General features: G+C 40.6%; 1 protein-coding gene across 1 annotated transcript; it reads left to right on the forward strand.

The window, feature by feature from the left end:
* The first annotated feature begins 38,160 nt into the window (after positions 1 to 38,160).
* LOC134531274 (serine/arginine repetitive matrix protein 1) lies at positions 38,161 to 120,979 on the forward strand. The gene is made up of 5 exons (XM_063366967.1): positions 38,161 to 38,173; positions 40,760 to 40,873; positions 43,418 to 43,622; positions 52,223 to 53,168; positions 113,433 to 120,979. Exons 1-5 carry the CDS (start codon positions 38,161 to 38,163, stop codon positions 113,628 to 113,630), a joined length of 1,476 nt encoding a protein of 491 aa, XP_063223037.1. The 3' UTR covers positions 113,631 to 120,979.
* Positions 120,980 to 144,179: the final 23,200 nt, after the last annotated feature.

Raw genomic sequence — 144,179 nt, forward strand, 5'->3', positions numbered from 1 at the left:
TACTAAATAAAAGAGTCTTTAAGGGTTTTAATATGATTCGATCGTTCATTTGATGTTGATCCGTTTATTAGCTTTGGAGCTTTGGGTTTTTAGGGCGCATCAAAAACTGTGAACAAAGAATTTCACGAACAGCATTTGAATCGCAGTAATTATTAAAAAACCCGACAAAGTGCGAGTCGAACTCGCGCACGAAAAAAATCATGTCTGTTGTATGGGATTGGGAGCCCCTCTTAAATATTTATTTTATTCTGTTTTAGAATTTCTTGTTATAGCGGCAACAGAAATACATAATTTGTTAATTTTATTCTGTTTTCACGTTTGTTGTATGTGAGCCCCCTTAAAAATTTGTTTTATTTTAATTTAATCATTTATTTTAAAGTGAATATATAACTAAATATTCTGTGAATATTTCAAGCGTCTACCTGTTGCTGTTTTCAATATCAAGCAAAAACGAACAAAAAAATCACGTTGGTTGCATGGGAGCCTCCTTAAATATTTATTTTACCATGTTTTTAGTATTTGTGTCTACCACGGTTCATGAGATACAGCCTGGTGGCAGACGGACAGACAGACGGACGGACAGCGTTATATTCACGTATATTATTTTAATAGATTTTTTCATGGATATTTTATGTATTTAGGTTAGCAAATTATTCAAACATGTTTGAGAGATCATTTCTTATAGTCATTAATTAATAATTACTAAAACATATGTTGCTCTGCTTTATTGTTAATATCACTTACGTAAAAATAAAGTGTATAACATACGAGCTTATCATCCAGAGAAGACTTGTTTCGGTTGACCTCTAGCGCAAAATTCTTAAACCACAGAATTCACGGGCCCCCCCTGGAAATCCTACAGATTTGCGCCCATGGTTTCAGCTACCTGAAAAATATATATTTTTTAAAATCAAATATATATATCTCCAAGAAAACCAAATTGCAGTATAAATTATTTACACCAGGAAAAAATAATCACAACATTAAAAAATTTCTCTCTTTAAACTAAAAAAAAAAAATACTTTTGTTTAACTTAAACTTATTTATTTACGTAAAATATAATCATCCAAGATACAATTTCCGTAAACCATTATGTGAGTTTTGCCTTTTAACTATATGATTGTATATTTATCAGCTATTTCTTAACATGCTATGTATAATAAATCACACTACTTAATGGTCATCTTACATAATCAATTTAAATATTGTAGAAATATATTGTTTCCCAGAGAGGCTAATTTAAACAAAAAAATAACAGTATCAAAGATATAAAAACCTAAGTTGAGAAAGCTTTTGTATACTTAAATAACTGCATACTTCGTTAATTTTTAGAATAATTCAAAGATTGCAGATAAAATTCCACTTTAATATTTACTATTCACACAAAGACTAGCAGGTAACGCAGAGACCAAAATAGCATATACACTTGTCAGAAAAGGCTTGAGTTTCCGAAGAGTTGTTATTCAAGTCACCATCAGAGTTCATCAGTTCAGATCGCTGACAGGCGAGGATTAATCTGACAAGTCACGGCAGTGCAAAAAAAAAAAACGAGAGGAAGAATAGAGCTGTAGGCCTAATACACTTACTCCTTTCATAACAAATATAGTCTCTGACGTGACACACAATACACGGTTAATTTTACGCTCGGAAACAGAAGAATAAAAAAATGGAGAGCGTTTCGAATGATCAATCAGCTGGAGGTAATTAGATCGTGATCGCGCTAAACATGGTAACTCAGATGGCTGTCTACTCGGCACTATAAACACTCCACTGAGGAGTTTCTATGATATATACCGACGTTATACTGAAACCTGTACCATTACAGTAATAATTTTTAAACCGAATCATTATAGCATTACATAAATATATATATATTTTTAAAGTGAGATTTCTTACCATGGTACAGTTTTTGTTTTTATAATTTGCGGTGTTAATTTATTATTCATGAATTAACTATTTAAATTACATCAGTTATTTTAATCAGTGGATGTATAGTAACTGAAAAATTCTGAAGAGCTGCTGCAGAAAGGTGAATCAGTGTAGTCCGCTGTTAAGTCAGTGTAGTTCAGTGGGCGCAACCAGCGAGGAACCATTGATAAATCAGTGGAACAAACGGCAGGAGGTGGCAGAGGTGTAGCAGCTCCGCAGTCAGCTCCCGCGGGCTCGCTGACCCAGTGGTGTCCTCGGGAGAGGGGCGTGCTCCCCGCGAGACAGTGCTGGCCGGCGTGTGCTAACCGGTGCTACCCCCGGAGCCGTCTCCTGCTGACCTCGCACTCCAGCCTGAACCAAGCGAGCTTCTCGGCGGGAATACAATATCCAGCTACCTGAGGAAGAAAAATGAATATGTCCATAAAAAATAGGTTGTCTGTAAAGTCTGTTTACGGACGATAGTTTAACGTGACAACGTCATAACAAAACATTGATGAAATGACTGCATACTTTTATGAATAAAATTGAATCATTTTTATTGAATTATCACTATTTTTTATGATCAAAAGAAGGAGTGAAATGAAATGTACAATTTAATTGATAAATTTACTTTTAGTTGCACTCATTAATTCAAATATGTTTATTACTCTAACGAATAGATAATTTTTAACTATAACTTTGCTATTTAACTTCTTCCAATCTGTGTTATTCTGTTAAGGATAGGACGATGATAGGAACAGTAGGAAACGAATGGGAGTGTTTCAAGTTTAATGTGCCTCGACAAAGTCAAATCGATGGTTGTTCCAATCGAGTGGAAGAGAGATAGATGCGGTGCAAGCGTACAATGAGCGTAACGGGATACAGCGTAAAGGGACAATGTGCGTTACGGGACACTTTTTCGTGCGTGCAGCCGGCGTTCATCGATTTATTAGACGTTGTCACGTCAAAAAATTGTCCTAGTTATAAATTTTAATAGTATCAACTGTAAGCGTTGTAGAGTGTTGGTTCGAATACCCAATTAAAGAGTAACTCAAACAGCTTTAGATAAGCGTATGCGCGGGGACTACTTTGTTTGTTTTCTCGCTTGCAGCGCTAACTGTGTTGAAAGAATGTGTCTTTCTCCAGTTAGTAGAGGGTGGACCTGTAAACTTTATTTGGCTACAGGAATCTCTTTGTGCGAGAGTGGTTGAACGTCGAAGTCCCCTGCCCGTTGGATTGGTTGTAACGGTCGAGACGACAGAGCTCTTTTTCGCTGGCCTCCGCGTTCACGAGACAACGCTATGCGTTTTTTTTTCATTTGAGACTTTATCAAAGATATTTGCTAAGTTCCACCGCTACCTAATGAAATGCCAGAGTTAAGAAACACTCCGGACGTGTTTAACCAAAGTGTGGGAAGAATTGGACTTTAGGTTGGATGCGTGCCGTGTAACTAAAAGTGCATGTATTGGATATTTATAAGAAAAGCTAGGTCAGTTTACCTTCAATTTTATGTATGTTTTGTTGTAAATAGTCTAAATTACACTGTTAAAATATGCCTTTGAAACTTGGTAATTTTGTATCACCCCGATTTGAATTAAATGAATTAAGGAAAATACATAACCATGGAGAATTTATTGGTGGTTTTTCTCAGGACGTAATCGAACCGCCTTACAGATAGATCTCTTATGTAAGTATAATTTTATAGATCATTACCTACAGTGTGTTGTGAAGATGTGATCGAAAGATAACCAAACACCTTAATGACGACCACTGCAGTGGCCCCGGTAAAAAGGAATTAAAATTTTAAGAACTTTTATAGATAGGGAATTTATAGTAACACAGAAAGTAGACTTCTGAATACCCACCCTGGTGTTTATAGTTAGAAACAATATATTGGGATTTTATAATAGCCAACAGTGATGTTGGTTGAGTAGTCCTCCGCAACTCTCAGCTTGTCTGCTGGCCATCAATCACATCACTACATCATCGCGGACCGCTTCGACTTCTTATTCCTGTGGTCGGAAGACAAGACGTTCTTACGTAAGCGCTAAACATAAGCATTGTTTGCGTTTCCTGATTGGCTGAGTTAGGTGCAAATATGAACAAAGAGTTTCGAATCAAAACAAATATAGAGTGTTATTTTACTGAAATGCTTTTGGAAAAGTTTTCTCGCAACGAATAAAAAATGAATAGCGATCTTCAGAAATTTAAAAAAAAAAAATTGTAGATTGACTGTATTATTCTAAAGATAAACTAAAAATGACGGTAAATGACATTCTGGCTGCCGACTGTGAATCACGAATAAAACGTAAGGACGACACTTCCCAGGGTTGTCAGATAGCTCATCGCCTCTACGTGTCGGCACGAGCCGATTCACGTGCAAGTGAAACCGTTACAAATACCGGTGTGCGTGTGTTACTGCAGTTATAAATATCAAACGGACAGCAACCTATTTAAATGACTACCAGTCCCGGAGTCACAGCTTTAACACCAAAATTTTTGGCTTCTAATATTTTGTGTTTAGAAGCATGATTTTAAATAAAATCATAATACAAGCACAAAATATATTGTTTTTAAAAAGTTTTTGCTGCTAAAAAATTATTATCAAATGAATTTTATGAACTTTGAAGGCAAATATATATGTCAGTCCTAGCGTGTACTGAAATCATGGATTAACCGTTCGTGTGTAACATTCGTCTTAAAACTTTTAGGCATTCTCAATTCTCAGAAAACTCAGGTTTTATGCTTTTGGACATATATTTTACTGACATAATAATTTGCCTTGAAATTCGTAAAAAACATTAAATTAGGACTTGTTTAGTATAAAATCCTTTTACAGACAAATTAATATGGTTATAGTATGAATTTATTTCAAAATCATATACCCAAAAAACAACGAATTAACTGAATAAAAATAATTTGGGACACTACTCGCATAGCACGGCGTTTCATCAGACAATGTACATATTCATCCTGCGGTTACACGTGGCTTTGTTGTTTGCAAAAGGTCGGCTTCAGACGCGTGACTGCAACACGCATGCGTGTGTGTGCAAACGCAGTGATGCACCGCCTCCACAGCTGCAGATGCCTTGAATACCGCGGGACGTGCAAGCAATCGGCGCCTCGCGGGCAACGTTGCGCTAACCCCGCTCGTCAGCAAGATGGCGGCACTCGCCGAGTCGGTCAGCTGAGTAACTGTCTGGTCAGCTGAGTGAGGTACGGTGCTGAGGCGGTGACTATGCTGGGTTGGTGGCCCCAGACGCTGGTCATTGCCGAAGCACTAATACCTTCCCGATCAAACAAAAGGGAGTGATCCTTAGCAGTTCTGTTTCAGTTTATTGCTCTGGAATGTATAAACGAACTGGAAATTTCTCCCACCCTAGCCTGATAGGGCGAATATGTGGGAGGGGACCGTGAGAATGCAGGCCGTAGGTCGGAACAATCTCTACACCGTCAGAAATCTTCACCACAAATTTACGAAGAACGTTAGCTACAAATTATACAAGAAACTTCGTTAGCTTATGGGTTCTGAGTTAACATACTTTGAACATGAATCAGCAATAATAATTTTATACAGGTAACAAAACATTAAAAAACTTTTTGAATCTAAGCAAAAATATTTTAATATTTTTATTCCCCTCCCGCGTGTATTTACAACGTAACACGTTTCTCGGAAGTGGGAACTCGGCGTAGATTCCAGGAAGATACAGTTATTTGAGATTACGAAGAACTATTCTTTAATTTCTGTTAGTTATTCGTTAAAGATTCCGTATATTTACTGTAAATTTATAGCAGTTTACTACCTTAAATTTAAACACATTTATAATGGTATCAGTATTTTTGCAGTAAAAAAAATGTTTTTACTTTTACCAGGAAAATCCTTGGAAACTCAGTTGCCAAAGTCACCACTTGTGAAACTGCAAGGCCGAGCTTTCTACCATTTAATTTAGTACAAATCTCTCTCTTGTAGTTGGCAACTGAGTTTCCAAAGATTTTCCTAGTAAAAGTACTTTTTCCCCCAGTATGCAAACGTCCTTGTGACTCTGATAGTAATGATATAAACAAGGTGAGAATTTTAGGACTCATGTGGTCGGAGGTAGAGAATTCATACTTAAAAAACACATTTTTGTGGCTGCTACAAATTATTTTTATTAATATAATTCTTACCAAATATTTTCTAGTCCCGGCAAAACTGATAAAATGTGACAACAAAATTTTTGTTCTTCAATAATATGTAAGTAAGGGCCTGAAAATTTCGTGTTATAATATGGCTACTCGAGGCCAATAAGAAACGCCTAAAAAAAATCTCGCCGAATCGTAAGAGTCCTGTAGAGAAAGTGATGTGTGGCAGCAGCCAATCAAAACATGGCATCGATTTGATGCGCACACACTTGTGGTAAGTAACCTGGCACCAGCCATGTCGTGGACACTACAAAATGGTTTTGCTGACAACACAAAACAATTGGTGGGTCTATACTAGCAAAATTATTTGTGGCATCACATCAAAAATTTTTCCCCCTGTACATTTAGTCAGAGCTGTGTGCGTGGAGAGAGTTTTGTCGTCTAGCTTGCTTTTTGATTCAGTTCCTGATGAAGCTACAGCTTATGCCCCGGTTGAAAAATGTTTACAGTAGAATAAATTCCGAAATAAACTTCACTGACGGTGACTGATATGAGGTAAAGGTTTGGCCGCGTTTCGCTGAAACCCGCGGTAAACGTTTGATGAAATCGCTGTTTTAAGTTCGTCACGCAATGTATAAACGCTTCGTTACGGCACTTAGACATGACACCTGCCTCTGAGAGCAGACAACTTGGCTAAGGTTCGGGCTCTCGTTAGAACCAGTCGTTATTTGTAGAGACCGGAAAAATTCGCGATTTTAAATATCTATAGGATAGACACCATGATCCTCTATGCACTCGTGAAAATTACATCTGCTAATTGGTTACCGACTCGTAAAACCTGTTGACTGGGATGATCGTGATTCTATAATTCTTCTGTTAAAGATTTTTCATTGGCCCAGAGTCCTTCAGATAAACTGTAGCCCAATCACTGAAGCAAAATAATGTCAAAAGTATTTGGACTCTATCCTATCACGAAATGAATCCGCGAATTTTTCAGGTCTCTAGTTATTTGGAGTGTGATCGAACAGCAACTAGTTTATTTAACACCTGCTAGGTGTTAATACCACAATGTCTGGATATGAGCCAGTGGTTTGAAGGCGTGCAAGGTAACGCTTCGTTGTAAGCCGATTGAAGGCACGCCTGTAGCTGTGTTGATTAATCCGAAGACTTTCGAAATCATTATTTTATGCTTAGTCCAGTTGATACAATATTCGCAGAACAGAAAATTGTTAAAAACCATTCGCTTAAAAATTACGATGATTTTTTTTTTTTTACAAATTATCCTGGTATCTGTGTAATTTTACGAGTAATGAGTTAAATGGCATGAACCAAACAAGAATTATCTTGGCATATGAACAATACCTTCAAAAACTGGCCAAGTCTCCAGGAGAAACACTCTATCATTCCACGTGGCTATTTACCTTGTTTACATCGAAACACATAACTCGCGATTTAGCGACGTGCTTATGAAGATCCTGCCATCTAGGAAAACGAAAATATTCGTTTATTTGAAGTATATTTTTCGTTGAAAATACCGCAAGTTTGCTGTAATTTCTAACCGTGTACTACAGAAACTGCCGGAATGTGGTCATAAAACTAAGATGTAGATTGTATATGAGAGAAAACACTTTTTAAAATGTTTCCATAGTATCAACTTCATTTATGTATAAACGAATCGATATAAACAAGTAAAGTAGTAGCAGCAGCTTACAAGATATTATGACTAATTCAGCATCTCGATGACTTGATGTAAGCTTTTGGACATACGCCATTGCTAAAGCACATGTATGTCTGTAGAAGAAAACTACAAAAGACACCAAAGACAACAACACAAATTAAGCAAAAAATTGCTGTTGTCAACAGGATATAAACAACACATAATATGCCATAACAGGAATATGGTCACAAACAAAGAAAAACAAAGAAAATGGGCTAACAGAACGAAAAAAAAACCACAAATGATGACAGCACAAAAATATTGAAACCAAAAAAATACAGACATACATGTGCTTTAGCAATGGCGTATGTCCAAAAGCTTACCTCAAGTCATGCACTCCCACTGCACAAATCTTTCAAAGATAACAGCATCTCGATGATCAAATGTAGCAGAAGTAAGGTTTCAAATGCTGACTCACAAGTTCGTCAGATGTGACTTGGAAGTGTCTTGCCTCCGTCTAGACGTGGATGGTCGCGGGAGGCGTCGTCGCTGAGACAAGCCCGCCTCACGGGAGCGACGACTCGGGGCCAAAGGGCGTTCCTGCTCTGCTGCCAGCTGTTCCCTGGTCCAAACGCGCCAATCAAGGACGTCTGTGTTGTTCTCAGAAGTTTCTCCCTCCCCTGGAACTTCTCGCGACAGGCGGTTGCCGGTCTGGTAAGGCCCACTAAAGCCCACTTCTCAATGACACGTAAACGGTGACGGATCTCACAGAAGGGGGGGGGGGAGTTTCTACGATAGCACACAGACAGAGACTGACCCGTACGGATTACCTCGGAAATGCTGAACTCTTCCGTTTACGTTGCTCTGTGCGACCAATAGAAGCAGAGTACTTTGCCGCGGTGGTAGCCATGTTTGTTTATGTTCTAAATACGTTAAAAATGGTTTCAAGCACAAGAATATAAATAGTGTTCTATTATCACTAGTCGTTTATTTTTATTACAAAGGTAAATGTTACCCGTGTTATGATCTAGAAGCATAAGATGTTATTTAAATTAATATTTGTAACCTTGAAATGCAGTCTTATTGGTTGCCATTTGTTACTTTTGCATGCACTGTGGAAGCGGCAAACGCGGTGGTTTAATGTTCCGGGAGATCCGTCTCCGTTTCCGTGATCCGTCTCCGTTTCCGTGATCCGTCTCCGTTTCCGTGCCGTTGTAGAGCGGGCCTAAGCAAGCGACGGCGACACTCGGCACGGAGCAGGTTGGTGCAGTGGAAACAAACTTGGGGTCGCGTTCTAGTGGAATCGGTCTCGAATGTCGGTCCGGCCATTCTTATTTCAATTTTCCACGGTTTCCATGAGATCCGAGCACTGTGATGTTGAACGCATGTTCGTGTTTAGTACGGCCGTACTGTGAATTTGAATTTACAGTCTTTATGTTTTTGAGGCTGCGGTTGGGAAGCCTTTTTATTATGGTTGTCGGCATGCAGATCGCGTAGGTCGCGTCCACCCTGCGTCGCGCCGCATTTTAAAGAAAGCAAGATGGCCTAGCTCGTTTTAAAGACGGCAAGATGGCCTAGCTCGTTTTAAAGACGGAAAAAAGGCCTAGCTCGTTTTAAAGACGGCAAGATGGCCTTGCTCGTTTTCCCGTCGAGCCTTGTTAGTTTCCGTGTGATCGACGCTTCGCCGCCGCTAGAAATGTCACCGGAACTATTTATGTGCGTTTATTCTATCCGTTCGGAACAAACGTGTTTAACGATACAGTGTCGAAAAGACACCAAGCAAAAATGAACCTGGTGGTCACGAACATCTACGGCGGCGAACGTCCTACCAAGCGCGGGAGAACTTGCACAGGGTTGCTGTTATAACTTAGAAACACACAAGATAGAGGTTTTTTTTTAGGTTATGACGATTCTAAGTTGTGTGGTTTGGCGTTGTTTTCTAATTTACGTGTTTCTAACTTATGAGAGTTATAAGTTTTCTGTTTTATTTCTAAGTTATGATTTTCTAAAGCGTGTGTTTCTAATTACAATCGTTCTAACTTATGACAGTTTTAAATTATGTGGAAAATTTTTTCGAGAGTTCTTAGTTGTGTATTTCTAAGTTAATATGTTTCTATGATATGTGATCCGGCGATGTGTGTTTCTAATTTAAGTGTCTGTAAGTTATGGCAAATATAAGTTGTGTGTTTCTAAGTTATGGTAGTTATAAGTTTCTAAGTTAATATGTTAATAAGTTATGATCAATCAAACTTATGACCTTTCTAAGTTATGTAGATATTTTTTTCGAGAGTTCTGAGTTATGACAGTTCTAATTTATGTGAGGATGCTGAAAAGGAACCAGGTGGTCACGAACAGCTACGCCGGCGAACGTCCTTCCAAGCGCGGGAGAACCCCTGCTCACCCCCGCAGCCCGGCGCGGATGAAGGGTACACTGGGGGCAGGAGGGGAAGAAACAAATTGGAGAGGCAAACACCCGGAGGAGTGTCCCGTTGCACAAGAGCGCGCCATTGTCGGGGCAGCGGGGCATGACAGGCATGACAGCATCGCCTGTACGCTCTGGTTAGCAGCGGGGCTCCGGCCCACCGGGTCCACGGCGCAGCCTCCCGCCGCCAAGATCTGCCTCTCGCGCCAGCCAAGGCCGCTACCGTGCTCTCCGGCCTGAGCATAGCCGCAACAGTTATTTCTGTTTTTACTTACTAACTCATCAAAGAGACAGTCATTCGGTTTTACCAAACCTGACCAGTCAGTCACTACAGGACAGGTGACAATAAAGACCTAAATACCTTACGGCACTTAGCACAGTCATAACATAGAACTCTCGAAAAATCCACATTATTTAGAACTGTCATAGGTTAGAAAGATCATAACTTAAAATCACATAACGCAGAAACACACAACTTAGAAAGATCGTATCTTAGAAAATCACAATTTAAAATTGGTATCACTTAAAAACACATAACTTAGAAATACATAACGCCGAGCTACAAAACTTAGAAATATGATACTTAGAACAGGCATAAATTAGAACATTCTATATCGTGTGATTCTAAGTTAAGTATTTCTAAGTTGTGTGTTTTGAAGCTTGGAAGAATGTTCGCCGCTATAGCTTTTCGTGCACACCCGGTTCCTTTTGTTTGACGTCTTTTAGACACTGTATCAATAAACACGTGCAGGTAGATTTCCAAGTACCTATTTCATCTGGACTATTTTGGTACCTTCTTGAAACTTCTGGAAAATATTTAAGAATTTTATGCAAATAACTTCCCATGTGTTCTCCAATATGCCAAAAACCCGATTAAACATTGCCTTATATTTAATGCAGGAAAAATGATTCCAATGTTTTTAATTTAATGCATTCAGAATTGAATAACACAATGAATTTCATACTACGCCCACTAATGTAGTTATTAAGATTTAAACTTTAAAAAAATATTCCATCCCTTGCACTAATAAGCCGTCGTAAAAAATTTCGTTTTTGATCAAGAGATAACGTTTAGAACGCTTATTATAAGTTCTAACGAATTTGATAGTGTACTTAGTAAGCAAGTTTTTCATTTAAAATACTTTTTTTTTCTACTCTTTTCATTTAAGTAATAGTTTGTCTCATGAAAATTTGTTCCAGCCAAAAAATTTAGAAAAAATTTAGGAATTTACAATTAATGGTAACTGGTTGGATAGTGTAGCTACTGTTACACAGCGTGCTGGAACCAAGGCCGCGGTGCGAGTCAGATGCCTGTTGGCTTTCAGGCGTCTGGTGGCCCCACACGGCTACTGACGTCATGCGCGCATACCATTGGAGATTAGGGCGGCCCAGACTCGCCACCCCCCGGCCCCCACACCATCCTTCCTCGGCGCTGTCATCTATCCATTAGCGGCTTGGTAATTCCGCAGGCTTATAGAGGCCGCAGCTTAGAGTGGCGTGAATAACGCGCCACTGTTCTGGATGCTTCGAGCATCGGGTCGGCATTGGATGACGCGACACGTCACCACCACTCTAGTCGGTTCCAGAAAAGACGGGTATAAAAGCGGTGACACCTGCCTCCGCGGGAGTTAACAACAGGCGAGTTGAGTGAAGTGTGACTTCGGCGTGAGACGGGACCGTGCGTGTGTGACCGAGTGGCGCGAGACTGTGTGAGCGGACAGGCGCGCGGTGAGGGGCTATCCACTGTTCAGCCTAGCTCCAGTGAGGAGTGCGAACTGTGGACTTGACAGATATTAGCGTTTTGTGGACATACATTAAGTGCAGTGATTTAATTAGTATATAAATATTAGTAGCAAATAATACTGTATAAAATTAATTGGGCTATCCTTAAGAACCCGTTTTTCGCCATTCTTAACACTACTATAGGAGCAAAGAATTTTTTGTCCTTCAACCCTTGTTATTTACAGTGTTGTCCAGTTTTTTTAAAATTCTATCATCAATGGGGGGCGGGAGGGTGAAAGGCTGTATTAGCCCTATAAAACTGAGAAAAATTCGGTAAGTGCTCTTAATTATACCAGTATCAAAAATTATATTTCAAATACAAAATACACTCTATTGAAAGTGATTCTTCCCATTCAATGAGAGATTTTATACAATTAGGAAGGAAAAAAACTGTTTTAAAAGCTTTGAACTACAGTCTGTCTAAAAAATATTATCTTAAATTTATAGAGTAACATTCTTATGTTTATAACCAAAAAAAGTATTTACTAAAAAAAAAAAAAAGAATAAAGATAAGAACTAGACAAGTATTCATTTGAGTTTCTGTGGCGTAAGTTAGTCATATAATTTGAAATAAATGTGTTAATATATCATAATAAATATAATTTTTTGAACTTGTGGCCAGGGATATTGGTTAAATTTTGTACTGAACATGGACGTCGTGCAGTAAATAGATATCTAAACATTTAACGGTTTTATTATACCGACTTGTGAACACAAGTGATAATAAGTACCGAGCGTATTGTCAATTTTTACATGCGAAGTAAAGATAGGAGAAATGACGTGACGAAATCTCTAAAAAAAGTTTAACGAACCTTGAACCATATATTTAGAGCATCCTTCGCTTCCCACACAGTTTGATTAGGTTGTTAATGCACTGCCGCTGTTTTGGGGCATTGTATAGTGCCTTCACTCTGCCGTGGACCGAAGGGCCTTGCCTGCTGTCTCTCTCTCAAACTCAACACGCGGATGCTCTTAGTCGCGCCTAATTAGCCGGTTACGCCATTGCGGAATGTCATCACTCCCTTATCTGCAGTTACAAATGATACGTTGGTATTCTACACGAGTCCGCGTGTGAGAAGTTTCTCGAATATAGGTGACATCTGAAGCCCAGGTTGCTTTCAAGAGTCTACCTACGTGTAATCCTTTGATTAGTATGCTAAACATATGCTCGTTTGTTTTATTTGGATTAGTCATTCAAACCTACGTAATTAGGGCTGTTCTGATTAAACTTCAGTTATTTCGACACAACCTGAACATCATTGGTCAGTTATAAAAAGGAAAATAAGACAGAATCAAAATAAACCTAAAAGCCAGAGAACTCGCACACCTGATTGACTTCAACATGTTATGCGTACAATAGCAGTGTTCTTCCATCCTTCTTTGGCCGAGCTATTCAGAATGCGCCATCTCCGACACTGGGGTGGTAAAGCATAGATTAATCTTCTTTTGAATTACATTTTCTTCGAAGGAAAAAACAAACTAAAAATACGATTACAAGTAGCTGTCTATAATTATTTGTGAGGCCGCTTTGCTGTCGTGGCATTGTCAACCGTCTTCCAGTTCGGTATCTGGGTTCAAATCCTGGTGGGGTAAAACTTCAGCGTAACCTGGATTTTCTTGGGATATTCCAGTTTCCCCCTCCCTCATAAAACCCATGCATAGAGACCGGAAAAATTCGCGATTTTAAATACCTATAGGATAGACACCATGATCCTCTATGCACTAGTGAAAATTACATCTGCTCATTGGTTACCAACTCGTAACACTTTTTGACTGGGATGATCGTGATTCGCTAATTCTTGTGTTAAAGATTTTCCATTGGCCCGGAGTCCTTCAGATAAACTGTAGCCCAATCACTGAAGCAAAATAATGTCAAAAGTATTTGGACTCTATCCTATCACGAAATGAATCCTCGAATTTTTCAGGTGTCTGCCCATGCATTCCAACAGCTCCACTCCACGGCCTCCGGGAACCAACCACTAGGCAGGTGATCCACCACCTCGTGGGATCACGGACAGTTCCCTCGGTTGGTCACGCACAGGCGCCATTGTTATGATCATCCTTGGCGGCGGACATTGTCCTCGCAGAGTCGCCTCGTGCCTGTCTCGGCCCGAGGCTTTGTGCGGCGCATGCACTCTCCGTGTCAGCTGACCTCGGCGCGCGGGCCGCTGACGCCGCCGGCACGTCCCGCTCTGGCTCGTGTTCCGTCACGGCCGTGCATACGGCGCTAACTCGGAACAAGCGCGTGCACGCGGATCTCGAGCTCCGTAGACCCCCTTGGACACATTCACTATGGCGAGTTTGCCACCTTTGGCTCATATATATGTATTGTTACTACCTCAGTGGGGAGATCCCGTTCCGTAAGGGATAGCTCAATTAAGTTTTATTACAATTTTATTAATTACTAATATTTACATTACTAATAAATAATTGTACTTAAAAATGTCCGATCACCAATCACTGGCACTTAAAAATTGTTTATTCGCAAGTCACTCAATGTCTGTCAAGTTCCACAGTTCACACTCCTCACTGGAGCTAGGCTCGACGGTGGTTTTAACCCTTACCTCACGCATTGTCCACACATACACAGTCTCGCGCCACTCAGCCGCACTCTCTCGATCCCGTCGCTCCGTGTCGCGCCACTCACAGGAGTGCCGGGGGGGGGGGGGGAAGAGGATGTTCTCACCCTCTTCGCCGATGTCGCACTTCCCTTCACTCGCGGAACTCCCGCGGAGGCCGGCGTCACCCTTTTATACTAGCGGGTCATCTTTCCAGACTGGAAGGGAGAGATTGCGAAATGTCGCGTCATTCCGGGCCGACCCGACGCCCGAAAAGTCCAGAAAGGCGGTGTTTATTCATGCCACTCCGCGCGACGGCCCAAGGAATTTCCAAGGCCGCTCAGCGATAGATAACAACGCTGAGTAAGGGTCACACGGTGGAATGGGGGAAAGGCGGAGATGTCTAACCTCGCTAATGCGCACATGACGTCAGTGGCCGTGTGAGACGCTCCGGGCCAGACTACCGCTGGAGGGCCCGCTCAGGTATGTGGCACGCGTCGCGGCTCTGCTTCCCATTTCGTAACAACAGATATATAATTGCATATTGGAATGTATGTATGACGTTGATAAACTCCGACACCGTTTGACCGACCGCAATGAAAGTTGGTACAGCGAAGAGTTTTTGCATGGAGAATGTTTTTATGCTATCCATTTTTTTTGTAACTCGCCGCCGCATCAATTTCTAAGCCGTTCAACTGATCGTCATGGGTAAACAGAAAATCGTAGGTCTCAGACATACAAATTGTGTGTCATTTCTCTATGTCCACCTTACTGTCATATAGCGCTATCCATTTTGCTTTAACTCGCGAACAATATATCACGCTGTGTTCAGTACGGGCAACGCCGGGTACTGCAGCTGGTTATTTTATTTACTGTATGTATTCTAGAACATGTAGACTTTAAAAAACTGATATTAATTGTTAGCGAGATTTAAATATCCATCTGAAGTATATATTTTGCATAGTTAGAAGACAAAGTCCAAATTTTAAACGTGTTGCTTGCCTATTTTTAAGGAATCCAAAATGAATAACAGAAATTTTACATCTCAGGTTGAAAAACAGTGCTGCGCGATTCTTAAAAACATTAGTTTGATTTCTCTGAGATAAAAAAATGTAAATCTATATTGGTGTCAACTTATCAGCATGTATGAAAGTTTGTAAACCTAAATATATTTTTTAAGAAATTTAAAAGGTAACTATTAGTTACGTCATAAAGTATCCATTTCCATTTTTTTTTTAAATCCTAGAAACATACAATTCTGTTATCCAGGTTTCTCCTGCATTGGGTAGGCCAATACAACTTTAGAAATCTGACTTTGACAGTTAATTATGCTAGTCCTATACAACGAATATCTCATATTAAAACTTCACTAGAATTTCATAGCTTAAAGAGCCTACAAGATAAACCTTGTTTCACGGAAAATTTTAATAAGGCGCTTCTAGCTGCCAAACACCACTTAAGCGACGCAAGTCTAAACTGGTTGATGGCACCTCATCCCGAAGCTTGTACCGCCATCAATCTGACACCCTGTGTATGGAATCGTGCTTTTAACTTTCCCCTAGTCCGCGCGTCCTTCGAGCCACTGAAGCAACACGTTTATCTGGTCGTCACCGAGCCGGACGGCTTCCAGAGGGAATTAAGTGGTTGGCCGCCGACTTTGGCATGGCCGGCCCACTGCAGGTCAACCTCTATTCTTCTTCTCCTTTTTTTACTCCTCTCTCCTGCACTTCCCCTCGCGATGTGTCACGTATGGCCGTGCCTGCGTTCCCCCGGCGTTGCCCTTGAAGATACTCGAAGTTTATCTATGTGAGGCTTTTTGTCCGTCAGGCTTATACTTTACGTTATGTTAACGCGACACCACGTTTACAAGAGTAGGCCTTCGTGAAACGTGAGGGAATGTTTGGGAATGTTTCTGGTTTCCGGACAGGGATTGTGAAAGTGAACACGAGTTCTTAAATTATGTTTTTCCCTCCCAGAGGTCGCGAGCTGGAACCTGTACATCAATATTAGACTAAAACCTCACTAAAAAGCTAAATATTTTAAAATGGAAAATATAAAAAAAAATCAGAAAAATCCTGTATTCCAATCACTAAAAGTACCAGCGTTTTCCCCCCACCCGTAAACTCCTGATCATCCGTGTCACTGTAAAAATCTCACTTTGATTTTCACTTTCAAAACTAAATTTTTCTTTTCGCCTAAAGACTGAAAGCGGAAAATTGCTGTTTAGTAAATTCTAACTGAAATTATTTATCAGAAACGAGTTGATTGCGAATGCTGGCAACGACAGTTATTAATGAAAATCTTCCATAAGCAATGACGTTATCATTGTTTAAAAGTAAGTGGATAGATAGGAAGAAAAATTCTTAAGGATATACTTTTTCTGGAGAATTAAAACAAAATGTAAACCTGATAACTTATGGTGATATTTCTCTAATAGTTAACAACTTTTTTTTTCTCTTGTAGCATATGTAGATTTTTAATTTTTTTTAATTTTTTTTTTTAGTTAATGTGTCACATTTAAGACATCAAGCACTTGAAATAATTAATACATAATTTTTCATATAGTCGTGCATGGTAAAATTACTGCACATAGACATAAAGTGCACTATTAGCATTCACACACAAGCTTAAGTTTGTGTTTTATTTATTTCCTGTGATACATGGCTTGTACAAATATCGAAAAATGCACAAACAGGCCACTCCGAGATTGTCCGCACGAGGTGGAATGGGAAGCAGGCTGGAGCACCTTGAGAAGACTCCCGCACAGTGTCAAATGCCCCACGTGTTGGTTCCCGTACGGGAAGCTGATGGGGCAAACCAGGCTTAATGGCATCGAGTGAACGGCTTGGGCTTGTGTCTGTTCGTTATGTTCAGTAAGAAATTACAATAACTGTGATTGAAGTCATAAAGGAAAAAAAAAACTTGCCGTCTGGTTGATATGTCGACGTGCCCTGCCTAAACGTTTTGATATAAAGAAATTAAAATTTATAGCAATTAAAAGAAATAAAATGTACCATAGCAAAAATATTGTCCTTTATTATAATTTACAAAAAAAGTACGCGATTATTTATATATAAGCCACAGGGACAGTTCTTATGTTAAAAGTCAAATAAATTTTAAAATATGAGGTTTTCAAGTATTCTCTATGAATATTGTTACGAACGCAAACAGAACCGCGAAGCGCGCCATGTTCGGAGCGGGCTGGCGGCCGCGCACGGCCACTGACGTCACGTGCCATCCATTGCTGTAAGGCATTCCACGTGTGCCTTGCCTGATTACAAGGGTCGTCGCTACACCCCTCCCCCTCCTCCCCCCGCGCGTCGTCATGCCTCGGCGCTGTTATATATCCCTTAGCGGTCTGGGAATTCCGCGGGCCACCGCGTGGAGTGGCGTGAAAAAGCGCCGTTATTCTGGATGCTTCGAGCGTTAGGTCGGCCCGGGATGACGTGATGCGTCACAATCACTCCAGTCGCTTTCAGAAAGACTGTCAACAAGGGTATAAAAAGCAAGAGTTTTGAGAGTTCGTTCAGGTGAGTTGGGTGAAGTGCGAGTTCTGCCCTGAGGAATGGTGTCATGGAGGCTTGAGGGGGAGGGGGGGGGGGCGGCTTGACGCTATAACCCCCGAAGGTATGCGTGTGTCGTCAGTGGCCGTTAGGGGCCTGCAGGCCCTGGTACCTTGCACTCATCGGCATTTTCCCTCGCGTTCGTAACAGTATATACATATAAAATACTTGCTGAAGACATAAAACTTCCTTTTTGTGTTGGTATAGGCTATTAGAATAATTGTAAGCTGGCGGGAGCCTTAAAGATGATTCAAACTGTGATGGTTTCTGGTTCGGAGAACGCACCAGCTCGACGAGACCCTAGTCCCCTCGATGGCGACATGACGCCACGGCACGACATTACCCGGAGCTGCGACCTTGGCGGTTTTATGTAAGCTTCTCCTCTTGCTTGAGTCGTGCGTGATTTGGAAACTGTGTCGCAAACATCATTTGTCTACCGTGTTTTATTATTATTATTATTCCCGTAGGCGGTCAAGGTGGATCGCACGTCGAGAAGTCGAGGTGGGGAATGGAATTCCTCTTTCACGTCAATTCCGAGGACGCTATTTCCCAATAGGACATACTTAGCGCATACTGCGAATATATATAGTATCTTCTGAAACTTCACTGGTTATGTTTGCCTGATAATAGCTTATGCATTGCTTCTCACAATCAGAACAGCTAAGTCAGTATTACATTGTGAAAGCTACACTCTAGCGGATGGGTATTGAAACTGCTTGAAACAACTAGGTCTCAGTCTCGGCTGTTGAAGTTTCTCCCCCCGTGTCACCCGCTGCGCCTAGGCCGCTCGGTGGATGCTGACGCGGCGAGACGTCTGGCCGCGCCGGCCAGCAGCTGACGTCAGCGGTCAGCAGGGGACGCGACGGCCATCGTCAGACGTGAGCCTCGCGCGCGGTGTCCGAACAACCCTGAACCCGAGAGATCTCTCTCAGACAACACGACACCCCCGCATTGTGTAGCGTGAGCTTCCCTGTGTGGATATGATAGCTGTAATGACCTCACACTCATAATTCATCACACAATACCGCAACGATGAAAATACATTTTTTAAAGTTATAAATATTAAGTATTATCGCCATAGGTTAACATCTCCGTATCACACTTTTATTGGTAGTGAAACTTCTAGGGGCGCGATGGGAGTAAAATTTGGAAGCCGAATTTTAATGCAACTTTTCGTGAAACATTGTTGTGAAACGGATTTTTTCCCCCTAACCTAACTTAAAGCTATGAGTGTGCGGGAGATGTCTGGGTAGGGAGTTTAAGTGCGTCTCAGGCCGAAGCCTATACGTTCTAATCATGCAGGGTGTTAGCCATGCAGGAGGGGTAGCATGCATCATGTGCTAAGAGGGGATTGGCCAGCCATGGCAGCGTTTTTGCCATGACTGACTCCGCTCACTGACTACCCTAGACTAAAACTAGATAAGTTGGGCCCAGGTAAAACCTGCATAGACACAGGGAAAATCCTGGGCACAGGTTGAAACCTGCCATGCTGGGCCGCGGTGGTAGGGACCCGCCCTGCGCCTGACGTCACCCGACTTGTTTTTAAAGATCATAGCCTGACGACGGGAACAGATGCCAGTTCCCAAAACGTCGCAACTGTTTTGTCATAGCGTGAACCTACTTTGTTCGTCAGTGTTGGTCGTCGTTGTGTTGTCCATAATGTATGTTTATCTTCATCGTTGTGTTCATATATTTGCTGCGTTGACCAGGTTTAATCTACAGGTATTTACTGTTATTGTTGAAACTGTCTCGTCGTTGCTAGCCCACTGAGTTCGTCTGTGTTATTATTTTTTTTCATGACTAAATTCCTTCAACGGAATTATTGTGCTGTCTGATAGTTAAGTTTTAATATGTTCGTCTGTACTTTCGTCGTTGTGTTATCCATAATACATGTTTAGTTTAAAAGTGGGGGTTTATTTTTTTGACACCATCTGATATCTGATTTTAGCTTGTTATCTATGGGTTTATGGTTTAATTTTTATTTATTTATTTACTCGACTTTTTTTTTTGGCGCAGTTAATGCGTGTACGCCTTATCTTACACAGAACCATGCAACATAAACAACTTATAATAATTTATGTATGAATCAAACATAAAATCACAAACTACCATATCACAAATTACAGCAATTACTGATGATTCATATACCAATTTAATATTCAAGTTAGTACTAACATAAAGAATTGAAAAATAATGTAGTAAATATTAAAATATAATGAAAAAAATTACCAATAACATATATAAATATTGTTTTTAATACAAAATATTAAATAATAACATAAAAAATGTAATATGTGGTTTTAAATATAAAAACTTTAAAGTAGAATTAAAATTATTATTATTTTGTCATTATCTCTCTCTCTCTCTCTCTCTCTCTCTCTCTCACACACACACACACACACATTTATTCTGTATTCCTTTGGTTACGTGTCTGTGAATTTAGAGAGCCAATATATATTTTTTTAAATTTATTCCATGACAAACAGTGCAAAACTGCGAAGGCGTATGTTCGATAAATCGTACTAAATGATTATTTAAGCCTGAGCCGCGGTGACGAGCTCACGAGGGCTTGAACGACCAACACGAAGCCCAGCCGGCCGCGTGGCATCGCCCGAGCGGAGGTGCGGGTTGCGTCACTCGGCCGGCGCGTGACGTCACGAGGACGACGCCAGGCGACGGGGAATGCCGGGCAGTAAAGCAAGCTGGCGACCGTCGCGCCAGTAAAAGAGAAAAAAAAAAAAAACTATTTCTGGTTATACGACACTGGGAACTACGCGGATCTGACTACGCGTTTTTTTTTATTTTTTAAAGAATCGTCGTCGATATCCTATACCGTCGCGAAGGTTAAAAACCCATAGCGAGCGTGGAAGGGTTAGTATCAATAAAAGTTTATTGCGTTTTGAATTCTTTCGCGACAACGGAGAAACTTCGAGTCATAATATTTTGGATGTCGAAATCGTTCCTTTTACTTGAAGTGGAAATGATGTATCAGTAGCTCTGCTAATGCAAATTACCAAGGAGACACGCATATGGTGTGCAGCGATTCAGTAGAACCCACAAGATTTAAAAACTACCCAAAATGAGTAATTGTTGTCTGTTCACAAAAAGCAATTAAGAAAGTGTTTAGGTCGGAACAGTAGTACTGTTTCCGTAACTCATTTTTAAAACTGTATTCTTTGGGGAATTTTTTCAGATTAATATTTAGGAATGAAATTTCCGTTAGAGATTGATAAAAGTACTAAAGGGACTTTTAATACACGTTTTTATTAATTTGTACCCCATAAAATATAATATTTTTCGTTCAAATCTCATGGTTTTCCAATGCACGACGAGAAGACTGCGCATCCATACAAAGCCTTGGGCTTAGAGGCGACACCGCGCTAGAAGCACCAGTAATCGTCGCACTTACCATCTCGCATCAGTACTATCGTAAACACACCCTTCACTAAGTGAAACCTTCAGTTGCATTTTTTTCAGTGGTGGGCGCAAGGGGGTTGGGTGTTTTAGGGGGTTATATCCCCCCTCCCTGAAGTTATGAAAAAATTTGCAAAACATTATTGAAGTTAGTACTATGTTACTCTTTGAGATGCCACGTCATCTACGACTTATACTGTATGCTTGTATGCCAGTGTGTTGAAGATAATAGTATTGTACATTTTTTAAGTACACGTGTTCAAAATTGATATTTTTTTTCATTCCCTTTAGAAAAACATTTTCTGTATCCGACACTGCATCTGTGGTGCCCTCTGCGTATTGCTGGGAATAGTAGCCCCTGTAAAACCTACCCTCAACATTATTAAGGTATTACTGGCAATGTGTTTCCTCAATGGCTTGCCGTGGTTCTCTGTGGTACAGACGTGCGAGAACAACACATTTCCCGGCCTCATTATGGAAGGATGTTTTACCGCCAATAATCCGCTAGATTTCCAAATTGTAGAAATAATGTTACTTTGTTGTCTGCGTATTGGCAGACAATCTACAGTTAGGTATTATCATGAATGCCATGAGGATGAACCTGAAATGTCGGGGTTTGTACCGCTTTCTTTTTATGAACTGAAAAAAAAAGGTATCAAGGCGAAGTATGCTAAGTACAATTTATTCACAAACATGATAATTCCCTGTTCGGGTTACAAATATCTTAAAGCCACCCAAGTGAACGGCGCTCTGTGAACGTTAGGAGATTGTCCTCCGACAGCAAGACACTAGGGTTTAATGGCTCGAAGGCTCGTTCACACGAGAGGCCGAAACGGGATAAAATTACAATATTTGAACTTTGCCATTAAAATTATTTTCGTGTACACATTGCGTGTACCTATTCTTAAGAAAGCCTTTCACAAACAACATTTTACAGACAAAAATATATGTGGTGATGTGATTTGACATGAATGATTCTGTGCCATTTACAATAAATAATAACTGTGTATAAGCGGCTCCAGTTGAGCTGCCTGTCCGATGTACCCGTTATATGTGTCCATCGATCGGTGTGCCCGTTTGCCTGTGTCCGTCGCTCGGTGTGTCCGTTTGCTTGTGTCCGTCGACCACTTGGCCGCTCGCAGGCAGAGCGGAGTGCATGTGTGGTTGTACTGTACCAGGAAGTTGTAAGGCGCCTAAGGCGCCCGTTCGAACACGATGAATATTACAAACACTTTAATTTAATATGCACGAAATATTGATTATAAATTCAATTTCTTTTAATATTGTGCAAATTGAAATTATTTCTTATAAATATGAAATGATAAAAAAAAATTGACAAAAAAATATACATATATGAGGTGCATCTCAGCTTCTTGCCGATAATTTTAGCAGCAAGAAATTACGTAAACACAAATGAAAATGTTATATAAAAATCAAGAGGGCGTAACTACAAAAAAAGCCTATCTGCCAAAACATTTTCGGGCATACAAACATATAGCCTATATATACGTAAAAAAACAAAAATACTAACGATTTTATAATAAAATTATAAAGTTCAAAGATATAAGCATGTGTAGAATATAAAAACAAATATTTATGAAAGGGCGTAAGTACAAAATTCAAAAAATCGTCAAAAGATTCACAATGACGCAAAACTGGTTTTCCAAAAAGGAAAATATTTTAACCTTTTTCGTTTAGAGTTAAACTTTCTGAGATATAAGACTTTTTAGAAATTATAAGCATAGTTGTTGTAAGTAGCCACTTCGATTTAATAATTAAGGTGTGTTCACTTATGTAGGTGTTTTCAAATTTAATTACATTGTTAGACTTCCCTTTTTCTATTTTATACACTTATTTATGGAGTAGGCTAATATTAGTGGTTTACGCTAGTAAACAAACCGGGTGGACGAGCCTTGGGGGGGCCGACAGGGGGGTCCCTTTCTCCCCTTGCGACACGAGATGCGGTCAGTGCATGACAACGTCACGTGGTCTTGTTTCGTCACGTGACAGCCTCGCCTGCACCGACGGGAAGCCTACAACTCACGTAGTTTCGGTTCCCTACCACGTTCGTGCAACTTCGGATTTCTCTCAAAAATTGAAATTAAAAAAATCGAAGGGTTAGGTTAGGTTAGGTCAGTCACAACATGCTTCTTTTCATTGGAAACTTCTGATTTAACGGCTGAAGTGGCGTTAGTACCAAAACGCAAAACTTCGGAAATCTTCGGAAATTCTTGCACGGAACCGAAACTACGTGAGTTGTAGGCTTCCCTGCACCGACTCCTTCCCCAGTCCCTGCTCCAACGCTTCCCGGCCAACAGCTGTACGCAATCTCTGCCCCGCTATCAGGAGTCACATTACGTTTACTGAATTTTCAACGAAGAATTCAACTCAAAATAAACGAAGAGTTCTTCGTAATTTCAAATAACTGAATCTTCATAGAAACTTCGCCGTGTTTCGACTTCCAAGGTTGTATGTTTCGTTATAATCAAGGGTCAACTCACACTCGGACGAAGATCGCTCTCACTGTAGACTTTGCCAAATTTTTTTTTAATGTTTTGTTAATATATCTAAGTATATTCTTTTGGACTCATGTTACAAGTAGGTGAACTCGTTGTCCATAAATTGACGATCTCTCGATAATTTGCAACCAGTGTTCTTCGTATAGTGAAGCTGAACATTTTTTGAACAGAGTACGAGTTCTCTTGTTTCATAACACACGGCGACACAGACCAGATTGTCGGGACAGCAACAACAAGAACAGATCCCAGCGATCGCCGGGAGTGCTGTCGGGAAAATTCGTGGTATCCGGAAATCAGGATTGTCTGACTGAAGATCGAACCCGGTTCCCCGGAAATTCGAGACAGGCGCCTCGCCACGAATTTTGCCGCCAGATATAAGTATATTACATGTCATCTGTCTGTTGAAAATACTCAATGCAATCATTCATAACTAGAATTTTTTACTAACTGTGATGCGGTCGCCCTACCATAAGTTTATTATAATGGCCTTACACAAATAGGTAATGGATTTAAACAATCTTCTATAACACCATTATTCACCATTAATAATATGATCAAGTATTATATCTTAACGGTTGTTGAGATTCATTTTGACGAAATGATGAAATACTTGATGTAAATATAATAAATTTCCTTCCAACAAAAATTCACTTCCTTCAATCCTATCACAATAAAGCGGTCTGACATTAACAGAGGAGATTTCAAAAGTATTAAAAAAATCTCGCATATTTTGAATGTAAATAACGAGACGAATGCAGAACGAAAAAAATGTCGTGCCTAATAACGTTTTAAGTAAAACATATTATCCATTATTAAAAGTATTGACTAATAATATTTATCAATATTGATATAAAAAAATTATCAATAAACCAATGTTTCTATATTAATAAAAAAAATTGTTTTATAAACGCCTTTACCTGTACTACCATCCTCGCGAGGCCTTCACAAAGCAAGGTATTAGCTAGTTTCGTTTGTCGGTGGAGATGTGCACTCAGCAAGGAAGCAGAGTGCGAGCGAGGCGTGGGAGACGGACTTTGACGGCGTGGTTGTCGACTCTGCGGCCGGGAGCCGGGGGGGTTGTCCGTCGCGAGACTTGCGCAAGCGCGGCTTCTCGCCGGAGAGCTGCCTGCTGTCCGCCTGGACGTCACGCTGACCGGAGTGGTCGTGTGAGCGGGGCTCAGACTACAGCACAAGTACAAGTCTCTCGCAACCACCCGCGACCCGTCTCTCGCCGTCTGCCCCTGAGTCCGTCACTGTGCTGCTCTGCAATCCACAGTTGTCACGGGGGTCTTCGTAAAGAATATTCGTGGGTATATTAACAAAAAACATGTGTGAGATGGGACAGGAAAAAAGCTAGCAGTTTCAGTGACATCTATTATTATAGACTCCGCGCTCTTCTAATTACACATTCGCATCTACTACTGACTCGTGACACCTGTTGTCTGAGTTGCTTTTGATTCGTTGCTTCGTCGTTGTGGAGGGTTAGTCTTTTCTCAGAGCCCTTCTGATCAACTCAGGCCCAATCACAGAGTCAGGAAAAATGTAAACGGTTATGGATTATAACCCACTCGAAAATGAATCTGTCAGTTTCTCCAAATCTCCAGTTACGGGACCTCGAGGGCCGTGGGTTCGATCCAACACGCCGGCATGATTCAATTTTAATGAGCATCGAGTGGTCTGGAGCCCACCTGAAACTTGGAGGTCCCGTCACATTATAGACTCTCTGCATTGCTGTGTGACGTAAACATCTATCAAACAAATAAAACAATTCACTGTGTATTCGACAGGCAGACTGTAACGGAAACGTTTCTGTGTTTCTTCAAAGTTGGTGATGGATGATGTGACACGCCCTACACGACTCTAAGCCTGCAGAAAACATTTGGTTCTTGAGTAACCGAACCACGCGGGTACAGAGCGAGGAGCTGGGTGACTCTCAACAGGATATCAAGCCAGTTGAAGCGTCGCAGTTCTCGAATGCATGTGGAACTGTGCAGTTTATCTTGCTAGTAAATTGTACCGCGTAACTCATCGCACGTCGGATATAATTGTGTTACAACCGTTTTTAAGTCGCAGTATTACGCTGTTGCGTAAAAAAAACGCACTAAAAAAAGAATGAATTTGAAAGCAAACAATTGACAAAGAAGTTATATCCCATCCTGATGCAAATGATTTCTGCATACGCTTTTGGTCACACCATCAATTTTTTTTTTCAAATAACATATTGTTAAGATTTACCTGCGGGTTCGTAAAGGATAGCCCAACTAAAGATTTTTATCACACACACAGTTTTATTTATTACCACTACTTGTCACTTACAATTAATCTTCTAAGATGGCAAATAATTAACTACACTTAAAGAAATGTCTATTCCCCAGTCACTCGTTCCACACACCTCGCTGGGCCGCACTTCCGGCGCAACTCTCGCCGCAGCACCCCTCGTGGGTCTCCGCCGCGGGACTCCGTCACCGCACTCCGCTGCCGCCGTCACACCCTTCGCCGAGATCCCACTCGACGACTCGCTCGCAACTTCACTCGGGACTCCACCGCGCCCGCGAATCTATCGCCCGGAAACTCCCGACTCCACTGAACTCACTCACTCCCTGCCCTGGAACCTGCGTCCAAGGACTTCGCCACTCTGCCGCACCCGCGGCACTATCGCCCGGAAACTCCGCCGCGGGAGAACTCCCGACTCCACTCACTCACTCAGACTCTCTGACTTGGACTCACTCGAGGGTCGGCCCAACCTCCTTATATAGCCCTTGGGTTCCCGTCCAGAACAATCGGGCATGTCTCCGAGATATCGCGCGACCTTCGCCGTCGAAATGTCCAGAAACGCGTCGTAAGTCCTGTCGAAGGACGCGGCGGCTGCTCAAAGAACGCCGATAAACGCAACAAGCATCGGGTTCCCACAAAACGCGCCGATAAACATGTGTGAGTCCTTTTATTCCGCAGTGCGGCCTCTTTTAAGTAACCTGATCTGAGGCAGGTGCGCGCTGCGACGGTCAGGATGTCGCGCGATAATATGACACGATATACCAGGGAGAGGATGCAGGTGGAAGGGGGCGCAGACAGGCCGAACGAGCGCGGCGATGCCAAGCACTGCAGCCAAGCGCGATCGTAACAATATGAAGAACTTTAATTTAATACCTTGATAACATTTTTAACGTCATTTAAACGTCATAACCGCGAAAATTTATTACTCTTTCTCTTCATATTGCTTTTAATGTGTTCATTGGATACATATTCTCTATCTTCGTCCGTCATTTTACGTCTTCTGTGCTTTCGAGGCAGTTGAAAATAAGTGAATAAGTGTGAGCCATATAAGTAACTGTATTACGTGCATGCGGGCACGTGCTCGGCGGGAGGATACGGAGAGCAGACCTCGAGCGGGGCTCCCGCGGCGTGGAGCGAGGACGAGGTCTGACGGGGCGCGGGACTGCAGTTTCCCGCGGGAGGCCCGGCGCGTGACGGCCGCGAGGGGACCCCCCGCGAGCCGATCACCGATCACCGATCACCGAGCACCGAGCGCCGATCACCCGGGGCGCGGCGCGACCTTGGCTGTCGGCGAGGTGGCGGCCGTCGTGCGTGACCGTCCCGCCGCGGGGCACACGACGCCGCGCCGAAGAAAGTCCCGACTCCAGAACTGAGGCCGCGGCGGACACTGTCACGGGACGAGAGGCGCGAAGTGCGCTTCACGCGGCATATTTCATTTTTGCTTTTATGCTAATTAAATTAGCTAGGGGCATGCAGATTTCGCGAAAAAGATTTCGAGACTAGATGAAAGTTAAAACACTGCAACACCGTGTCTGTGTTTCGTGATTGGGTGAGTTACTCCCAGGTACATATCGATTGTAACAACACCAATCAATCACAGTGATTCATTGCGGAAGCAAACGCGTCCTGAGTGGCTCGGTCAAGCAATGCAACGACTTCTCTCGCAGACGGCTGCCAATCACAAGGAAGAAACCACAGGTGCGAGTATATCTTGTTGCAGTCTAACAAGTGTTCAGATCTTTTCGCGAAAAATGCCTGCTCCTACTAATTACAAATAATTACTTATTCATAAATATCTCGTAAATTAGTCTGTAGAAGTAAAGTTATTTTGCATTAATCTACTGTAAAAAAAAACAACAGAAAATCAACTTTTAGCGAGTGACTATGATTAGAGGCTGTGAATTTTCCGAAAAGATTTCGAGACTAGCTAAGAGGTAAAACACTGTAGCAATTCTGTATTTCGTGCTTGGTAGAGTTTCTTTCAGCCTTTAAGGTATGTACATGTTCACTGTTAGTGCACGAATCACAGCCATTCAGTGCGGAAGCAAACGCGTCCAGAATGGCCTGGTCAAATAAGGCATTGGCTTCTCTTGCAGACGACCTCCGATTACAAGGTATGAAACTGTTGGCGCGGTTATAAGTTACTTATTTCAGCATATTAAGCGTTCAGATTTATTTTTTCGCGAAAAATACATGGCCTCCCAACTATGACACAATTAGTGCAAACTTGTAGAATTCGCGTTTTTATTTAGCGACAGTCTAGACTCGAAACGATTTTGTACACTTGAAATTTCCTGGCCATTGGATCACGGGTTACTAGGACACGGTTTGAAGTACTGGACGCCAATCACAAAGAACACATCTAACCTAAATAACGAGCTACCGAAGAGAAATTGAAGTGTGGTAGCAGCCAGCTAACACATGACTAGGCCATGCATTTTCACGAAATTATTTCAAGACTAGCTAAGAGTTAAAACACTGTAGCATCGTCTGTGTTTCTTTCAGGGAAGCACCGTATGTGTCTGCTGTCAGCCAATCACAATAATTAGACGTGGAAGCAAACGCATCGTGAATGGCCCAGTGAACTTGGGAGACGGCTACGCTATGTAGGCTCCGCGGAATGAATTTAACACATGGGTACAATATACCTACGAATATTTATAGAGATACCATCACATTTCATGTCATATTTGATTAACAGACTGGACGTATTGCGTCTCTAGGTTGGTTACAAGTTTGTAACTAAACCGCGGATGACTGGAAACGCTATAGGCCGGTTTCACTTCATGCAGTAGAGCCGAGTCAGCTTCCAGTTTCTACTCGCAGATTCCTTCATTTGTCTACATGTTCGGTTTTGATAACTTTACTTGTTGAGTTCTTGAGAGACCTGCAAAAATTCTTCCAACATCACAAATTGGATGCACTCGCTGCACATATTCTCTAATGTTTGTAGACGCGCGCAGAATTGCCGTAGGGCATGGCAATGATTGATTCATAACTTGAAGTAAGGCTGGAAATAATTCGCTACTGTGGATTAAAAAGATTACTCAAATAATTCACGAAACAGTAGGTTGCTAATACAACGAGTAAGATACACGGTTGGAGGAATTAAAAGACTGAATCTACTCACAACTACTTAACTGTACCTGAAATACAATGTAACTGTTATGAACAACTTAATATTTAAATTTTTAACCTGAAACAACTCAAATTATAAAATTTAAAAAAAAATTATTGGTTGTTGGAGTACTTAGAACAAATTGGAAAATCATTAAAGCAAATTAAATATTTTTTCTGATAGATGGCATAAAAGTTGCCGATTCAGTGGTCTAGGTAATGTAAGTTTCTGCCAATGCAAAGTAACAAATAAATAGAGACCGGAAAAATTCGCGGGTTCAATGACCTTTAGGATAGACTCCAATATCCTTTACATACTCGGGCAAATGCCAACTGTTCATTGGCTGCTGACTTGTGAGTCGTCACGACTGGGTGGCCTGTGATTCTACACTTCTATGGGTGAGGGTCTCTAATTGGCCCTCAGTCCTCCAGATTAACAGTGGACCAATGGCAGAAGCAGCAGTAAGATATAATTATTTGAATTTTAGCATAGTACGTAATGAACCCGCGAATTTTTCAGGTCTCTACAAATAAAACATGTGAAGTTCAGTTATTACCACTAAGTCCATTGAAGCAGGTTAAATGATATATATATTTTTTTAAATTTAGATTTGACTATTTCAGCTTGGATTACTCCATATTTTTGCTGTAATTATATTTTTCTCCTATTCATCCCAATTTTTGGCATGCCACGGCACAAATCATTTATCCCAGACCTTCTACTACACCTTGTTGCGACCACATAAGCGCCACGAGGTAATTATTTCATTATTTCACTCAGGCGACTGCAACTAACGGGATAATCACACCGGTTCGCTAAGAGTTGACTTTGGAACGCTGCCAGAGCCAAGTCCCGCGCCAAGTCAAACGAAAAAAAAAAAAAAATAAGGTTCATCGTGGCAGCTTGATTGCAAGCGACATGACACTACACGAGACGGCAAGATGGCGGGGGCCTCGAAGCGAGGTTGTTCCCGAGGACCCCCTGGTCGCGCGGCACAAAGGCGGTCGTGAATAATCCGGCAGCCGGCGTGATCCCGGACCCCGGTCTGGCGAGGGGAGAGAGGGGGCGTGGGTCGGAGGTCCCTCGGGAGCGACGTGGCTCGTGATTGGCCCGCGGGGGCGCCGCGCTCCGGCATGCCGGCGCAGTCACGCCGGCGATCTGGGGCGAGGAGTCGTCCCGCTCCACGTGTATGGCGCTACCGCAACTAGCCACTCAGTTCTTCTGTCACTTCATAGAGAGCGTCAGTGTTTCAATCATGGGCGTAGATCCCGAGAAGGGTACAGGGAAGCCCCCGCATGCCTCTCTGGAATCAAGAATCCCCTCGCGGCGGGGGGTCCGCTTGCCCTTGCAAAACGTGGTTTGATGGACGTAAACGTCAAAACTATGATTTATGGAATACTTTCTGGATATTTTAAAAATTTCTGGCTTATTGCATGCATGTAGGCCAACATATGGGCAAGTATACAGCATGCAAGCGCCCTATCCAGAGATGCCTTGTATCGGTTGAAACCCACGCGCAAAACTCGGTCTAGTACCTTTCGGCTACCTGCCTGTTGCTAGAGTCAAGAAATATTCCCGATGAGATAAATATTCAAGTTTTCGGTCGAGTGCCTTTCTTTGTAGTGCCTTACGGCTAAACGACTTTTGGTGTAGTGCCTTTCGGTCTAGTCACTTTCGGCCTATGTACTGCCGCAACCCCTAAGGAACATCAGGTCCTCGTTCGACGGGAGACAGGGTAGGCAGCGCTCCACGAGCGAGTCGTGCGCTGAGATGTCTATCAGCTGTAGCTGGTCCTTGGTCACCGCCTGCCGCAGCCTCGGTGGTCCAGCGTCTCGCCGCGCGCTGCACATGCAAGCAGTGGATCAACTCGGCGAGGCCTTGGAGGTGTTTACCGAGGTATGGCGAGGGCATATATCTTCTCCCCTCGCCGAGATTTAGCGAGAGAGGGGAGGAGGGAGGAGGGAGGCGTGTGCCTGCCGACGACCTTTGGTCACGGCTGGCCGGCGACCCTTGCCGCTTTCCACTGTCCCACATGAGAGCGCGCCGTGGAGGAGGCAAGGCCAGGTCCCGGGGTCGGAGGTCGCTTCACGTGGACAGGCGCGAGGGGAGGGACCGGCCCCTCGCCTGATGCAACACCACCCCCCCCTCCCCCCACGCAGTCGTGGGTCCCGCCTTAACCCTGCTGCCCCGTCGGGGCGCGGTGCGGCCCCAGCGAGTTGTTTCCATTTTATCAGCTCGAATTATTGATGTCCTCACGACTCTCACAGAAGGACGCACACGGTGAGCTCCACGCAAAGAAACTGGCCAAGAAACCGTGTCGAAATATGCCTGGAGTGATCTCGAGGAAAACAATGGAAAATAGGATTCGAGCCCGGTTACGAAAAGTTCAATGTTTTTACCGCTGTGATACTCCTTTCGGTGCGTGAGTTGTCGTGTGGCGTCTCCCCTCCCGTGCGGATCTTGTCGTGATAACTACGCTGGAAGTCGAAAATTTCAAAACGCACAGTTTTAATGTGTATTTCTCTAATGCTGTCGATGTTTATCGTGTACAAGCGGTGCGTGAGTTGGCAATACTCATTTTTTCGGCCTAGAGCAGCTATTGCAGTTACATTAAAATAGTTAGAGAGTGATAATTGTTATTGAAATCACGCCCTCGAAGTAAGATATAAGTAATGACATAAATATTCAGTACTTATTAGTAATTGATGAGATTACGAAAAATTATTGAAATGTTTTTTTGGACATATGCAATTGCCGGTTACACAGTATGTATGTCTTGGAGAAAACTCAATGACGGTCAAAACAAAATGATTTCGCAAACATACAGAAAACAAGCCAAAATAAACCAATCTCAAAAGTTAAATGGTTAGACCGCAGAGAGAATTCCATGGAAGGTAAATGTTACAAAAAAATGTCACAGCACCGACGAACACAGTGCAAGAATAATTCCTAGAACGTACGAGTATTACGGAACATTTTTAATTTTTTAACTTGTCAATTGAGTTGTGTGTTATTGGTGGACTTTTAAAATAAAGCTTGCCTATGGAAGCTTCAAAACCATCCTTTAAGTAATGTTTATCTGGTTTGCAAGCTTTTCTGAGATACACAGTATATCTCTTCGATGGCGTACATCCGACGATGTCTGTTAACGCTCCAGAAGACCACGCCGGATGGACTCCCTCGGACGACTCCATCGCCACGAAGTCGCGACGTCGCGCGCAGACGTCAAGGGCCGGCGGCGGGCCCCAACGAAGGCAGACAGACGCGGCGCCAAAGGTCGCGGTTCAAACACCGCCTGTCGTAAACAACCCGGCGCCGCGAGGAGAGACGACGACGACGGGCGTTTCGACAGGCGTCTGATCCAAGCCGACTGCGTAACCGGCATCTACTCGTCCAGGCGTCCGGTCCGCGCCGAGGCTGCGAACAGGCTGTCTCGGCTAGCGGCGCCCGTCCCCCCGGCCACACACGCTCTGCGCAGAGCTGCAGGAGCAACAACGCGAACTGAAAACTACTTAAGATACCCAAGTATAGTCTGTTTAAGAAAAAGCATTTAAGATTCGCTGAGTGCCGATATGTAGTTTTGATCCCGGAATAAGTTTTAAAACGTATTTTTTAGAAGAGTGAAAATGGCTAAAATGTGTTTTTTTTCAGAGTAATCTTTAGGCATAAAAAACAACCAGTACAGATTCTTGAAAGCACTTCAGGGACTTGCAATACACCTTCATCTTCATTTCTCCGCCTCATAACGTTGCGGCCACCGCTCGTATATCATAGTAGTCGTGTGCACGACGCGAAGACTGCGCGCCAGTACAGAGCCCTGCGATTAAAGGAGACACCGCGCTAGAAACACCAGTGGGAGTCGCTCTTATCATCCAGCCTCACTAACACACACACACACACACACCGACTAGGCGCCCGCTGGTGCTTCTGAACTATCGCCAGGGACGTATCCAGAAAATGGGGGGAGGGGGGGGGGAGGTTTAAATGGGGTTTGTACCCCGGGCGCTAAACTGACAAGAGTAATTTTTACAATTTTACTCGAATATAGTAATATTGGAACACACACAAAAAAAAAAGTTCACTTTTAGCAAACTTCAGAACACAAAACGCTTTAAGCTCAGGAGTAGTCATTTTGCGTAGGTGGCGCTGCAAGCGAGAAAACAACATAGCAGTTAAGTTTAAGTTACTCTTTAGTTGTGATCTTGAATGAAAACTCTACAACGCTTTCAGTTGATAATATTAAAATTTATGACTGGGGGATTCTTTTAAGGAAATCATCCTGTATGTTATTCTGGTTCTCTTCATAAACACTAAAATAAATTCTGTAAAAACGAAAAACTGTAGGATTCTACCCAGGGGGGGGGGAGGATAACGGTTATCATTCCCATTTCACAGTTATGATTTTCCAAGCGCAAGCAGGCACCTTAAGATAGGAGCTTTTTGATTATAGGGGGTGCCTGAGACCCCTGCCCTTCTCCAAGAATCTACGCCCATGTAAAAATTTATTCATTCCAGACTAGGAGTTTATGAAACGTAAAACAACACTTTCGCAGAGAGTGATTACGGCCACACAGGGGACGTGATCGCGAAGACTTTAGGCGGTCAAGGCTTCGGGTCTCCAGGATGCGGCTGTTCGTTGAGTCAGAGCCGTGGGTGTTGGTACGGGCGCCTGGGATGTCACCTCGAGAGGGGCCCGCTGGGGTCAGCATTCCGCGCGACTCCCCGCCTCCGAGAAGCGACGACATCGCGGCTCGTGCTGGTCCAGGGGGCGGCGGGGGGGAGGACGTCTTGCCGCATCGGCGGCCGCCCGCGTCCTTGGACGGAACCCGCGAGCTAGTCACGGGCGCAGTCGATTGTGGAATCGATGAGTAGATTTGAGGAGGAAAAATCCACCCATCCTTTTCTCACTTAAAAATTGGAAATGAAATTTTATTATCTAATACTGTTCTGTTGTAAATTTATTATAGAACTTTTATCCATCAAATATTTTACTTTGCATTTTTTAAAATTAGTTTCCTCCTTTTTTCTACAACTTTGACAATAATTCACTAAATTAAAGAGGGAATTTAGCACCCAAAAAAGCAACCACGTGATTGAGTGCATCTAGTCATTTCAATCTACACGAGGTATTTTGACTAATGAAAACATTTAAAAATTTTAAATACCAATAAATAAATGAATAAAAAATTTCTTAACAAAACATTAGTTTTAATTTTTTGTGCTTGAGCAATAAACTGTCAAAGTGTAAACCATTATATGACTAAGATAATTTTCTATGATTTTGTTGTCACTACTAAAACAAACTTTTTCTTCGGTCATTAATTCGTCTTTTTCAGCGCAATTCCTTATTAACTGAAAACAAAGCGCTTCATAGGATGCCTCATTATTGACAAGTAATAGTGATAGTGGAGCCATTATGCTAGTGTAGTGGTTAGAACAGCATGCTCTCAACCTCCACACAAAAATAACGTTTTTCACTTGTTCTTACTAACTTAGCGAGCGATACGTATTATATTCTCGACACAAAAAATCCTGATATTTGTATAAGGTTTTCACTTAATTTCCAGCTATTTCAAATTATCCTAGGAAAATACTCATGCTGGAAGTGTTGAATAAAACGACGATGATTTTATAGTTGATAGTAGGCAAATAACTCAACTATGGTAATCATTGTTTCTGCGTTAGCTAGTACTTTTTTTTCCAGTGTTCATAACAAAAGTTGCTGTTGTTATAACCACTTTGGTGACGTGAAGTAAGCGTGTTTACCAATAACTTGAAAGTGACTGCTTGGACTCATATACTTACGTTGGTAAAACACGCAGTTAGCTTGTTCATCTAGCACGAGTTGCAAAACCGGCGAGGGAAATTATTGTTAACTCGACGCTGTTTTTTTTTTGCAAGGGGCGTCGACGCTTCTGTTTCCTAACGTGGCGTGCGAATTCTCATTAATTAGCAACGCCGTAATTTATGCGTTCCGGACGGCTGCGAATCGGGGAACCTGTTTCTGCTCCCCGTAATGAGGCTGCGCGCTTTGGCTCGCGAGGCACCGAGCGCCAGTCGACGTGCGCACGGAGAAGTAAAAGCGTGTTTAAAGTTCCAGGGTTACGCGCAAGATGACCCGAGACAACGGGATGTTCGTGGCTGCGGTGGTCGTGCGAAAAAAGAACTCATACGTTCACCTACGCTAACCTCGCTGGCGTAGTCTGATGCACATCGGATTTCGTTGCGAGGGGTTCTGGGTTCGAGTCTATGGCATGAACTTGCATGGTTGTAAAATTTGTCACAAAATAGTCTGAGTCAACGAAAGTGTTAAAAAAAATCATTGAATGTCAATACATTGTAATTTTTTTTGTAAATGTAACAGAAATATTCATGTAAAATTAAAGATATTTGTAAATTTGTATATTTACACGAAAACAACTGTATCACTACAAAATAGTGTTCGAAGTAATATACTGGGTTTGTAATTAAAGTTATTTCTAGTATTAACTGTGCACATTAATACGTACAATAGAACAAAATAAAGTCAAATGATTGAGAATTCGATTATCTTTTCTGTGGTTTTAACCAAATTATGTTTGAATGAAACATAAATTTATTTATAAAATTACGCACCAATTTTCGTATGAAATATCTGTATTGTCTCGAAAAAGTATACCATATATGAAAAAAAAACCATAGCCATGTGTTGTACAAATTTACAATATCTTTCTTGAATAAATACAAACTATTTCTCGACAACTGGTTTTTAAATTTATATTTTTTTAAAGTACAACATTTATTTTTCTATGTAACAGGTCAATAAAGGGAGGGAAGTGGTTGACCCGGTGCTGATAAAAGTTATCAACAAGCCAATATATAAGGAAAAAAATTCAAATCACTCCCCTCACAATTGCCTAGTAGCCGGGCTGGTCGTGTGTGGGGGAGGCTTCAGCTCAGTCCAAATGTGAGTTCGGCCTGAGCCGGGCTGGTCGTGTAAAGCAGGAGCAAGAGCGAGCCTGCGCGCCGGGGGGTGTAGCCGGAGCTGGGATCTCTGCCCGGGGCGTGTTCCCAAGCGCGCGGCGCGCGGGAAGCGGGCTGAGGTCGCGATGTCGCTCTTCCCCGCGGCCGCCGCGAGGGCGGGGAGATCCTAGGGACGACCTTGCACGTCGCTCTGCCGCGCTCTGTCGACACCCGGCTGTCCCCGTCAGGACGCGGGGTCCCCGTCAGGCGGTGGCGGTCTGCGACGTGTGCTCCACTACAGGCCTGAGAGCTGCGTCTGGGGTTCACCGCCTCGACTTGGTGCTCGCATGTTGTACATGGCCCTTATTTTGGCCCGTACGCATACAATAAGCAGAGAGACATTTTCAAAAAAATTAAAGAAAGTTTTCCCTAAATACAGTTTTGACATTTACGTTTATCAACCCCATTTCACAATCACGATTTTGAAAGCGCTGCTGAGGTCTATATGTACCTACTGTTTGAATCGTGGAAACAGTTTTAAATGATTATATATATTTTTTTATGGTGGTGCCTTCGTCTAACGACGGAGAATCCAATTCATACCTACAGTTAAAATTTCATATCCGTTGCCATTTTAGAAGCCATAAAATGTTTTTATGGTTTCTATAAAAATATAAAGAAATATACTTAGATGTACTAAGACATAGCATATGCCTACTAAAAAATGTTTTCGAATTCTGTTTACTCGTGAGAAGTTTAGTTTTAACGAAGTCTACAAATGCTTGACAAGATTTACATTGTTCCTCTACTTAAGATGCAAAAAATTTAAGTTATAAAACTTAAAAGAACCGAAAACGACTGTAGTAATACGCGCTGCCTCATATATCATTGTAGTGCGCTTAGGATAAAATTTAATTGGTAAAGGCTGATGTTAAGGGAGAATCGAACAGAGGAAAGAATTAACTTTAATTTTATGCCTGTAATGTAGATGGAGACAGGTCAAGGATATGATAGGAGTAATTTAAAAAAAATTAAATAACGTAAAGAAAGAATTGAGGAATGACAGACAGTAAGGATAGGTGACGGGCCTGCTTATGACGGAGCGGCGCTTGGTTGGACAAAGAAGACGACAGTACAACAATGCGTGTTCTAACGAGCACCTTGGCTATACGCGACGAGCCAGCTGCAGTGACTGATGTTTCGTGGCAGGTCCAGCGGGCATCTTCAGAATGCCGCTCTCCGCCGCTGGGGTCAGGCGCGCACTCGCACGACGTCATGGCGAGGGAATTGAAAGACTAATATCATTCAAGGACCTTACCTGTTTCCTCTACGGGACCATATTGTGACTAAAGGTTTAAAATGTTTTAAGGCATGGAGAAAACAACTTAGCTTATTACTAGTTTTCGTCGGCTCACTTCTAAAACCTCGTAACTCCATTTCGGTCAATTTTACAGGAGAACTTATGAGCTTTTGGAGCACGGTTTTGACTGACAAAGATACGAGGTTTTATAATTTGTGTATAGAAAAGAGACTAGGTAGAGTTGACTTACGAGGTTTTATCAGCATATGAACTATGAAAAAATGAAAAAAATACACCAAACGCATCCGGAATATAAAACTGGGAAAATCTGGACTTACGAGGTTTTAGAAGTAAGCCGACGTTTTACGTTAGTTACAAGGTTTTGAAATGATTTCCCTAATTACAGGATTTTTTTTCTTACTTCAGTATATAATTGTGAGTAGTTTTAGAAACGATACTGTCTTGACTCTTAAAGGTACGTACGCCCTTTGCACCCAAATATTTACAAAGGTTTTCTTAAACTCGGAGATATGATCCTCCGACAGCGCAGACCTTGTTCCGCGGGTCGGCGGCGAGAGAATATGTCGCGCGTTTGTGAGCAATGATGGTTTGATGGATGGATAACTTCGATGACACAGTTCTGGTGGGATGAGAAGTGTCCCTGGTTAAGCGATCAACATTGGCTCGTTACATTTGCAAATAAAAAGACAAATGAGATACGTTTAGGGTTTTGCGTTACACAGATCTGCACAGGAAGCCTCCGTCCGTACCACATGGTATCCGAATAAGTTCACATAAATGAATGATAATTATGCGAGGGGTTTTAAACAAACCAACGTATCTCGACGATTATCGTAAAGTCTGGAGCCTATGGGGGTAAAACTATGTCAAACATGATTTAAATTTTAAAAAAATGAAGCACTCTTGTTTAAAAACAAAAAAAAAGGGGGGAATGAATTGGTAAATTACGTTTGAGACATATAAATACATAGACAAAAATAATATCAAGAATTAATTTAATAATAGAATGTTCTATTGTTAAATGTGGTATGGTTTGTATTAAATTATTCAGGAATATGCATTTAGAAAAAAAAAGTTAAATTTTGGGGGTATCTAATTTCTTAGTAAGCCTTAGACAGCTTGGAGCCAGTACTCAATCAGAGAAGGAATAATTACCATATAATGCGCAATATTTATTTATTTATTTTTATTTTATTTATTTGTATTTGTGACATGCCCACCGACAGCTGAAACACTTTTATGGTGGGCACGAAATTTTATGGTGGGCACGAAACTTTTATGGTGGGCAATTTTAACTCTGGCGTCAATCAATGAGGATAAGATGGCGGCTCGAGTTTTTGCGGAGACTGGTGCCAACATGGTTCGAGAAAGAAACTATTTTCTGTGTGTTGCATGAAAAATTTAGCAAATTTTTCTTCACAATGAATGCTAAAAATTATATGTTCAAAAACTTTGCAACCAAGCACTAAAAAGTGGCCTTAATTTTGGTGTTGATCATGTGTACTCAACGCAGATAATTGTTCATTTAAAAATATGCAAACCCTTATGCCTCATACTGAATATATTTTTTAAAGAGTCTTGAAAAGAATGGAACCTCAAGAGTTAGCTAATGTTCCGTGTCTTTGCTGATTATGCTGCACTTTTTAAACCAAGTTTAATAATGCACATTATTCTGTCATTCCCGCTGAGTCACTGAAGTAAGCACGGCAATGGTTAGGTTTAACACGAAGGAGACACGCACCTCAGTAAGTAATGGGGCATGTCTGAAATGCGATACCAGACGTCTGTGCTGTCGTCTTTGAACACAGCCGCGGAGTGGAATTAGTCCGTCAGTGGTTCGTGGCTAAGCCGCAAGGTCCTTACTCCTCATCCTGCCTCGTATGACCCCGTCTCTCTTCTTCAACATCTTACATAAATTTACTTGCCACGGAATACATTAGAATCGACGTGTTTTATGAGGGTTTTTTTTACGAGATTAGAAAAAAGAAAAAAAAAGGCTTGATTGACCACTATTACAGAGGCGTCGGCCTTCGACGCATGTAGCCATGTTTTTAGGTTGAGATGTTCTCGGAATCCTTTCCGGCGTCAAGAGGGCTGGAGTATAAATAAACAGCTTCAGGTACCGAGCCGGTCGTAGATAATGTGCGATCACGTGCTTCCAGTCGGGCAACCAACACCGCCGTGGAGGGAGAGACCACTTAGTTGCTTCGCCTCGCCGCCAGCCCGTCGACTGGTGTCCGGACAGCTCCCGGACCATCAGACCGTCGTCGTGACGATGCGCCCGATCTGGGCAGTGTCTGTCTGAGTGGTCAGAGCAGTGGCGGCGAACATGAGGCTATTGTCGCGACTGGGTAACATGGCGGACGTGTGGGGGGTTTTCCCCATCACTTTTACGTCACTGCTTGAGTACCCGAGCACACACAACTAGAGATCGGTTTCCTTCCGCGATAGGCTGCTCCAGTTATCGGACCGCAGATGGTCTGTAGGACTCTTGAAGGGACTCAACGAAGGAAGCATAGAATCACAAAGCATTTCCAGTTGACAGTTGCCACGAGCCATTAACCAACGGGCAGGTGTGATTTTTCCCGAATACACGGAGGATCACGGAGTCTATCCCAGAGGGCAAAATTGAAACCGCGATATTTTTTTTTTTTTAGTCCCTGCACATAAACGGCGCGCAGAGCTGCAGGAAAAAAAAAAAAAAAAAAACCACGCGATCGAAAAACTGCTCGAATTACGTGTGTAGTGTCTCTTTGCGAACAGAATTTTTTTAGGATAGGCTCATGACGGATGAGTATTTTCTGTTCCTGTATTTCGTTTTAGAATCAGAATTTGTAGAATAGTGAAATGACTTTTCAGAATTAAGTTTTAGGCAAGAAACAGCCGGTGCTGTTCTCCGCCATGTAATGTTACGGGTTACAGTGGGTGACTCGGTAACAGCTCGGGCCCGCGGGCGCCTCTGTGACGCGACGGCGACGACGACACCTGGTGCGGGTCGTCGGGGGGGGAGAGCAGCGCTGCGACCTTGACCCGGCTGCGGGCGACGGCGGAGGCGTTGTTTGGGACACCCCACCCCCCACCCCCTCCAGCCCCCCCCCCCCCCCCCCCCCCCCGCCCGCACGCCCGTGGTCACCGGAGCACCGCGGCGCGCGCTCCCAGTCTCGACGGCGGGTCGCGCGCCGACGGTCGTGTGTGTGCGTGGTAGTCGGTCTCCCGCGAGGCGCCAGCGAACCAGCGGCGCCGCCAGCCTGCGTCCGAGCGGAGCTATTCACGGTACCGTAGACACTCTCGCTCTCATTCTATACCAGAAGCTGTAGTGCGGGGTGGCATAACTGAATGATTGGTGATCATAAGTACCCCAATCCACAGGCATGCTAACGCGCAATTTTTTTAATACCAATTTAGCCTATAATTTTTACAAATGATGGATGCCTTATCAAAACTTTAAGTGTGTTCTTCCTTGAAATGAAAGTTTATTGTGTACCATTATATTTGTGTAAAATTATTTATTTAAGTTGACATCAACTTTCGAACTCATATTTACGATGTTTCGGTAAAATAAAATTTAATTTAATGGAATGACAACTAAAACATTTTTTAATGTATTATTTCATCTATCTTATTGCCACCGACTGAATTAATATTTGAATATTTATGTTGACCGATAAAAATTTTTTTTGTTGTTACACGCGGCTGGGTTAGTCGGGATAGGAACCCGGAAACTCATTACCCGAAGGCTGGTCACGGTGTTCATTTGGTCACGTGGTTCAAGTCTGAAGCATTCGCAGCGGGCGAAAGAAGGAACGAACTGAGGCTTTCTAAAGCGGTCGACCACGAACTAGCTTCTTCATGGCACAAAAAAAAAAAACATCCCACCCTCCCCTTTTTCCATTACCGAGCAGTTGGTTGGTAATGACGGCATTCTGTGGTCAGTGGTAAACAGTTTGGTGGACACTGCAAACTCATTCATGTTGTCAACGAATTACTTCTGATTGTAGATCTTAAGTCTTCTCGAGTAAAATTTGGCCACTGAGTTACCATGCAAACTAAGAGAAGTGATTCTTAAATGCCTCGTGCAGGGCAGAGGTTAAGGGGCATCTCCACACAATCCCCGCACCTGGGAAGGGATGTTCCAAGACAAATATTTTTAACAGATATCTGCTAAGTGTAAAAAAAAAAGTCGTGCAGGTCTTCGTAGTTATCATCACTTACGCGATTTAATTTTTGTACCCATGATATTGAACTTGTGGACATCGGTTGAGAATATTTGTGGCAGAACAACAAATGCAAAGTAGTTATACCGAGTTAAAGGTTCCAGAAAAATCCCTTTGGATAGACGAAATGACTGCGGGCGTAGATCCTGGGGGGGGGGGGGGGGGGGGCGAGCCCCCTGGAATCAAGAAGCCCCTCAGTGAGGGGCCCCGCTTGCGGTTGAAAAATCGTGACAGGGTTTTTAGGGGAAATTTTCTTTATATTTTAAATTTTTTCTGCTTATTGTATGCTTATAGGCCAAAATATGGGCAAGCGTTTTATCCAGAGATGACTTTTATCGGTTAATACCCACGCGCATAACTTCAATCCCTCCCCCCTTTTTTTTTAGTGAATTTCCGTGTGCCCCTCTTTCGAATCCCACAGATTTGCGCCCCTGGTAATGAATAAACCTCGAGGGGTACGGGACCTCGTATATTATGCCGGGCTCCGAACCACAATGTCGCCAGTGATCGGGCCCGCGCCACCGACTCGCGCAAGCACCGGGGACAGTTATACCTCGCGGGATAGTGTGAGCTCATGTTAGAGCTAGACCCACTCATGGTTTAGCATAACTGTACTTGTGTTAGACAGGGTCAAAGAGATTGCGGTTATTTTATCACTGAACAATGTCTCGCCTGAAAATAAGTACGCCATGTTGAACGCTATTTGTAATAATCTTGACATTAAGGAAATGCTGCAATATTTTGAGGATTAGATTTGCACGAAAGTTTTCGCGAAATAGAGTTTTTCGTTTTGTTTATTACCAATGAGCCAACAATTAATCTTTAAATTTTTTTAAATGTTTTTTGCTACTGATTATTTGTCATTTCCTATTTTGTGCACGTGGATATTTAATGAATATAGTTAAACTTTTTTTTTAGTTTTTTTTCTTATTTGTTAGTTTCATTATACTGGGAGTAAGATAAGCTTGAGTGTTGTTGACGGAATCATAACTAATAAAAGTCTATTTCGGGACTCGGTCAGGCTAAAGAACGTCTAATCCTTAGATTGCAGTATGCATTTAAACGTTCACTTAATCTCTCTTTCCACAGCAGATTTCTGACACTAGCACTGTCCTTGTTTCGGCATGGTCGGAAAATATTAATACTTATTCCAAGTAACGATGGTATACAAAATAATATCTTTAATGTTAAGAAGCCGGGTCACCGAGAGAAAGGTTTGTTTGCCTCAACAAAATATTTGTTTATATATGGCGAATTAAATATTTTTTGGTAATTCAAACAAATATTTTGTAGTAGGAGAGATTCTGTTGACCCAATAAAATGATTTTGTCAACGCAAATGTAGGTATATTTGGTTAAGTGTAACAAATTATTTTTGTTACTTACCGAGTTTGGTTAAACTAACGAAATATTTTGATCCACCAAGTAAATATTTGTTTCGCCATATATAACCAAATATTTGTTTAATTCAAACAAACCTTTTTCTCTGTGAATGTGGCAACAGAGTTCGCCATTTGCTCTGCAATGCAATCAAAGCGCGGGACCGACTATAGTAGACGAATGAAGGAAGGGGTGCACCGTGACCGGGCGTGTTGTTGTCGCAGGAGCTACGGCCGGCGGACATGGAGGGCTGAAGGGCCCGGCGCGGGGCCTGCCCCCAGGAGACAGAGGCATGCTCAAGTGGCTGGCCGGCGGCGCGCGCCCCAGGAGCCCGCTGGCAGACGTCGTCACCGACGACCCGCTCGCCGCAGTGCGCGCTCACACGGCGCCCGCCCAGCGCCGCCCGCTCGAGATATACGCCGTCAGCAGGTCGGTGCGCACGCCTCGACCTGCTACACCTGCTCCACCTGCTCCAACTCCTCCACCTTCTCCACCTTCTCCATCTCCTCCAATTCCTCTACCAGCTCCACCTCCTCCACCATATCCAACTTCTCCACCTGCTCCAACTCCTGTACCAGCTTTACCTCCTCCACCTGATCCAACTTCTCCACCTGCTCCAACTCGTCCACCCTATCCACCTGATCCACCTCCTCCACCTGCTCCAACTCCCAATTCTGCTCCACCTGATTCACCTGTTCCACCTCCACCTTCTCCATCTGCTCCACATTCTACATCTGATCCACCTGCTCCACCTCCTCCATTTGCTCAACCTGATTCACCTCCTCCACCTTCTCCATCTGCTCCACCTGATTCACCTGATTAACCTCCTCCACCTTCTCCATCTGCTCCACCTGATTCACCTGATTCACCTCCTCCACCTTCTCCATCTGCTCCACCTGATTCACCTGATTCACCTCCTCCACCTTCTCCATCTTCTCCACCTGAACTACCTGATTCATCTGCTCTACCTTCTCCATCTGCTCCACCTGAACTACCTGATTCACCTCCTCTACCTTTTCCATCTGCTCCACCTGATTCACCTGATTAACCTCCTCCACCTTCTCCATCTGCTCCACCTGATTCACCTGATTCACCTCCTCCACCTTCTCCATCTGCTCCACCTGATTCACCTGATTAACCTCCTCCACCTTCTCCATCTGCTCCACCTGATTCACCTGATTCACCTCCTCCACCTTCTCCATCTTCTCCACCTGAACTACCTGATTCATCTGCTCTACCTTCTCCATCTGCTCCACCTGAACTACCTGATTCACCTCCTCTACCTTTTCCATCTGCTCCAGCTGATTCACCTGATTAACCTCCTCCACCTTCTCCATCTGCTCCACCTGATTCACCTGATTCACCTCCTCCACCTTCTCCATCTTCTCCACCTGAACTACCTGATTCACCTCCTCTACCTTCTCCATCTGCTCCACCTGATTCACCTGATTAACCTCCTCCACCTTCTCCATCTGCTCCACCTGATTCACCTGATTAACCTTCTCCACCTTCTCCATCTGCTCCACCTGATTCACCTGATTAACCTCCTCCACCTTCTCCATCTGCTCCACCTGATTCACCTGATTCACCTCCTCCACCTTCTCCATCTGCTCCACCTGATTCACCTGATTAACCTTCTCCACCTTCTCCATCTGCTCCACCTGATTCACCTGATTAACCTCCTCCACCTTCTCCATCTGCTCCACCTGATTCACCTGATTCACCTCCTCCACCTTCTCCATCTTCTCCACCTGAACTACCTGATTCATCTGCTCTACCTTCTCCATCTGCTCCACCTGAATTACCTGATTCACCTCCTCTACCTTTTCCATCTGCTCCACCTGATTCACCTGATTAACCTCCTCCACCTTCTCCATCTGCTCCACCTGATTCACCTGATTCACCTCCTCCACCTTCTCCATCTTCTCCACCTGAACTACCTGATTCACCTCCTCTACCTTCTCCATCTGCTCCACCTGATTCACCTGATTAACCTCCTCCACCTTCTCCATCTGCTCCACCTGATTCACCTGATTCACCTCCTCCACCTTCTCCATCTTCTCCACCTGAACTACCTGATTCATCTGCTCTACCTTCTCCATCTGCTCCACCTGAACTACCTGATTCACCTTCTACATCTTCTCTATCTGCTCCACCTATTTCACCTGCTCCACCTGATTCACCTGCTCCACATTCTCCCATCTGCTTCACCTGATCCACCTCCTCTACCTTCCACAAGAACATCCAGCACCCACAACCCGCCCAACCCGTCGACAGTGTTCTAGATCAGTAATCGATTCGCACGGCTCACCTAAACAATCGTCAACAGAAATACTGTTGGGCATTTAGCATGCCTGTTTGCATGGACGTACAATAAATTTAACAGCTGCCAGTGTTTAGAAGCCAGAGAAATACTATCCAGAGAAAATCACACACACACACACACACATATATATATACATGTGTGTGTATATATACATATATATACACTAGCAAAAATATTTCTATTCACGTAGGCAATATATTTTTAAATAATAACGCTATAAATATATACATTTTTTGTAAATACCATTTTCAAAAGAATTATTATTATTTTTTATCACAAGAACAAACTGTAATAAATTATTGGTCTCAAAAAAAAAGTGCAAAAATACGCTATTAATTCATTTTGCCTTGGCCTCGGATTACTTTAAAAAATGGTGTCTGGCACTTGAAAATAGTGAAGTTGGCAATCACTGCTCTGGAGGGTCCAAGGTCAAAGTGGTTTCAGTGCGAAACTATAAAATAATTCCTTTTCTGGGTGAAGTCTCGCGCAAAACTTGCCACTGTTTCTTTTATTAACTGAATAAAATTAAATGCTGCGATATCACTACCCAATTTTGTGCTGTGTTTATTTTTTTTTATCAAATAGTTATTTATTTGTTACTGAAAATCATGTGCAAAGACGAGTGTTTTGGTCATTTAAAATATATTGAAAAGAAATTGGTTGCGCTGTATTAAAATAACGGGATTTTTTCCCTCGTGGAAAACTACATTCCGTGGTCTACGAGGGTGTTTTATGTGGTTTCTTTGACTCCGCACCGTGGGAGGGAAGAATCACGCAACTGCAGGATAAGCCCTCCTCTGTAAGACTGCTTCCACCACCGTGACGTCATCTGGGCTCACTGCGCTCAGGAATGAGCAGTCAGGACCCGTCAGAACTCATAATGCACCCACTAGGGACAACTATCGGACTACAGCACTTGGGAGACTGCAGACGACATAAGAGTTATAACTAACTTCATCAGGAGTACACAGCTAGGGCTGATGTCATGCTGAGTGATCAAATAACGATAATGTGTACTGTCGGAAGAGGGAATCGAACCATTTACGGGACCTTTACATATAGGTGCAGAGCATCAGAAGAAACCACGTGATATCCGAGTGGTGTCTGTGTACAAAAAGAATTATAAAAATTAGCTGAGGGCAGATGATTAGTCCTGTTTCCGGAATGAATTTTTTTAAACTGAATTTTTAGAAGAATGAAAATGACTAAAATGTGTGTTTTCACAGTAATGTTTAGGCATAAAACTCCCCGTAGAGATTCTAGAAAGCACTCAAGGTACTTTTATTACACCTGTTTCTTCATTTGTATTCCATATAATGATATGGTTATTCCAAAAAATACTTTATTAGCCCTATGCACGGAGAAAAGACTGCGCGCCAGTCCACAGCTTTGCGCTTAGAGGCGATATCGCGCTAGAAGTACCAGCTAACGCCGTGCTTATAATTCCGCGACACTTACACAATTTCACTCCTGACTGGACGGGCACCTTAGGGAGCGTTCAAGTATTACGTAACGAATTTGGGGGGAGGGGGGCGGTCTTGTAAAACGTTACGATGCGTTACAGGGGTGGGAGGGGGGGGGGGGGGGGTTTGACCTACGCGTTATGTCACATTGTTTTTTTTTTAACCCTTCAGAACGGTCGCGTAGAGACAGATTCTTTCACGCATTTTTTAAAACTTTTGTTTCTCAAAATTTCAAATGGCATGATAACTTAATTTTTTTTTTACCTCACAAAATATCTTCTGCTTGCTTTACAGGATTAGTGAATAATGTTTTTTTAACTCCAAACGTCAAGCAAAAAAATATATATATTTATCAACAGCTGTGATAGTTTTTCTCGTCACTCCAGTAAAGTAGTTAAAACAAACAAGCTCGTGGCACCTTGTCAGATAGACAAAGGATCATGCAAGTTTTCGCCACTTCTTGTGAGGTTGTATGTTGATCTGTCGCCTCCTCTAGAAGGGTTTAAGCAGATGCCTTACAATTTATTTTGCCCATCAGTACAATCCGACCTAAAGAACCGAGTATGTTCAACCTGTGGGATTTATTTTACACCCCACAAGAGTGTGCAAATGCACAATCGTTACATGCATGGAAAGACTGCACACAAGACCTTCGTGAAAGTTGAGTACGGCCACAGCGACTTGCTGCAAGAAGGGCAAATGAGCTCCTCTGCATTGTGCGTCGCTGTGAAACATCGTCTGAGGATGCCGATTGGCTCGACGAAGACGAAGTTGATGCAAGCGGGTTAACAATTCCGGAACCCTCTTAGTCTGCTCTCCGGATGCCAGTAATGAAAGAATCTGAGTGGCTAGCAAACCCATGGACAGAGGAGCAGTTAAACTCAAATTGATTTAATAACAAAGGTATTTTAGTGACTTATTCCGGTACGTTACGCCACATAATTGTGACTTTTAGGTAAAAATGGTCACTTGGGGTTACGTAACGTTTTATTAGGGGGGAGGGGGGGGGGGTTACAGAAAAACGTTACGGCGCGTTACATAGGGGGGAGGGGGGGGGGGGTCAAAAATATCAAAAAATTGCGTTACGTAATACTTGAACGCTCCCTTAACGGTCATTTAGTTCAAATGTCTGAGATCCCTGAGAAATGACTGCGACGGTTCTTCATGCATGTGCCACAAAAAGTTATAACCTCTAGTATCGGCCTCACATGGCAATTATATTATATCAAAGAACCAGAACCCGACAAACGTTGTCCTGCCAGTGATTATTTATTTACATCTGTATATCTAAAATGGACAGTTTGTATGTAATTTGTATGTAAATTTAGCATAGTCACAGTCACTGTTGTTACTGAGGATGAACGATAGTAAAATAACGCAATATACCAATTTTCATGGTGATCGGTTGAACGGCGTAGAAGTTGATGCGCTGCAGCGCTATCTAATGGCGAGTATGGAAAAATGTATAGCATTAAAAGCTTCTCCATGAAAAAAAAAAACTTAGAGGTGCCAACATTCATGGTAATCGGTCAAACGATGTCGCAGTTTATCAATGTCATATAGACATACATATATATATATATATCAATTGTTTGCAATTACTTTTTCTTAATGTATATACCTCAGATAAATTTATCACAATAGCTTTTTGTATTTTTTCCTCAATAACTTCTTCCACCAAACATTTACAAAACGTTATTTCTGAATTGTAAACCGTCACGTTAGTGATTACAATTATGAAAACTTGCGTGACATTTTAACACTATTATGTAAGACTTGGTAAAATTTGGTGACAAAAATTGTGACGGAAAATTAAATGCAAAAGTGCATTTGTGGTATGTTCAGAGAAATTGATTTAGAGAAATAGTAGTTACAAGGAAAGGAAACAACCAATGTGGAGTATGAGGCGAAGAACTAAATGACACTTCATCATAATAACAAGAACGAAGGAAAAAGAAATAACTGGAGCGTGGGTGAGAAGGAAAAATCCAGCACGCGATGCCGGACCTTGACGTTCTGCTGCGAGGCGTCATCTCGGCATGACTAGATGGCGCGGGGAAGTTTGCTCGTCTCAGGACGGATGTTTCTCCACTCCCGAGGACCTGTGCGGCTGACCCTGCATCTCCCGTCGGGAACCCCGGATTGCAGCGACTTGCTCCGTGTGAGTCACTCTGAGTGGGACGAGGGAGGGGTGAGGGTCATGTTTGAGCCAATCATCTGCTGCACTCGGCAGTGCGACTGTGCCAGCGGTTAGCCCGACATTCACCCAAGTAGTGATAGCGCTAATATAGCTAGCTGGTTCTTTTGTAAATTCACAGATAGTGTTGATATTCACAGTCAAACATTAATTGAAATGTTTATGACGGAATCAAATTTATGAATTGCATAATAAACCGTAGTAAAATATTTATTATTTAATATTATTGCTGGTTAAATATTTCTTTGCGGTAATATTTCTTGTATAATAACTGAAGATAATGAAATTAGCAGGTATAATGTATTCCATAATGTTAAGAACTGTTTATGAATTTAAAAACATCAGTGTTTTGTATATCCATATATGGCAGTGTAGTCAGTGACTGTATGAAGGCACATAAAAACAGATACATGGTCGTTGGTTGTTGGCGAACCGAACCTGGTACATCCTAGCTTATAGACAGACATTTTGCCACGGACCCAGATACCACGCTCTTGTGAAATATTTCAGGCGCTTACGCAAAAGGCTTAAGTTAATCCTACTCTGAAATTTTCACGCTGACATAAAACATAAATTAACTATTAAGTACCTTCATACACACTGGAAATTTTTTCGTAAATAAAAAAAAATATTCATGTTAAATTACGGATATTTGTAAATTTGTACATTTCCATGAAGATAACTGTATCACTATAAAACAACTTTTTTATCACTATAAAACAGTGTAAGTAGTACTGGGTTCTCGTGTTGTCCCGGTACCTCCAATAATCACAGTTCCCTGAACAGCTTTCCAGTATTAACAGCGCACATTAATAAGCAGAACTATTAAATATTAGATTATCTTTTTCATGGTATTAATAATAAATTATTCTTGAATAAAACACCAATGAAAATATAAAATTATGCGCCATTTTTCGCAAGTAATATCCAGTATTAACTCGAAAAAAAGTATTTCATAAATGCAAAAATAACCATAGTAATGTGTTTTACAAAATTACAATAGGTATCTTTCTTGCAGTATTACTAACTATTTATTGGCAACTGGTTTATAAAAGAATACTTTAAAGGAAATTTGTTGTACACTTATTTTGTCTGACGATACATTCATGATGTGGTAAGCAATGCCCGTGTTTTTATTTTATCTGGGACTATAGCTGCCCGACCCGGCTTCGCACGGCTATACTAATGGGAAAAAATTAAGCCACATCTCCCATTTACAGTAATGGTAAATAAAAAAATTCAGTGAAAATTTATTACAATGCTGTATAAAGTACCGGAGAGAAAATGAATAGCACCAATGGTTTCCCGACTCGTGCACGCAACGTACAACTGACGTACCCGTACTTCGCTACGGCAGTCTACAGGCAGATCACTCTTGCGCCGCTCATTATACATGCCCCTCCTTGTGGGTACGCCACTGCCGCGCGATGCCCGTTGCCATGGAGACACAGAAGGCATGAACAATGCAAAATACTGTTCTCATGCAGACAAAGTACCCACTGTTGCCTGGTTTTAACCACCCATTGGATCTAATTTTCGGAGAATGTCATCCTGCGTAACATAAGGAGCATTACTGTGAAGTTTCAAGTCTGTAAAATATATATACTTGAAAAAAAAGGGCAATTTTTGATATTTAAAGTACCCGCAAAATTTCAACGGTGATGAGGACTGCACTAACAATGAAATAGTCGTTGCCATAGAGACGAATGAAGCATCAACAAAGCAACAGCCGTTGCCATGGTGATTTCCTACCAAAAACTGGAAATTTTGATAGGTATATTACGCCCCCGAAACTCCCCTTGGGATCGGATTTCCGCAGAATCCGTTCTTAGTGAGCGTCTGCATCACAAAATGAGTAACTATGCTAAATTTCAAGTCAATCGGGTGTATAGTTTTAGAGATCTCGTTATGAGTCAGTGAGTGGTATTTCGCTTATATATATATATATATATATATATATATATACACACACACACACACACGCCTACACACACACACACACACACAAGTCCTTGTCAGAATTGTAACGGGAGAGAAAAATTATTGATGGTCCGAAAAATGAAAATTATTTAAAAATAATAAAAATAATTCTAGTAAAAGAAAAAAAACAAATTAAACACAGAGAGAGTAAAAAAAACAATAGTTTAGGTTTGCGGTTTAAAGTGATAAAATGTATTTAAATACTAATTGAACTCTTATGAGGGTACTGATTGCTTCGTTATTAATATCACACGGGTGTTTTTTACTTGTATGGGAAAATTAAGAATGATAAGGCATCTAGTGCGTGGCAACAATGTTAATAGGCAATAGGAAATAAACTTATAGCGCCTGCGGCATTGTCAACACACACTTCGTACGTGTACTGCATGTTGTATCTAACCCCCTCCAACACATTATATTCTAAATTGGACTTTTAGTAAGGATCCCTAATGTTATTGATAATATAATATAGCCTATAACCTTCCTCGATAAATGTACTATCCAACACTGAAATAATTTCTCAAATCGGACCAGTGGTTCCTGAGATTAGCGCGTTCAAACAAACAAACTCTTCAGCTTTATAATATTAGTATAGATGACCGTCCCGTTGACATCGAGGTCATTGTGAATGACAGCAGGGATATTGGGGTAAGAGTCGTCGTCCGCCTGTAGTAGTAACACATATTGTAATGGGGACAACATAGGAAACTGGTAAGCAAAATGCGATACAGGTGATCCCAGCGAACCTGGCAGCGTTTTTAAGTGCGTTAAACTAGTGGCACCTAGCAGCGTGGAGTGTAAAATAGCTTGAAAGCAATGCAGTAAATTGTCTCGTTGTCCCTCCACTTTCATACTGCGTAAGGCAATAGCAACAACCGTGCCGTGTAACCCCTGGTACGCCATGGCTCCCACCACCATGATGTTTCCTGGGTTCACCGTGCTCGACTCGTCATCACCATAATCATCATTGTTATTGTCATCATACCAGCCGCTGTTAAGTAATAATTAACAATTAATGAACTGCGCGCTGTAACCCAGAGTGTATGTTCTGGCGTGCTCGCAGGGTGAACCCGCTGTTCGACGATGAGGTGTCGCCGCGGAAGCCAGCGTCGCGGGCCGAGGACAGCGACTCGCCCAACAACAGCAACAACCACAACAACAGGTCCAGCAGCTCGGGCTACGGCAGCCCGCGCTACCACTCGTCCTCCGACTACAGCAGCGGCACGGAGGAGATCAACGGCCAGCGCGTGTACGTGGGCGGCCGCGCGAGCGCGCTGCGCCCCGACGCGCTCACGGTGCTCGAGCAGAACGTGGCCTTCGTGAGGGGCATCCTGGTGGCGGCGGGCCGGCGCCGGCGGCGGGGCGACGACCCCGCGGCGCTGTCGCCCATCCCGGAGGGCCTGCTCGACCTGGCGGCCATCCCGCGGCCCGTGTGGCCGCGCCGCCCCCGCAGGCCCGCGGAGCCCGCCGCCTCCGCGCCGCCGGACCAGGTCCTCCGGGAGCTCTCGGACACGCTCGGTCGCAGCCTCGACGCCCTCCGCGGGGAGGCACCGCCCCCGCCCCCGGCGGCCGAAGACGTCCTCCGCGAGCTGTCCGTCACGCTGAGCCGCGGCCTGGACGCCCTCCGGGAGAAGGCCTCGCCGCCGCCGACGGAGGAGGTGCTCCGGGAGCTGTCGGACAAGCTCGGCCGCGGCCTGGCCTCGCCGCCCGCCTCCCCCTCGCCGCCGCCGCCGCCGCCGGAGGAGGTCCTGCGCGGGTCGCACCGCGGGCCGCCGCCCAAGGAGAGCGACGACGACACCCAGCCGCGTGAGTCCTCGTCGGCGACGGAGACGACCTCGTCGTCGCGCGCCAGCAGCAGCGGCTACTCGGACGCGGCGCCGCTGTACGGCAGACGGCCGCCGCCCCGGGCGCGCGTGGCGGACGGCGACTGCAGCCTGTGGACCACGTACGTGGGCGCCGGCGTGGTGGCGGGCGACGTGCGGCTCAAGGCGGACACCAAGTGCTACTACGTGAGTACCCGGCCCGCGCTCTGCAGTCGCATGCGCAAGAACCCGCGGTTTTTATTTTCAGTTTGAAATTTGTGTTTGTGTTTCCGGCGAATTATTTGTTTCCGTAATTTCGCGATGCCTAAATTCGTATGTCAACCCGGCGAATCTGCAATGTCAGTGTCAGGCCTCTAAAATATCTCTGAAAGTTTAGGAGCCAAGTACAAAATCTAGAAGCCAGCGATAATTTAACATAAAAGTATTTAGCTGTACCTGTATAGCAACTTGGTACAATATCTGTAATTTGAGTTAACTTATTACAATCAAAATACCACCCCGGTTTCTTGGAACCAATAAATAATGCAAAAATTTTTTTTGTAACAACAAAATAATATCTTGGTATCTAGGCAGAAGTAAGTCGCCAGCAAGGAAAAGATAGGCGTCATGGCGACCTGCTACCCGGGTCTTGTGGAGCCCTGGGCCATTTACTTTTGTGGGGCAGAAATGTTTTGAAGAGGGGTCTTACCGGGGGATGGTCCCAAGAGAAAAAGCACGGAAAATTTTAAAAATAAACTCTTCGGAACAACTTTTAAGCTAAACAATGTTGACGATGGTTTCGTTTATCCATATTAAATTTCTGTATTCTTTCTTGACAGATTACCCTCCGGTTGTTTTTATTAAAAATGCTAACGATCAAACTCTGAGGATATCGCATTATATGGGGCTATAAATGGAGATTTTTATAATACAAAATCATGAAAAATAATTTGAAATCGAAAAGTATTCACTTCATTTTTTTAAAATTATTTTCTGTTAACAATTTAATCCTTACTTTTTTATCTATTTATGTTCATTTTTTTACAGCAAACTAGACAAACAAGGCAAATTAAAATGAACAAGGTCTGTGTGGGGCCCCGTTAGTGGGCCGGGAGGGAGGGAGGGGGGCGGATCTGGGTGGCTGCACAGCTTGCCCAACCCTGGAGCCGCCCCTCCTGCAAATGTATGAGGAGTGACCATGCGTGATTTCAAGTAACCACGAGAACACATTAATGAACTGTTTAAAGGCGACCACACATTTTTTGGCAATTAAAACCTCGACTCGACAGACAGAGAGAGAGAGAGAGAGAGAGGACAATTTTATAAATAAACATGAATTTAAAAAATTATTACTCACTTAAAAATAACTGCTTAGGATATCAATGATTAATGATCAACCAATAATGATTAATTAACAATAAATAATACTCATCGTTGAAATACAACATAAAGATAAGCTGTGCGTGTTATTGTTTCTTCAAACAATTCTGGCATTTCGAACACGCCAAATCTCTGAACGAAATATGAAATTCAAAACAGGTAGCGCTATCTATGCGAGGAATGCAGGGGCTGTCTCAACAGTGTTCTCTACGCTGCTTTTTGAAAAAGGAGTAACGTAAACGAGCTGGTAGCAAATATAAAATTCAAGGCACTCACATGTGACTGTACAGGATATATATATTTTTTTTCTGATACAAGCGCACGCGCACACCCTCTGTCTTATTCTTTCGTTCATCTATCTCTCTCGGTTTTTTTGGGGGTGCGGGAGGAATCACCACACAAAGAGGAGAACGAAAACGAGCCCTGAAAACGTATATAGCACAGTGCTCTGTTTGGCCGATGAACTGTTTCCCTGTCCTTTTCGCGTCAGAAATCGTTTCACAGAAATTTTTTTCACGAAAACATGTTGCATTAAAATTCGGCCTTGAAATTTTTACTTTCGTCGCGCCCGCGAGGAAGTTTCACTCGAGTATAACTCGTGAGAGAATTTTAAAACATGGTTCTGGCGCTGTCTTCGCCAGCGCGGCGCGGAGATTGCTGTCGTGACAAGAGCTACGTGCGCCGCGGCCACGCTCGTTACCGCGAGAGCGCGTGCGAAGACCAGCGAGGTCGGGCTTATCTGCGAAGCTCTCACCCGCGCGGGGTGGGGGAGAGGACCCCTTATCCCAAACACGGGTGGTCGCGGGCCCGCGCAACTTCCGCGACCACGCCAGCTAAGTGCTGCTGGACTGCAGCTGCAGCTGTCAACAACGCCTCTGTCGGATTAGAACGATAAAGTGAGTTTAACATTCACGCTGATATACGCGGAGGAAAAAAAATATCTGGCTGTGAAATGACTTTTTGAGAACTGATTAATTAATATGAGATGCAGTGAGTTTTCGGGATCGAAACAAACATGTCGTCACTCCACCACACAAACATACGTCACATCCGCGGGCCTATAAAAAATACGTTTACTTTTGAATGAAAGTGTTTTGATGTCCTGATTTATATCTGTTTTCAATTTGTCACACGAATTATACAATTGTTTGAACATCATAAAACAAGTTATATCGTGCATTATTTCCCTTATGTACGCCAGATTTGATCAACAATTTAACCACGGCGTTTAAAATAACCCGTAAAGACATTTAATTATTTTCTTTTATTTTATATCAAAATTACAAATAAAAAATCTACATATTGTACATCTGCGGGCTAAGCATGTTTAGGTTCTTCAAATTGTACAGATGGCCAATAATCAACCGACTAAAACAGTTTAAAAATATAGTATCAAAAAGCAAATAATTGACCATATTATACATTAAAATACATTTTGCACCTAATTATCACGTTTGCAGTAGATTACAGCGTACATAAAACATCTTAATTAACACTTGCCGCGACTTAAGTCATCACCGTGTTTTATGGCTCGTTTGAAGGCAATCTGCATGAAATGTTATGGTGTGCCGCAATTTTTTACATGTTGCACGATGTCGCAAAGGCATCATTACGCAATGGTTACTTAACTATATGATGTTACAATACGGTGTTTAAGTACCTAAATGCCACTCAACGTCACGCGCACAGCGAATTCGTGCTCGTGCTGTACGTATGCCTATCTACCAGCTCAACGGTCGGGTCACAGGATCATGATCCCTGGTCCCCTTTGCCAGGGCAGAGATTGTGTGTGTTCCTGCAACGGCATGAAGTCAGGTGTCATTATTCCCGCTCATTTTCTGTGATCATGAGTTCGTCTATCGATCAGCTGGAGTGCTGCGACTGCTCAAGTAGTCATTGGTCTGCAGATGTGTCTGGAACAACACCCTACACAGTTTTATTATGTAGTACTTTTTTCATCCCGCGTCAGCTATGGTCTAGTTGACGTTTTCTACCCTCTACAAATCTTGTTCTCTACTTTCCCTTTACTCTATCAGTATAAAGTACTCCCGCTAATCTAAACCTTTTGAAATCCACTTCTAACAGTCATTCCTCTCATTAATCTTAAACATAGCCTATCGTTTACTTGTTCCAACTGACAACATATACGTCAAGGTTAAACACTTTACTGTCTTCTCGAGTGAAGAAAACATCTTAAATTCGAAAGTGTTAGGATAACCTTTAACGTTCTGTACATCAGCCTTCAGTGATGAGCACAGATGCCTCCCAGTCTTGATTCTTATTTGGATAGTTTAATCACTACGGAGATAACATGTCCATATCACAAATTGTTTCCTAAATCATAATATCAAACTTTAAAAAAAAAATCGGTGCATGGGTGCCACCCGCGTTATAAGTTAAACTTCACATTAACGAGGTTATCCACTCAAACAATGATAAACTTATAGTTTAAAAAAACCGCCTTTATTGTTGAGTCAACTAAAATTTAAAAAAAAATATGTTTTTTGTCCAACAGCCAAATAATGAACCACAACTCTGTATAAATAAAAACGTGGGATGCTTGATATAATTTGTCTTAAAATTCTATCGCTAATTATAGGCTATAGTCATTACGAAAATGAAAGAAGAGAGCACCCCACGCGTTTAGTTATAAAGAGTTGTAGTGCATTATTTGGCTGTTGTACAAAAACTTAAATTTAGTTTAAATTTATTAATTTTAATTCATTCAACGTAAACATCTGTTTTTAACTATAAATTTATTTTATTCTTTTTAGTCTCAGAATAAAATAGAAATATTGAATGTGAGTAATTGAAACATATAAAAAATATTAAATGTTAGTGATTAAAGTATTTATTTGTTACAAGGAACTACAAATTAGTCATTAATGTTCACGTAATATAGTCATTTAAGCTAATGCGTCAACATTACATGGAACTATTCTTAGAGCATCGAGTTCTTCTACTTGGAGACCATCCAGTGACTACGCGACTCAGAGCTACATAAGCCTGTCCGGCAGCAAAGAGACGTGATCCCAAATAAACAACTGCATAATGTACAGAACAGCCTTGCATTTTTTGCACGGTAGATGCCCAATTCAGTATTGATGACAACATTCGCCTTTCCACAGTACCATAGCTGTATTTGATTGGAAACTGAATTGCTATTGGTTTAATTATATGTACACCTTCAGTGTCGAAATCAACACCGACTGATGTAATGTCCGTATATACACTTTATCACGCCGGTAGATTGGCCAGATAATTTAAGATTTAGTACCCAAATTGCCATTAACGAACCCACGCCACATTTTCCACCATAACCCGACCTCGGAAACACTCTAAATCGAAGAGAATATATATTTGATATTTTCGAAATTTAGGGGCAAATTCCCACCATGATACACAAAAAGCCTGGTTATTACCCATAGCTCGAAATTAGTGGTTTCTTGACCCTCTGATCACCCCACTTCCCCTTATCAAAATATTGTATTGTCAGAGGTTTTTTATATGTATTCAAAATCTCAACACATTCGGACGTTGAAAAGTGGGTAAAATTTGAATGTAAAGATTTTATTATATACTCAATTCTTACATACATGCAGGTAAAGCTAATAATAGCGTGGTAAAAAAAATAAACTTGAGCGATGAAACTTCACAATAAAGTCCCCAAAGTGGTTCTCATGCATTAAAAATGGTAACAAACATTAGAATAATAAAACCTGCAAGGAGTCTCACAGTTGTCTGACTCTCATCTTTATTCGTTGTTTTCCCACCTGTTCTCCCTCTCCGACATCAAGAGCCCACTCCTGAGCTTATTATTTCTTCGTTACACTCACCGAGTCATCTTCTCGCCTTACTCTACCGGGTGTAAAACGTTAGATGGGTTGTGTTTGAAAAGGAGCGGTTATCATTTTCTACTCGGCAATTTCTTCTAGATAAGTTGTTTACGTGTCAGATTTTTTTTACAAATATACTTGGTGCATTTTTTTAGAGACCTGCATTGTGCACTCTTAGGAAAGCGTCCAAAAGAATTGTCAGTATTAAAAAAAACATTGCGGGAATTTAAGCATCAGCGGCGGAAACCCACTGAGTTGACTCAAGCATAAGACTTTATAATATATTGGTAGGGTCATGTCATTTTCGCTAAAAGATTTCCAGATAAACATTTTTTTTTTTTTAATTTTGGAGCAGTGTCCGTTTTTTGTGGTCGACTGGGATAATTTCTGGTACATGTATACTGTCAACACACCAATCACAGCCATTCAGCGTGGAACCCTAATTGGTCGTGCCGAATAGAAGGCCGTCAATAAGTAGGAAACAATCCCTGGCTCGGGCACACCTTATTGCAATCAGATTTTTTTTTTTCGCGGCAAGTACATGCCTCTGTACATTAGTCGCACAGTAGGTGTTGACACCTACTTCACAATAACTTGTGCGTGTTTGTTACCCGCCAAAATCACCCGTGAGGGCCAGTGTAAGCTCCCTGAAGGGGCGTCACCGGACGAGGGGAGTGAATATCTGGACGGGAATCCGTCGTGGGTCAGAGGTGTTGGTGAAGTGCTGTGTCGAGAGGTTGAGGGAACCCCTACACCCACTCAGCAACCAACAGAAACTCACTGGCTAAGCCCCTCCAGCAAGCACCGAGGACGCATATCCGATGCGCGGTACTCCTCGGAAAACCCCGAGTGTCGACAGTGGGTCCGCCACTGCTCGCATCTGTCGCACGTGGACTGACCACGGATGTGACGAGGAATGTTTGCAGAGACGCGCCGGTTGCGCCACGGGGAGACCGCTAGGACGGGACGATCCGCACGTCGCCAGGCAGACTTTCCCGCCGTCGCGTCGACCCTCGCCACAGAGCGGCCACGGGTAAGTAGGCTCGCGGTCCACTCCGGGAGGTCCAGTAGGCTCGCGGTCCACTCCGGGAGGTACAGTTAGGTCGCGGTCCACTCCGGGAGGTACAGTACGCTCGCGGTCCACTCCGGGAGGTCCAGTTAGGTCGCGGTCCACTCCGGGAGGTCCAGTTAGGTCGCGGTCCACTCCGGGAGGTCCAGTTAGGTCGCGGTCCACTCAGGGAGGTACAGTACGCTCGCGGTCCACTCCGGGAGGTCCAGTAGGCTCGCGGTCCACTCCGGGAGGTACAGTTAGGTCGCGGTCCACTCCGGGAGGTACAGTTAGGTCGCGGTCCACTCCGGGAGGTACAGTACGCTCGCGGTCCACTCCGGGAGGTACAGTTAGGTCGCGGTCCACTCAGGGAGGTACAGTACGCTCGCGGTCCACTCCGGGAGGTACAGTTAGGTCGCGGTCCACTCCGGGAGGCACAGTACGCTCGCGGTCCACTCCGGAAGGTCCAGTTAGGTCGCGGTCCACTCCGGGAGGTCCAGTTAGGTCGCGGTCCACTCCGGGAGGTACAGTACGCTCGCGGTCCACTCCGGGAGGTCCAGTTAGGTCGCGGTCCAATCCGGGAGGTCCAGTTAGATCGCGGTCCACTCCGGGAGGTCCAGTTAGGTCGCGGTCCACTCCGGGAGGTCTAGTATGCTCCCTTTAATTCCTTGAGTTTGGTTTAGGCGTTGAGCGTGTCCGATCAAAGACTTTACTACAAACGTTCACTGTTTAAGAGGTCCGCCTAGTCAGGGGTGTATTTGTGTGAGGCGGTATGATATTTGCGACGCGCGCTCGTGCTTATAGAAACCAGAATCCCACTTGAAATCAGAACTCAACTCTTAAGCCTTTTTTTCTTTGGTATTTAGTCGTAAATAAAATTTTGAATGTTTAAATATATATTTTCACTGAATATTAAGAAACCTTTGGGGGGTAGGTTGCGTTGTAGGGTTATCCATAAGAAATACTAGCCTACAACTTTTCATGAACACGTCATAGTTTTGTGGGTTGCCACATCAGTGTTTTGTCAACAACATAACAATTTTATCTGCGGTTAAAACAACTTTTTTTCTTATTTTTCTTTTGGCGCATAGGATACTCGGGCGTAGTGTGTTCGTGGTGACGTCACGCCACCTGCAGCACAGCCTCCTCGCGAGGTAGGGGTGGAAGGCCGTCAGGGAGGGGGAGGTAAGGTGGTTGCCTAAACCCGGCCGTGACGCGGACAAAGCGAGTTGTTTCAGCATCTTGGCCAATGGCGGCGCCGCCCGGCGCGCGGAGAAAGTGCTTCTTGCCTTTGGCCGGGGAGGGCCTTTATTAACATTCCTGCCCCTCCCCCTCCCCATAAACTCCCCGCTCCCGCCCAACGCCGCGGGAAGGTTGAACTTGTGCTCTTTATTAACGCTGGAGAAATTCCCTCCCCCCGCTCCTTCCTTCCACACGGTCTCAACATCCACTCCTCCAGACCCGTAGAAAGCTGGCGCCATTGTCGCTGCCGCAAGCACACCTCTGCAATTACCGTTTATTTATGCGCAGGTGGTGGATCGGGGGATCGCGCGTGCTCACCCTAGCGTCTGAGGCGCGAACTACCAACAACGGAACTGTGTCGAATTATCCATCTGTACAGTTTCCCTCACTGGTCCACACGCCGTGTTATCCCCCCTTTCCCCCGGGCCCAACCGTTTGTTTTTCCGTCATTACTTTTATGTAAGGGTTAATTCTAAAAATTTCAACTCGTATACCTCCCTTACTTTGATTGTTCTGTCACAAATGTTATTATAAAGATGCACTCCTTCGTGATTATCACCACTCGTGCGACATTTTACACCCATGATATTACACTTAGTAAATATCTGTTGAAAATATTTGTGGCAGTGAAACAAATGCAAGGGAAGTAAGGAGTTAAATTTTTTAAAAAGAACTCTTTTAAAAAGCAATGAAGAAAAAAAGGAGGAAACAATTAGCATAACAAAGCTTCCGAGACTAGGCCTTAAATAGAAAATTTCGCAAGTATGACGTTTGCCTCGCCGGCCACCGAAGATGTTATTTGGAGTCTGGTTTGGACTGTCATTCCTTCCCCCCCCCCTCCCCCATCTACAGCATGACATGCTCTCACCACGGGGACATTGACCATGACGTAGTTGGGGCGGACAAGACGAGACGATTCTTCGATGGATCACCATCGCCTTCCGGGACCTATGACACTTCAGCCAGATATCCTGACATCTGAGCAAGCAGATCCTACACAGAAAAAGGGGACTTTCAATGATCCGTTGCGTCCGTCCACTATCCGTCCAATTCACAAAACTCCGCACGACCGTCAATATTTTTCTACTCGGATGTTGCCAACTAACTAGAAGGTTAAAATTTTTAATAAAAACTACTTTGTAATTTTTTTTAGTTGAATGCTAAGCACTCATATCATCATTAAACTAATTTATTCTCCGCTCTGATATTTATTTAAATATATTTTTCGAGCTAGCTACGTTACTAACTACAATTGTGTCAATGAATTTTTGTTTTGTTTCAAATTACAAACTTTAAAATGTGTTCAATCGCAAATTAAAATCATAATATGAAAGCAGCTAAAAACGATTAAAATACCCTTTGAAATAAAGGCAATTTCTTTCAGACATTTCTGACGTTACAATTTCGTGCGTCCGCTCGCCGAAGGTTAATAAAGCTTGGCAAGGTTTGGACGGACGGACTGATGGAATTTCCTGGCCATTTGATTGGCTGCAGGTCACGTGATTGACGAATGCGACAGATCATTGCGGATTCCTCTTATGTTAATATAAGTAAAAAAAAATAATGCTCCCAATTTTCTACAAAACCACCCTACAGCCCAAAGAAATAATAAATTTGGCAGTTTGCTGACAACTGTGGTGCAGATTAACATGAATTCGAAACAGTTTTTGATCGGTACAAAATATGTTGTTGAAATATATCGCGTCACATATTCGTAACTGATAAATTAACAGTATATTATTTTGCGGACCCCTAAACTAAATTTACTAACTTATTTATTTGAGTTATAGGAAATCACTTCATTGAAATAAGCCCAGACAAAAAAAAAAGGAAACTCTAACTTGGTTTGAAAAACGTTTATGTGGGTATAAAGGCCATTCAACATTAGACGTGTGTCATATCTTAAAAAGCGAAACAAAATAAAAACTAATTGAATTATTATTTTTTGCACCGCTTGCCAATTTCTACTCTCGCGGCTATGGCGTCGTTCTTGATAACAGGCGGCTCCCTGGCACCATTTTTCAAGCGGTCACGGGACGTAAATGTAGCAGATTATTCCTCCCTCCGAGCATGCGCGAGCTAAGTGCAGCCCACTCTCAGACCTGCGCACTCCGCGAACTACCGGCGAACACATGGGCTGAGGACACTGTTTCTTTTCTACCATGTTGTTTAATAAATCACCTCAACGGTGAAAGTAAGCAACTAAAGTATCCCCGGAAAGCAGAGCGGCACAGATTAGCTATACAATTATTATTTACATCCCATGATCTTCGTCGAATGGGGCGCACTTTGGGTTGGGTATGGCCTGCTATTTTTACGATCTCGCAAGCGGTTCTTCCGCCTTGGAGTTAAGAATTGTTTGGAAATGGCATTCTGTGGATTAGTTGAAGTCACTTGCTAAGTTATCATCGGCATATGCAACACCAAAAACATCGTAGAAAAGATTTTTGTCCACGCCAGATGATGGTGAATAATTGTTATTTAATATTTCCGTCGTTAAACATTTATTTATAATTGATTCCACAATGCAAACACTCACGTCAATGTTTTATGTGGCCCCAAAAATATCATGGCTTGGACCATTAGTTATACATCAGAGAGTTGCCAGTCGTTACTACACGGTAAGTGCGTGAAGTCGTTTTTCTTCTTCGGCCACATTGGTTGTAGCCAAAACATTGGCTGTAGTGTAGTGTTTGCATTGTGAAAACAGATTTAAATTACTTTTTTTTTTTTAATGATTGTCACTGTTTTTCAAGACAGAGATTCTAATTAATACTTTCTGACCATGTGATTTCAACTACGCCACAGCACGCAGTCACCAGACAATTTCTAACTCCGTAACTGCATCCGAATACTAGCCTAATGGATACCCTAGCTAAGAGATCCACTAAAAATGCATCGTAGTGGACGCGGCCATATTTGCGTTGCTTCAGAATGCTCGCAATGGATGCCGGGTCCACTAAAATCGGGATTTCTAGAGATGAGACACTCGCATCCACTGATGCGTCTCTACGTCCATTAGCTTCGGAATCGCGTTTTATTTTGCTTGTATATAATATTGCTTCAGATTTTTGGCATAAGATTTATTTAAAACGTTATAAGCATAGGTGATAACTCAAATAGAGACAAATTAAGACAATAAAAATTATGGTAAGGTGAACCCAAACATACAGGTGTATTTAATGCCAATTATATAAGTATTTTTAATATGTTGAGATTCATAAAAAAATTTACATTTTGATAACTAACATTTATAACATTCATGCTGAAATATTGTTTTTTTTTTTTTAATTGTTCGTTGTTATTTCATTTTGCTGAATATTCGCAGATGTCACGACTCAAAAAGGTTTCGTGCACATTAGTACGACCAACCGCCAACAGGTGGTGCAAGCAGTAAAAGTATTCGGACAGTATCCATCCCTTAGAAATGCGGCATCTACATTGTCGCTGTATTTGCTAAGGGATGCAGGGATGCGTGTGCTCGGACACAGAGTTTCCGGTAGCTCGGGCGCCAGATAGGCGCGCTCCGGTCTGTGGGTTACGGAGGGGTGATGGGGGGGGGGGGAGGGAGGGGAGGAAGCCCGCGGCCGTTTCTGAATGAACTTGAAACGGCGACCCACGCGGCGGTTGCGTCACGCGATCCGAATAAAAAAAAAAAAGAAGAATATAAGAAACGGGACGGGCAGTCCGGCGCTGACCCGCTGGCCTTCCAAGGACGAGCTCGGGGAAAGCGCGCCTCATCTTCCTTACGTAATAACGGGACTGCGAGCTCCTCTCTCCGTCGCGCGCCGCTCTCGGGCGCGGCCCTGATTGGGCCCTCGCGCGGCTGCGAGAACCACCCCCTCCAAGCCTCCCTCCCGTCGCAGCACGCGCCTTCTGGGGCTCTCCGGGGCAGCACCCCGTCACCGCGTAGGTCGCGTCGACCGGTTCATTTGCCAGGCCATCAGAGGACGGCACGTCGACGCCAGGCAAAACAATATTAGTCATGATACAAAAATAAATATTCTCATACTTCACTGTACACGTTTACACGAATTAAACCGGACATGTTTGAATGAATGTATAGTATGAAGCACGTAGGCTTATTGGTCATTATTAAATACAAAATTCGTTATAATATTTACTCTTTTAAAAATGAGTTCTATTTGAAAAAATGAATTATATGTAGTTAAAATGTGGCAACTTGATAGTTGTAAGCATGGGCGCAAATCTGTAGGATTTCCAGGGGGGGCCCGTGAATTCTGTGGTTTAAGAATTTTGCGCTAGAGGTCAACCGAAATAAGTCTTCTCTGGATGATAAGCTCGTATGTTATACACTTTATTTTTACGTAAGTGATATTAACAACAAAGCAGAGCAACATATGTTTTAGTAATTATTAATTAATGACTATAAGAAGTGATCTCTCAAACATGTTTGAATAATTTGCTAACCTAAATACATAAAATATCCATGAAAAAATCTATAAAAATAATATACGTGATTATAATGCAAATAGATAACACCCCACCCATACATTACCATTTTCCAAAAGTGTTTATTCTAATTTCAGATCTTGAAGCAAAATCTTTAGCTAATTCATGTAAACGAAGTTCATCCAAACGACTTTTGTGAACATGACACACAGTCACTGAGTTGAGACGGGTTTGAGTCGTGGTACTTCTTAACCGTGTCTTCAGACGCCTCAGAGCGCTGAAGCTGCGCTCAACTTAGCATGAAGAAGCTGGAATAACTAAGAGCAATTTCACCAGTGAAAACAGAATAAAATTTCACAAATGATGTATTTATGTTGCCGCTATAACAAGAAATACTAAAACAGAATAAAATAAATATTTAAGTGGGGCTCCCATACAACAGACATGATTTTTTTTGCCGTTTTTATAGATAATGGTACGGAACCCTTCGTGCGCGAGTTCGATTCGCACTTTGTCGGGTTTTTTTTATGCCACATCACATAATTACTGCGATTCAAATGCTGTTCGTAAAATTCTTTGTTCACAGTGTTTGATGCGCCCTAAAAACCCAAAGCGCCAAAGCTAATAAACGGATCAACATAAAATTAACGATCGAATCATATTAAAACCCTTAAAGACTATTTTATTTAGTAAAGCCATCAACCAGGTAAAAAAGAAAAAAATCTTAAAGACACAAATGTTAAATATCGGAGATATAACTATGAAATTTATACTACAGCTAATTGAACCACACACATTTCTCGGCTTATATTTAGTATAATCAGTATTTTGGCAGTGAATTATTTAGTTAAAATATGCCGCTTGATAAGTTATTAAAGAGACGCGTTTGCTTCCTTATTAACTTAAATACGGATATGTAACGTTTAAATACTTCTTTCTCACTCTTACTTCTGTTTACTCGTGCAGTGTTGCAGTTATCAAATAACAAATGTTATAAAAGTGATTATCGGCCATGAATTGTGAAAATTATCGTTTGATAATAAAAGGAGAGTGATTTTAAATTCCATATTGACGAGGAAAAAAATTATTCCCTGTATATTCACATGTAACGTACAGAGCAGCTAGCCTTACAGAATGGAGATGAGCTAAAAAATTACAGAAAATGGTATATAAGTTTCAGTTCGTAAATAAACTAAATTCTGCTATAATTACTGTTAAAGTATTATTAAGTTGTTTATTTCCTGGGAAAAATAACGTTACATAATCACTTAAATAAAATATATTACTTAAATAATAATCACTACTTATAAAACAATCAAGCTTACCAGGTGAGAATCAGATTCTGTTTTACGTTTCTTCCGCGTCACGAACTTATCCATGTTGATGTTGGCCAAGAAAGCAGAAGACTGGCGCACACGAGAGCAAAACCACTTTAAAAACAGACTACCTGAAACCTATAATACTGTCGTTTCAGAGGACAAGGTAGTGTGCGTAACAATGGGGAGGAAATGCTAACGGAACCCTACCCTAGCTTCGTCCTTTGGAATGAACGGTTTCTAGGAATTAAGGGTTTCAAAGTTCTCACTAGAAAACTCCATACCATGGCTTTCGCAGAAGGGGTAGGGTAAAATAACTACGGAACTCGAAGGTAGGAATGTAAAGCATGTCAAAGTGTCTGTCGTCGTTGTAAATAATAATCTGATATATATGTTGTGTACACCATTAACTTTAAAATCACGAAGTGGGCCCCCCCCCAAGGAGGGGCCCATTAATTCCAGGGGGGGCCCGGGCCCCCCTGGCCCCCCTGGGATCTACGCCCATGGTTGTAAGGTGTCTAAGGCGCCCGCTGAAAAATGATGAATATAACAAACACTTTGCTTTAATAAACACGAAATATTTATTGAAAATTCAAATATTTTTAAATATGGTGCACATGGAAAAATATTTCTCATTTATATAAAATGATAAAAACAATTTGGATTTAAAAATTTAAATTTAAATTATCTTCAATTTTTTATTATTTATTATTTGTATAATAGAGCAATGGAAAAACGCTCTTTTATTTGTTGCTAATGAATATTAAGTCTGAAAGAAAAAAATTGGTTGTTTAAATTAATTTTCGGCTACAAATTGAATATTTACTTACTTTGGTACGCGAAGCGGAGGAATAATAAGAAGAATTATAATAGGTGGTGGTACAGCGCAATGTTACAGAGTTAGTCAGTATGTCAGTGACGAGCGTGATTATATTAAATATATATAATTCCGTCTCCGCAATAAAGGAAAAAATTACATAAGCTTCCATCGTCTGCTGTCTGTGCGTGTTTCCGTGACATTCCTTGTCGACCAGACGCACCGACTGCGCTGGAGGGACGGAGCGTCAGCGAGGCAGTGCGCATCGGACGTACGCCACTGCTTTCTCGTACCACGTCGTCGCGAAGCCAGTACGGCCCTAGCATATGTTCCTGTGACGGCGGGAACACGCCCGAGCCAGCACGAGCCAGCACGTGCTGCCTACTGTCGGGCCACTGGTAGCCCAGGCGCTGAAGTAAAAAAAAAAAAAGAAAAGATCGAGAAGGAGTGGACGTAGCAAAGTTCTGGATAGTTGTTGGCATCAGGAATGTAGTATCCCAAAAGTCCTCAATACTTCCTCTTCAATTATTTATTGAATGGTCTTCATAGATTACTACTTACAGTATAACAAATCACTTACGACCTGAAAAATTCGCGGATTCATTTCGCGATAGTCCCGAATCCAAATACGTTAAAATTTTTCGCGGCTTCAGTTGATCGAGCCACAGTTTATCTGAAGGACTCTGGGCCAATGAAAAAACCTTCTACAAAAGAAGTATCGAATCACGAGCATCCCTGTTAACAGGTGTCACGAGTCAGTAGCCAATGAGCAGACGTAATTTTGCCAGAGTGCATAAGAGGATCATGGAGTATCCTATAGATCATTTAAATCTCGAATTTTACTGGTCTCTACCTTTATGCATGTTATTCGAAAAGTGAGTAGAGATACCGCTGTGTGTGTATAGTTATTTCTAAGATTAATTATAGAGCGAATTTTTATGTGGACGTACGTATGTCGTATATCGGCATGATGCAGCTGAAACACTGCCCGGTCGGCAGTCAGTCGAGTTTTGAGACGCCTCTCCCTGAGTTGGTAGAGATGCGTGAAGTTGGTACCGCGGTCCTTGAAAGCCTCGATCACCCGTCGGCCCGACAGGTCCACGTGGGGGCCAACTCCTCGGCGAGAGCAAATCGCGGACATTACGGCTGACGTTTGGTGATTGTCCAGGTCCCGACCCCGTGCGAGGTGGATAATCGCCTTTCCGCCCGTGGCTCGCTAGATTGCCAGGTTACTCGAGCGAGCGTGGCCAGCTGCGAGGCGATGCCCACGTGCCAAGGACTGACGCGTGCGGGGCGACCGGGTGACTGACTGACGCGGCGACACCCTGGGGCCGCCGCCGAGTGGACTCCTCGCGCGGCCCGGCGCGGCGTGAGGCCGTTGTTCCCCCGCGGCCGGCGAAGGCGTGGCCTCGCCGGGGCTGTTGAACCCTTCTCTCGGCCTCACGTGCATTTGCCAACCTCTCTGCTCTGTTTCCCGGACACGCCGTGGTGTTACGAGCAGCTTCTAGCGGGACAAAGCGCCCTCAGACGTGCGCGAGGGGAACTGGTTTCATTTCTCCGACTTGAACAATCTACTTTGGAAGACGAAGAAGAAGAAGAATATATACAATTATTGATAATAAAAATTTACCAATAGTTTCTCAAAAAAATTAATGAACTAGAACATACATAAACACACATACACACACATACCTACTAGTTCAACTTTGCATTGTGGCGTCAACCCCTTAGGATCTGAATTTATAGCGATAACTTATTTTTTTCAATGGCCCTTAATAAAGTAAAATTGTGTGCGTGGAGTCCACGTACGACAAAAGTGAAACTTCTTGCTTATTATTTGATTAGTTATATAGGTAACACAATTCTCTTTGTCTGAGTACGCAGATAAAAAATTGTATACGCAAGTATGCGATCGCTAAATTATGCTATTGTGCAAGTGTGAAATTATGCGAGTGTGCACGTGTGCAAATGTAAAGTATGCGAGTGTGCAAGTCTGCAAGTCTAGCTACAAGTATGTAAGTATGTAAGTGTGCAAGTGTGCAAGCATGGCAGTGTACAAGTGTGCAAGTATGATGCATCATTTCTACCTCTCCCCTGCCGTCTGCTCCACTTCGGTTCCCCCATCACCTACCTAACTATTCCTCTCATACGATTGGTTTTTTTGTAACGCTCGTAAATCGTAGCACATCAGCAAAGAAGTTTCACTTAAAAACATGTTTTGCACTTCGGACTATCACTCGTTGCTACGAACCTAACTTGTAATAACGGGATTCTCTTGTTGGACGAGTTAGCATGATCCAGGCCATCTGCTCTGCGATTTGTCTCGAGTAGCGCTAAACGTCGCTGCTTCTGCTGACGTCATAGAACATCTGCAAACCCTACGCTGTATTCAACTTTCTTAGCATACTTAATAATTTTTATTTCGTCTTTGTCCAGACTCACCTTTTTCCACATAAGCCTGACATTTTACATTATTTACATATTTTGATTAATATCATTATTTTTTTCGTCATATTAAACCCAACTATCTTCTTAAACAACGAATTTATTAAGTGCTTGGGTTTCCAACGTAGACCGACCATACTGGGCGAAAGTTGACTTTACTACCACGTAATGGAAGACATGTCGCATTTTTTTGACGCGCAAGTTTGAAACTAAATCGATGAATTCCATCCTTCCTCATTTAAATTATTACATTATAGCTTGAAGCTCATTCATACGCATAACTCTTTCAGTAATTTATTTTTAGGAGCGGCACATAATTTGATTAAATACAAGTAAGCGTCTTCATGATTTAATTCATAAATGTCAGTCTCTAAGTAGGCCTGTAGCTACTCTTTGAGTAGAAATGTATTTATTTGTCTTTCACCTTAATAATTACTTAGATAGCACTTTCCATAAACAATACCACAACAGGTTTTTTTTTATAACTATTTATAACTAGCTGCAGTACCCGGCGTTGCCCGGGCTGAACAAGGGTGAAGGTGACCTTTTTCGAAATCAGATGTAGTTAGTAATTGTCTTCTTAATTTGAATGTCAAGTATGCAAAATAATTTATATCACTTTCAGATCCCGACAGACGTTATTCTGCCAGTGTATAGTTATTTACTTGGTCTGTATGTAATCTAGACTCTATAAAGCACCTTACAAAAAAGCTGAAAAATAAGAGATTACTAATATTGAAAAGATTCCATTATCCAGCTAATGCTCGGCATGCATTGCAATGCCTCATTCAGTTTTGTTTTGTAATATGTTTGAAGTAGTTACACATATACAAATCATCTATCCATCTCTCTAAATATATATTTATCTCTATCTACATCTATATATATATGTATCTCTCTATTTCTATTTATATCTTTATATATATACCTCCCACTATCTCTATCTCTTCTATATATAAATCTCTATATAGCTCTATACATCTATATATCTCTTTATATAACCCATTTCATTCTCTATAACTCGCTCTATCTCAACTTATCTCTCTGTTTCTCTCTATCTCACTCTATACATGTATATATATATCTGTCTCTCTTTTAAATTTAAATAAATTGTGTCATGCATGTACACTTAAACAACAAAAACAGACGAAGTGCTACTATATAATATGAAATAAACACATTTTTTGAAACGATTCGTGCTCCAACTATTGCAAAATAGTTATACCGTCTCAGAAACCTTCACGGGCATGCGCATAACAACTCACCAAAATTTCATCGTAATCGGATGAATGGTATAGGAACGCATACGGCACAAACAAACGAAAATTAAAGACATGACAAACGCATCAAAAGATGGTGTGTTTAAAATTCAAGGCCACTCTATCTATTGACGAAGTTAAGAACAAAACTGTTATTAGAGCCTTTATTTTGCTAGCCGCTGCGAGCTCCACTAAGCTGGCTGGTCTCACCTAGGAGAAAAATATGAATTTGCCAGACCTTACTATGTGTATGATCATGTGGCAGACATAGAGAAATGACACGCACTCACTATTTGTATGTCTATGGCCTATGATTTTTTTCTATTATAAAATGAATTATCACTTTTTCACTCCCTTAGGAATGGAATTTCATATTAATATGTGGTCTATGTGTTAATTCAGGTTATGAGCTCGCTGCAGGCCAAACTTCATTCAGATCCGTTCATCCGTTCGGGCATGATTGAGTAACAAAAATCCATCCATCCATCCAAACTTTCACATTTATAATATTAGTGGGATAGCTACTAGGTTCTAATTGTTGTGGCTCTGAGGTGTGTGTGTATTTGAAAAGTTGTTGCGGGGTTGTATTCAGGACCCAAACCCTGCGCTGCGCTGAGGGAAATTTCAAAAGAAAAGGGGGGGGGGGGGGAGGATATAGGTGAACGTGATTGGGGATCGTGGATTCGAATCCCAGTGGAAGCAGTTTCTGTGGAGATGCCTGCCCTGCACTCCGTGTGCCAGGCGCGCGGGTTGTTTGCTGGCTGAGGTTTCTAGTTGTTCAATGTGTTCTCAATGAGCTAAGTTCTAAGACAGTGGAGGTTGTAGGATAATTTTTCGCCAAGGAATGGTGGATACGAGTGACCATGTTCCCATGGTCCCAGTTATAGATCCCTGCGTATAGGTTTTTGACAAAAATTATGTTCGTGACATTGTTTGTAAACAACTGCGATTTGGGACTTTGACCCCTCTCCTATGATCGTTTACTCGGAATTAGTTCCTCCTGTTTTTGTTAAAATCTGATATTTTGGGAAAGATCTTCTGGTCAAGCCCCAGACGGTCCACAGGGAGAACTCTCCGCCCGGAGGTTGCCGCTGGGACCCCTGACACGCCCTGACAGATCTGCTACCCCGTGTGCTACTCACGCACGGGAACAGTGAGCGGGCAACAGGGCACCACTCCACGGGCTGAGAGGACGAGAGATCGCAGCGCAGGAGGCGTGTGCCGAGCTTAGCACACCAGCACACATGTGATGCGATGTTCTAATGGATCATTGACGGAATGTAATGGTGGACGGGAGTACCTCGAGAAGACCCATGGATGCACTGAAACGTCCGCCGCGTTTCCCACCACAGGGTTGACGCCACCGGGAAGTCAACCCGGTCTTCTTAACGGGAGGTGAATGATCTGGGCACACAACCACTGATGGCATTGATATTTAACCAGAGAAACAGTTATCAGTAGTCCAATAATAATTTCTGTAAAAATGAATTTTAGCTTCGGCTAGCCGCAGTCTTGAACAACGCAGTTGGTTTGAGTGTGCTAACAAATATCGGTGCGATATTACTAATTTCAAATTGCGGGTGAGGTATGGACGTGTACGTTATGTTTAGTTAACTTGTAAGCCGCCTACAATTAATCGATTAGCTTAATAGCAAGGGCGCTAATTGGCTCAAAAATATAAAAAATATAAAAAATCACTATTTCGGAAAGTAATTCAGCTTGATTTCAAAGATTCCTCTACCAGAAGTGACATAATAACTGCAATTTTAGTTCATGTAATTTCCCTCAAATAAGAATACTGGGACAGGTCCTGAGCTGCTGGTAAGAAGATAGGGACTGGGTGTGTGCATTATTTGACATGTTAATTGATGAATTAAGTAAATAAAATGAGAACGATCCCATCTGGATAGCAATTGCTTATTGTGTTATTAGCCTTTTTTTTAAGAATTTTTTCTTCAAAATTGCACTTTTACGATTCTCCTAAGTGAGTTATCTTCCAGCGTTAATCTTTACACGGCAAGAATAGAGTGACTTTAACCTCGGTACAGACACTCGTTAGTGTGTCTCGTACTGGCGGGACTATGGACAGCCCAGCATGTTGCATGTTGGCCCGGGGGAGGGGGGGGGGGCTTGGGGGAAGGGCAATTAAAGTGCAGATCCGTCCATTGTTGCGTCACCGGGCCGTGTCATTGTTGCCAACTTGTCAAAGCGCTCGCGCAACGGGCCACGCTCCAGATACGAGCAGGCATCTCCCTCCTTCCCGTGGACCCGTTACGGGGACCAGCGTGCCGATACAGGGTGTCCCACGAGCGAGTGCACTTTCCTCGCCGGTAGCCTCCACATTTATTGTTTCACAGCTGGATTTTCTTCCATACTTTCTCAGAACAATGCTGATAGATGCAGGGCTGGCCCACTTATTTGAGAGAACGAAGATCATTATTTAACTTTATGGAATAACATTTGTGCAATGCGTAGAGAAAGGAAATTTTCCCAAATTCATTTCACGATAGACTAAACAAAATTTAAATATACATAGCATATGTGTATGCGGATTCTGCTATTGACTCGTTGTTTATTTGGATTATTCTAGGCCAGGGGTCGGCAACCTGCGGCTCGCGAGCCACATGCGGCTCTTTGGATGTGAAGCTGCGGCTCTTTAGTTCCGTTCCAGAAATACTGCGTCACCAGGTCGTTTATACAGAAAATACTTTTTTTATTACAAACCAGTAGTAAGCCTGTTTTTTTTCCACGCTTGTTATATTTTACTAAACAATATGTCATCAAGCAGTTAAATTATCAATTTGTCATCCGCCCGAGGTTTTCGTTTTACTAGTACTTACGGGCTGTGCTGTTAGTAAGTGTTTAATTGTTTTAATTTTTTACTAATATAATAAGTAATTATCTAATAAGACCATATATATTATCTAATTTGTTGTGAAAAAACACTACTTATATATGAATAAATTTTTCTTTTGAATAAATAGATTAGTTTTTTTTATCAAAAAAACTTTATTATGCAAGTACTATTTATTGTTGGCAAGAAAAATTTTTGTGGCTCTTTAAAAACTTTGAAATTTTGTAAATTGTAATTTTTGGCTCTTCCGACTCAAAAGGTTGCCGACCCCTGTTCTAGGCCAATGCGAAGTTTTCAACAAAGAATGTGTCAGTCGAGAAGTCTCGCAAGTCAGCAGCCACTTGCTCAAGTATTCTGAGGACTGTGAAGTCTATACTAGAGGTCACTGAAACCGCCCATTTTTTCAGTCCCCAGTAATGGGATAAACAAAGTTTGGCCAACCTTCAACTAGTGACCAAAATTCTAAAAATATAAAAAAAGTATAGTGAACCAATTGAGATATTATATAGACATAATATTTTGTTACGAACGTGAGAGACCAGACCGCGATGCCAGGTTCGGAGCTGACTGGCGGTCCTACACGGCCACTGGCGTCACGCGCCTTGTCACGTGCCGTACACTGACGTAAGGGGTGCCATGCGCGCCTGGCCATAATACAAGGGTCGTCGCTAACCCCGTGCCCCTCCTCTTCTTCCTCTCCCCGCGCATCGTCCTGCCTCGGCGCTGTTATCTGTCGCTGAGCGGCCTTGGGAATTCCGCGGGCCGCCGCGCGGAGTGGCACGATTTAACGCCACCCTTCTCGACTGTTCGGCCCGGGATGACGAAATTCGTTACAGCAGCTCTCGTCGGTTCTAGAAGGGAGCCAGAGTACTTAAACAGCGACGCCGGCCTCCACGGAAGTTCCGAAGTGAAGTGAAGTGCGACATTAGCGAAAGTTTGTGCTCGTTTGGTTTTTTTTTAATGAAGTCCGTTACTGACAAAAGCGCGTATTTTAAAACTATAATTCATGCACTTTTTAGTGTTTAACTGATAGAAGCGTGGTTTTTAAGTTTTTTAGTATTAATTTTTATTTTTAAATGATTGATTCCCGGATGGCATCTTTAGGCTCTAAGCATCCACCTAAGTAACACATTCGCGGTCCAGAAGACCTTGATTTTCATACTTATTGAGATATCCTTGTTTTCCCAAAATCATTCCTGGCCAATACTGGGATTGATCCTAACTACAAGCCATGTGGACTATACCTTTCCCAATATGCCGTCATATTTAGGCTGTATTAGCCCATCACTAATAACACCGTTGTGAGACAACACGTTAAGCTCAAATAATAATCTCATATTTCTGATACTTCTCTGCGGTCACCGGTGGTTCCAGAGGCTGGTTGTCGTTCATCTGAATGCCTCTTCGACGATGCAGAATGTCCACACGGCGAAACAAATATTTACTTACTGCAACAACATATTTTGTTTGCTTGACCAAATATGATATGCAACAAAATTTATTTTGTACAATTAACAAAACGTATGGTCTAGAAGATTTTGTCTTCTACAAAATTTTCGTGGGAATTCACTTACCACAAGCATTTATTCTATAAATAAATACAAACACGCATTTTGTTGCGGAAGCAAATATTGCCCTTGGCGTAGGGCAGGCATGCAGGAGCGAAACAGTCCTGTTCGTTGCTAACTCCAACGGGACACTAAACCAACATGGCTGGACGGACTAGCGATGTGGCGGGATTATTTGGCAATCAGTAGAGGAGGTGATTCATCATGGGGGGGGGGGGGGAGGGACAAAATAAGGGTTTGTTAGATATCGATACACTTCGCTTGCACACGCAACATTTAGTGTTAAAGGGGTGTATATGTTTAAGTGAGGCGGGATGATAAGTGCAAAGTTCGCTTCGGTTTCTAGCGCGGTATCGCCTCTAAGCGCAAGGCTGTTGACTGGCGCGCTGTCTGCTCATCGTGCATAGGACAAATGTGGGATTAGAATGGTAACCATAACATAAACCCTTGAGTGCTTTAAAGAATCTCTACTGTATGTTTTATGCCTAAAAAATCATTCTAAAAACAAGCGTTTCTATCCTAAATATTCAGTTTGAAAACGAACTACGAAAACAACTACTCATCAGCCCACAGCAGTTTTCAAATCGCGTGGTTTATTCTGAAGCTCCGCGCACACTGTGTGTGCTCCTTGGTTGGAGGGGGGAGGGGGGGTCGAAGGTTCTGGTTCGTTGAAAGAAGCTCATTCCGCCAATGAGGAAGCTGCTGCCGTGTTAGAGGACTGCTCGTTAGTAGATGGTACAGTGTTTTGCAAGTCACGTTGGCGTCTCGCGCTGAATCGACGTCCCTAACTTGGGAGCACGCGGACAGACCGGGGGCGGGGCTTGTTGCCGGAAGGAACGAGCCTTATGGGGGGGATGTGGGGAGGGGGGGGGGGAGTGTGCCATTGACGGGGGACGGCCGCGCAGTGTCAGGGCCGCCCGGCGCGCGAGTAGTCGATCACCTTGCGACGCGACGGGGCGCGGCTCTGCGCGTCGTCGCAGAGTGAACGACCTCACCCGGTCGCTTATCGGCCGTGCGGGTCCGGCGCGTTACTGGTCGCTCCACGCCGTGGGGGACCCCGCATTGGTCGGCCTGCCGACCGGCAAGTTAGTCCCTGGGCGCAGATTAGAACTCTATGATCGATCCCAATGTCCTTTACATACACTGCTCATTATAAGGTGTCCTTTTAAACACAAACGCTTAGAGACCGGAAAAAATAATTCGCGGCTGCATTTGCTGCGTCAGTGATTGGACCACAGTTTACCTCAAGCAGTCTGAGCCAATGAATAACCGCCAACGAAAGAAGTGTCGAATCACAAGCGTTCCAGGTAACAGGTGTCACGAGTCATTGGCCAATGAACCGGTGTCATTTCCCAGAATATATAGACGATAATGGAGTCTATCATAGAGGTCAATAATACCGCGAATTTTTCCAGTCCCTACAAATGCTTCATAGAGAGACACCTGAAAAATTCGTGGTTTCAGTGACCTTCAGGATATACTTCACAGCCATCTTCACACTCTGGAAAATATAAACGTGGTGGCCTGTTATTTGATACTTTCTTGATTGAAAGTTCCTCATTGGCCTGGAGGCCTTCCCATGAACTATAAACAAATAGCAAAGACAACACAGAGGTTACGTTGTTTGAATTTTAGCCCCTCACGAAATTAATCCGACAATTCTTCTGGTCTTCATTCAGAGAACGTCCCTACTGTAACATATTTATATTGTGACTTAATAACCCAACAAAAACAAATTCATGTACCACCAGACTTGCGTTTATTATATAAATAATTGTTTTATTTTAATAAGAATATTCAACTGTAAAATTTGGAATACTTACTGACGCATCTTTCAAAAATATACAACTTATATTGAGAGTGACCTCGTGCAGTTATTGTTATCTGTCCATAGGCTTCCGTATGAACTTTTTACAATCGGAAAGGTCAAGTCTTTCTTGTGACGCCACGTATCTTGTAACGCGCTCTGGCCTTCCGGCTGCGTATTTCCAAACCCTAGATTTATTCGCTTGCTGGTCCTTGAAGTACGCTGGCGATCTTGGAGGGGGAAGGGGAAGAAAGATGCCATAATGACGTGGCTGAGGGACTCGAAACCAGAGTCGGCTGACAAAAATACATGTAAGCTAACATATAGGCGAATGCGACCATGTGTCAGAACACTCCGGTGGTGCAAAATTCAAAATGTTAACAATGAAATGCTATTTACAAGGCTGAGGAAACTAAATGAGACAGAGATTTTCGGTGAGAAATGCAATTGTTAGGTGAATATTTTCTCAGATATTACTAAATCAGATTGTATTTTTTAAAAATTCTAAATAAACTTTTTTAAATGCATTTGTTTCAGAATTTTGAAGTGTAAACGATTGAAAAACATGTTACATAAATCTGAATGAAAAACACAATATTCACGACTTTTATGATATAGACAATTCATATATAATTTCTAGTTCATTTAGGCGTTTTGTAGTAAAAATGGTGTATTTTACCCTTCAATTACATGCTACAGTGCAGTAGATATCTATATAAAAAAAACTATTTTTTAACAAGTTATATTTATTCTGTCATGTCTGACAGAAATTTTAATGTGTATACATACACACATAACATAAAACTTCATGTGTGTCATTACCACGGGCCAAGTCATTCATCACAGCTTAACATACATCAATTGTAGCATGTGCAATTGTTTAAATGGAGTGTAGTATTAATAAATAACATATCAAATAAATTTAAGTCATTTGAAACAATACTAACTACAGAAACAGTCATCAAACCAAACTCGTATCCAAAATTAATAAAATTCTTTTAAAAATGTGTTATATACGCACGTTAGAAATGGCGCAATAAAATACTAACTTTTATATTGCGTGAAAATAATCAATTCAAATAAAATGATAAATGAACAGTTAGTAAACTATAAATTCAAACCGCAAAACTTTAAATAAATACTTAGTATTTATTGAAAATAAAAATATATGCCGATTGTTTGTCCTAATTTATTAAATTAAGTATTTATTAAATAATAATGTAATAATTTATAATGCAAAAAATATATAAAGGGGTACATAACCTCACAAATATTCCCATGTAAACGGCAAGGAGACTACTAAACCTTCTACACACTCCCTGCCAGCGACAATGGAAGCTTACAAGCAACCGTACATCGTTGTACATTCGGGAACATAACCTCACCTTTATAAATACTCTTTTAAAAGTTTATTAATACAATTTATACAATTAATATTCACAATAAAATATTTGTAATTATATGGACTGGTATTAAATTACAATCACTAAAGTATAATATAAAAAACCTTATATAATTATTATTTGTAAACAGTCATTTTTCATGCCGTTAATTTTTGATGTGTAGCATCTTGACAGACGGCATTTAATAGGAAATGTGATATCTGCGGCAGATGGCAAGTAAAAAGTTATAGAATTAACTAGTTAATATTAATAAATCAATTTTAGTAAAATGCATTGTTTAAAATCAAGTCCATAGCCGGGGTTTGGTATTTTTTCATGACTGTATCGCTTTATTCGGAGCTATTTCATTATATAGTTTAAAATTTAGCTATGCAAATGGAATGATTCGTGTCCAGAAATTTAATTCAAAACACATCTTGCGTATATGAATATGCATATGTATCACAAATATTCTGCTACACATGTTACAAAAGATATTCCTTTAGAGTAAAAAAACTCTCAAGTAATGATAATTTCAAAGACTTGCGCACCTTTTTATGCCCAAGTGAATAACTTTTGAAAATATATGTCAACGTATGCAAGGGAGTTATCGATTTCTATTTTTATAAATCGCTCTTAAAAGTAAAATTATACATTCAAAAATGGCGTGTGAGATCAATCTTAAGTTGGTAAGGCACCACGAACGTAGGTTATGAAAACACGTGACATTTCCACGTTAGCTATAATTGTTCGCAGGCAACACCTCCAGCGGTCCCATAAGTCAGCGGCGGACTTCTCGCAATGCGATCCCGTAACACTGCGTTGCGCCAGGCGTGTCTGTGTCAGGGCCCGAGGAACCGGTTGTTCAATCACGTTATCGCGTTCCAATGTGATTTCGTCGCGGCGATTTCCCGATGTTTCCCAACATATCCCACCGGGTCGGCACTGCTGGCGAGACGTGCGGCGCCTTGCCCACAGGCTGTAAGCACGCAAGATGGCCAGTATTTTAACAACATTCCTTGTTAAGGCCAGGTCCAAAGCCGATTTCATCAAAATCAGGGTCTTTTGGACCGCGAATGTGGTACTTAGGTGGATGCTTAGAGCCTAAAGATGCCATCCGGGAATCAATCATTTAAAAATAAAAATAAATATTAAAAAACTTAAAAACCACGCTTATATCAGTTAAACACTAAAAAGTGCATGGATTATAGTTTTAAAATACGCATTTCAGCAAGTCTTTTTCGCTGTTATAGGAGCCGTTTCAGTACATACTTTTAAAATTTCGCTCTGCAAATTCGAATGATTCGATATTCGACGCAGCTGCAGCGAATTATAAGCTGCGGTTGCGGAAACTACGTGTTATCCGCGTTCAGGAATGTAGTTGAAAACACACTTTTCGAATATTTGTCACTCTCGGCATTATTTTAAATAATTCTAAGTTAAATTTCGTGTCAGAGTATCGTACTGTGAGTGTATTTGAAACATGAGAGCACGTGAATTTGCTCGTTACCGAGGTTAGATGTTTACGCATCACTGGCGAGCGCTCAAAGACTCCCTCACATTTTTCCCAGTACAGTGAAAGGTCTTAAGGGGCCCGCCTATTCAGGGGTTTATTTGTGTTAGTCAGGTGGGATGATAAGTGCGACGCTCGCTGGTGCTTCTAGTGCGATATTGTCTCCGAACTGGCGCGCCGTCTTCTCGTCGTGCACAGGGCTACCATGAAATATGAGCCGTAACTGTAACATTAAACGGCGTAGAAGTGGACATAAGGGTGTAATGCAAGAACCTTAAGTGCTTTTAAGAATCTGTATCTATTGTTTTAAGCCTAAAAATTACTTACTATGAAAACACTCCTTTTAACCAATTTAACTCTTCTAAAAATACAGTTTAATTACGTAATCCGGAAACAAAAGTACTTATCGGCCCTCGGTGAATTTTTAAATGCTTTTCGTAAACAGACCTCACTCGGATAGCTTGAGTAGTTTTCGAAACGCGTTGTTTTTCCTGAAGCTCTGCGCAGAGCGTGTGTGTGTGTTCGGGTGGGCGGGGCTCTTAAACCTTTGCACACACGGAACCACGGCTATGTCGAATTGGAGATTTCACTGGACTATCGACTGGCAACGTAGCTTGAACGGGAAAACCGAATAATAATTATTATTCAGTACAATGATATTTGAACAAGTTAAAATAAACTTCCCCGTAGAAGGAGAAAAACAGAGAAGAGCTTCTGTCTTCTTGAGAAAAAAAAACATGACTGTAATGTACCGGTGAAATCGTGAAATGTGGCCATATACATTAGGTTCACACCTCATATATCATCGATACTCCCCCAGGCATGTAATCCCGTTAGGGCATGATTCTGGTTAGGAGAAAGATGGGTCTTTTATATGCCTGACACTGTTACCAGTGCCTAACGTGGGTTCCAAGAACCGGGAAATAGATTCGCCATTTCCAATCGCGGCATGTTACTGGAGAGCGCACGGCTAGGTCGAGAGGTTGAGGAGACCCATCCCAACTTCGGCCCCACCGACCCGCCCCCAGCTCCGCCGTGAACCCCCAGACCACCTACAGAGCCAGCCCCCTCTGCGGAATCTGAGTATAGAACCGTCACGGAACCATACCTCTCACATCCCTGGGACCCCTCGGTCACCCAGTTGCTCGTGATTGTGAAATGTGGCCAGTTATAAAACAGGATACAATGTACTAGGGTGGAAACGGAAAGTAACGAGATAAACGCCGACCGCGCAGTGACGCGCGACACCTGGCGGCCAAGGTGAACAGCCGGATGACAGAACGTGCCGAACCACAGCATGCCCGACTGCGGAGTGTCCAGGGGTGTCCACCCACTGCGGAGACACCTGCACCCCGAGCCACTGGTCGGTGTATGTCGTCTTCTTGCCCACTCTCTCCCCGCGGTCGGCCGTCGTGCGAGCGACGCCTGCGACGGCGACCCCGCCCGGCGAGCGCGAAAGTTCGCGTCTCCGGAGGAAGGAAGGAAGCCCGGGGGGGTGACGCAACTCTTTGTTTCTTACTTTCTCCTCGGAGGAGACGTCGTGTCCCCTGCGGCGCAAAGGGCGTGTCTCTGTCTCTGCTGGGGTCGACAACGTCAGGGACAACCATGCTCGTGTTCATACATGGACCGCTGATTGGTTGTCACTAATGAATAACAAAATATGTAGAATACTAGCAGAAGTACCCGGCGTTCCCCGGAATAAAAACATCTCAATACAACGAACATCACTACCGATTTTCAAGTGTGTAGGACATACACTTGAGAAACGGGATATTTTGATTTTAAAGTCCCATTGATTGCACAATCTCGGTGCATCAAGGCTACGCACTAGCAAAACAGGGACGCCAATCTGCAGCTTAATTTTGTGGGAAGGCAGGTAACCACTAGGCAAGACGTGACGGACGCGCCAAACGATAGCGCGTTACGAATTCAAGTAAACGCCATCTATTGACGTATTTCTGTACTAAACTGTTAGCGCATTTTCTTTCGCTAGCAGCCGCAAGCTTCACCAAGCGGATGGGTTTCGTTAAGGAGAAGGATAGGAAGTTGCCAGACCTTGATATCTGACCGTGTGGCGGACACAGAAAGAACACAAAATGACTGTTTTGGTGTCTGTGAACTACTTCCCGTTATTGTATACTATAAAATGGAATTTACACCTTTTTCACTTCCTTAGGGATGGAATTTCATAATTATATGTAGTCTATGTCACTCTCCGGCCCATAAACTATCGATGCAAAAAATACGTTGCTCCGTTGTTACGTTAAAGAAAAACAAACAGACGAAAACACTTTCACATTTATAATACCTATTATTAGTAGGGTTAGTAGGGACTAGTAGGGATTATAAAGCAAAAATTGGCAAAATGACTTCTAACACCAAAAATATATTATTTTTTTTTTGTAAAATATAGAGACAAGCGAAAAATATGATTTTTTTTTAAAGAAAATAATCAGCTATAATATAAACTTTTTACACCAACTTAAACAGCAGACTGCACGTGCCTGGAGCTCCTTGGCTTTTTCTCAGCTTAAAATAATTGCTGTATCATACGCATATTGATAACCTTGTGCTTGCCGAAGAAGCAGAAGCGCAGTATCAGCCATACAAACGGCAAAGAGCTTGGCTAAAAAGTGCCAGTAGCTATTTGATGTGGCGTGGAAAAAAGTATTGTGAACTTTGACATGGGCCGCTTTTTATACAGCTGATGGGTAACAGTATTTTACCGAAGTCACCGTGTTTAACGAGACGGAAATTGTGATTCATAATCATCAACCACCATCAGGAGTGGTGAAGTACTGTTTCCGCAATGTTTCGGGTGTTTATGGAAAATGGCGATGGCGCGGTAAAAAAAAAGTTTGAATCTACAACTTTTAAAGTAAACTGGATGGTGTACTTCATTCATAACTGAGGACTGTCCTCCTATCAAGGTAAACTCATACATTAAAAAAAATCGAAACAAAATCCCCCTCCGGGTTAAAGTGTAAATTCAATCAAATAATGTTTTAAATAAATACTTCATATTTCAATATCAATTTAAAAGCATGTGTTAAATTAATTATTTATTTTAGTAAAATAATCTAAATAAATTTTAATTAATATTTTAAATCAATAAATGTGGCGAATTGTTATCATAATATATTAATTTTAATTATTTATAAAATAATGTAATAACTTCGAGTTTATAATTAAAATTAATTATGCATTTAGAAACATAACCTCACTAACATGAATACCTACACTTGAAAAAAGATTTATAAACACAATTTCTATTACTAATAATCACAATAAATACATAATTTCAATCATATGGACCAGTATTTAATATCAGTCACTAAAGTATATGATTTTAAAACACATATATATATATATTTTTTTTTTTATTTGTATGAAGCTTAATTTCGTCCTGCAAATTTTTGTTGCATGTTGCTTGCGCATCGTAAAAATTCACTCTTTTAATTTTTTCACAATGCGCTTTAAGAAACATAACAACAAAAATTAAAAAAAAAAAATTGTCATAAAAATAGTTTTATCCAAAGATTTTTAAAAACAAAGACATATAAGTTATTTATTTTAAAATCCCTTGAAAATTGAACAATTTTTTAGGTAAAAATAAAAATATAGAAATAATAGGTAATATATAATATGAAACTAAATATAAAATCAAGTAAAATTGTTTTTAAAAAAATATTTTTGAAAAAATCAAATCTTGACCGTACGTTAAAAAACTAATTTTTCACTTCCTTCAAAATTTTTTGTCATTGTTTCGCACCTCAAATTCTCTCTCTCTCTCTCTCTCTCTCTCTCTCTCTCTCTCTCTCTCTCTCTCCCCCCCCCCCCCCCAAAAAAAAATAGTGCTCTGGTCAAATGCTCGGTTGCGGTTGGCCAGTTTGTAAGTCGGGGTCAGCACAGAGGGCGGTGAGTAGGGACACACCGCCAAAGTAGACTTGAAAAACTTACAGGCCTTCATCAGTGTCACTCAGATGATAGTGCACAGTTCTCTTGACTCGCCCTGGACGAAGGAGAACCGGGCATTTGTGCTTTGTGTTGTCCCGGTACCTTCAATAGTTAAAGTTATTTGTAAACCGTTCCCTGAATAGCTTTCCAGTATTAGCTGTGGACATAATAAGCACGTTACAACAAAAAATAATAATTAAATTGTTGATTATTCGATCATCTTTTCCATGGTTTAAACAATGTATGCTTCAATGAAACATCGATTAAAATATAATATTATACACCAATTTTCGTTAGACATTTCATATATGCAAAAAAAATCACCTTAGCTGTGTGTTGTACAAATTTAAAATCTCTTTCTTGTAGTTTTAAAAACTATTTCTGGCAGCTGGTTTTAAAAAGGCTTCTTTTGTAAAAGTACGTAAATATTTTTTTTTTCTGCGTAGATAGTTGTTGTGTAAACTAAACGCACAACGACGGCGTGTGTTGAGACAACCAACCACGCAACAGAGATTTCCCTCCGCCGCAAGCCGTGGTGACGTCACACGGGCCCCGCCGGGATGAGTGCAGGAAGCACTCGACTCCCCGAGTGCGCTGTGTGAACACCGCCACTTGTTGAGTGCGCGCCACGCGGCTCTCGTCCTGGTGCGATATGTCCGGCACATCGGTACTCCGTCGCGAAATAATGGTACAATCCCGACAAACGTTTTTCAAACAAATATTTTTTTTTCCCACAATCAAATATTGATAACATTACAAAAATTAAATATATATATTTATTACCTTTTAATGAACATTTCAGAATTATATCTCACACACAGAGGCTGAACAAAACGTAAAATACGACGGTATTATTAGGATTTTGTTAAGTAGAAAAGATTATTAAAGAACCTGTTTCAATTTTTAAATTAATCACAGTCAAATCATGGCAATTTTTTTTTCTTTGCGAACCACGAATATAGAAACATAAAAAAAAGATTCGTGTTATTTCCTGGCTCCAGGTGAGAATCCAAACCGTGCGCGCAATCAAGTACAAGTCTTGTGTTGATTAGATGCCGCCATTCTTCGCAAGTGATTCTTTTAACATTTCATTGGCTTCTAGTCCTCTAGGACATGTAAAATTAACCAGTGATACAATGACATTAAAGTGTATAACATTTGCAATCAAGACTGTCGCCAAAAAAAAAAAAAAGAAAATTGCAGGTCTGTTAACATTGTGGTATACAAGGCTCGATTGTGGTACAAGTACCGTTATAATGGTGCCCTTAAACACCCTGCTGCCACGAGCCACTCCAATGTCCGCGCGATGGCAGCTTTGTTGACTCGGCGCGGCTTAGCTGGCGATAGAATATTTTGTACACCCCCACCCCCTCTTTCTCTTCTCTTTGTCATTCATACTCTCATTCTGCGTGAGATCTCTTACATACCACTGTGTCAGGACAGTTGCCTGTACCTGACACAGCATCATGTAAGGGCACCGATCTTACTGCCTTTCGGGTGTTTCTTTTCTTGTCCAGCTTGTCTTTGCCTTAATTCCATGCATTGCCATCTGCTGCAACCGCAGCCTCACTCCTTCTCGTGCTTTCTGTTTCCTTTCTTGCGTACTTGTTCCTTTTTCTTTGTCAAATCAATAAAAGTGACTCTCATTATGTATTTTCATAAAACATCCAGACGAATGAAACGATGAATGAAAGAAAGGTTTTACAATCAACACCGCCGTATTTTTAAGCGTGTGGACAAAAAAAGGAAAAAGAATTTAACATCATGACAAGGCTTTATTCTGGCTACTGGCACGGCGGTAAAGACAGAATGGATAAGTTATTTTCTGGTAAAGGCCCTCTAAATGGTATGATATATACCATTTTTGGAAACATGGAACATCAAAGGCCAAAGTACCATCCATGGCTCACTCCAATCGGGTATGGCTGGGTGGTATTTCAAGAACAAAAGTAGTGCTTCTAGTACACCCTAACGGGTTCAGTTCTAGGAGGTGGTGGGGGTGAGGCCAGGCTTGGCTTTGCCCGGAAATAACTTGTCATTCATACTCTCTTCCGAATCTTTTTTTTCTCCTTATGGAGGTATGAAAGAAAAAAAAAGCTCTTTTGCTTTCACTTTTCAACCGCGCCCTGAGTCGTGTGCGCGTGTGTGCGCGTGTGTGCGTGTGTGAGTGAAAACCTACGTGTTCAGCCAAGCTCGTGGAGGATTATGGAATGACGTAGCAGATATGAAGCTCCTGTGTCTCACGACGTAGGTTACAAACAATATTACGTCTTCTTTTCCACGCAGATAAAAAAATTATAATCTTTTTTTGCCAGAGTGCCAAATTAGTATGTTTTATCCCGTCTGCGTAATGCCAGTCATCAATTATTTTTTCAGTTAATAATATATTTTATTTATTCTGGAGAATATCAGCTTAGCTTAGACATTTATATGTTAAATGCACTTATTTTTGCTTACCACTTCTTATGCTGTCAACAATTTCTGCTGTATAAGGTACAGCGTTTCTTAAACTCTCTGATACTCTGCTTTGTTCTTCCTTTCTGGCTTTAGAGTCTCTCTTCCTCTTTCGGCCGTACCACGCGCGTATATCGGCTCAGCGTTCACTGTAATAAAGACTGGCGTGATTGCTACGGAGTCGAAAGAATGTCAGATGTAATTGTTCCAGAATTTGCTTGTAATGAACACGCTAAACACAGTTGTAAAGGTAATGAATTAAAATCAATGACGCAAGCAGGAATGGAACAGACGACCTCGATTCAGGAATGCTTCGCATGATTAAACATGCGCAGAAAAAAAATCTTTTCTTTTGTAAACCAGTTGCCAAGAAGTAGTTTGTAATTCAGTACAAAAACGTCCCAGTTTCATGGTATATTATAATAGTTTAATCTAGACTATTTACAACAAATAATACATCAAATTGAAGGTAAACTAACGTAGTTATGTTCTTACAAACGTCCAATATGTGCACACGGCTCACATCCAACCTAAAGTGAAATCCTACGCACACTTTAGTTAACATTCCCGGATTATTGTAAGCAATAGCCTCTTCAATTCTGTGTCTAAATTCTGGCAATTCATTAGGTACGTTAGCGGCTTGTATAAAGCCCCAAAGGAAAAAATCGCATGGCGTTATGCAAGGTGTTGTAAAAAAAAAAAGATACAATATATTTATTTTGGGTATTACAAAATATTTATTGGCAACTGGTTTCCAAAGGAATCTTTTGTAAAAGCACTTAAATGTTTTCTTCTTGTGTACAGCGACGGTAAGAGGAGCGACTGGGGCGCTCGCGATCACACGCTCTCGCGAGCCGCTGGGAGGGACTCTGTGCGCCCCGCCGTGTGGGACTCGGGCCCGGGACTAGTTTCCACGCGCTTCTCGCGGAGGAACATCGAGGTCGCACCCCCCGCTGTCCCGCGGGGCCTTCCGCGGCGCGCGCGACCCCTTCAGATACACACCGCGCCGTGCTGTACGCGACTGTACGGGCGGAATATGGCCACTAAGTACAAAAGCTGTGCGGTTGAGAAATGCCAACACCAAACATCGAGTTTCATATATACATAAAGAACACATAGAATATTCATAAATATTAACAACGTAAACAAAAAAAAAGTAATTTAATACACATTCTTATTTCAGAATATATTGAATGGTGTACTAACTGAGTGACGTATTTAGTATAATGGCAACAATTTTCTGAAGTTTTCCAATCACTGCTGGATACCTACAGCCATACGCCTTCCCATAGTTCCACGAATGGGAAAGAACCCTTGATGGAGAGAGTTTTCTTTCTTCTTTTTTTCATTTGTCTGAGCCAACTTTTAGTTTTGTTCCTTACATAGTGATTTTTTTTTTAATGAAACAGAAATAGTCATGTAAAATTTCAGATATTTGTAAATTTGTACACTTACATGAAAACAACTGTATCGTATATATACAAAATAGTGTTCACTATAATACTAGGTTCGGAATTTTACCCGGGAATTTATGCTTTGTGTTTTTTCAAGTACCTCTAATAGTTCAAAGTTATTTGTAAACAGTTTAATGAATAGTTTTACAGTATTATCTGCGCGTTTTATTAAGCATAATAAATCTAAATAATGTCCAATTTTGTTGAATACTCGACCATATTTCCCATGGTTTAAAAAATTATGCTTGAATGAAACATCAATTAAAATAAAATATGTGCTAATTTTGTAAGAAATTCTTAGTATTATATCGATAAACGTATTTCATTTATGTAAAACTAACCATAGCCATTTGTTTTTCAAAGTTACAATACTTTTCTTGTATGTGTACAAACTATTTCTTGATAGTTGGTTTCCAAAGGAATCTTTGTGAAAGTACAGAAATTATTTTTTTTCTGAGTAGTACTGAATTGCTATGATTGCCTCGGGCAAAAATAAGGCCTGCCAAAAATTCTGTCTTCCAGTCGCTAAAAGAGTTAGTAAAATAGTCTTAGGACACAATAGTTTCACAGTAAATCACTGGCTCGTAATATTTGCTAGCGGCAGGTGCAGAGTGATTTATTGTCAAAAGACTATGCATATTTCGAAACTCAGTAGTGACGTTTATCTTGATGATTACATGCTAGCTGTCCACACACAAATCACGGCCTTCCTGTGTAGGCGCCTTCGAACACTAAGTAGCTGACTCAGACCAGAGATATATGGCTTCCCACATACACACACAGTATCCAACAACGAAGTAAAATATACGGAGATAGGATATATAAACTTACCTTGTTGTTCAGATTATTTCGCAAGAAATAATGCTACATTTGGTAAACAATTGCTTGGGTTATGTTGGAGTGGAATTCTCTGTTTTTCATGAGCCTCACTAAATGTGATATTAATGTTTCTGCTAGCACAACTGGAAACGATACTTCACTGAGGAATTGAATTAAACAAATTTAGCGTTTTAACTGCACAAAAAGGTTTAATTCTAGTGGGTTCTGAACCACTTCGATTTATAAATGTGTTCATTGTTTAAGACATACGAGTGAGATAAAACGATAGACGCTTGCAATATGAGAGTGATACCTTCACTCCACTAGAGACAAAAAAATCTGTGACCAAATGTGACATGTTCCTAATTCTTTTAACGACTGATATAATGGTGACACAGTTTTTATAATGGGAAATTCGTGATCCAAATGCAAACAACTATTGCCAGCAAAAAATATTAGCTTACAATAGTTAAAGCCCAAACAGTAAAATGTATTTTTGAGGTTAATTTTCTATAGACTTTCAACTACAGGTAGATCATTTTCTAAGTTCTTAAGTACCCAAGAAAATGTTTCAACAGTCTTTGCAGGCTTTATGCTTTATGCTGCATGCTTTATGTCAGCTTGGGTAATACGGAACCTCGGTTAGTCAAAAATTGGTTTGTTGAGACTTCCCTGTATAACTAGCTGCCCTGAAAAGTTTACTTGCAGAATGTTTATTAAAATATTAATCTTCTTCTAGCTTTAATTATTGAAAGCTAAGTTTTTTTTTGCTGGCCGTGGATGTCTACAAGTGGATCACGAATTTCCCATTAAAAATAACAGCTCAGTCGCCATTTTATCAGTGGTTCAACGAATTTGGAACGTATTTTGTCACATATGCGATAAAATTAAACCTTTTTGTGGAATTAAAATGTTAAAATTTTAAATCATGGAGTGAAGTGAAAGAATATACACTGAAGAAATGCTGAAAAAACATCACCCCGAAATTATGATACATCTCGGCCAACTGAAAAATCAGGAAGATTTTCTTATTATATCCGTGTTAACCGAGATTTTGCTAATCCAAAATTTCCACGTTCCGCATGAATTCCGTAATCGAGACTCTTAAACGGGCCAATAGTTTTGCGTGCATTATTTTACTGAACGTTCATAACTTTGTTTAAAAATACCTGCGCCATATTAACCACTACTCTTGCTAGCCCAAAAAAAAGTAGTCCAAAGCTACAGTGTTTTGAGAAATACAGTATGTCCATAAAAGAATGTCCCAGTTATAAAATCTACTAGTATCAACTGTAAACGTTGTAGTTGTATTGGCTCAAGGTCACAATTAAAGAGTATCTTAAACAATTATAGATACGCGCATGAGCGAATACTGTTTTGTTGTTTTCTCGCTTGCGACGTGAAAGAATGGCTCTTTCACAAATTAGTCGAGGGTGAACCTGTAAACTTTATTTGTCAACATGATTGAGTCCCTCCCCATTGGAATCTCTTTGTAACAGCGTGGTTGAACGTGGAAGTCCCTGACCGTTGGATTGGTCGTAATTTTCGAGACGACAGAGCCCTTTTTCGTTGGCCTCTACGTTCACCTGACATGACGCAATGCGATTTTTTTTCCCCAATGGGGCTTTATAAAAGGCCGTATCTACGTTCTGTCGCTATCTTATGATTTTCCAGAGTTGAGACACAAATTTTAAGAAGCTATTTATTGGTTACATTACTCCGGACGTGTTAACCAAAGTGTGGGAAGAAATGGACTTTCGGTTGGATGTTCAATATGTGCACATATTGAACATTTGTAAAAAAAAAAAAAACAGGTTAGTTTACCATCAATTTGATGTATTGTTTGTTGTTAATTGTCTAAATTAAACTGTTATAATATACCATGAAACTGGGACATTCTTTTATGAACATCCTGAATCTTGGTATATTGAGACGAAACCTTTCTTCCACAAAGTACAGGCGTGTGCAGTTATCGCCACTTGTGCTGTAAGTATGTGGGAAGTTCCTGCAAGGAAGAGAGACAGCTTAGCTAAACAAAGGAGGCGTGGAGGTGAGTGGCGGTGAGAGGTCTCTTCAGAAGCTAGCGGCTCACAGGCGCTGTTGCCAAGTCTGTCACACGGACACGACACGCGAGCAATAGGGCGACCCATTTGAAACCTGACCCTGCTTGGAAACCGTAGCTACTGTTTTATTGAAATGGTGGGCTTAAAAACGTTGATTTAAAGAGTTCATTCTTCAAATATTTTCGGGATTATCATTTTTTTTCTTTTGGGGGCTTCTATAACCACCAAAAAGGGGAGGGAAGCCTTTGGTGAAGTCACTTTCCCAAATATTAGGGCCCCGCAAAGTCCAGGACCACATATGGCGCCCTGACTTAATGTCTTAAAAAAATATGTGGCTGCTGAATTTTGTTTAATTCTTTTATGCACATTTAGTAACATTTAAAAACAAATACAAACATTTTCATATTTCCAACAACCTAATAGTTCCAACTTGACAGACATTCTCATTGGTAAATAGGTTCGTGAGAATGCAGTTTGTGGTGTAGAAGGTACTCAAGTATCCTGAAAGAGCTCATGTTAGTTTGACCCAGCTATATGAGTGTGTTCTCTCGCACAGACGTGATGCAGAGTGGCGCGTAGAGTATTCGATCCCGACTCGTATTTCTAACCCCGGGATTGTGCAGTCAATTCCGGGATAAACCCGGGGTTTAGGATGGCAAATAAAAAAAGACAAAAAAGTATGTAAAATCAGTTTCTTCATTGTTATTTTACTAACAACGAAATTATATGTTCTTACACAATGGTCTTTTAAGTAATCACTCTTGAATTCACATACTAGTTTTTCCACAAAAATCAACGAGATCTCCTTAGATTTAATTAAACTAACAATATTATATGTAACAAATTACATATCAACAAAAATTAACATCTCTATCAATCTGAAAACGAAATAGAAATCTTATAGCTATACTTATCCTTTAGTAGAATATCTAATATTAAGATTGGTTCTGTGTTTTGTTTGCTTTGAGTTAAATGTAAATGTGAAAGTGGCTTATCATGCCATCTAGGTAAAAGTTATTTATTTTCAAGTGAGTGATTGCGATGGTTACTTATGGTATGGGAAATTTTAAAGAAAAAATGAAACAGAGAAAAAAATGAGATAATTTTTTAAAATTTTTTATATCGAACATAACACTAAAACAAAAAAAATATTAATTGCAAGAAAGTATAAGGAAATGACTTCCTAATTTAGTATATAACCATTATTTCAGGTAACTTATGCTATCTAACCAGCAAAGAATAAACAATGCTATTTACGCGATGCAAAGCGCAACTTGTGAGACATATTACCACTCACAATTTTCACAACTCTCACAACTCAAAACTTCTCAGTTTTCCAGCGAAACACTTGACTAAGATCAGCTGTTAAAACAAGATGTCGGACAAGAAAGTCAAAGTGACTGTGACATATAAAATGAGTGCGTTTCGTACGCAATTTTATTTTTGTTTTATGATGTATGTATAACAATTTTTTTTTGTCAATCATGGAAATTTCGGGGCCGGATATAGGCCGGTATTCCGGGACGGAATCCACTAGTGGCACGTGCCTCGCTCCTTGAGTAGCAACACCACACCGCCGGCTGCCCTGGTGAGGCATGCTGGGTGTCTCCCCCCTAGTGCACCCGGGTGCACCAGTCTCCAGGTTCACCGGAAGTGGGAAGCGTGGCGCACGTTGCCGGGAGCAGGCGGGGTTTTTTCGAGGTGCTGCCATTCCCCTCACCCAAGAATTCCGTCGCTGCTCGGAATCTGGTGACCTTGAAGCCCACGAAGCTGGTCCAAACCCAATTACAAACTTCAACCCTAAATTCCAAATAGTTGAGATTGCATTTTATCTGTGTAATTTTTGCCGAGAATCTGTTAGACACACTCCACTTGAATCACTAGAATCCCGCAGTTTATTTCGGAGACTAAATCTTGTTGATTTATCGGAGGATTCCACTCATTTTCCAGTTGATTCAGTTCTTTAATTGGGTTGGAAAAGTTCACGTGTCCAGTGACCTCGATGGTAGACTCCTCAGTCCTCCGTATATTCAGGCAAATGTCGCCTGTTTATTGCCTGCCAACTTGTAACATTTCTCCACTGGCTAAAAATTTCTTATTGGCGAAGATTAATCCACATAAATTACTAGTCAATAGCAGAATCAGCCTAAATGTATAGGTATTTGAAACTTATCCCATCGCGAATAAGTCCGCGATTGACTTGTCAGCAACAATTCGTTAGCAGAAACTTCAGTCACTAGTCTGTTGACTTACTTACTCAAACCTGAGAGTGTAACATCGCCCATGAAGAGGCCCGACTTGCTTGTAAGGTGTATCACGCTTAGTTCACAGTGTGCATTGTAGTGGCTGATTACTCTCTCTTTCCAATGTACGCTTTGTCCTTAGCGCTGTCCTGGTTTCGTTGCGCTCTGTTGCCAGATATACGTCACAGAGCACAACAGTTTTACTGGAATCTTTATATTGTATTGGATATTTTTAAAAATGTATCTGATACATTTGAATTATATTTTTGGAAGTACATTTTCTTATTTTTTCATCACGAGCATAATTTTATAGTATTAAAATTTTACTTTAAGGGTATTCATCTTAAAGACATCAACTGGTTTTCAATCGTTTATGTAGAAAAAAAATTAATTTGAAATTTTTTGGCAATTTTTAAGCATAGCACCTAATTAAGTGGAATGATTTGTTAGTAATAGTAACCGTCTGCTATAAATAGTTTCTACTGTAAAAAAATAATAATTGGGAACTAGTATTGAATTATTGTTTTTTCTCTATGAGAATAACTATTAATTATTGTTATAATACTGCGAATAAACATTATTTTATGGTTTTACAAAAAATTAGTCAAATGTAAAAAATTAAATCTTACATATTATAATTAATTATCGTGTACGTAATCAAATTGTTTATTGTTAACAAGCTGTTAAGTATCAATCTTGTGACATTTAATCTGTACTACAATCTAAGAGTGAGACACTCTGTATATCAGACCTTCTCAGTAGGCGGCCTGCCAGCTAAATCAGGCCCTCATACATATTTCTTATGGCCCGCCATGAAAATGATTAAGTTATGACAATACTTAGTTCAAAGAAATTCACTCAAATTACATTTTAATCAACTCTTTATTTCTGATGCACGTTAACCGGCATGGGGATTAATGCACTCGCATTCCACAAGCACTTTAAAAGTCATCGGTAGAGACCTGAACAATTCGCGGATTCATTTCGCAATAGGATAGAGTCCCAATACTGTTGACATTATTTTGCTTCAGTAATTGGGCCACAGTTTATCTGAATGACTTTGGGCCAATGAAAATCTTTAACAGAAGAATTAGTGAATCACGATCATCCCAGTCAACACGTGTTACGAGTCGGTAACCAATGAGCAGATGTAATTTGTACGAGTGCATAGAGGATCATAGAGTCTATCCTATAGGTATTTGAAATCGCGAATTTTCCCGGTCTCTATTCATCGCTCGTTACTAACAGGAAAGCACGATGAGCATACCCGTGTGAACCGCGCTTGCTAATGGCGTGCCTCTGTGAGTCGCGCTCGAGCCAACAGTCCCGTTAGCCACACGCAGAGGTACGGAAATTTCGCGGATTCATTTAGTCACAAGTAAAGATGCAAGCCTTCACACTCCCACGCTGTGTTCACGATTGGACCTGATTTGTTCGGACACGCCTCTCGCGAGACCGCGAGCCGACGATGCCCAGCTATGAGAGAAGTGAGCGAATCAGGTAGTGCCGATCAACGTGGACAAAAAAGTATTTCACTAAAAACTCAGCAAATGGAAAAGCAAAAAAATGGGTTGAGCGAGCCTAGTACTTTGAATTCTACCCTGAGATGAAATAAGTCGATGTCTAGTCACACGTGTTACGGTGATGATGGACTGTCTTGGCATACAATATTTCTTTTTTCTTTATTTTTTTTTTACATTTTGGTAGCACGGAACGTCAGGTGATTGTAAAATGATTGCAAGTGGCCCTAAGTACACACGGAGTTGAGAATGCCTGTCCTGTAGCATGCGGTCGCGCAGGTCCCGGCGCGCCAGAAGGGGTCGGTAAATTACCCGCGCGGCGGTTGGCAAACGTGTAATGACGGCGTGACCCCGGGTTCGTGTCGAAACACGAGTCCTCCAGCAGGCGCTGGAAATAGAGCTGCCCGCCACGCGCGAGTCCCGACCGAAAATGGCTAAAACGTGTGCTTTCAGGATAATTTTTGGGCATGAAACACCGGGCACAGTTACCCAGTTACCCTATGCACGACGAAAAAACGGTGCGCCAGTCCATAGCCTTGCGCTTAGAGGCGATACTGTGCTAGAAGCACCAGCGAGCGTAGCTCTTATCATCTCACCTTCCTAACGCACATACATCCCTGACTAGACTTGCGTGATATCTGTGTGACGTAAAACACACAAAACATCACTTTTTTGAAGTGAAACTTATTTGCTGAGGGGCTACAATGTTCGAGCTTTACGAAAATTCCGATCGCATAAGGGGGATAGTTAGGTACGTGGTGGGGGAATCGGGAAAGGAGGAGACGGCAAGAGGAGAGGTAGAAATGACGCAGTATTCTTGCACACTTTACACTTGCACACTTGCGTACTTGCATACTTGCACACATTACACTTGCATACTTGCACACATTACACTTGCATACTTGCACACATTACACTTGCATACTTGCATACTTTCATACTTACATACTTGTGCAATCGCATAAGCTTTTGCATACGTATATATATATATATAGGTTACAGATCAATAAATATATATATATATTTTTTTTGATCTGCGACCTCAGCCAAAGAAAATTATGTTTCCTATACCTATAACTATATTAATCTTAAGGTTTCATTTCTGCCGGACGTGGACTTCAAGTCCAATTTTTTTTAACAGTTTCAAGATTGCAGTGGACTTCGCGAATTATATTTGGTCTATAAATTGTTATACGCCCGGTTGACGTGCTCCCACGTGGCCGCGAGCCGGTGATCGCCTGGTGGATTCCGAATGAAACATCACAAACAGACGTGTCTGTTCTCGAGCCGCGCGGGCTGGGCTTCGCCCGAGAAGGCGACTGCAGCCGCCGCGGCACTTTCGAGTTCCCTCGCGCCGCCTCGTCCTCGCGGGCTTGAATAATAAACAACTCCCTGGACTCCTGCCACGTCGTGCTTTACGTAACGACCAGTACCGAGGATCGTCGCGTACACGCGAGGCCGCTATTACAAAATTGAAATTACGTGACAGAAATTTAAAAAAATATATGACCATGCTTGGGGCGATGGCGGTAATTACCAGAACGAGGAAATAATCTAAAAACCTGGGTGAGAAAATAATGATGTGCTTGGATGCATAATATTAAACTGGTCGTACAACACACCATGCCTAAATCAAAAACTTTTAGTGTACGTACATACAGTTTGGAATATTAATAAGGAACTTTTTTTTAAAATACGTTACCTCACAATATTCCTAAGGTTCACACCTGGATGAGAAATTTAGATTAAAAATATTATCTGACGCGATAAATTAAAGCACTAAATGCTTGGCTTCCTTTAAAGTGAATACAAGACTCCCGGCTAAATTCATGAACAGGTTGTGTCTGAATTTGACTACAAACTTCGACTGCAGGTTCTTCGCGATAAAATAACAACTTATGATATTAAGTAAGGCCATGCATAATTCGCGAAAAAAAATCTGAACGCCCATTAGACTTTAATAAGGTATGCCTACGCTAGCGAGTGTGCCCTTGTAATATCGGCGGTCTGCAAGAGAAACAATGCCTTATTTGACCCAGGCCATTTCCTATTGTAAATATTGATGAACATTAAGATGTAACACCGAGTGACTCTATTACGTTTAACTGAAAGAAGTTAAAAAATAACTGCAAATTTTATCGCTGTCGTAATATGAATCAATTGAAATTATTTGGGGGAGGGGTAGTAGTAACACGCTATAAAAATATGTGGAAAATAAAGGTGTTACCTCGAATTATTTCTATGAAATAATTTTACGACAGCGATAAATTTTCTGTAGTTTATAAAACTCAGTTCAGTTAAACATTATACAGACACATCATTGTTATATTACGTCAAATACTTTATTATTTGCTATCAAAACGTTGCTCAGCTCAAACTTCAGAGACGTTTACCAGCCCTGGGAAGCACTTTAGACCAAAAGTCGTATACATGTTTTCAACTTATTTTGTTTGTCGAATTCCAGCACAACCTGTATAGTTTTCATCTTACCGTGAGAACTACACGCCTGTCCTCAGTTTGTCCTCGAGAAGTCAAAGAACTCGATAGCTAAACGTTTTACATCGACTTAGAGCCATGCCGGGCATGTAAAATTACCTACTTGACAAATCATAAACGTGGAAGAAATGCTGAGTGGTTTTAAGTCCAGACTGCATGCTGAATATAAAGCAAAATTATAAGATAAGGTGCATGTATTTTTCGCGAAATAATCTGATCTTTCATTAGACTGCAATAAGGTACGCCCACGCCATAGCGATTGTTGCCTTGTAATTGGCGGCCGTCTTCAGGAGAAGCCATTGCCCTATTTGGCTGCGCCATTCACCACGCGTTTTGCTTCCGCAGTGAATGGCTATAATTTGTGTGCACCTGAAATAAAATCAACCAACCACGAAACACAGACAATGATACAAAATTTTTAACACACAGCTGGTTTAGAAATCTTTTCGTGAAAAATGCATGACTCTATACATGGTCCTTCCTATGAGCATTCTATGAAGGCTAGATCGTCCATTTGTGTCAATTCTGGAGTAAAACAAATCCACGATAAGATGGTGGCTCTAGCGATGGATCACATCAATAGTAATGATTTTTCTTCAATGTAAATTCATACATGTGATAATTAAATGTTTTGTTACATATTATGTCGTCCTGTATATGCTTCACGCTACGGGCTATTTCAGGAATATGTACCAGGAAATGATCAATAACTAAAATTTATTTGCTTGCCTAAATGTGTTAAGTTTTTTTTTCGTATTGCTATTTTTTTTAGTTCAACTTAGTTTAGAATTATTGTGTCTAAAGCGGCTCTTTAGTAAAAATGTAGTTGAGAAACAAGCATTAAAACATTACAATTTGAAATGTATATAGTGGAATAGCGTAGAATGAGAGTGACTACTATGCTCCGCTAAATTGTTAAATGATAAAGGTAATAAAAATATCAGCAGTCTTCTAATTTTTATTTGTAGTAGGACTGTAAGGAAAGCAACTACCGTTTTTTGGGCAAGAATTAGCCAAGTAGTATCGTACTAATATTTCAGATACCTGGCAATATGCATGCTTCTTTGGGTAATCTGTTACATTTCTAAAAATATACTGAAATTAATAGTATATGTAATTATTATCGTAGTAGTAATGATTGCCTTTTTAAAATAATAATATGGATATTTCGATGTTCTGTGAACATAATTATCACATGGCTTGTCTTTGGTCCCACAACAGCATCTCCAAGACTTCGTTGAATTTAGGAACTTGGTGGACATAGAGAAATTACATCCACTGTTAGTATGTTTATAATTCATGCCATATCTTTTACCTATGATTTCCAGTTATAAAAGTGAATGTAGGCTACTAAATTTTCACTCCCTTAAGGATGAATATCATGATTGTATGTATAATATTATAATAATATCCGAATCAGTTCAGTAAAGACGTGACTGACATGAGTAACAAGTATCCAAACATAAAAATTTTCACATTTCTATATAATTAGAATTATTTGGGATATCGAGTATCAGTCTATACGTAGATAATTTTTGCTTTGACACCCAGAAGAAAGTAAGGGATTAGTAATACACTGGCGCAAGTTTAAAACAGGCTTTTGAATAAATTCTGCGTGTGGTTTTATTAAAGTGATGCGAACAACTATGAAATTTTAAACTATAAATTAGCAATAAAATGGACGTAAATTCAACATATGTTTCATGAATATTCGGTTGGAAAAGTTTAACACAAACAAGTTTAAAATCATATATTGTACGTAGAGAGTTTCGGTATGATTTTTACTTATGCTAAAATATTTTATTTTATTTTAAAATATTAAACCTGTATTCGTTTCCAAAATATTTATGTTGCGAGTTCGATGATAGTTTAACTTTAAATAATTAATGTGTGTGGTTGTTGACATCTTGAAGAAACATGACCGCCTCGCTATCCCGCGATCCGTAAAGTGGAACTCGAAAGCCACGGGCCTAATCGCAGCCCCAAGGCAAGCGGTAAAACACTCAGCGTCACGACACAGGTGTATAAGAAGCCTATTACCTTCTCCTCGAGTCCATAAATCAGGTGCCTCAGATGAATCGTTTATTCGCCAAGGTTTGTTGGAGGGATGTAAGAAGACGTAGCATTATCTGCGATAAGCTGGACGACTTACCGTGAAAAAAAAATGCATGCTTTAAATGGAATACTAAACCCAGTTAATTTTTGAGTAATACAGTTAAATTATATTACTCCAAAAAAGCTCAATATAGACAAAAGACGATATATGCCATGAATATGAAGACCTGCCTTGGCTTAGCCTATATTAAGGAATACCCTAGCATGTACCTCGAGCAATTTCGGGTAATCACGGATAGCTGAAATTGGTGTTCCTGACCGAATTCCAACCAGGGTCTTCCCAACTGTGAACCCCAGTGTATTGTCACTGCGCCACATAGCAGAGTTGTTAGGTTGCGAGATATATTGCAACTTACGTGTGAAAGTGACATGAATGGCATTCGCTAACTGATGTGTGTGGTGCCGGCAAGCTATGTCGCCAGATCCCTGGCTCATACCTTCAGTCAGCTGCAGTGACGAAGAGTTTACCGTACGTGATTCCCGGTTTCACTAGTGTGTATGCTTTTCCTAAGACAGGGTTGTAGCCAGGATTTTGTGAAGGAGGATGTCCAGAATACCCATTAGAATATTTTTTTTATGAATAACGTTTTAAAATTGAGTTTTAAAAGAAAATTGTCTCACTAAAATCTCAGGGAACGGTAGACTTTTAGAATTCCAACGTTTTACTCATAAATTTAGGTAAGGTTTTTTCCCGAGAAAAGAAAACGAAACATTTTATATATTGGTTTTTATTTAATTTTATTGTTTTAATCCATTTTATGTTAGTCGATTGCTTGATGTTTTCGTTAAAACAAGTCATAAATACGCGCGCGCGCGTACACACACACATATAGGTTATTTAATACATTAAACACTCCTGTCAAGTTTGTATGAATACATGCTTACAACTAACACTTGTGCAGAATGGCACTAAATACAGACTTCTTACAAACACAATTTCTGCAGCTTCTGTGTATGAGGCATGGTGGGCTAAATGTGGGAGGAAATGCATTTATTGTAGCCCACTATAAGGATTACAATAATCTTTCCAAACAAAAGTTATCTGTAACCATGCGTACCGAAGTTGCTTGTAATTGTCTTATTCTGTCTTCGCTTGTGTTCTAAATCGTGGAAGGGAGGGATCCGGACCCACGGACCTCCCAGGTTTCGTCTCTGATACCTTGCACGAGGTGAAGACATTACACTTTGAACAGTAGACTACTTTAAGATCTAACGCTGTTCGACAGGCAAGCTCTTTGGTAGCATTGGAAACATTGTCACCTTACCTCCTCATCCCATCCATAGTTGTCGCCGTGGGAAATATGAGCAGTCGTTTGGATGCGAACATAACCGCGCGCGATTCTGTCACTTTACAGGCGCTGGAAGAAATTCTGCGTGTGCGATGACCGTTGGTGTATGAATTGTAATAGGACGGGTAGGTACGATAACAAAGTTTATTCTGACCATCGGGTCGTGTAATGGCGGCACGGAACTTGTCACACTCCACCCATCCATTTGTACACTTTGCCCTTTTCGCTTTGAAGTTGCGCCATTTCGACAAAATGATTGTAAGCATGGAAATTCTTAGGCAACATTATTTCGCTCCAGGTTAGATTTAACTCAAGCCACTAAAATATGCACATTGGCGGCTATCTTATTTTCAGAGCTTTTATATAAAGGCTGTCCATAAAATAATGTACCAGTTTCAATGATACATTATAACAGTTTAATTTAGACCGTTTAAAACAAATAATACATCAAATTGAAGGTAAACTAACCCAGTTTTTTTTTACAAATGTTCAATATGTGCACATATTGAACAACAAACCTAAAGTCCAATTTTTCCCACTCTGGTTAACATGGCCGGAGTTAATGGAAGCAATAGCCTCTTAAAATCTGTGTCTTAACTCTAGCAAATCATTAAGTAGCGGCGGAACGTAGACACAATCTTTTATAAAGCAGGTGAAGGTGGAGGCCAGCGAAAAAGAGCTCTGTCGTCTTGACCATTACGACCAATCCAACGGTCACGGATTTCGACGTTCAACCACTCTCGTACAAACGAAACGCACGTTGAACTGAAATTACAGATTCACTCTTAGCAAATTGCAGAACACAAAGTGCTTTTTGCGCTCAGGAGTAGCAATTTTGCGTAGGCAGCGCTGTGAGTGAGAAAACAACAAAGCAGTACTCGCTCATGCACTTATCCAAAACTGTTTGAGTTACTCTTTAATTGTGACCTTGACCCAAAACTGTATAACGCTTACAGTTGATATTATTAGAATTTATAACTGGGACATTATTTTATGGGCCTACTGTATATTTTCCAAACTCTGGCTTGGGCCGCACTGCAAGTTACTGGCGCGTGGTCGCGCAGCATGTTGAAAGAATTGTTGATGGTCGATCACAGAAGTAAAGTGGAGCGAATTTCTTGCGATCTGTCAGCGCCGTAGTGAGGAGCACAAGAGATAGGCGGGAATAAAGTAGGGAAATGAAATACTTATCAATGGGGTGTAAAGCGATGAAAATATCTTGGGCACAGCATTTTTCTTCGTCGACCATGTAATGCTAAACGAGCGATGGAGCCGAGCGGTGTGTAAAGAAAAAGCAACAATGAGGGTTTTTAGATCAGTTGATGGTTAACCGGGCCGTTTCGAGCCGGCACTGTTTGGTCTCATAGGGCTCCGTCTACTGTTTGTCCCTGCGTGTTAATTGTGTTCATTGGTAGTAGTAGTAGGCGGCCTGCCAGCTAAATAGGTACAGTAGTAAACCTCGAACCAACAAACAAACTACATTTTTATAGTAGTATATTTAGTCGTAGTGCACCAGCAGCTGAAGAAGACCCACCTGTGTGCGTGCCTGCGCGAACAGGGGCTGGGCAGGGGGGGGAGGAGTGCAGCGCGGCCGGCGCCCCAGGTATCGGTGGTCCACGGGTGACATAACCCGGTGCCGGGGACACAGCGGCCGGGGCAGTGGAGCGGCGGCTGCAGCGGGAATGTGGGTCGGTCGACCGGCTTCCTGCTCGACCGGGAGTACGCCTGCCCGCTCCCCTCCCCAGCCCAGCCCGGCAAACACGTGTTGCTCTGCGGCGCGCGTGTGTGAGATATGACGCAAGGCTATCCCTGTTCCGCCGAGCCGCGGGACTGCGCGTCGCAGCCGGCGATTAACAGCAAAAACTCGTTAATGTGGTTTCAAAACTCTTCACTGAGCCTCGCGCCTTGTCGAAAGCGAGAACATTCTCGACGGAAAAAAAAAAAAACCATCGGGTCCGTTGCCGCCTCGAGCATTAAAAGAGAAACGTCACAGCTAGAGGGATAGCTAGTGGCATGTATTTCGACACTAACTGTAACACTGTAGCATGGTCTGTGTTTCGTGATTGAGTTTCTTTTAGGGGCATGCCTACTGTCAACACACGAATCACAGCCATTCTGTGCGAAAGCCAACCCGTCCTGAATGGCCATGCAAAATAATGCAATGTTTTCTCTCGCAGATCTCCTATCAAAGGGAAGAAACCGCTGCTGCGGGTGTATCTTGTTGCAGTCTATTAGGCATTCAGATCATTTCGTGAAAAATGCCTATAGTGATATGCTAAAATTAATATACTTATATGTATACTTTTGTGCTGTGTCTGCTATTGGTTCACTGTTGATCTGGAGGACTGTGGACCAATTTGAGACCCTCAATCAAAGAAGTGTCGGATCACAAAGGTACCCAGATGAGACGCCCCACAAGTCAGCAGCCAATGAACAGGTGAAGTTTTCCCGAGTGTGCAGAGGATCTTTGGGTCTGTCGTGGAGGTCAACGAACCCACGAAATGTTCCAGTTCCCTAGTTATCGACCATTTATGTGATGTATAAGAAGGCTTAGCTATGTGTAGTCTAGCCTGGAGTGAAATGAGTCGTTGCTCTCGTCGTATGTTAAGGCCAGGCATGGTGATCTGGCAGGTCGACTTAACTTAATTTTGCGTATGAACACTAGGGTTCAGAACCGGGAAATCTCGGTCCCAAAAGTACCGGAATCACCCGGTACTTTTTAAATAGTAAAATAACAGGAAATTTAAAATCTAATACCTGTTCTTTTGGGATTCGACGTCGAAATAAATTTTCGTTTTTATCGCACGCAAAGGTTACTTCCACTTGATGCTCTCCTGCGGCGAGGCGATCATGCGGGCGATTCTCATTCGACAGGCGGTGTCCGGACTGCTGTGTGTGTGCTAGTGTCTTTGGCTGTTTCGTCAGTATTCTTCATAAAACGATATTTATTGTTTTTAGTTTGTTATGAAAAGAATAACTGGTATTTGAAGTTAGTAATTCTGTTTTTTTTTTTTTAAGTGAAAGATTGAGAGTAAGGCTGAGAAAAAAAGTGATTTTTTATTGTTAGTAAATACTTTTTGTAATAAAAAATTGACACAAATTTTTATTTTTTTAAATTTTTGTTAATAAAACTTGTTTAAGCGTTCAAAACTAATTATTACTTTTTCAAGCACCTCCTGCTCCACCATTAAAAAAATAAAATAAAAATACGTTATTACTAGAGACCGGAAAAATTCGCGATTTCAAATACCTATAGGATAGACACCGTGATCCTCTATGCACTCGTGAAAATTACGTCTGCTTATTGGTTACCGACTCGTAACACCTTTTGACTGGGATGGTCGTGATTCGCTAATTCTTCTGTTAAAGGTTTTTTCATTGGCCCAGAGTCCTTCAGATAAACCGTAGCCCAATCACTGAAGCAAAATAATGTCAAAAGTATTTGGACTCTATCCGATCACGAAATGAATCCGCTAATTTTTCAGGTCTCTATACCTATTATAGATACTATCGGGAATCATTGGTTCCGTTGAAATTCTCGGTTCTGAAAATCGATTACGGTTCCGTTCTGAAAATCGGTTAGGGTCCCGAGTCTCCTAGCGAGCGCTCGGAGGGGCGGCCAGGATCCCAGAAGCCGCGACCTGCGACTCTGCAGAGCCCGGGCGTGGCTGTTACGTGATCGAGCGCCCGTGGCGCCGGTGTGTAGCAGGTTGGGCAACCACCTCCTGGAGCTGCGGTCCCACGGCGTAAACAACCCCATCGGAGTGGTGAACTACTTACGTGTAGGGTCAAGCATCTTTCGTAAAAAAAAAAAGTTTGATGGCTAGAGACCTGCAAAATTCGCGGTTTCGATGGCCTTCAGGATAGACTGCACATACCCCTGTAACACTCGGACAAATAACGCAAGTTCATTGGCTGCCGACTTGTAAGTCGTCTCAGCTGGTTTGTCTGTGATTCGATCTTTTTTTTGGTTTAGGGTTTATAACTGGTTGAGATTCGTCCAGATGAACAGTAAGCCAATAGCAAAATTATTTAAGAGGTATGTGTGTTTGAATAATAGCCTATCACCGAATGAATCCGCGAATTTCGCAGGTCTCTGCTCATTAGTAGAGAATTGCAAAATTCGCGGATTCATTTCGTGATATGCTACAATTCAAATAATTATACCTTAGCGCTGCTTCTGCAATTGGTTCACTGTTAATCTGGAGTAATGAGTGCCAATTAGATACCCTCGCTCAAAGAAGTGTCGAATCACAGACACTCGGTAGAGACGACTCACAAGTCATCAGCCAATGAACAGGTGGCATTTGCCCGAGTGTGTAGAGTGTAGTAGAGTCTATCCTGGAGATCATTGAATCCACGAATTTTGCAGGTCTCTACTCATTAGTAGGGGCAGGCATTTTTCGCGAAAAAAATCTGAACACCTATTAGACTGCAACTAGCTATACCCGCACCAGCTGTTTCTTCCTTGTGATTGGCGGCCGTCTGCGAGAGAAGCCATTGCCCTGTTTGGCCGGGCCAGTCAGGACGCGTTTGCTCCCGCCCTGGATGGCTGTGATTGGCGCGCTGACAGAATTCATGTATCTGAAATAAACCCAGTAAACCACGAGACACAGACAATTATACAAAGTGTTAACCCAGAGGTGGTCTGGAAATATTTTCGCGAAAAATACATGGCCGTACTTATGTACCTACCACAAAAGTGGCCGCATTGAAATAATATCTGAGTATAGACCTTACTAAATATTTAGTGTTCACAACACAAAATATTTCTGTAGTGTTCATTAAAACATGTATTACTATCTAAGAACAAAAAAATTACTGTCAGTAAAATTGATATGCAAAGACTATATTATTTTTTCGAATTATATAAATATATATATATTCACAAACTATTTTGTATTTATAAAAAAACTGTTTTCTTAGAGTTGTGAATCGAATAATGGTTTGCGTGTTAGGGCACCCTTAACAGGATCTGGAAAACTTCGCGTGTTCAATGACCTCTAGGATAGCTGCTGACCTGTGAGACGTATAAACTGGGGGATATCTGATTGGATACGTTTTTGGTTATAGTTTCTCTTTGGCCCTAAATCATCCGGATTAACTATGAAGCAACAAAAATAGCAGAAGCAGCAAAAATGTATACATATTTAATTTTAACCCATCCAGAAATGATTCCGCAAATCTGTCAGGACTTTAGCTATTGTCTTCGTAGTACTGACGAAACGGACTTGCGTCTGATAGGTCAGTTAACGCTCTAATTTTGCCAGCAGATATTTACTAAAGGTGACTAATAGTGGTAAACTGCAACGCAAGTGTTCATACTAATAACGTTAAGTATTGTGACCCAACAAGAAATACAAGAGAGCTAACGGAATACATGTACAGGATATTTTCTTAATTAGTACTTATTGAAAACGTGTAGGTCGCCCTTGTAGTCAAAGTAAACTGTACAAGATTACGTGGGACAACCTATAACTCTTAAAGAGAAGACTCTGGTGGTCAGAGCACTTCAGGCTTGAACAATATCTTCTCTGGCGTCTAGGTGAGCTGATGTGATTTAATTAGGGTTCTTTCATCTCCCCTCATTCCCAACTTAATTCCATAGCTACAAAATTATATAGCTAAATTTCAGTCATCTGACCCTACCCCAATACCTCGTCATTTCGTGCTACCACCTATAGGGACTTGAGTTTTTTTTTCTCTACCTTAAATACACTTTATAGACTAAATTATTAAAAACCGAATAGTCCTTATTTAAAGCTAGGCTTTTTTTATCTGCCCATTTTCTGTAGTTCCATCGACATATCATCACCATGTAAAACTGTAGAGGAAATTTGGGGCAGACAGTGCATCCAAACAGAAAAAAACCCAGATAAAACCCAAGTAAAAAGCTGTCACATTGTGTAGGTTATAACAATTTCACAGCGCTTAGTTTATCGCTGGGTTTTCATGCAGAGTGACTGATATCGTGCTGCGTTAAACTAAAATATTTGCATTTTTTTTTTTACAAAAGCGTGACTAAGCATGATTTCAGTGTTTAATTTTCTAATTGTTAAGTCATTTTAATTCTACAATTATTTTACGCGTGTATCGATAAGCCAATGATGATGAACTCATTCGGCGAGAACCAGAACCTCCCTACCTTATCTTCATAGTATGCGAGGTCTGCCTGACAGATGACGAATGTTTGTTTATTGCGTCATTGTGAATGAACAAATGAATGTACTGTACAAGCTTAGTATCCCGTCGATATGGTGGTCATTCGAAACGACGAGTCGGTTACGACATGGAGGATGGAGCTTTTGTGGGGGAGGGGGTGTACCCCGGGGAAGCACACAGGCCAGGGAACGTTCCCCCGCTTGCGAAAATTCCGTGTTCGACCCCGCCGGGAATCGAACCAGGGTCGTGTTTAGATCGAAGCCGACCTGGCCGCTCCGGCGCCGCGTGGGCGCGCGAGAGCAGACAGCCGCAAGCCGCAGCAAATGGTTACGTACAACGAAAGTGGCTGCGGGAGGAGGAACAACACCTCCTGGAGAAGAGTGGAGTGAAGATACCATCAGCGACAAGCCAGACACCCGAGTCCCGTTCGTCGTGAAGCGCCTACCTCACTAGAGCCCTCTTCTTACTGTCATATCGATTTCTTCGTGGGATATTCTTTTATCTCTTTTCCTTCTTCGTTCTGGTGCTCAGAACTTTCTACGTTAACTTTCACTACCCACGCTTTCTTTCCCATTCTCATGTTGGCTTCGCTGAAGGAGCAGATAGGGATTTTACGTTCTTTCATCCTTAACATACGTGATTTATCAGGCCTTAGCTTTTACTGTGAACGGAGCGATGGACTCCCTAATCTGTTTTTTCCCCTTCACAATGAGTTAATTTCTGTTTCACGAGATAGGGTAGTGATTGTTTGTCCTGGTAAAAAGTAAACTGTGCATAGCAGTAACCGTTTTGTAGAGTTTATGAAAGGCAGATGAAGAAACATATATGAATTTAAATTCAAAGTATAAGAAATCATATAAGTGCAAAATACATTATATTTAGCAACTGTATTTAAAACTTGAGGAGCTAAGTTATAAGAAAGAAAATAATTGAAGCTATTCAAATGTAATCTTACAAACGAATTCTAATTATTTAGTGAGTACAGTGTAAAGGTTATATATAGGTGTGTGTATTTTTCAACCTTAATGTCAAATATGTAATTTTATATATATATAAATATTATTTATATTATATTATATTATTTTATATATATATATGAGGATTCTTTACACGTTACGTAACTGAACCTATTTCAGAGAGGACAGATTCATTTCTTACTTAATAAACTGTTCGAACATGAAAACAGATAAACTTTTAATATCAACGGTTATGTTACCATAGTCTTCATACATTTATGCTAAATGTGTTGTGAAATATTGCCTTGTGCTATTTATTCATGTTTATTTATTAAATGTTAGTAGCCGCCGCCCTTACTTTTATACCCATCGCGCGTGAGACAACTTAGATGTGCAGACAGTAACTTTTATCCGTGCGTTCAATCCATGAAACGGTGATAGTATTACAAACACTTCAAATGCATATGAAAATACTTGAGGGTGGGGGGGGGGGGGGAGATAAACCCTATATAAACCGCCAAAAAATTTCCGAATAATTTATACAACTTTCCGTAATTTGTCTCGTTTTTATCTTAATATTTTAGAAACGGGCATTGAAACAGAAATATATTCTTCTTTTCACACCGTAAAAAAGTAAAAGTATTTTCTTGTGCATCATACTGTAATTTTCACGTGAATCTTTGTCATAACCCGTTATTCAAATGATGAGATTTTGCTCATCTTCACATCTGAGCTACTGTAGTCTTCGGAGGTGCTGTCGCCAGGCTCCGAGAGTAGCCGCGCGCTGCAAAACAATACTGTTTGGCACCTTTCACCTTCGTTGCAGCTTGCGATGCTTGGCACCTGGACACGCGGGAACAGGGGTGAGTGTAGCGGGCTGCCTAGCCGCGAGTCCTCTAAGCGCCAAGAGCAACTGGACGTGAAGCTTTATGTTGGCCGGAAAGGGGGACATTAGACAGTGGTGGACTTTGAAACAATTTAATATATGTTATAAATTAGACAAAATCGGATGAACAGCAAAAAACAAAACAAATCGATACGAATAAAAACACGTAATTATTTCTGTTTTAATGTTCCCCCGATTTGCGTTCAGGTAAACTGTAAAACTTGATTAAATTTTTAATTCAACTTTCATCGATAATTTATAAATAGGTTAGTGTGATGTAATTTGTTTTACGTAAAGGAAACCAAATTGGCCTTTATTTTCTTTCCTATACATTTCCATTTACATCTGTTCCCTCTTTGGTCCAGTATTCCGAAGTTTTCAACGAAGTAATAAGGTTAAAATCAGCTCGATGCCCGAACCCTTCCGTTTACCTGGCGCATGAGGTGCTATAGCGTGTTCCAAATTCACTTTTTACCCGTGAGGTTTAAGAGCATTCGTAGTCTTTGCTTGCACGAATAATATCTTCGGATTATGTAAGATGTGTAGGTACCTACCCTCAAGATATTTCATGTTTGGCAAACATTAGTTTTCACCACTTTCAGCATTGCAAAACACATCCACACTCTTATTGTAAATAGCAACTGGATTACACCAGGAGCAGCAGAGAACTTTGTAGCATGCTTAACGATACAATTATGGCGTCGCCGCTAAACGAAGAGGCTGCACGCACGGTCGCTGCTTTGCGCATAGGGGCGACTGGGAACTTGATGTGTGTGTTGGAGTTGCCCTTAGCGCTTCCTCGCTTCTGTTCAAATAACAGTAATAATAACGCCAAGTAGGCGGACTTTTATAGGTCCAGAGGAAAGTTTTTGCAATTGTTTTTGAATTATTACGGTTATTTGGATATTTTGAATCGTTTACGTACCAAAAGATTATTCAAGAAATAACAACCTATATAAATTTACAGAACTACTAAAGTCTTCTTAAAAACAATATTCCACAACTTTCATAATATTATTTTCTGTGTTAAAAAATACAATATGTACGAAGCGTTATATGTATTAATTTAACTTTCATCTTTGGGAAATTTATAAATATTAGTGACGTATTGCTAACAGGGGCACCATACTTCTTATTACCAGATACTTGTTCTAGATTTATCTAAACTTTATATATAATTTTTTTCGTGGAAGTAATAAGTTGGATATACGGAATTGAAAAAAAAAATGTTATCAACACAGTGGTCAGGATTTAATCACAGGAAATCTGATTCAATACAAAATTTTCAAATTATAAAGATGTATTAATGAATTCCATCTATTTTGTTACAAATGTTACTTTAATTAGGTTAAAAGAATTATTTTCCATTTGAAAAAAAAATTTCATATCTTGTCCGCAGAATTTTAGAACATATTTATTTTTGTGGTTTGGTTTTGTGTGCCATCCAACAGCTGGAGGTCATTTACAGAATGACATAAAAATAAAAATAAAACATTAACATACAAACACACACTTACACAAAAATAACTGTTAAAACAAACATATAATTGAAGATATGCATTCGAGAGACAGTACATGTGACAACACAACACACAGCCACATTTATATGTGAGCAAAGTTCAGAAAAAAAATTTTTAACAGCTTTACCAAATTTATAAAATTTAAAATTTTTTTACAACAAACATCAAGTTAGAAATCAATAATCATAATGGTTTTTAAAATTTTCAGTTTTAATTGTTTTTTTGTTTTTTTTTAGTTTTTACAACTTTACCAAAATTATGACAGGAACGCAGTTTTTTGTTTTAATTTTAACGTCAAAAACCGATTAAATTTTATGATTGTTTTGAAATATCTTTGTGTTTAATTTTTGTTTCCAGTGAAATGTCCTAGTTTGTGACAGTAAGTATAATAGTTTTAACACCTACTCTAGTAACATGCTATTTAGAAAGAAGCGTGCCAGAGCCTGAAAGGTTAATATGAAATACAATGACATGACAGTTTTTAACTCGCAGATGGAGTAAATGCTGGCTCGAAAATGATTCAGAAACTTTGAAAGTACTTCCCATTTCTTCAAAGCACGGTGGCTGTCACGACTGGTTGTTTTCGAGGGGTGGGGGGGGGGGGGGTGACGGGGTTTAAGTTAACAATACGAATAGTGCAATGAGGACAAAAAAATAGACGTGGTTGTGTAAGCAGCCGCATCGACGGCCTTTTTTTCCCATTAGCGGCCGGTTCTGGGCCACGTTTTCTCGGAACACTTGCCCGCGGCGCCGATTGGCCGGGAACAAGGGAACAAGACGAGGAGTCGTGGAAGCAGCGCCGCTGCGGCGACCGTGGACGCGATTGGTTCCTCAGCGGGGGCGGGGTTAGTTATCACTCCTTCCAGCGGGCCGGGGAAACAAATAAAAATCTCCAAAGAATATTTACGACATCACGTCGGCAGTTAAAAAAAAAAAAAAAAAAAATGATCGCCCCTTTCGGCCGCATTTTTTCCAAGCGCCAGAATACTCATCAGACAGCTTCTCGTGTTGTATACTCTTCAAAAGCATCGACGAGTAAATCACTCAAAAAGGCGGCCGTTCTTTCATGTTGGAAGCTCACCTCAGTGGCCTCGGTATTTAATGACTAAGCCAATAAAAAAAAACAATAAAGTGTTACACGCTCCTATAGATTTTACTTGAATTTAAATACATAAAAACTGTTGTGATACCGTCCTTTTATTAAGTTACACAATAAACATAATAACATAAAATACGAAATAAAACTTCTGCCTGCTTGAAAATGCTCTTTGAGAGAAAAAAGAGACGTATTCTCAAATAACTTACGTAATTTTTTAAACTAAAACCTTCGTGTTGAAAACTTTGCAAAAATATATTCACTTTAAAAAGTTTGGCAACTATATACATTTTTTGTAGATATTTATAAAATAATTTATAATAATCAATACTCCTGATTTTAATCAATAGTACTTTCGGGAAATTTAGGTCATTAGCTCCTCCCTTTCACTGTCGAATCAGTAAATTTCTCTGTGTTAGGTCACTGTAACAGCGGAAAAAACTTAGATTCAATTTGAGTGAGGCTTTATTTGACGAAATCCCAAATGTTTATTTTAAAATGATTCAAGATTTCTAAATAGTGTGATTACGAATAGCATTAACGAAACATACCAATTTTTATATCGATTCTAATGTGAATGTTTCGTGAATTTAAGACTAAATAATTTTTGCACCATTCGTCAGTAAAAATATTACGTAGCCTACATACTTTTTTATACTTTTATTAAAAACGTTTGGTTACTTTCACTTTTACTATTATGTTATAAAAATCATTTGGAGTTAGATAGAAATGCATTGCCGATTAAATGAATAGTTTAATACCTCACAAATTAAGGCGATGAGGTATCTGATGCAGTTTTTGCTATTTTTCAGAAGAATATAAATAATTTGGAACCAAACCGATTTCACTGATTTCATTTGATGAGTTATTTCGTTACTTTTGTAACCCTCACATTGAACTTGGGTTGCATCTACTGGATGTAGTGGTCGCGAGAACACCAGCGCCACGAGAAAGCTCAGTCACTACTGGTGATGCCCCCCCCCCCCCCCCCCTATTTCCACCAAAAAAAAACCTGGAATTTAAACTGAACCTAGTAACTGCACAGCCGTCAGGTCACATTGATATTGTTTTCATGTGCTTATGAGAAATGCTTCAGAAAGGTAATTAGAGTTTAGTAAAATATTTTATATGTGAAGTTGTGTGGAAATAGTCATTTCTCGTCACATTTTCTCAAAACTTTTTTTTCTTTCGAAGTTATACTTCTTTATACGCGTTATGAGAAAATGACGAGAGTGTTAAGATGCGCACACACCATGCAACAAAAATTGACAGGATAAAAAAAGGACACACACAAATAAAAATTATGTATGTGCTTTTAAATCATATACTTTAGTAATTGATATTGAATACTGGCCCATATAATTAAAAATATTTTTTGAAATATTAGTGATAAAATTATGTTTACAAAATTTCTCAAGTGTATTTATATAAGCGAGGTTATGTTCCCGTATGTATAACGATGTCAGGTTGCTTGTAATCTTCCATTGTCCCTGACAGGTAGTGTCTGTGGAAGGTTTAGTAGTCTCCTGCCCGTTTTCATGGGAGTGTTTGTGATGTTAAAAATTAATTTATGTATACATAATTTGTTTTCGTCATAAATATTAAATTATGACATTATTATAAATAATAATTAAAATGAATGTATAAGAATAAACATTCAGCATATTTATTGAGTTTTATTAATAATTAAAATTCATCTAGAATATTTTACTAAATTTTAAAATTAATTTTATACAAGTGTTTAAATCAATATTGAATACTGAATATGTGTTAACATTTTTTTTATTTGATTGAATTTATACTTTTCTAACCGTGTTTATAATAACTATCAGTGTTTTTATTATTTTATTTCTATTAATTATTTGCAATCAAAATCAAAGTAAGTTTTTCATCACGCCAAGTAAGAATAACTTCGCGCGTACATAAGTACATGCACACATATTTATTTTTATGCTTCATTTGGGAGCCTTGGAAACCATTATAAGTGCTCACTTATTAAATAGTCTTAATGTGACTGGTAACTTCAAGAGAACAGATAAATTCGAAATAATTATTAATTTAATATGTGCATGTTTTATTACTTTCGCGATAACGATTCATAATTAAAGAAGAGTAAATAATAAATATAGGCCGGAAATAATAATGAAGTTATGTGCAAGTAATTATTCATTAAAATATGTTTTCGAGTGTGGCAACAGCCGTTGGACAAACAGCAACTGAAGTACAGAAGATGTCTGCTTCATGTGTATACATTATAAGTAGGGACACCTGTATTTCGCGAATATATTTCGTGTCAAGATATTTCACAAAATACTGTAGCTTTTCTCGTGTGGTTATTGGCTGAGGTCGGTGAGAGGTGTCTTCCCGCTCTTGACGGGGCCAATGCGAATATGGTCACCGTGCTGCTGCACCCTCACAGTTTGCCATGACTCAGAAAAAGCTACAGTGTTTTGTGAAATACCTTGACATGAAATCGTGAAATACAGGTGTCCCTACTTATAAGTCACTGAACTGTTGTTACTCACAACCGTGAACTAAGGAGCGCTGTTCTCTGTTCGCAGCCGTCGCTGCACCGGCCCGACTTCACGCTCGACAAGCACAGCGCCGAGCGCCTCATGCGCCGCATCAAGTCTGCGAAGCGACGCCGCTGCTGGTGCCGCGTCGTCACCTCGTTCCTGGGCCTGCTGTTCTTCCTGCTGGCCGTCATGGTGGTCAGCCTGCTGCTGACCAGAGGGGAGCGCCTGTTCGGCTCGCTGTGACTCGCGACGTCGGGCCATTCCTTCCCATTCGCGACGTCGGCACTGGCGTGGCTGGTCGTCCTCCTGTCGTCAAGATGTAACCACCTACCCTCTCTTGCAATGTTCCTCGTTGCAACCTCCTCATTCGAGAAGTCGGTACTGTTGCGGCGATTTTTCCTCTTCCTCGGCTAGATGTAATCCCCTCTCCAAGAAAGTTCATTCCTTTGTCCCCTCTTTTGCGACGTCACTAATGGCGTGACTGTTCCTACTGCTGCTGACAAGATAGAAGCTACTCCCCGGCTAGATGTTAACATCGCCCGCCCCTCTCTTGCAACATTCCTCACTTCCCCCTACCAGGTAACGTCAGTAATGGCGTGGCTGTTCTTCCTGCTGCTGACAATGAGGTGTGGCGGTCTTTTGATCGGTGTGACCTTCTTCCCTCCTTCCCTCTTCCGGAATGTTCCCCATTTTCCTCTTCAAAGACACCGCTGCTGGGTCAGCTGTTCTGCCTGTTGATGCCGAGGGGGCGACTCTTCCGTCTCGCTGTGACCTTGAACTTACGAGGTTCTTACCTTCGCGACATCGTCGCTACCGTTATCAGCGTTGAACCACGAGCCCTTCCCCTCAGCAAGTCAGTAGCCCTAGCAACATATATGTACACTTCTGTAAGCTTGAGACAAGCACTACTTCATAAATCCCATGTGTGCTTCCTCTTGATTTAGGCTGAGTGCACACACTTCCTAGTTCGGTACTTAATTCCGTGCACATATTTGGGATTGAGATCTTTTGCAATTATTTTTATCGTAGGAATAATGAAGTTTGAGGGTGCTACACATATTGTTTAAAATCCGCGTGGTCTTTTTTTCTATGTTGTAAAAAAGATATAGTTATGTATAAATTTTTTGTTTCCATTTCAAGGGGGAAAATGGTTCTAGATGCTCTCAACCCTCCCAGTATGTTTATGTAGAGAAACTTATCATCTGAGAATAAGGTACCACAGAATATGTGACAAATGACGCTGTTATAAACTATGAGGTAGAATGCTCTGTATGAGATCATTTTGTTGCTAGTACTGAATTTTAATTTACTACTACCGTGTTAGCATATTACAGAACTGTTCTGAAGTTTTTTCTCTGCTCATTTGTTATCAGCGTAGATCAAAATATTTGTTATTGAAAGTTTTAGCAACGTTTTGGTGCACCCACAATTAGTATTCTTAGCATCGTACTGATTTTCCATAGTTGAAACACAAGAGAGCATTATGCACGAGGGCTATAGTGTTGTTTCAAGAAATTTATTAAATTAAATATTTTAGAAATTTTAATAGCAGACAGTAAAATCATAAATACAATTTTTATATTTTCTGGCCTATATTTTATTGGATAATATTTATATCATAAGCGCAATTCATGTTTTGAAATTCAATCTTGCTAATTGTTTTCATAGATTTTGTGATGCTGAATTACGGATGAAAATGTCTAGAGAACTGGGAATGTGTAGTCTGTGTGGATTAGAAATACAGTAAAAAATATCGAAGATGGTCGTTTATTTTTCGGCAGAGGTAGTGAAATTATATGTTTTGATTTTGTAAGAAGATTTAAACTTGTGCTACTTAAATTTTTTTAACTTCCATTCGTTTCGGCCAATGAAAGGCAAGTGCAGGATTTAAATACTGGTTTTTATAATTTAAGAAGACGATATCAAAGTAATCAGAAACTAGCGAAGTTCCTGAGCCTGTAAAATACATTAATAAAAGAACAAAGTTTATACATCAATTAATGTTACCTTAAAAATAAGCTACATAGTAATCTTGATAATTGAGTAACAAAACTGGAAATCTGATGATAACTCGAAGAAATTTGTCTTTACAAAAGTTTGGAAAATTTAAATAAAATTTTTAAACGCTATTTTGCTACCTCTGCACTATACTTAGCCATTTATGAATGTGATTCTGAACAGCTTTAAATGTCAACTTAATTTGGAGCAAAACTGTGACACATAGTACTGTCTTAGATAATATGCCGAATAGTTTAAACTGTGTGGTCATCTATTTGCGCAATTTAATTTGAAAATGTTTTTTAGAATGGTTTTGACCAAAAAGAAGATAAACTTCGAAGAGTCCAAACTCCCATTTTCCCCATAAAGTAGATATTTTACCTCGATTTTTTGAAATTAATAATTACAGACACTAGTATCTCGGTCGCAGTCACAAAAGTGTGTTCGCAAGTTTATTTTACTAAAACCATTTTCTACAATTTGGTTGTTATATTCGTGCTGCAATAATTTCAAATTGTGTCTGAACTAAAAATTGGAAAATAGAACCGACACGTGTCAATCCACCGTCTCCAATTGCACGAGCATGACCTTAAACTATGTTCAAACATTAACAACTTGGGGAGCTGATGCAAAGTCGTACTAAGCCACGGCCCCCCCTTTTTTTGAGGGTTAATAATATGTTACATTGACCAGGAAGAATTATGAATCTGTCTTCTTGCAGCACATTGTAGGACTTATTTGGCAATCAAATAAAGAAATACTTTTCAATGAAAAATACAAAAAGAAATGTTGCGCAGTTTGGTGACAGATGGACTACTGAAACCGCAATAGAAGGTTAGAGTGTCTTGTGTTCAAAAGGACAGGTCGCTGACGGGACCCCAACTGATAGTGCTGTCACTGGCTCGACGCACGCGTATGTAGAAGCAACGGAACATCCGCAGTGAGTCGCTCCGCGATTGGCTGGGACCTGTGTTTCTGACCCGCTTCCGGAGGAGAGAACCGATCGCGGCATGGACCGTCAACAGTTCCTCACTCTTTAGTTGCGGTCGAACGGCGCGGTCGCCTTCGCTCCATGCTAAGATGGCGTGCTGGAACACGGCTGGGCTTAGGTAGTCCTCACTGAACCGATGGCAGACCATTCATGCCAGCTGCTAAGGCATAGTGTGAAATGCCAGGACCAGCCACTGGCGCATTGTGTGATGACTTTTCTTTACATACATGTCAATCCTACAAATTGTCTTGTGGTCCTCGATATTTTGCAAATATAGAACAAAAATTAGTTTCTGATGTGTGTAGTGTTGCAGTGAATTTTGTACCTGTTCAAATCTTCAATCATAGTATTTTCCTGCAACATTGTAAGAAACACCTATGCGTTTCCAAAACTAATTAAATTTTTGGAGGATGAAAATCCTTTTTTATAAATTTGACTCCGTAGTATTTACGCATTCAAATTCAGTGCTAACTGGCAAATTGTTTCGCATTATTTTGGCATCCTTGACTAAATTATGTAGAGACGATGTTGTCGAAAATGATGGTAAAAAAATCGAATGACTACTTCTCATGTTGCGTACCAATAACAAATCCACGAATGACACTGGGATTTGTCTTCTTTGTAATTGGCTCACTCAGCATAGGTCATCTGAACGCTGATTGACGAATGACGTCCTGTCCCCATGCAGTTCAGTTAAGCAATTTTTTCTTGCGTTCTTTTTAAAAGCTCTGCATTTCTCAGGTATTCTGTGAAGTGTATGATAGTTGATTTAACACAATTTTTTTGGGACATACGCCATTGTAACATAAATTCACAGAGAACAAGCCTAAATAAGCTGATGTCAAACAGATGGACCCAAAGAAGAAACTAAACAGGTATTGTTGGACAGCACGTCGACTACAGCACAGACGAACACTTAAAATATCAAGAGAGCACAAGAATTCCATGGAAGAAATCTGTTCTAATGCAATAAAGCTGAAGAGTTTGCTTGTTTTAACGCGCTAATCTCTGGGACTGCCAGTCAGCTTTTAAAAGAACAATTTTTGTATTTGATAGCCCAGTTGTTGAGGAAGAGGTGCGAGTCTCCCGAGGAGACTTGCTCGGAAGCACTGTCTCGCGGCGTGGCCAGGAGAGGGAGTGCTTGTCGGGGCTGTGGCGGGGGGAAAGCGGGCGCTAATCGACGCACCGTGTCGGCGTCGCGACGCCACACGGCGAGCCCGGTATCATCGTCCTGCACGTCCTCCTGTCCATCGTAGTGGGCAGGGGGTGACGGTGGTGTCTATGCTGGGATGGGTAGCCTCAGTATCTGGACATAGCTCGATCTCTAACACCTCTCCTGTTACGCGTACACGGCGTATCCTTATCCACGCCCGTGGGGGCCCCAGGCCGGCAGGGCCTAACGGCTAAGAGGACTGGGTCAACAAATAAAAGGGGAGCAATCCCTCAGACAGTCATGTCCATCGTAGTCGGAGTCGACGTGGTGAGCGACGACACAGCTCCGGTACTAGCCTGGACAGCTAGTAGAGGTTCGATATGCCTCCGCCGGACCACGGGTTCACTGGGTGAACCCGTGTGATGTGGGAGATCGGGATAGGCGCCAGCAGTGCTGCTCAGGACACAGCCAACTGTCTGGTCAGCTGAGGGAGGTACGGGGCTGAGGCGGTGACTATGCTGGGATGGTGGCCCTAGCCGCTGGTCATTGCCGAAGCTCTAATACCTTCCCGATCACAAAAGAAGGAGTGATCCCTAGCAGTTCTGTTTAAATTTACTGCTCTGGAATGTATAAACGAACTGGAAATTTCTCACACCCTACCCTTATAGGGCGCATATATGGGGGGACTGGTGTAGGATGCCGACAAATATGTTGGAACAAATTTGTTCGTCGTACGTTCTCCGGCCTCCAGTTATGGCTGGCACTGGTAGTAACCTGGGAGTACACGGCGGCTGGTGGCTGTTCGGTGACGTTGCATGTTGAGATGTGTTTCCTCAACCTCTCTGCGTAGCCGTCCAGTCATTAGGACCATGCCGCGTTTGAATGGCGTATTATTCCAGGCTCTCGGGGCCATGGTATGTGTCGGGTACTTGTACCTCCACCTGCCATGTAAAAGATCCGTCATTTCCTCATTATGTCTTTAAGGGATCAGGTACCGTGAGATTGACGTAAGCACAGCAAATGTAGACTGAGAAAAATAGTACGTCGTACGAAACAACAATTTTGGAAACTAGTCGCCGTTATATATTAACATTATTAGGGAAAAAAACGTTCTACACTTCCGAACACAATTCTGCACCAAATACACAGTTCATTCAAGCCGTTATAGCGTTTAGGTTTTTAATATGCTACGCCTGTGCCCTAACCGTATTGCTAGTGCACGATTGGACACGGGCCAGTCCCTTATTTTTAGGGAGCAGATTTTTGGGTCATATCCGTGGCCGATCTGTTGGGCATTATCGGATTCCTGTGCTATTTTCACCCACGCGTCATTTTCTCGGAAATGTGAAATAGCTAAAAGAATAAATAAGCTTCCAGATTCTCGCGCAAGTGCACATGAAACATAATTGAAGCGGTCTGAAGTATTCAAATGATATTTTTTTTATTGGTCGGTAGGGAATAGTAGGAAGCAAACAGTTTCCAAACGAACTGCGCCATCATTTAACTGAAATAGAAATACTGAGATTTTCAAAGAATAAAAATTAAAAATAACAGGAAATACAGCTAATATCATTCGCAACGAGATACATAGGAAATAAAATATTAAAACCATATTTTAAAGTCTTTTTAAAGGTTTTGTACGCATAGGTATTACACTTTTTGGGTGTAACTCTTTTATAAAGTTTACTAAGGTTGGTTTTGACTAAACGGCTTTGTAAAACGAACATAACACTTGTCTTTCTGTAGTTTAATTTAATAAATGGACTTAGCAATAAATATTTCAAACATTGCAAAGTATCACGCTTATTATCATCTTCAAAAAATGATATAATTTTGGTGTATTCTAAAATATTATCTCATATAAGTTAATTTAAAACAGACCTGATAAAATCGTAATGATCTTACAAAAAATGTCGACGATTTATAGATCTAGGAATGGGAGCTATCCCAGCATCCAAACGAATTGTTATTCGGGTCTCTAAGTGACTTATTTTCTAAGTGACTATTTTCTCTTGAATGAGACCGTTGGACAGGGCTGGAGATAAACAGTACGAAACCCTAGCACGCCAGTCTTTTCTACGTTCGCAACGTGAGGACCCGAATGGGATCGAACCTAAAGGGTCGGGGTCAAGCCTTCTCTCCGTTAAGTCCCCAGATGGGACTTTGTCCCACCGATGCAACGAGACAGTTAAAAATGGAGAGTCGTGGTGTCACCATGCATAATTATGACGGGAGTTTAGATCATACAAATACGTCTCAGAGCACTAGTACATGCCCTTATATGCCAAAAGGCTCCGGAAGTATGTACGCAAATTTGCGCACTACCCAGAAATAAAATAAAATAACATTTTCAGATACCTTCTTAGTGCCTTGAAGTTATTTATAAAAGTAAAATATGACTTACAAAAGTGTAAATACAGTTTGCCAAAACGTAATATAAAAATAAATAAGTCACTAGTAGAAATTTTACATGCTTTGCGCGCCATTGCGTAAATAGTGCCATGAATACCAATAAAATTTTAACACCGAACAGTTTTTTCAAATTAAAAAATATAGCATCTTCCGAAAATGTTACCAGTGTTTATAAGTTTTGCTCCTCAATAAATAAGTTAAATATTAAGACATAGTCACCTAGAAGTAAGTGATTTCGATAACGAAGTTAGTGCTTTATACAACGATAATAATTTTGTGATACGCTTAGGATAGTTATTAGTACTTAAAGTATTTGTGTGATATGTCAAATTACTATTTTAAGTCACGCAAACGGTCGTGTGTGTATTATTTCAATAAATTATTGTTGCTGTCAGAAATAGTAATAGTCTTCAGATATATACTTTTTTTTTTAATTTTGAGGTGTGACTACAAAAATATGTAAAATTTATTCTTTAAATAACTGTGATAAAACTAATTTAAAGCTTATCATTTATGAATTCCATCATAAAAATTGGGCTGCTTGAATGGTGTTTAAATTTTTCAACGGTTACAATGGTAAAAATGACTAACAATATTGTTGACGCAACTTAGAGTGTACTTTATTATGTAAGAATAATATTTTTAAGACAATTATTTATCACTAATTGATATTACTATCAACGAAAATATTGTTTAAAAAAAGCAACGGGTACGTTCTGGAATACTGTGCTCAAAACCTTCGTAAATTTGCCACGCTTAAGTAAGCCAAGTTTGTGCATACTTTTGTAAAAAGGTATTCCAGTTATTTATTTACATTTTAGAATGAAAGGCCAGATGCTTGTGCCAACTTGAAGTAGGCTTAGTTGTACGGAAATACCGTCCGTATATTTAATTCGTATGTTTAAAATACGGAATCAAATGTTGTGCATTTATTATGCATTTTACTTGCTGTGAGTATTGTAAATTATGTTTATGTGTTTATGTAGCTGAATAATGTATTATATTTGTGTTTGCCAAATAAAATATTTTCATTCGAATGACGCATATGTGCTTTATTATTATTCACCATTATAATCTACAATTGTAATTTTTTTTTCAATTTTAATCAATTGGCCATTCTAAGTACATAAATAAATTGTGAAAGTGCTAACAATTCTAAATGATAAGCAGTACATTTTAACAATTATGGTTAAATATATTTGCAAGCTTTACCTAAACTATTCCCTAGATATAACGGTTTAGCTCAGTTTAGAGACGCATTAAAAATTATATCATTTTTTAAAGTCTAATATTGAAACATTTCATATAAATTCAATAAAATGTAACTGGAATAATTAAATAACTACGTAAAAAAACATTTAAGTTAAAATGAAGTTAAGATAATATTTAAACTTTGCCGGAAAACTACAGAGGCTCAGTTGGAGCGATTGGTGTACTTGCTGAGATTTTCTTCCCCACGGAGTTAATGAATGAAACAATGAATGAATTAATTTGCGAATGGGATGCAACGTATCACTGGCATCCCTAAGAGTTTTTGTGACATGGGTAATCTAATGTCGGCAAAAACTACAGGTCTTGATATTTCGAACCCATGTCATCGAGCGAGATGGTTTTAGAGACTAAAAGTTGGACTTACATTCGCAAATGATTCGCGTTCGAATCCCGCTTTAGCCATCCTGATCTCGGTTTACCCCGGTTTCCTGTAGTCTTTGCAGACGTTTTCTAATGTAGGCTAATCCCTATTTTCCCCCTAAATTTCCTTTGATATGTATATATATTTTTTATGTGTAAACATCTTAGTTCTCGTTATACGGCATTTGGTAGAGATAATTTCGTGAAAATGGAACAGAAATCGATGAACGGAAATGTGACACACAGAGGGTGGACCCACGTGTAGTAACATAAACCCTGTATTTAGTCATTTTTGTACACATTAGGTGGACAAACCAAACGTATTTGTGAACCAAAATTAAATTTATAAGTTTACAAATATCATGCAATACTCTATGTTATATTTTATAGTCGTAAAAATAAACCTTGAAAAATGTCACAATACAATTTATACAATCCTTAGTTAATACTGAAATGTGGAGATAGTGATACTTTCGTCATATTATAGAGAGACATTTGTTAGCCTCAATATATTCGGTGCCATGTTGAATGAAATAATTTCGTGGTTAAATTTTAAATCTTAAATGTTGAATCAGCTCAATAAGGTTAAGAATTGTTTGTAGGAATTATTTACAGACTGATTTATGTAGTTTAAGCAAAAACAAATATACATACATATACATAGTAATATAATAGATGTTTAAAATCTTTCAGGTTAATATTTTTTTATTGTATCTATAGGACTGCAACTTTTAGTTTGAATTTCAAAAAACGTAAAAATAAGTGCCACGATACTATGCTTTAGAGAACCAAGAAAATGTTAAATATATTTCACACAATGTATGGTCCAGCATAATTTTCCTGGCTATTAAATTATAGGTATTTATAAAGTTGCGATAAAAAATTAAAAAAAGTGCCATGTTACTATGCTTTAGAGAACCAAGAAAATGTTAAATATATTTCACACCATGTATGGTCCAACATAATTTTCCTGGCTATTAAATTATAGGTATTTATAAAGTTGCGATTATGTCTTGTTATGATTATTCAAGTAAAATAAAAGTATTCCAGGATAGTTTCATAGACACTGATGGGCTGCACCAGGAAAGGATTTTACAGTTTTTTCTTAAAATGAATATTTTTTGTATGTTTATCACGCTCGGATATTTTTTTTTAAGAACTTTGCCTTACATTTTGTGTTACAGTTTCGTACAATACGTTTATTTGCAACATGAGAACGCATGAATTTGCTCGTTACCTAGGTTAGATGTTTACACATCACTGGAAAGTACTGAGGTACTGGCTTACTCACTATATTTTTCCGACCACTGAACCTAATTGTCAAGACATAAACTCAAAATGAACTAACCGACCAATGTTTCAGAGACTGTGGCACGTATTATTGTTACATTGCATTACTTCCAACGCACGGCAACTTTCCTGGCTATCTATCAGAATTTCTTTTTGCAGTAGAATAATATCAAGGTTAATTAATATTTCTAGAGACAAAAAAGAATTGTAATTAACAAGCAACACAGGTTTTATCCAACATTAAAGATTTACGCAATCAAACTTTGATTCCCCGGGTTCGGGAATGTAACTAAAGGTAGGGTGTATTGACACACAGCCGCTGTGTGCGCGGTTGATTGAGCCTTTTTTTTTATAAATGGACACATCAAAGAATCAGTGTTTCAATTCTATATTCAGTATATATTATATTCAAAAATTATTAGGATGTAAAATACGAACAGAGCATGAATGTGTGTGTGTGTTCCATTAATTCGCCGGAAAGAAGGCTTTTTGAAAACATAGAATGCGCATTGTTGGCCAATCAAAAAAATAGAATAACTTTTTCCTCATTAAATCTTATTTTAACTATGACAAGCTAATACACATCAACTAACTTTATGACTGTCAACAGTCAGTAAAATGGTAAAAAAAAAAAATACAACTACGTACATCAATTAAACGCCACCTGTTTCCCGCACAGAACACATTAGTTAAAGCCGCTGCCCTCCAACCGCAATCCCGAAAACCATGTTACGAAAAATGAAAGCTAACCTTTCGTGGTGGACAGTTGAGAAGGGAATGTCTAATGGATGTAATTAAACCAGTCATGATCGGCCTGCGAGCAGGCAGCTAGCAGCGCACGTCACGTGTGCAAGTTGCCTAGCTGTCAGGCGAGAGATCTCTAGAATCACGGACATGCCGTCTGCACGCCATGCTTTTTAATATTCGGTCCGAGCCTGACCATTTTTTTAATTAAGTAAAATAAATTAAAAATGAGGGCAGCCAGAATCCAAAATTAAAATAAATAAAAAACTTATGAAAAATTACTCCTACATATTTTAAGCGTTTTTAATCTCCAAGTTAATGTTAAAATAAGATTTTGTTGCTATAATCATTTTTAAAAAATATATTAAATGATCATTTCAATTAATTATATTTGAAAGAAAAGTTTCTTCTTTTTTATGGTTTTGTAGTCAGTTAAACATAAACCCTACTGTTCATCACTCTGAGCGTCCGGTCATTTATCAGCGGACTAAAAACAGAAAAAATTAGACGATAAAATTTTCACAAGTCGTATATTGAGCTGATTGTAAACTAAAATTTGTGTTAAAAACTTTTTAAATCAGTCAAAATGTTTTTAACCTGGCATTATTGTTTTTTTATAGATTAGCTAGGTACAACGATGTTTAAGTTTATATCAAATGATAATTTTAAAATATTTTGTTTGAACGGCTGCAAAACGGTTGTGAATATATATATGAAAACTGGACACTTGTCAAATATTCGGCAGTTTATACTTTATGTAGGTCACAGAATTCGCAGCATTTTTTGAATAGGTCGAAGCCTAAATGGTGTTTCATGTTTCTAAATGATGTTACGAAAATAATAATAATTTTATGAAGTAGCCAACAAACAGTGAATATCAACTATAAAAGTTTTCATTTAATTTAGCTTCTTATCTGAACTACATCACAGCATAAACTCTCTTATGACTATTCCTGACTCCATGTTTCAATTTTAATGATAAACTTGCATAATATAATAATACGTTACTCAACTGTACCTTTTGTTTAACCTTTTCAATCACACTTAAACTTTTAATTATTAATTATAAACTATTAATTAAACAATTTATTTTGTGTGGTTATAATCTCATGGTATATATAATTATAATAATAATGTATTATTACTTTATAGTTATTAATACAAGTAATATAAAATTTATTTATTTCATAGCCAGCCATAAAGCATGATGTCCACTGGAATGCAGGTGCACTTTAACCCACACATTCAAAGTTTGATGAGCTCCATGTGGCATTCAGTTGTAAATTGTCCACTTCAGCGGACGAATCGACTGAGAAGGTTAACGTGTGTGCTACGATGATTGTAAACATCGCAAAGATGTGTTTGTGGAACTAGTGTCCACAAGGTGCGACGGGAGGCGGTGACCTTGAGACGTGCTCTCGCTGTGTCGGCGCGTCACGTGACCTCTCGACCGCTGCCCCGCGGAACTCTGGGAGTCTCCTCGCGGGCGGTAACGGTGCCGGACGACGCGTCACTTCCTCTCAGCCGTGCAAGGCGCGAGCCAAGCCTGGATCCACCGGTGTTCCACCTGTCGTCTGGTCACTGGTCTTGCACACCTGTCAACTGCTGTACCTGCCTCAGTCGTCACGTCGAGTCACTTCCGGGACCTTGTTCTTTTTGTTTTGTTTCAAATGTCCCTAGACCCCAAAAACCTCGTCTATTTAAAACTGCCGTCTTTTAGCACAATTTTTTTCCAGACTGGTACATAAATTAAAACGATGACAAATTTAAGACTTGTTCGTCTATTTACAAAATCGGACCAAAGTGGTAGAAATATTTTTTTTTTCTTTCTGAAACTGAAAAATTCACTATATAACTCGTAATTTCGAAAACATTAAATCTGTTTGAAGTTAATTTAATTTTTGACCTGGCAGTCCAACAAGTGCTATTTTGCGTGTCGGTTTCATCTACTGCAAACATCACGAATGTGAAAAATTTAGAATCTGATTTTTTTTTTAATTTGGCAGTTTAACAGGTGTATCTTACGTACCAGCCTGATTTACTGTAAATAGCATCAATAACAAAATTAAGTATTTTAAGTGACTACAAAAGCAATGAGGAACTTCCACTGTGCGAAATTTCGAGGGAATATATACCAAATCCCACTCCTTTCACTGACGGCAATGGTGATGACGATGAAGGCAAGTTGTTGGTTGCGGGTGAGCCTGAGTGAAGCAACTTAGGCAGTGTTCTGGCTGGGTAAATAGAGCAGGTGAGCCTTAGGCAGTGTTCTGGCTGTGTGAATAAAGCGGTTGAGCCTTAGGCAGTGTTCTGGCTGTGTGAATAGCGGTGAGCCTTGGGAAGTGTTACAGCTTTGTGGAATGATGATTATGATGATCTTGGTGAGATAATTACACTATGGCTTCCCTCTGCCTTCCGCGGAGTGTAGATGATATGATAAACACCCAGTCAATACAAATGTTTAAATCAGCAACAAATTAGATATTTAAAAGAAAAGCCTGTAAATGTACAAAGGTTTCAGTTGAACTGCTAGAAAATAGCTGTCCACAATTTTTAGAGTTATCTGGATTATTACTAGCCAATAATGTTTCTTAGTTTTACAGATGTATTAGATATAGTAAAACTATGCGACGTATTTTGGACTATTTTTATTGTGTATTGTGAGCCGAGACAGCTTAATCCATTTAACGTTATCCTTTGTTTTGTCTGAAATAATCAGTATTTATACATATATTTGCAAATAACTTGTCATTTTCTTAGCTTAAAAATGCACAGCTCTAGTTTTATGAATTTTTTATTAGTCATGTCATTCCTGCGCGGAAATGAGAAATAGCAGCGAGAAGAGCTACGGATGAATTTCGACATGGATGACAGCGAGCGAGATTGAGCTGGACAGCTGCCAGAATAAAAGATAGTTCTCAGAAAGCTTCACCCCACCGAGGCATGTCTGTACACCTTCCCTCCTCTTTTTTTCCTTCCCCAAATAAAAATTCCATACCTCGCAAGAGCATATTTCGTAATCAAAGGTCGCAGCTTGAAGCTACATCCGTCTCTAAGCGGAGAGAAAAAAACACGGAAGATACCCTTAAAATTCGAAAAGTGGAGTTGAATTAGTTGAAATTGATACAAACGAGAGTCCTTACACATGTTGAATACTATCGCCGGGATAATATATACCGCAAAACGGGGTTAACAGAAACAGCGAGGTGAATAGAATCTGTCCGTTCAGAGAACCATAAAAACCCATTTATTCAATAAAAGAAATCACTCTTAATGAAGTTGGCAAATAATTTGTAATATAGAACATTTTTAAATCAATTATTTTATTCTCAAATATTGAGCAGACTGTTTCTATTCACCTCGCTGGTATGTTCATCCCGTTTTACGGTACTTTAATTAGTAGGTCGTATGGCTGCATTTGTACTATCTTCTTGATCCACACTTCAACAGTTATTTCGATAATATGAGCTATGATGCATCGTAACATACTATAACATAAAAATCTGCTACTAGTTAGACTTTGTCGAATTATTCACTTTAGGTAATTCTGGGTGAGATGCCCCGACTAAGAAAACTATGGTATAAAATTTTATAAAATGACAAAAATCAATACTAAAATATTTAAATTTGAAGTATTAGTAGAACCAAATATGAATATAAAATGTATCTTTTATATATATAATTTAAAAGTTTAAAATGTAACACTGTTATGGTTGGCAATCTCCGGGATGTTCGAGTGAGATTCCCCCCCCCCCCCCCCCTCTTTTCCCATGGAGAGGGATTTCCTAACATAAATTATACTCGGGCCTATACTAAAGGTTTAAAAATAAGCTCATCATGACGCACACATAAAAAAATTAAAAAAAGTGTGAACAGATGGACATGAACAAATAACTGATTTTGTATGATAAGAAAGGAAAGAAAGATGGAAAAATACACTGTAAAAGTTAAAGTTCAGATATTAAAAAGTTTTCAAAACTTAAAATAACTATTAAAAAATACACTACAAAATCTGCAATTACTTATTGCATATGCCCAGAAGTATTTAAAATAAAGTCATTACTTGTTATTTGCCCTTTTATTCTGTTATACCACAAATGTCTCACTTGATTCGTGATTCGTGCGAACACTTTGCATAAGAAAAGCATGCTATCCCGTTAACGTCTTAGCTTGTCGGTATATGGCATTTGGTAGGAGTAATTTCATGAATATGGAACGGAAATGCGTAACAACGGTGCTACGTCTGCGCGGGAGTCTCAGAAAACTCGAAAAGATGGTGAACCCGTGTGAATCATTAGTAAATACATATTATATCTATATATTTCTAGTTTTATACAATTCGAGGTCACCCATTGTATTAACATCAACACTCGATGGCACTTAATTCTGATAATAGTCCAAACCAAAGCATACGCCTTTACCCACTCAGCCACCATGACATCATTAAATACAGTAGCCTTATAAACGTGTATATAAAGTAAGATTACCTCTGAAAACATAACATTATTATGAGTTCTTTAATAAAAAAATAGGTTTGAATAAATATTTTTATATAACCATAAGGCATAGTTATGTATTTCAACACAAGCCCTAGTAACAAGTTATTATATGTAAAAGTTATTATTTTTAATCTTATTGAATAGCTATGTCTATAACATATGCCCTTTTCATTCGTATAATATATCATAACTGTTTTAAAATACCTTTTTTTAATACAATTTTAATGAAACTAATATCTTATGACATCGAAATTTCTTAAGACTACGCTTCTTTATCAAAAATGTATATGATGACATATGGCAATAAAATAGTTTTAAAATGTTTTAAAATACAAATTTAATATAATTATCTACTGACATAGGTGTGTATTTAGACTATCCTCATCCCTTGATTCTAAATGTTTACAATAACAGCTTTTAAAATATTTTGAAAAAGTTTTTAAATACAATTTTAATATAACTTTTGTCATATGATCTTCAACGTAAGCCCTTCCTTCATTCGTGCCGAATATAATAAAAAATGGTATAAATATAGATTAAAAGTATTTAAATTAAAAACATATTTATAATCTTAAGATGTAGGTAAGTACAATTACTTTACTCTATGCCCATTCAATTGTACTATATATAATAACATACGCTATAAAAACATTAAATGTTTTGTACATTAAACTTTAGTTAATTTATGATCATGTATAGGTATACCTTTAACATACACACCTTAATCCATACAATATATCATAACTTATACTAAAAAAATAATTTTTTTAAATATAATTTAAAATATAGTAATGATTACAAAAATGTTAGTTAATGCTAAGCTTAAAATATTCGCTGACTTAATGAGTTCTTTACATTAATTTCACATTACAGTATCTGAAATATTAAACCACAGAGAAACTGTTATGATGAAAGAAATGCCTACGATAAATGTATAAGTAATCCCACAGGACTCAGATGACGTGGTGTTTTCTCTGTTCCTAAGCTAACACGAACAGGCCATCAGCAGGAGCAGGCGTTTCTCGCGAATAAATCTGAACGCCTAATAGACTGCAACACGGTATACCCGCACCAACGGTTTCTCTCTTGTGATTGGCGGTCGTCTGCGAGAGAAGTCGTTGCCTTATTCGACCGAGTCACACAGGACGCGTTTACCTAAACACTGAATTACTGTTATTGGTGTTCTAACAGTAGACGTGTGCCAGGAAGAATTTCGCCCAAAAAAATGGATGTCTGTAAATTCGGTTTACGGACGATAGTTTAACGTGACGTCATAACAAAACATTGCTGTGATGATTGTATACGTTTATGAATAAAATTGAATCATTTTTATTGAATTATCACTATTTTGTATGGATACAAAGAAGGAGTGAAATGAAATCTACAATTTAATTTATAAATTTACTTTTATTTGCACTCATTAATTCAAATATGTTTATTACTTCAACGAAGAGATTATTTTAACTATAACGTTTATACATGTTTGCTATTTAACTTCTTCCAATCTGTGTTATTCTGTTAATGATAGGACGATGATAGGAAAAGTAGGAAACGAATGAGAGTGTTTCAAGTTTAATGTGCCTTGAAAAAGTCAAATCGATGGTTGTTCCAGTCGAGTGGAAGAGAGATAGATGCGGCGCAAGCGTACAATGAGCGTAACGGGTTACAGCGTAACGGGACAATGTGCGTAACGGTACACTTTTTCGTGCGTGCAGCCGGCGTTCATCGATTTATTAGACGTTGTCACGTCAAAAAAAAACACAATGCTACGGTGTTATGACTTTAAACTAGTCTCGGAATCTTTCCCTGAAATATGCATGCCCCTAGCCATCAGAAGTGTAAGTGGCGAAGAGCCGGGCGCTACAGAGAGGTGGCTCGCTGACCGCCGATAAGAGACCCGCGCTCCCAGGCAGGCCCTGTGGACACCAACTGCCAAGAAGTAGTTTGGAACACTACAAGAAATATATTGTAATTTTGTACGTCACATGGCTATAGGTATTTTTGCACATTTTAAATACTTTTTAAAAATTAATAGTAAGTATTTCTTAGAAATATTGGCGCAAAAAATTATATTATAATCTATGGTTCATTCATGTAACTTTTTTTTTCAAACCATGGTAAAGATAATCGTATATTCAAAAATGGTTTACTTTATTTTGTTGTATAATGGTTAATATTGTGCGCAGTTAATACTGGAAAGCTATTGAGGGGAAGGTTTACAAATAATTAAAGCTATTGGAGGTATCGAAAATTTCACGTAAATGTACAGATATATAAAAATATGTAATTTTAAATGAATATTTCTGTTCCATTTACAAAGAAAATATTACAATGTAACCCTAACCCATTTTGGGTCGTGAGACCAGCAACGGAGACATGGGGCTATAGCCTGTCCCACGCTTAGACTGCTGTACATAGGAAACGGCGCACACCGTTGCCAGATTTATAATACAGGGGTTAGTAAAATTCAAAAGTAATATTTTGTATACCATAGTTATTCATAATACTTTTTAATACATATATATATTTTTAATTTTAATATTTCTTGATTTTTTTAAGACCATAAAATAGTGTACACTGACAGTATTATTACAGTTTTCATTCTGACAGAAAAAAATAATTGAGTGTTAAACACATGTTATTATTCCAATGGGGAAACTAATTTCAGCAGTCACTATTTATAGCAAGTCATTCCATGAAAGTATGTGCAGTGCTGAACAGAGCTATATTCTTAAAATTAATATGATATAAAAAAATTTTAACACAAAAGGGTCGAAACCAAGATGGCGTATTTCAATTACATCTCACCCGGAATTACCTTACATTTTGTTACGGTCTCAATGTAAATAACATTCAGAAAGTAGATATTCAAAAGATATTTCAGTATACGACAAATCAAATATCTGTACCCCAGAGCAGTAGGACACTATTTCAAAAAATTGTGTCTTTGCAGGAGAGCAAGTTTTGGATTTATTTCAAATTTATTTATTTCCAAGTTTTCTTTGTTGTAGTAGGAATTGTTTTATGAATTTTTAATAAATTATTTTTAACCTTTTTTATTATACTTAATACTTTAAAGATAGTAATTTAATTATTTACTTTTAAATACAGATTTTTTAAATTTTTTTTGTAGGTCTTTTGGTATAAAAATTACACTGCGGACATAATAGTATGAGTGCTCTAATATCAATACACAGAGCGAAAAATGTAGCCTACATTGTGGAATAGTACTAACTAAATTTAATAAAGAGTGGACAATGTGGTGTTTACCTCCGAAGAACTGGTATATAATAATCTTCCGTGATTCTTTATCGTGATAAACTCGAAGACTGAACCTCTTATAAATTACAGTAAATTGACGGACTTTTGAACGAAGAGTTCTTCATAATTTTATATAAGTGAATCTTCGTAGAAACCATGCCGCATTTCGACTTCCGAGTTCAGTTTTCTTAATGTAAACAAACTCGTAGAAGAAAAAACGTTTTTGGAGGAGTCTTAGCAAATTTTTGAACGTTTTGCTAGTGTACCAGGATTATTTTCGTTGATTCATTGTAAAAGTCAACAACCCTAGTACCCGTAAATTTACGGAAGATCCCTGATTATTTTTTAATCAGCATTCTCCGTAATTTTAAGTTGAAAATTTTTTTAACAGTCACTTTCAGCACGTGGACCTCTCCCGTAGAGAAGCAAAGTGACTTCATTAATCATTCATCACTTTCCAGGGAACGACAGAGCCGTCCCAACTCCACCCCCCCCCCCTCCCTCCCCTCCTACTCACGCGCCCACCTCGCTGGATCACTCGCGAATTTCCGCAGGGCCTTGATGCGCTGCCAGAAAAGCCCGCTGCCAATTTTAACTTCGTTTGTTTTCCCGCACACACCGGGGTATACCTGGAAGTTCCGATGAGAATATTTACTGCTAATTGAATTATGATCCACGAAACGAAAGCTCATTAGCGAGAAATGAAGTGACACATGATTCACTAGTCCTGAGTTTAAATTTTGAGCATGCGTGTGACCGAAAAGTCACAAAAAGATTTTTTTTTTTTTCCCCACACAAAAGTTTTTGAGAGAATTAACCCTAGCTTCTTGGTGACAGCGAAATTGGTTTGTAATGAAATCAATCATTGACTACAAATTACTTATATAGCTGACAAATTATTCATCTTTTTTTTTAAATGTGTTAACGATGTTATTTATTATACATCGCAAACATCAATATCATCGCAAATTAATTGTGATTATTTTGGCGTGTACTGTATTGCTAAAGTGGAAAGTCCAATTTTAAAATCAGATGTTTTGTAACTACCAAGGTGAAAAGAACGAACGGTTTCTGTGTCTAAAATAAGTCAATACATGAAACAGTATATTTTTTTATGATTCTAGCATATATAAAACATTTTTTCTAGCAACTACAAAAATTATGATTCACTTTTCAGAAAAATATTTGTGTGTATTTCTGTAAGTTGGCCATCCTTTTCCAGTTACCTCACGATTTGTGTTGTATTTGATAAATTGCTAACAGTTACTGTTTCAGTAGTATTAACACCGAAAAGGTTGGTACGAGGGATATTCATTAAGTAAGGTCAGTTTGGTCATTAAAATAATAAATTTATGAAACGAAGTATTTATTGAAATTTTTAGTTTACTACATATCTATTTAATGTTTCCACATAATTTCTATTCAGTTCTAAGCAATTTTCGTAACGCTGCACCAGTTTCTTGAACCCCTCTCCTTAGAAGTTCCGTCGCCTGGGAATTACACCCGCCAGGAAGCGCGGCTACTCTACGTACAGACGAGTGAAGCGGGAAGCTAGCAAACAGGGACAGTTATCGTAGCATCCCAGGCCCTGCAGTGATCAAGCCGATGATGGCCTTTTCGCGAGTCACGCGCCTGGCATGCGCGGCTGCCCATCGTCAAACTCAGGTGACAAGGAGACGTGTGAGGACGCGCGTTGTGATTTTATATTTTGTGTGCAAAAGGATCGTCACCTGCCCCTGTGTGCGAGATTTCCGCTTCACTCTTCTGGACTGCGAGTAGCCGCACTTCATGGGGGTTTAACAGCCAGGCGGAGAACTTCTATGCAGAAGTTTTAGTAAAAAAACTGGTGCAACGATACGTTAAGCCCTTAAAACAGATGTGTAGTAAACTAAAAGTGACAAAAATTTTTTTACTAGTTTTTTGACGTGACAACGTCTAATAAATCGATGAACGCCGGCTGCACGCACGAAAAAGTGTCCCGTTACGCTCATTGTACGCTTGCACCGCATCTATCTCTTTTCCACTCTATTGAAACAACAATCGATTTGAGTTTTTTGAGGCACATTAAACTTCAAACACTCCCATTCGTTTCCTACTTTTCCTATCATCGTCCTATCCTTTGTAGCCTCTCGTGTTAAACACTCGAGGGGAACAAGGAGTAGGAATGGAACAGAGTGTGGCGAAAAGTCATCTAAAGCTATTACAACTGTATGGTAACAACACATTTATTATTGATTATACATGAAATTATTCATTACAACATTAATGACAAAACGTAAACAGTTGATATTTGCGGCGTGGCTCTGATTCAAAAGTCTGCGAACAGAAACGTTTACGAATTATTGCAACATGAGACACGTGAATGCAGCTTAACAAATCCACTTCACAATTGCCCGTGCTCTGATACTTGGCACGCCGCTTGGCGCTGGGTACACCGTCAAAAGAAAAGCTAAGTTACAAACAATTAAAGTACATAAATTCCCATAGTGCAAATGAAAATAACTAACAAAACCCCTCGACTTATGGAATATTATTGACCTCTGTCAATGAACAAGTTAGCAAACTAAAATACTACTATGTATACACAAGATGACTAATACATAAAGCGTGTTTTACGAGGGTACGCAGACATCTAATAATTAATATAACAGGTCGTCGACTTCAATTACTCTTGTCGACACGTATTTCGTCGATGCAGGGGTTACCATTCACTATCTCCCCAAACTATCATAGCGGGGGAAATGCTCGTCGGTGTGGGCACTGGCATTATTCTTCGGGTGTCACTGCCGGGTTTCGCACCTAAGTGTTGTATGTCCAGTCAGTTGTCAAGTCTTTCATCGGGACTCACAAGCTCACACCGCCGTCTCCAAGCCTTGCCTCCGTCACCACTGCCCCTCTTCTCACTCTAAGTTTTCTACCCACTCGGTCTATAAGTGTCTACGACGAAACAGTACTTTACCAAGTGGTAGCTTCTTCCAACGGGCAGCGTGACGGCAGACCGGCGAGACGTGTTGACGGTGTAGCTTCCTTCGGCAGGGAAGGCCAGCAGGGCCTCCGGCTGTTGTCGCTGGTGGTCGCGACGAGTCTCCTCCTTCAGCGCAAAATGGGCCCCCTTTTATACTCTGCGAACTGCTAGTATCAAACATGGCAGAAAGTTCTCGGTCGGGGCAACCGGAACCGGCGCCTTCGGCGATGTCCGGTCGGCAGCCCGCCAAAACGAGCTTCCCCGAGGGCTCCCGAGCGGCTCCGAACGTCATGCGCGCAGCGCGAACACTTGGCTTGTGCTGGTTGCATCGGCGCGCGGTTAGGCGCCGCACGACACATCTTGATGTGCGTATGCGGAGCACACGCAACACCTTAACAGAATAACACAGATTGGAAGAAGTTCAATAGCAAACATGTATAAAAGTTATAGTTAAAATAATCTCTTCGTTAAAGTAATAAACATATTTGAATTAATGAGTGCAAATAAAAGTAAAGTTATCAATTAAATTGTAAATTTCATTTCAATCCTTCTTTGTATCCATACAAAATAGTGACACTTCAATAAAAATGATTCAATTTGATTCATAAAAGTATGAAATCATTTCATCAATGTTTTGTTTATGACGTTGTCACGTTAAAGTATCGTCCGTAAACCGACTTTACAGACAATCAATTTTTTTTTAATGACCAAACGGACCTTACTCTATGAATATCCTCGTATGTGGCGTTACACAAAACTTGGTGAGTGCAATGTTTGAAAAGCTGCGCCTCGTGCCCGGCGCGGTGTGATGCTCCCCGGCAACCGGCTGGTCCGGCAGTCGACGGGCTGCTGGCTGGAGGCGAGCACCACGACGCAGGTCCCAACGGCCAGGAAGCCCTTGCCGCGCCGCACTGGGTACCAGCGCCAGACCCAGCCACGCGCGACACTGTCCACTCTGGAGAAGTGTTTGGCACTCGGCCGCAAGCTCGCAACCAGCGGTGTGTTGAACATTGGAACCATTGTCCGTGTTTATTTCAGGAACATGTCTACTGCCGGCTGTAGTACATAATAGGGCACACTGGGACTGGTTCTGATTTAAGGTGTGAGATGCCGAACGCCATCTTGGATTTTGACGTCACGGAATCCATATTGGATGACCTTGACCTTTGAACTTGAAAATTTACCTTATAATTCGACCTTATTCGCCATCTTGCATTTCGCCATCGTGAAATCAAACATTCCACTCCCCGAATTTAGCAATTATCGTTACAGCCGCCATCTTAGATGTGTATTTTGTCATGGTTACACTTTTAGTTTCGGTAGCCATCTTTAATTCTAATGTCATGTCCGCCATATTGGATCTGATGTCACAACTACTTTTATCGATTCTGACAGCAAGTCCGCCATTTTGTTTTCGTCTGCTGGAGGCCGCCATCTTGTATGATGACACGGCCACCATTTTGTTTTTTTCTGTTCTGATGGAGGCCGCCATCTTGGATACCGCCATATTCGTTTCTGCTATTTGTTCCTAGAGAGATCCAGCATCACTCTCTTTCTCTAAGGTCGATGTTCCATTACCGACCAATGTCGTTATGGTCCTTGTAAACATATTAATATTTATTTTTTATTCAAAAAAACATATAAACCCAGGAGATTCGAACAATGACAGCTCGAACCTCTGGTTTGGGAAAAGTTCACAATTTACCGCACAGTCATAGAGACTTTTACCAGACTGAGAATTAATTAGGTTATATAAAAACAGGTACAATTATGCTTCATGCTTCTAAATGTTCACCACGAAATCCAAATAACTTAAGATAATGTATTCAGTCCACGGGAATATCTTAGAACCTCACGAGATGCGTCTTGACATGTCAAACCAATAACCGAGTACTGAAGCTGTATTTCAAGCAAGCGGGCACGGAGGGAAACAGGCACAGAGTAAAAGGGGCATGAACGAAAGCAGGCACTGAGGAAAGCAGGCACGAAGGAAGGCACGGAGGAAAGCAGGCATGAAGAAAAGCAGGAACGGAGGAAAGCAGTAATGGAGGAAAACAGGCACAGAGTAAAACAGGCATGAAGGAAAGCAGGCACTGAGGAAAACAGGAACGGGGGAAAGCAGGCACGGAGGAAAAGCAAACTGACCTATGCTGAGCACGTCCTCGTGTAGCTCCGACTCGAGAGACTGGTGATGCAATCTGGTCAGCGGCAGGTTGTCCAGGTACCTACTCCCGACTTCTCGCCGGCACCAGGTCCATGCGGCTGCTGCCGTCGGTGAAGTACCTGCGCGCAGAGGATAATTCGCATGCGCTCACTGTGCCAGCACCGAGTCGTGGCTGTCACAGAGAGACATCACCAGAGAAAGCACGAGTCAAAAGTTCTGTAAAATTTTATAATTTAACTCATCTCAAATTTGATAAGTTATCAACAGTAGTACCAGTGGTAATGTCACATGCAAAACAACACATGATGTTGGTTGACAGAACAACAGTGGCAGAAGGATACGTTGACCATTGCTACTAGTTTTTAGAACTGTAAAATTTGTGAAAATGTTACATGACGAAGATTTTGACAGGTTTCAAGGCAGAAAGCAGTATCCATTCCAAAGCCAGTGTACAGAACATTCTACAAACAAATGTGGGCACAGAAAATTTTGTTCGTACTGCCACATATGTTTATCAGTGATTATGGGGTGATCAGCCCAAAGACTACCTAGGACTACCAACAGGAAGATTGCGGCTTGACTACAGCTGACTTGACAAGATAATCTGCTTCTCACGGACAGTCAAGTCAACTGGGGGTTGGCGATTAGCGTTATCGTAAATTAGAAGTGCGACCACGTCCTGAAGGTCAGGCAAGGAACACGACATGACATGGCCACCCCAGGGATTTCTAGCCGTTTTTATTTTTCAACCCAGCATTAGCCTTGTCCTGAAACTTCCATGGGCTCAAAGAACTAATACTCCGTTTACGCAATAGGGAAAGCCTTCAAAGCTTCGGTTATGACGAGAGACTGAGAACCACTAAGAACGCAATAATATTGCGAAAAAATTAAGCTCAGCCTGCTATGTCTTAAGGTATCTTGTAGAATTAGTCGATCTAAAAACAATTAAAACTGTGTACCATGCATATTTCCATACAATCATGTCTTACAATATTGAAATCTGGGAAAATGCCAAACTAAACGTAAATATACAAAAATTGCAAAAAAAAAAAAAAGAAAAAAAAGCCATTCTCATAATAACTAAAGATAAAAAAACATATAATTGCAGAAAAAAATTTAAAAAATTAGGAATACTAACATTTACAAATGAATTCATATACAGAACCTTAATTTTTTGCTATAGACACCAAACCAAAATTTAAAAGAAACAAAGATATCCATCATTATAATACTCGAGGCTGCAATAAATTGAGACCCATACAACACACCACTACTCAATTTGAAATAGGAATAGAGCACATTGGCAGAATACTATTTAATAGCTTACCTTACAAAATAATGGAAATCAGCAACATAGACAAATATAAAGCTTCCATAAAAACACACTTGTATGCAATCCATTTTACAATTTGAAAGAATTTATGGAGTATACTGCTGAAAGAGGGGAAGCATTCTGGCTACAGCCAGACTCCCTTGTATACCTACAATGCCTAACAACAATATCCTAATACCCTAAATCCTGCTTAATTTTTTTCTACTTAATAAATATTAGAAATTGCTTGACATATCATGTCTATCGGTATGTATAAAAGATATAATGTAATATTTGTAATTCAGATTATCTGAAAATTTTTATTAATGTTTGTGTTTACTTCAAAGTTATATGTATGTAAAACTAAATAGATATGTATGTGTATTTAAAACTGTGTACATGTAAAACTGTATGTATATGTATAACTGTAAATATGTACTAAATGACATGTTCCATAGCCTTATGGTTTCTACCAAAAGAAGGCTCAATGGAATACAAATAAATATATAAATAAATAAACTACCTAGCTCACTCAGCTAACCAGTAATTTGACTGTGTCCTTAGTCCTGAGACCTTAATCAGCACTGCTGGCGTCCACCCCGACCTACCACTTCATTCTGGGCGCCATCAAGCACCCAGAAAACCCGTGGTCCAGTGGAGGTCCATCCAATCTCTCCTAGCTGTCCAGGCTAGTAGCCGGAGCTGTATCGCCGCTCACCGCGTCAGTCTTCATAGGGCTAGACTACCGGCTCCAAGCGGCAGGAGCACCAGTGCCATGTGCGAATCCTACACATACAATACAAGTTACAGTTACATAAAAATCCCCCAAACCTTTTTATTTCAGGTAGGATTATATGCTTACATTACACAAGGCAAAGTTGAAAGATGGCAAGGAGCACGACAGTACTAGAATGTCGTTCTTGGGTTCCACAGAGACGAACAGAGTGAATATCAGTCTTAGTTCTCTTCTGAGTCGGGTGAAACAAAGCCACTTGGGATAAGACACTAACACGCTAATTATATTTTCTTACAGATCTGCAAATAGTTATGTTTCATCTTATAAAAAGCCAAAGAAGGCTTTGATTTTTGGTAACTGATACTATGTAGTCGAGCCTGCCATAACATTATGTCACGGACAAGTTTTCGGGCATGTCCCAATTAAAATTGTTGTGTTTGCTTACATTTAAGACGTGTCAAGCTAGCTTTGTAACACTGGAGCTACATGGCAATACATTTATATGAAGGAAATTTTTAGACTTACACTATGCTGTGTGATCGCTAACGATCACACGGTGTCCAACCTAAATGACTTATGTGACAAAATTCCCTTCCGTGAAACACCGAAGCTGTAGTTTGAAGATTATCTCCAACATGAATGGACGAGAGTAAAAAATAACCATTAATTATTTCAAAGTCTAACTTCATCACTTTTTTATGCAACATGCTCTTCTGCAAAGGAAAATATAATGTAAATGCAAGTTGTATTTAATTTTCTATTCAAATGCTTTAAAATCTTGCAGAATTCTGAGTCATTTATGTATCATTTACTGAAAAAACCAGCCTATTTATTAGTCATGTCAACAGAATTCTCTCTCACAAGCCTAAACAAAAATGAATTTTTGTTTTATAAAGAAGTATATTATATCCAATAATTTTTAGAAATGAAACATAAGGAATGATATTTCAGAAATATATTATTTTATTCAATGATAAAAAATAATTAGCATTATTATCGTATGAAATTTTAGAAGAGTTGCTATTTTTAAAATAACGAACAACTTTCTTTGCCAAATAAATATGCCAGGAAAATTTTACAGCTTAAATATTTACTACAGTTGGGCGGATAGATTATATTTTTTCAGAGGGGAGCGGCGAAAGTATTAACTCCCTGCTCCAGATAACACTTTTGGGAACGTAGCTTTCGCTTATTTGCTTAAAGAGATTCGCTCGGGCGGGCAAAGTATCAAAGCTGATTTTACCCACCAAGAGAATGGCTGGAAATGAGGTTCCTACAATTTATCGCAAACTTTCCCTTGAAAATAAAATTCTTAGACAAATTTGTGAAGTTTTGGGTGGCCTGTATTTTTTTTTTTTCAGGGCACATGAAATTACGCATGAGTACCAGTTTATTTGTTTTTGTTTTGAGTTTATTAAAGCACTAATTTGTTTGCCAGGAGCTAAAAAGGGCGAGGCTTATGACCTTACATAACCATACATTTAATAATGAAAACGGAACCAATATGTAATAGTGCCCCGAAATTCAAATCCAAACACTCTTGTTATAAACTGAAGTCAGCAAGTAAGCACGTGTCTTCAAACCAGTGAAAACTATCCAAATACCATAAATTTTCATATAAAAAAAGCGAGTGAGTCTTTCAGTACTCGCCAGAGACGTGTAACATCTCATCTCGGTAACGAGCACATTAATGTGTTCGCATGTTGCAAATACACTTTTAATACGAAACGCACGTATGATATTTAAAGTTTAATTCTTTAAAATAATGCTGAGCGTGATAAATATAAGCAAATTGTGTTTTCACCTAAATTTGTTGACGCGAATCACACGTAGTTATCGCACCCGCCGCTAGAATTCGATGTCGGAGCAGCTACGTCGACTCTACAATCATTCGATTTGTAAACAGAAATGTTTAACTATATAATGAAACGGCTCCGATAATACCAAAAAAAAAATACTTGGGAAAATACCAAACTTCAGCTAAGGACCTGATTTTTAAAAGTAAATATTCTACCAAAATACTGCCCATCTTGTTTAAATTCATTAAACAATTAATATATTAAATTTTTCCTTTGACTTTGTGAACTTTGATTCGCACCATCCGCCACAGACGGCAGCACCGTGGTTGTACATATCCGTTCCGCGCGACTTCCGTTCCATTCATGAAACCGCTGCTACCGAATGCTGTACACCAGGAACTAAGATGTTATACACCAATAACTCCAGGTCAAAAAAAAAAAAAGAAAAAAGAATAATTTTGTCTTCAAACATAACGAGTGCAAAGGGCTATATTATTTAAAAATGCTACTCCGTCATTGAATTCAAAAGTATTTTCTTTACAAAGACTTTATATAAGAAACAAGTAAAATAACAGAGGCAAAGCTATAAATAACTGCTATTTCGGCACATCAGAGCTATTTTTTTAAGCCACTAGAAACGTACGACAATCTAACAGTAAGCCATAATATTAAACCAGACATGTCCCCGCACAGTTTGTCTACAAGAGATATTATAAATAAAAGGAAACACAGACTATATTCACCACATACTGTGTTAAACTGCAAGGGTTTTACGGCACGCGGTTATTAACAGAAAAGGTTGAACAGACGAACACCATGTGACTACAAAAGGGCTTGGAAAATAAGGGTAAACTTTTTTCATCGCAGTTCGTACACGGCAGGACCTCCAACACTGAGGTGGGTAACGAACAACGCGGATATGAAGACTCGAGACGTGCTGATATCGGCCCCCGAGGAATGCAGAGAACAGCCGCCGACAGCATTGCTCTCGGTGATGCCAGGAAGACAAGTCATCGCACTCCGCCCGTGTCCACGGCGCGGGCAGGGAGCCAGCGGAGGGACACTTCTCGGGACCAGGGGGACCGCGCGTGTGGCGACGAGGGGCGGAGTTGGCCGACGCGCGCCGAGGGGAGTCGCCGGCGCCGGGCGGACGACGGCGGGGCAGCCAGTCTGTCCGCGGGTGCTGCGGGCACCGAGCGTCTCGCGGAGGAGCGACCGACTGCCCCAGCGACGGCGGCGAGCATGAGAGAGGATGACGAGGCCCGCGTGCAAGTGTGCCGTGGGGAAGAGATCCGTGGCCGTCGACCGGCGACTGGCAGTCACAGCCTCGCCCTGGCCCTGCTGCAGCCTCGCTGACAAGCTGCGCGCCTGGCTCGCCTCCATGTTCAGCAAGGGCAGAAAGGGCAAGGCCATCAGCTTCTGCGGCTTCCAGGGACGGAAAATAGTAAGTTACGCCATGAAACCATCCTGCGTGGCTTGAAAGAGTACCAACCATGTGTAACCTCTTTGACATCATCATCTTGAAAGAGTGTTGAAATCATCAGTACCAACCATGTGTAACCTCTTTGACATCATCTTCTGTGCCTTGAAAGAGAGTTGAAATCATTAGTACCAACCATGTGTAACCTCTTTGTCATCATCTTCTGTGCCTTGAAAGAGAGTTGAAATCATCAGTACCAACCATGTGTAACCTCTTTGACATCATCTTCTGGGCCTTGAAAGAGAGTTGAAATCATCAGTACCAACCATGTGTAACCTCTTTGACATCATCTTCTGTGCCTTGAAAGAGAGTTGAAATCATCAGTACCAACCATGTGTAACATCTTTGACATCATCTTCTGTGCCTTGAAAGAGTGTTGAAATCATCAGTACCAACCATGTGTAAACTCTTTGACATCATCTTCTGTGCCTTGAAAGAGAGTTGAAATCATCAGTACCAACCATGTGTAACCTCTTTGACATCATCTTCTGTGCCTTGAAAGAGTGTTGAAATCATCAGTACCAACCATGTGTAACCTCTTTGACATCATCTTCTGTGCCTTGAAATAGTGTTGAAATTATCAGTACCAACCATGTGTAACCTCTTTGACATCATCTTCTGTGCCTTGAAAGAGTGTTGAAATCATCAGTACCATCCATGTGTAACCTCTTTTGACACCACCTTCCGTGGCTTGAATTAAAGAAAAAAATCATCAGGACCAACCTTTCTTAACCTTTTATGACACCATCTTCCGTTGTCTGAAAGGGTGGGAAATGGTGCACCATGTGTAATCACTTTCGTGACTTGAAGGGACTCGGAAATCATTAAATACATCTTTCATGTACTCATTTAATATACTCATATAGCTGTCCGTTGGCAGGACAACTCCTCAAAAGTTTCTTTCCTTAGAGCATTCCACTATGCCACCTCCTGATTAGGCAACACCTTGATACTGGCTTCCAAAGCTTCTAGTTGTGAGTGTCTTCTATCCGCTCGGGAAACGTTGGGTTACCAGAAACATCAGCTTGCGAACTTGATAGTACAATGTTACAATTTTCAATTAGTAACAACGATTAACATTGGTTAAAAATTATTTAGGAATTTTCGTAAATTTGTTGATATCTTCGTAAATTTACGAGTGCAGATATAACTTACTTTGAACATAAACTCACAAAAACCTTCAACAACAACATACACTCTTCTTCCTTCCACGTGCATATTCACCATGTTCACGACAGAACATAAACTCGGATGTCTGAATCCCACGTAGATTCTTGAAGACCCTATTAACTAGAGCTGAGAGAAATCCTTTATTTTATTTGAAGCACATTCTCCGTTGAAAATTACTTCAATTTACTTAACTTAATAACAGGGTGCAGCAATGCTGCAATGTTATTTCCATTCCAAAGAGAACGATGATCGTCATTGAGCCAGGCCACTTTTTATAAAGTTATGTCCCACGACGCTATGAGAAGGGCGAACCGGGGGAGGAGGGGAACACTCCCCTGTTCAGGTCTGGTGGCCAAACGCTCGCGAGCAATCAGCTTCCACGGCTCCAGGGAATGTAAAATCGTGAGTAGGGCCACACATCTTCTCTTTGAGCGCGCCCTCAAGCTGACTTTTCGCGGGGCAACACATTCTCACCAACTGTGTGATACGTGCCGAAATAGAAGACGGCATAACCTCCAGTAGACTTGTTCCGACTCGTGAACTGATCGACTGCTTTCATTTGTTGCAAGTCGTCGGAAAATATTGCATAATGAGAATTTATAAAAAAAAATATTTTATTTAAAAGTATGGTTCGTATACTATATACACATACATATGTATACACAGGGTAATTATAAAGTCCGTGAAACATTTCAAAAAATCGGTTCAGTGAAATGGGTAAGAATTATGTAACAAATTATATACCACGTGAAAGAAAAACTCTCAAAGTTTTTTTTTCACTAGTTATAAATGTTCTATGTGTCCACCTTGCGTCACACGACACACATATAATCGATAGTCCAATTCTGCCCATACTCGACCCAGAATATCAGGAGTGATGGTAAGAGCACCTGCTACGATGCGGTTTCTCAATTCGTCAAGGTTCTGTGGTAGAGGTGTAACATAAACACTATCCTTGATGTATCCCCACAAGAAAAAATCGCAAGGTGTCAAGTCCGGTGATCGTGGTGGCCACGGGAGTAGCACTTGGTCAGCGGCCGCCCCACGGCCCATCCAGCGATGTGGCAACATCTCATTCAGATAATCTCGTACCACATTGTGGTAATGAAGTGGAGCACCATCTTGTTGGAAGATGAAGTCCCTTCTATCAGCTTCAAGTTGTGGCATAAGCCACAATTGCAGCATG

Source organism: Bacillus rossius, chromosome 3 (assembly GCF_032445375.1).
Source record: "Bacillus rossius redtenbacheri isolate Brsri chromosome 3, Brsri_v3, whole genome shotgun sequence".
Lineage (NCBI taxonomy): Eukaryota > Metazoa > Arthropoda > Insecta > Phasmatodea > Bacillidae > Bacillus > Bacillus rossius.

Bases quoted from the DNA above. Each gene is read 5' to 3' on its own strand.
- LOC134531274 (XM_063366967.1), top strand. The intron at 40,874-43,417 runs GTACCGTAGACA...TTGTTGTCGCAG, and splicing joins TCCGAGCGGAGCTATTCACG to GAGCTACGGCCGGCGGACAT. The intron at 53,169-113,432 runs GTGAGTACCCGG...CTCTGTTCGCAG, and splicing joins CGGACACCAAGTGCTACTAC to CCGTCGCTGCACCGGCCCGA.